Genomic DNA, 144,179 nt, shown 5'->3' on the forward strand with positions numbered 1-144,179 from the left:
CATAGTAAAATTGCATCCTGCAAGAATTCAATGATGTTCAACAAACATACAGAAAACGAAAAGGATAAGATCAGAAATACAAGTGACAAGCAAGAGAGAAAGCTCTGTTAATGCATGGTTTTACATTGCATACATAGTAATCGATCAGTTATATTGTTGGCAAGTTAATGAACTATTTTGTGAAGTGATCAAAAAAATTAAGTAGGCTCGTGGATTTTTGTTAAATATGAACTTAAGGATAGATACTAGATACCCAATTTTTCTTATCAGGCTTAGTTGGGACTAAAGAAAACCATAAAAATGGGATGCACGGATTATGGTCTTCAGAATACTAAACATGTTTCATTTCTCCTGGTTTACCATGCGTGTTTAAGCAACAACGAGAAGATTTTTCTACCATACAAGTCATTGTCCACCCCTAGAGAGTAACATCATTTCATGGATCCAAATTAGATCATTCATGCTTAAAGCATCCAAGATAAACTAAACGCTTTAAATACTATTAGCTTTAATTCATTTTGGTCCTTGTATTTTAAGAATTTTGCTCATTTTAGTCCCTATACTTTCAAAATGATTATTTAGTCCGGTAATTATAAGAAGTGAACACTTTTGTCCATTCATTTTCTTCCTTATGTCATTTTTTCTATCACAACACACAACACTACACTCAATCAAAATATTCCTTAACATGTCAATATATCTATAAATTGAAGGGTTGGACATCAAAATCAAATATTCATGGATATCTCCAACATTTTTTATAAATATTCGTAAAACACACCTCAAGTTTGCCACTAAGCTCAGATTTTAGGCGTTTGGTGAGTTCCTCAGAGTACATGACTCTGTATTCCTGCTGAATGAGAGCACGCTGTGCTGCATCTCTATGTGCAAGGACATTGATAACTGCAGCGGTATCACATCCAAAACCTACAAAAAAATGAAAATCAATACCAAAACAAAATTATCAGTCAACAAAATCCCATTTCAATTTTCATCTAAACCCTTCACTTTTCTAGAAAAATACAAAGCCCCTAACTTTTTGGTCTAATTTTTATTTAGTCCCCTAAGTTTCAAAATGTTATATTTTTAGTCCTTAAATTTTGAGTTTCATTTCAATTTAGTCCCTAGCTTTCAAAAGGTTACAATTTCGCCCTTGAGATTTGAGTTTCGATTTCGAAGAATACAAAATTTACACTTTTTAACCTCTATTTTTCACTAATACCCACTTTCGATCTTTAATAATAATGTTTTTTAATTAATTTTAAAATATCTAAAAAATTATAATTTATTAAGTTTCACTATTTTTTTTCAAATTACTATTAAAATAAATTTAAAATTTTCACTTTATAATTATTTTCAATTAATTAATAAACATTAACACTAAAGATTATAGTGAGTACTTAATCGAGGTTAATAATGTAGATCTTGAAACGTATAGGTCAACTAAAACAAACTCAAATTTCAAAGTAAAATTGTAGCATTTTGAAACCTAGTGATGAAAGTTAAACTAAATTCAAAATGAATTAAATGCATAACATTTTGATACTTCGACACTAAACGAAAAAGAAACACAAAACCTAGGGACCAAAAATGCCTTTTTACCCACTTTTTCTCCAGCCCAGCAATAAAAACAGAGCAGCTGAACAGAGTGAATTTCAATTTCAAAAAAACCCCCATAATCAGATTCAAGCAGAGTATTCACCATACAGATTCTCCCCTTTTTCCCCTCATTTCCCCCCTTTTCCTGACGAGATAATCTCCACAAGAATAAAAGTAGAATCCAAACCTCAAATCAGCAAAAAAAAAATACATAAACAATTCCCAAATTCAAGTCCAAACACAAAACCAAAACAAAGGGGGATTAGAAGACGGACCTTTGAAGGCGCGGTAAAGTAGGACAGCATCATCCCGGGGAGAAGTAAGAAGAGGGGGAATGGTTAAGGAAGACATTAGGGAAAGAAAGTGAGAGGAAAAATTTTGAAGGGAAAGTTGAAGATCAGTGAGGGGTTATAATGGAGAAGGATTGTCGATTCCATTCAATATTGACGACTTGCTTTTTAGGACGCTGTCATCGAACGTACATTTTTATATTTGAATTATTCAAAATTTTGTCAATGTTTGTTTATTAGTATTTTATAGTACACCACTCTCTTGAAGAAAACATCAATTTCGAGTCTTTGTTTTCTTTTTTTTTTTTATTTTAACACGTTTTTCTTGTTAATTTCTATTCAAAGTTAAAAATATCTACGTGGATGAAAATATCGAAGTATTAATTCTACAAAATTTTTTTATGGTATTATTTATATTAGTGGCAGTCTGATGCTTATTTTTTTAGTCTTTTTAAATATAAAAATATATTTAAAAATATTTATATTTTATAGTAAAAAATTTCAAAAGTGTTTTTGGAACTTTTTACTTAAATATTTTTTAAACTTTTCTATTTATAAGAATTTTTCTTTTTCTTTTTCTTTTTTTTTTTTTGTGTTTAGTGTATTTTTCGACAATTTAATGGAAATGTCATTTCACCCTTTATATCAATATTAAATTTTTAGAAACGATGAAAATACTGACATGTCGATAAAAATTTAATATTATGTTTATATTTTATTTATGTGTCTATTTGGTTCTTAAATTTTTAAAATTAAATTATGTGTCTAATAGAAACCTAAAATTTTAATTTTATATTAGGTTGTATAGAATTCAAAATAAATATGTTGAATAGGTTAAGAACCTATTAGATAGATATATTGAGGTCAAAATTTAAATTAGACAACAACATTAAATTTATTTGTATGGAAAGACTAGGAATCCTACAAAGAAAAAAGAAAAAAGAAAAGAAACAAACAAAGAAACAAACAAAAAGAATAAGTTTGCACACTAGTGCGGCAGATGTTGTGTCTACTCATAGGGTGTGTTTAAATAAAAATAAAATCTTTTCGAAAACACTTTTTCTTAAATCATTCCAAAGTGGTCCTAAGTTAGTCAACGAATCTAAAGAAAGACTATTAAACTTCAACTCAAAGAATTAACTTACTTCTAAATGATCTTTCATGGTCTATTGTGCTAATATATCCTCTTAGGTTTCATAATCTATCTAAAAGGTCTTTTAGGGTTCATTGGACCGAGAAGTGCGAACAGGATAATTTCCAAATTAATTTGCCAGTCTTAGTTGAGGTCGAGGACCATAGAATGGGCTCCAACCTATTTCTTCCTCTTTTCCTCTAGACCTTCTCTCGGGTTTTATGTGTCATTTTGGTCCTAACTTTTTCTATCAGATTAATCTTGTGCTCGCAAAATTTTTTAGGACAATTTAACCCTTGGTCTAGAATTACTCACCATATTATCCCCACTCCTAAGTCTTAAGGAATTTCTATTTATCCAAAATTTGTGACTCTAATCTTGGGAGTAGAGCCCCAACATTTAATTTTGTTATGTTAACTACATATGCTTGGTGTAATGTAACTATTGTTTGAACACTAGAAATCAATCAGCAAGGTCCATCTTGAGCTTTGAGGTCACTAAAGCTAATCAACAAAAATACTCTTTATTTGAGATTTCTACTCAATTTGCTGGGTGCATTTATGTTCATTTTGGAATAGAACTTGAGTTATTTTTATACGTGTGCTTGCCTTTTCTCATTCTTGCAAGTATAAATATATCGAATTTGAATTTCTAACTATCCCCGTTTTTTAAGTTTCGGCCATCAATCATGTCAGTAATGTCTAGCCATCCCCTTTTCTAAAGTTTCGGCTAGGCTCCAAACACGCATCCACCACAATTAATCAACGTAACATTTATGTCATACCTCCTTTCCTAGTGAAGAGGTATAAACTTACGAACTTGGTTTTTCTTTTGTCAATTATGAGTTTTATCCGTAAGTTATAAGTGGAGAATATGGGCGGACTTAGTCTGCCTATCTTTTCTTTTGTGATGACGATCTTCAACGTTCTTCACTTCTTCCTCATAGTCTTTCCCAACTTAATTTCAACTTTCTCCAAGTCATGATAGCCTTTTCTTTTAAGAATTAACTATTTGATTAAATATTAAATCTTGTAAGGACTTAAAAAATAATAATAATAAATAAAAAAAATTAAAAAAAAACCAAGGCGCCTCCTTGTCCCCATTGCTACAAAATTTTAATAGTTGTTGCTCAAGTGAACATAACTAAACTAACATACTTAAATTTGTTAGTGACCAAAAGGTTTGTAGTTCGAATCTCTTACTCCTATTGTATTAAAAATTAAAAACAATCATCTCATCACGTCTCTTGTACATGTCCCTACTTTAAAAACATCAACATGTAACCTCCCAAGCTTAAGATTTAGATCAAGATTCGACACCTAGTGGCCTTGGGATATTTACATGCTTCCGAGAAAAATTTTCAAGAGATCATTCAACATATAATTGTTTCAAACTAAGCACATTTAACTTTGGAGTTTCTATGATTGAGTCACTAAAAAGGAATGTGCACCTTATTGATGTAGATAGTAGTTTTCAATTCTTTTAAGCCTTTCTTAATCATACTTTTATATCCTCAGGATTTATCTCATTCGGATATGATATAGGTTCATTTGTGTAATCTAAACTCCATCTTTATTATTCAATGTTAAGGCAAACTTTGAATGGTGTTATATAAGGCAAGCAAAAGTAGGAAAAGCATTAGGGAAAATTAAAAGGATATTGTCCTTTTAGAAACTATTTAGGAAAATATCGTTGTTTTCAAACTATTTGTAAAAATATTGTTTTTTTTTTTTTAAAATAAGTCGAGGGTTGAAAATAGGTCGAATTTTGAACCCTCGACCTTCCTTTCATTTGTACATCGAACTTTGAACCCTCGACCTTGCCCTTCCTAACATTATTATTGAGTCTGTTTAATTAACATTTCGGAGACCTTCTTCTATCAAAAGATCGTATTTCTAAATTTTCATAAGGTCCCCCTGGAATTCCTTCCAAAGCTTGTTGAATAATTTTTACGGATTCTGTCATCTCAGCAAGTCTGACTAAATAACGAGCTAATGAATCTTCTTCTTTTTTCCACTGAACTTCCCAATCAAATTCGAGAGCGAGATTATGAGAGAGAGCAAGATTTTGAGAGAGCGAGAGCGAGAGCGAGATTTTGAGCGTGAGCGTGAACGAGAGCGAGAACGAGAGCGAGAGCGAAATAGCGAGATTTTGATAGAGAGCGAGAATACCGTACAAATTTTCCTTTTTTTCCTTTTTAATTATTACACATTCCACCTTTTTTCTAATCCTTTTTTTTAATTTTTCATTTTATAAAAAAAAATTCTAAAAATATTTTATTATTTTATTTAAACTCTAAAAAGAATAAATTAAAAAAAATAATAACTCATAAAAATAAAAAAAAAATGTAAATTAAATATCTCATTTAAATAAAAATAATTACAAAAATCAATGTGTCCCACAAGGCGGACGTTGTCGATTTCGAGCTGGTTGTCGTCGTTGACTTCAAACTTGAGGTTGCTCCGGTTCTTCTTGATGTTGCTATGGTACCTCTGCAGGCGTTTCATAATATAAATATTCATTATGCTCTCCACGACCCCGACCATGTCCATGCACGTATGAAGACGAAGGACCAGCCTCTAAGTCATAATGTTCTGAACCAAATGTTGGCATCACCATCATCAAACTAACATAATCAGTTTGACTCTGTGTCTGCGTCATAGGGGACAACTCTTCCACATTATGTGCAACCTCATCAAACTCATCCTCTTCCCGAACAGGTCCTCTACGTCTAGGAACTGGTGGAGGAACAATAGGTATATCGTACATATAATGAATTTTCTCCATATAGCTTTGGTTGTCACTACATATAGCAAGAACCTAGTTCGGATCATTCACAACCTCACGGAGTCTACTGTTGTTCGATCTCTGTGAATTATAAAACAATTAGACAATATTTAAATTAAAAAAAAATAGATAATATTCATTCATTTACCAGATGACCCACAGCTGCTCCCGGACGAGTGACGTAGCGCCTTGTGATATTATTATACCAATGAATATATTCTGGAGTGACATCTGTATCAAACTGTTCAAGAGAAACCCCCACTGCAATAAACTTTCACGATAGTGCCATCGCACTACCAAATGTGCAACATTTTCGAACCAATCTCCAATCCTTAGGTCAATATCATGCAGTACGGGTTCAGTATTACAAGGGGATAAAACATCCTACTGAAAATCGAATTGTCTCATCACCCTGGAAGATGCCACTCACCAATGTGAAAACATATGAGATGACTCATCGTCCGCCATATGTTTTGACCATTCGTATAAAAATTAGGCAAAGTATGTACATTAATTTTGTACGGCTCCCAGATAACCTGAAACACAAAATATTATATTAGAGAATATTAAAGACAAATACAATAAAAATGTGAATAAAATAATCAATTAGGTTTAGTGTAATGTACCTGTTCAGGTTGAAGCAAGATATTTCTCTAGTAGTACGATCTCGCCATACAACATATGATCGATGAATGGACTGGTCGTACAAAACATCGGGATCAACAGGTCATGGGTTTAAAGCCATGATCTGAAAAAAAATATATATATTAAAATTGACTATAATTGAATAATAGAGAAAAATGTGAGGGTAAAGAATAATGTAAAACTTTATTGATTACAAAAAAAAAAAAAAAAAAATTGAATATACAATAAAATGAATATATAATAAAAAAAATTATTTATTATTCAATCCCTAACTATCTGGAGCCCGTCTTAGTAACGAAGGACACTTCGATTATGTCCTAACTGGTTACAAAATCCACATCGTTGTCGAGTGGCTGGTTCTGTCCAATCCATCTCGTTGTGATAACGTGAACTTTTCGGTCTACTAGGTCTTCTCAACAACGATGGATCAAGATGTAAGACGGGCATATTAGGGTGTGTGATCCAGTAATCTTCATGCGGTATAGGTTGAAATTGAGGAAAGTAACATTTAGCATACATTGACAATTTGTATAAAATTTTCGTAGTTTATGTTAAAATGTGAGCAAACGGCCATAAAATGCAAGCATGGAATGTCGAATGTTTGCCACTTGTTAGTACCGCTCGGACCTGTTTAGCCTCAATATTTGAACATTTCCTCCTTTGGCATTGAGACTATGACGGCCGATCTTCACATGAAACACACCTTCATACCGATTGTATGATTGTACTTCATGTTTACTAGATCGTGCAGCCCATTTATTTATTTTGTCGTGTGCGTACCTGGATTTTTACTCCACTTAGTATTATAAAATATGTTTGAAATAAACTATTAATAAATTATATATATAAAAAAAAAAATAACATTTCCAGGTGTATTTATCTTGACGCTCCAATGTATCCCTTATTTTTGCTCTTCTTTTCTCGAAATAGTTCACACATTTGAAAAATGTTATCTGAGCAAGAGCATTTATAGGCAACATTCGAGCTCCTTTGAGGACTCTATTTATGCACTCTGATAGATTTGTTGTCATCCACTCATATCTAAATCCTCCATCATGTTCTTGAGTCCATTGCTCTAAACTAATGTTGTCAAAAAAAACTTAGACAGCTTCGTTTTATTCTTTTGATATCTTCAATTGCTTTATTGAACTTTTGAATTTGAAACTGACATTCGACACGATAAACATAATTTTTCAATGAATTAAATTTATACTTTTTATTGAAGTTGCTGACGATATGTCGTAAGCAGAAACGATGGTGACATTTCGGTCCCGTCCAACCATTTGCTGGGTTGTTCACTGCTGCAATTATACCAGCATGTCGATCTGAAATTAAACACACCTCTTCGTGTGTTACAATTTCTCTCAGGCATTTCATACTTAGTGATCTCGAACAAGCAATCATACCAAGCGGTACTGTTCATGTAACAAGTGGCAAGCATTCGGTATTCCATGCTTGCATTTTATGGCCGTTTGCTTACATTTTAACATAAACTACGAAGATTTTATTGAGGACTACTACAAATTGTCAACGTATGCTGAATGTTACTCTCCTCAATTTCAACCTGTACTGCATGAAGATTACTGGATCACGCACCCTAATATGTCTATCTTACATCCTGATCTATCGTTGTTGAGTAGACCTGGTAGACCGAAAAGTTCACGTTATCACAATGAGATGGATTGGACAGAACCAGCCACTCGACAATGATGTGGATTTTGTAACTAGTTAGGACATAATCGAAGGAAGTGTCCTTCGTTACTAAGACGGGCTCCAAATAGTTAGGGATTGAATAATAAATAATTTTTTTTATTATATATTCATTTTATTGTATATTCAATTTTTTTATTATAATTTATTGTATATTCAATTTTTTTTATAATAATCTATTGTATATTTAATTTTTTTTTTTTGTAATCAATAAAGTTTTACATTATAATAATCTAATATATTCAATTTATAATATAATAATCTAATATATTCAATTTATTCAATTTATTGTCTAATGATTATTCAATTATAGTATAATAATCTAATATATTCAATTTGTTGTCTAATGATTATTCAATTATAGTATAATAATCTAATATATTCAATTATAGTCTAATGATTATTTAATTATAGTATGATTATTAGCTCTTTTTTCTCTTTTTTTATATATATTTCTATGGAAAGTTCAAATAAAGTGAAGACTCTCGCTCTCTTAGTCTTGCTCTCTCCTAAGATCTCGCTCTCTCAATATCACTCTCTCCTAAGATCTCGCTCTCTCACTCTCGCTCTCTCTGTTATTGTTGTTATTTTTCCATTAATGATTACTAGCTTTCATTTCTTCTGGAACAATCACAAACACTTTTTTTATTATGGATCTACTACCAGAAACTCAATGTGTAATCTTAGCATTCAATGTGTATTCTTGAATAATCTCATTTTTCAATTATTCAACCATTTCATTTTACCAAGTTCAATGTTAGTCAGATTAGTCAATATAAACTAAATCTCGCTCTCTCCAATATTCTCGCTTTGAATCTCGCTCTCTCCTAAAATCTCGCTTTGAATCTCGCTCTCTCTTAAAATCTCGTTCAACATCTCGCACTCTCCTACTATCTCGCTTTGAATCTCGCTCTCTCCTTAATCTGCTTCAGCCCACTTATCTCCTTAATCGCTTTGAAGTTTCAATATGTGTAACCTTCGACAACCTAATATACAAAATTTTGTTCGTAGACAAAACTAATTCAGAATTGTCTTTCATTCCAAGGCATAACTTGTATCCATACGCTTCATATTCGCCTGGAGTTCGCTCCCAGAAATATAGCCATCCCCACCCCCTCATGTCAATCCCACAAGCCTCTGTCTAATTCGAAATGATAAAAATGCATAGGTTATTAGAAGTAGCTCGAGTACACAGATACATATAGTATACCATCTCATTACTTTATTTCCTCTATGAAGAAAAAAGAAAAGTAATAAACCTGCAATCTCGAGGGTGGATGTGTGTCGAAACTTCAACCTTCGACAACCTAAGCGAGATTCGCGAGATTTCCCTTGTCGAGGGTTGAAGTTTCGGCTTATGTATTGTTTCCAAGTTTTTTTTTTGTTCGTCGAGTTCTCAACGTTCGACCTCCATATTAGTCAAGTTCTCAACGTTCGACCTCTAGCCTCGAACTCCTAAAACAACAATATTTCTCTAATAAGTTTCAAAACAACAATATTTCTCTAATAAGTTTCAAAACAACAATATTTCTCTAATAAATTTTGAAAACAACAATATTAATATTAGAGGTCCAAAAGCATTATACCTTTTTTTCTACCCTCATTTATTTTAATGACCCTACTCTCTTAATGTGGGAGCTAAATCATCCAATAATTAGTTAACATTAATTATAAAAATATTTATATCACGATGTTAACAGTTTGTTAAAAATTAAGTTCCCGTTCAATAACCATTTTGTTTTTTGTTTTTTATTTTTGAAAATTAGGCCTATTTTCTTCTCTCTTTTTTTTTCATGATTTACATCTTTATTAAATATAATGGTTTATTAAGTATAATAATTGAATTCTTAGCCAAATTTCAAAAAAAAATTAATTTTTTAGTTTTCAAATTTTGGCTTGATTTTTTACATCATTGGTAAAAAATAGATAACAAATGAAGAAATTTGGAGGTAGAAATAATGTCTATAGGCTTAACTTTCAATAACAAAATAAAAAATAAAAAAATAATGAAAACAAAACACAAAATGGTTACCAAATAGGGCCTAAAATTTCTTGGACATTTGTTCATAATTTGGCAAACTTTGCCTCTTGATAGACAAACACTCGCCTTGAAATTTTAATTTTTTAAACTTCTTTGATTAAAACTCAATATTATCCTAATAAAATTTGAAATTTAGGGGTATTTTGACCTTCAACTTCAAGTTGGTGGATCGAGTTATTATCGTTCATTCTATGTTTGAGGCTCCCATTAATAGTTAGTGTTTCTAATTATTATAATATACAATTAATTACACTATTACTATCTCAAATCTCTATTTGTTATAGGGGCCGTTTGGTTTAAGATTTCATATATGCTTGATAATATGATGTCGGAGAATAGGATGTTTAATAGTCAAAGATGACTGTGTTTGGTTGTGCATGAGAAATACTATTAGAATTTTATAAAAAAAAATGTTTGTATTTAATTTATGAAATTAACTTTGAAAATCTAATATAGTTGTAATAGATTAATTAATTAAACAATAAGTATCATTCAATATATTAGTAACAATTAGAAAAAATTTCACAGATAGAAAAAATGTCAAACCATTTATAGAAATAGAAAAAGAATACTAATAGACCTCTATCAATGTCTATCACATAGTATTAATGATAGACTTCTATCAGTTTCTATCACACTGATAAACTTCCATTAGCCTCTATCAGCCTCTATAGAAGAAGATTAAATTTTTTTATTGTGTGTAAATAGTTTCTCTTAGTTTTTTATTTTTGAAAATATACCTAAAAATTAATTAATTAAGAATCAATATTAATTTTATTATAAATATTTGAACATTGACTAATTTATAATTAAAATTAACCGATTAATATATTTTATGAACATTATATTAATAATAATCTAATGATTGATAGTTTTATATTTAATTAGGTTTAACATTGGTGATTTTAATTTTAATTAAATAATATAAGAAAATATATTTTAGTAAACAATATATTATGTAAAAAATTGTAAAAAAAGAGATAAAATATGATATATTAACAAAGAATATTAAAAGATATTTTATAAATATGACAGGTTAATAATTAATGAATTAATAAAAAATAATCACAATAAATAACTAATTGACTATAAATAATTAATAATGATTATATGTTCCTAATGAATTATCAAATTAAAATTAATTTCAATAAATAATAACTTGATTATTGAAAAAAGTGAATTTTTGTACTAACTAAAAGTAGCCAATTCTAGTTTACCATTTAACTATATTTAGATATTGTTAGCTAATTAATTAATAATTGATGTAAAAAATTAATTACATTCATTTCATAAATGTATATTGTACAAATAAGTTAACTAAATATTTCAATATGTTATTATTGATTTATTAAAATAAATATTTATGTTAATTTTGTTAAATTAATATTGATTAATTAATTAACTAATTCAAAATGAAGTTATACATAAAATGAAAAACAGAGAGAAAAAAGAAAACCCACAGTTTTGAAAAGAAAATAAAAACCTTTGTATGTGGAAAATGAAGATTCATGTATATAGCTTATTGTCAGGCAAAGAGTTGAAGATCGTAAAACAAATATGGGATTTATATACTTTTGTCAATTCCCATGCAAAAACCATCCATCGAAACTACTCCATAGTGTTTACTATTTCTTACCTATTCTCTTTTTTTCTCTTGGTTATAATGTTTACTATTTTTAAATATAGACTATTATAACCTACAAACTATAACCGTCAACTCAATACTCAAACACCCCTTATATCTTATTTATAATAAGTTACAAAACTTGTAGTATTAAAAAAAAAAAAAAAAAAAAAAAAAAAAAAAAAAAACTCATTTACACGCTCAACTACCACAAAATTTTTAAAAAAAATGATTAAAAATAAATAGTTATTTTTACAAAAAAAAAAAAAAAAAAAAAAAAAAACCAATTATAAGACTTGAAACTCTTGTTTAAAAAATATGAATACATGTCACTTAATGATGAATTATGCAGAAAAAATAAAAACTTGGGTCCAAAAACAAATACAAAAGTACAATAAATTGGATGGCATTTTTAAACTAACCAATTATATAGATTTTTCTTTTCAAAATTGATTTCATGTTTGGTTGGTTGAACGATGCTTATAGATAAAAAGTTTAACATCTGACATCAAGATCAATGGTATATATTATAATAAGTTGTATTCTTTTCAAGTTGGTTAATTTTATATTTTAATTGAATAATCCAATTATTATAAATAAAAGTGGCTAAATTAAATAAAATATCCTAAACTTTGCAAAAATTAAAAAAAAATACCAACCATCGAAGTAAAGAAGAGAAAGGAAATGAAAGAGAGCAATGATAAAATGCAGACAAATGGTTTTCATCCATATGTAAAAATATTAATACGTTTTTTTTAAGAGGTTAAGAATATCAATGCAACTTTTGAAAGTCAAAGAATATTTATTCAAACAAATACTAACTATTTACATCTATAAATCAACATTTAAAAATATTTTCTATAATTTAGTTTAAATAAATAGTGTGGGTACTTGTTTGGAGTAATTGTAATAAATAGTATTTTTAGGGTTAATAATTAAATATATAGCAACATTTTAAAAAAATTACGAAGATAGTAAAATATATATTTTAAGGCTTAGACTAAATTTTGTTAAAGCTATAAATTCTTTTTTATTGTGTTATATTTACTAATATTTTGAGTCTAATTATTATATTTATAACCGCTCCTTTATTTTCTATCCGCAAGCTTTGACCAAGTCTTCCTGGCTCATTTTTCCCTTGTATGGTACCTAATCTTTATATCTATTATTTCTCTACCCAAAAGGCTGTTGTACAAAATAAAATATTGACTTTCATATTCTTGTAAAGGACATGCATTTGAAAATTATACCTTTTTATTGTTTAAGGTTAAATGGAAAACTAAATTTAAGATCTATTGAGAATACAAACTAAATTTAATATTTATTTTATGTGATAGATATTAGTATCTAGTTGAAAAAATTTCTGATCAACTTAGATATTTAAAGTATAAGCATTGGAACTACTGATTAAACCTAGTGTTTTGATTTTTGTTACAGTGGTAATTATGATTTTTTTAATGGTTATTTTTATATTATTTGTTTGAAAAATTATCCTTGTGAAGTTGTATCAATTTTTAAATTTAGGTGTTATAATCTTAACTTTAAACTTTAAAATGAGTTTCTTCACTTACAAACTTGGTTTTTCTTTTGTCAATTATGAGTTTTATCCCTGATTTATAAGTGGGGAATATGAGCTAAATCATCAGTGTATTTAACCAATTCCCTAATGTGCATCCTTTTCCTTTTTGGGCGGACTTAGTCTGCCTATCTTTTCTTTCGTTATGACGACCTTCCGCGTTCTTCACTTCCTTCTCATAGCCTTTCCCAACTTAATTTCAACTTTCTCCAAATCATGATAGCCTTTTCTTTTAAGAATTAACTATTTGATTAAATATTAAATCTTGTGAGGACTTAAAAAAAACAAAAAAAAAAAAAAAAAACCCAAGCGCCTACTTGTCCCCATTGCCACAAAATTTTAATTAGAATTTCACATGAATGAGGAAAAAAATGATGTAGTTGTTGCTCAAGTGAACATGACTCAACTAACATACTGAAATTTGTTAGCGACCAAAAGGTTGTTGTTTGAATCTCTTACTCCTATTGTATTAAAAATTAAAAACAATCATCCCACTATTGTCTCTTGTACATGTCTCTACTTTAAAAAGTTTCAATTCTATAAACTTTTGATGTTGAATCATATAACCTCCCAAGCTCAAGATTCAGATCAAGATTCGACACCTAATAGCCTTGGGATACTCACATGCTTCCTAGAAAAATTTTCAAAAGATCATCCAACATATAATTGCTTCAAGCTAAGTACATTTGACTTTGGAGTTTCTATAATTGAGTCACCAAAAAAGAATGTGCACCTTGTTGGTGTAGATAGTAATTTTCAATTCTTTTAAATCTTTTTTAATCATACTTTTATATTCCCAAGATCTCCGTCTTTGTTATTCAATGTTAAGACAAACTTTGAATAATGGTGTTATATAAGGCAAGTAAAAGTAGGAAAAGCATTATACCTTTTTTTCTACCCTTATTTATTTTAATGACCCTACTCTCTTACGTCACTTGATATGTGTTATGTGGGAGCTAAATCATCCAATAATTAGTTAACATTAATTATATCGATATTTTAATCACAATGTTAAAGTTGGTTAAAAATTAAGCCTCGTTTAATAACCATTTCGTCTTTTGTTTTTAGTTTTTTTAAAAATTAAGCCTATTTAATCCCTATTTTTTATCATGATTTACGTCTTTATTAAATACAATGGTTTATTAAGTAAAATTGTTGAATTCTTAACCAAATTTCAAAAACAAAATCAAGTTTATTTAAAAAGCTACTTTTTTTAGTTTTCAAATTTTGGCTTGATTTTTTAAGTCATTGGTAAAACATAGATAACAAATGAAGAAATTTGGAGATAAAAGTAATGTCTACCGGCTTAACTTTCGTAAACAAAAAACAATATGATTATCAAATAAGACCTAAAATTTTTTAGACATTTATTCATAATTTGGCCAACTTTGTCTCTTGATAGACAAACACTCGCCTTCAAAATTTTAATTTTTTAAACTTCTTTGATTAAAACTAAATATTATCCTAATAAATTTTGAAATTTAAGGGTATTTTGACCTTCAACTTTAAGTTGGTGGAGTGAGTTATTATCGTTCATTCTATGTTTGGGGTTCCAATTATAATAGTTAGTGTTTCTAACTATTATAATATACAATTAATTACACTATTACTATTTCAAATCTCTATTTGTTATAGAGGTCGTTCGGTTTGAGGTTTCATAGATGCTTTGGAATATGATATCGGAGAATAGGATGTCTAGGAATCAAAGATATTTTATAAATGTTTATAATATACAATTAATTATAATAGTTAGTGTTTGGTTGTACATGAAAAATACTATTAAAAAAAATGTTTGTATTTAATTTATGAAATTAATTATGAAAATCTAATATAGTTGTAATAGATTAATCAATTAAACAATAAATATCATTCAATATATTGGTAAAAATTAGAAAAAAATTCACAGATAGAAAAAATATCAAACTATTTATAGAAATAGAAAAAAAAACACTGATAAACTTCTATTAACCTCTATCAGCCTATGAAGGAAGATTAAATTTTGTTATTGTGTGTAAATAGTTTTCCTTATTTTTCTATTTTTGAAAATACCCCTAAAAATTAATTAATTAAGAATCAATAATAATTTTATTATGAATATTTGAAAATTGACTAATTTATAATAAAAATTAACCGATTAATATATTTTATGAACGTTATATTAATTATAATCTAATGATTGATCATTTTTATACTTAATTAGGTTCAACATTGGTGATTTTAATTTTAATTAAATAATATAAGAAAATATATTTTAGTAAACAATATATTATGTAAAAATTTGAAAAAATGAGATAAAATATGATATATTAACAAAGAATAGATATTTTATAAATATGATATGTTAATAATTTGTGAATTAATAAAAAAATAATCACAACAAATAACTAATTGACTATAAATAATCAATAATGATTATATGTTCCTAATGAAATATCAAATTAAAATTAATTTCAATAAATAATAACTTGATTATTGAAAAAAATGAATTTTTGTACTAACTAAAATTAACTAATTCTAGTTTACTATTTAACTATATTTATATATTGTTAGCTAATTAATTAATAATTGATGTAAAAAATTAATTACATTCATTTCATAAATGTATATTGTAAAAATAAGTTAACTAAATATTTCAATATATTATTATTGATTTATTAAAATAAATATTTGTGTTAATTTTGTTAAATTAATATTGATTAATTAATTAACTAATTCGAAATGAAGTTGTACATAAAATGAAAAACAAGGAGAAAAAAGAAAACCCATAGTTTTGGAAAGAAAATAAAAACCCTCGTATATGGAAAAATGAAGATTCCTAAAAATAGCTTATTGTCAGGAAAAGAGTTGAAAATTGTGAAACAAATATGAGATTATATCCATTCTCATGCAGAAAACCATCCAACCAAACTACTCCATAATGTTTTCTTTTTCTTACTTATTCGCTCTTTTTCTCTTTGTTACAATCTTTATTGTTTTATATCAAGACTAAAATAGTATGCACTTCAAATATATACTATTATAACTTACAAACTATAACAGTCAACTCAATGCCCAAACACCCCTTATATCTTATTTATAATAAGTTACAAAACTTGTAGTATTAAAAAACAAAACTCATTTACACGCTCAACTACCACAAAATTTTAAAAAAATTATTACATTAAATAGTTATTTTTAACAAAATATATATATATATATATCAATTATAAGATTTGAATCACTCAGCTTAAAAAATATGAATACATGTCATGAATTATGTAAAAAAAAAAACTTTAGTCAAAAAACAAATACTAAAGTATAATAAATTGGATGGCATTGTTAAACTAACCAATTATATAGATTTTTCTTTTCAAATTTGATTTCATGTTTTGTTTGTTCAACGATGTGTATAGATGAAAAGTTTAAACATCTGACATCAAGATCAATGATATATATATAAATAAATTGTATTATGTTCAGGTTGGTTAATCTTATATTTTAATTGAATAATCCAATTATTATAAATAAAGTGGATAAATTCAATAAAATATCCCTAAACTTTGCAAAAGTTAAAAAAAAAAATACCAACGATTGAAGTAAAGAAAGAAAGGAAATGAAAGAGAGAAGTGATAAAATGCAGACAAATGGTATTCATCCATATGTAGGAATAGTAATACGTTTTTTTAAAAGATTAAGAATATCAATGCAATTTTGAAAGTTAAAGAATATTTATTCAAACATTAACAATTTACATCTATAAACCAACGATCAACTTAATTTAAATTACAATATTTAAAAATATTTTCTATAATTTAGTCTAAATAAATAATGTAGGTACTTGTTTGGAGTAATTGTAATAGATAGCATTTTTAGGACTAATAATTAAATATATAGAAACATTTTTAAAGAATTATAAAGATAGTAAAATATATATTTCAAGGTTTAGAATAAATTTTGTTAAAGCTATAAATTCTTTTTTATTGTGCTATATTTACTAATATTTTGAGTCTAATTATTATATTTATAACCGTTCCTTTATTTTCTATCCGCAAGCTTTGACCAAGTCTTCCTGGCTCATTTTTCCCTTGTATGGTACCTAATCTTTATATCTATTATTTCTCTACCCAAAAGGCTGTTGTACAAAATAAAATATTGACTTTCATATTCTTGTAAAGAACATGCATTTGAAAATGATACCTTTTTATTGTTTAAGATTAAATGGACAACTTTATTTAAAAAAAAAAAAAAAAAAGTTATAATAATATTTTAGTTTTGCATTTGGGTTTATTCTATCTCGATGTATCCTCAATAAATCTTAAAAGTAGACTATGCAGTTAGTTTCGTGTTGATCTTTTTTTAAAAAAAAAAAAATCTGTACAAGCACTTCCTTTATAAATTGTAAAAATATATTTCTATAATGCTTTTTCTTGCATGAAAATTTTGGTTATTATTATTATTTAACCAATTTTGATCAAAGTTAACTTTGAAAAACTAAATTTAAGGTCTATTAAAAATATAAAGACTGGATTAATTTATTAAAAAATATATATATAAAAACTATAATTGAATAATTGAATGTACTTGTACGAAAATAGAATAAATTCCAAATTGTAATAGCCAAATGACTCATGTATTACGACTTTTGACATCCTCTTGGGATTGTTGTAATTTTTCTAGAATGATGTTTTTTCAGATATTATTCGTCTATAACGATGTTAGAAGTAGTTGGTTTGTGCTGTTTTTGTTTCTTGCCTAAAAAATATATTTTATCCCAAAAAATTATAAAATGGAATTAGGAAGAAATTGAGAATATAGTTTTTATAAGTTTATTTTATGTGATAGTTATTAGTATTTAGTTGAAAAAAAATTATGATCAAGTATAAGCATAGGAACTACTGATTAAACCTAGTGTTTTGATTTTTGTTACAGTGGTAATTATGATCTTTTTTTTAATGGTTATTTTTATAATATTTTTTTGAAAAATTATCGATCTTAAGCGAAGTTGTATCAATTTTAATTTAAAATTTTCAATTTTAGAAAATTGTACAAATTTAGGTGTTATAATCTTAACTTTAAACCTTCAAAATGTTCTAAGGGTAACATTTAGTGTTTTTCTCCAAATATTTAGCTAAAAAGTTTTCACTCATTTTTTTTTTTTAAAGAAATATGAATAGATTTTTCTTTTATTTAAAATCCTGACTGGTTTTTGTACTTCCATTCATCGTCATTGTCGTTGTTGTCGTTGTCGGTGGCTATTTTGATTCCTATAATTTAATGACAAAATTGTTGGTGTATTCAAGATTGTTATGATTGATTTCCAATCGAAGTTATCAATCTACTAACTATGGTAGATTCTTTGCCATCTGAAATTCGAATTTTTATCGAGGATATTATTTTTGTTGATATGGACGTTAATACTGTGTTTTTTTTTGTCATGTTCCTAAAGAGGTGTGATTTCCACAACAGTAGAACATGTCTGGTTCGATTTTAGAGCCATCACAAGATGTACTTATTTATCGACGAGGACTGCAATATGGATTATCGAAGAACATGAGATGAAGCAAGATTTTAGTTGATGAGTTTAAATTTGAATCTTCAAATACAAAGACAATATGAGGAGATGGAAAATCCGTAATTACAAATAGGGGTGTTCATGAGTTGGGTTGGGTTGGAAAACTTTTTAGACCCAACCGAATTGTTATCCAAATAACCCTTATTAAAAAAATAAACCCAATCCTACCATCAAATATTTGGATTAGGTTGGTTCGGATTAATCGGGTCATTTATTTAAAATTTTGTTCTAAAAAAACAATATGTAAATATGTAAAAATCTAATTTAATTATTTTCATATATTGAATTAAGATTAACAATTTCAATTTATATAGTGAAAATTTTCTTTTTAAAGTGCAAAGGAATTACTTTTAAAAGTTGTAAAAGAAATTATTATTCAAAAAATATTGAAATTAGATAAAATTAAAATCTCTGTCATATTTTTTAACACCCCTAATTACAGATTTTGTAACATGTCAGGTTAGAAAATCTATAAATACAAATTCCATAAAATGATGGTCATATTTTTGGGTTAAAAAACACTTTCGATATCTAAACTTTCATAAATTAACAATTTAATCTCTAAACTTTAATTAGTAACTACTTGATCCTTGTACTTTAATCAGTAACGGTTTAGTTCTACTTTTAAATTTGTAATTTAGTCCTTTTACTTTAATAAGTAATAATCATTTATAAAGACTTAATCCCTATCGTGAAAAATATTATCAAAATTTAATGAAACTTTTAACACATGTAGGTCGATTACCTAGTTGAAAATCAAATTTATTTATAAATTATAAAGGCTAGGTCGTTACTCAAGATAATAAATGATTTAAAGGTCTAAAAAATGCATATCTATAATTGCTTTTAAAAAAATTTAATGTAAGTAGTTACTCTTTTTTAGTTCAATAAGTTGGTAGTCGAACCATTAATTTTTTAAAATGGTAATTGATGTTCTTATTCACTTAACTATTATTGGATTTACTGAACGAAACATATTTACAAAGATTGTTAAAATATTGAAGCTATGTCAATTTAATTTCTTTTTAAAAAAAAATCCCTCAATTCACATCAATGTATACTAAATATGTTAAAGGTTCAATGATCTAGCTTATAAAACAAAAAACAGGTCACGTAAATATAGACTCCATTTGGGATTATTATAGCTTTTAAAATAATTGCTCGCGGTTGTGGTTTTAGAAAAACTAACTATGAAAAAAAATATAATAGTGTTTGGTAAATTTCAACTTAAATTTGAAAAAGTAGGTTGGAATGTTTGGTAAATAAATAAAAAAGATCTTTTTTTAGATTTAATAACTAAAATAGATTTATAATCATTTTTTTTAATTTTTGTAATTTAAAATTTTAAATAATTGATTAGTATGATAAATTTTGTATGTTATTAAGAAAAATAGTTTTATTTAAAAAATATCAATACGATATACTTTAAAAAAGATGATGCATTTAACTCATGAAAAATAGAAAATAAATTTGATTAGGTGAAAAATATATAAATATATAAAAATAAATCTACTAACTTTTAGATTCTCAGATTTTTCTAACTGCATTTAAATTAGACTATATGCATAAACAGTAATTTTAAATAAAGCTAGATATTTTTATTAAAGCTAAATAAAGCTAAATAAAAAATATGATTTTTTTTAAGTATTAATATGATTAATGTCTATCACTGATAGATAGTGATATTTTGTTATACTTAAAAATATTTCCAACAATTTTGTCATTTAAAACAATTATCATATTATTTATTATTTTTTTTTATTAAATATAGAGTAATTAAAAGTCATCTTCTTTTGTTAATCTTTTTCAATAATGAAAAGTGGAGTGTCCATGTGGCTAAATATAAGCTACTTTGACTTGGACAACCATTTTCTTTTGTATCCATTAAGTTATATAATTTCTTCTATGAATATGATGTTGATTGTTGACTATAATATTGATGTGGACTTTTGTAAGAAAATATTATTCAGATAAAAAAACATTAGTATGAAGGAGCCAACCATTTCAATGGTCGAGGAAGATTTTATTTATTTGTTATTATTTTTTAGAAAAATATAAGCGAGTGAAGATTTAAACGTTTAATATTTTAATCAATGATATATACATTTTAAAAGGTTAAACTATACGAAAATTGTTTTGGATAACAATTTGTTAATTTATTGAGTATATGCATGTTTTCACATTACTTTTTCGTTAAAATATGTGGATGAATTAATGAAAATGAAAGAATATAAATTATGCCTAGGGTAGAGAAGCATGTTCTTTACATCCATTTGGGTATTTGACCTTCAATCATGATCTTTACAAGTATTAATCCGTACGTCATTCCCTGATAAAGCTGTTTCTTTGCTCAACAATATATGAATAATTCAAACCTTTAACTCTTTGATCAAAGATACATACTTTATGTCATTGAACAAATGTCATGACAGAATCAAAGGTCCAAAACACTACCAATTTTACAAGATGGCTACCTTACAATCATCAATATACCATCTAGACTAGAATTCCATTGAAGATTATCAATCTAAGATTCTACGATGTAGATGAACAACAATAAGGGATCTTTAAAAGCTTTGTCATTCTTCTTCATCAGCTTGAGCAGCCACAATCTCTGAGTCCAACTTGTCTAGTAACTCTTCACTGACATGTTTGCCGACAGATATCATATCGAGAATTATGCTTGGATCGAGCCCTGCACCGCCACGTTTTGTCAACCCGCATATGTGACCATGCCTGTTGACGGATATGGAGACTGCAGAGCTCATTTGAGATTCTTCTTCCAAAGTAGCATCAATGATGTAGTGCTTACCCACCTTTGTCAATGTAACTATGGCTGGAACCCCAGATGTGTCGAACTGTAGAAATTCTTCATCACTTACATCAACTTCAGGTTGTTCGTTGGCTGATGATTCTGCAGCAACGTGGACTTTTGGGATGCCTGTACTGCTCAAAGCAGCCTTGGGAAGAACAGTTGGAAGTTTTATTAGTTTCATCTTGTTCGTAGTAACCATGAGTATTGAAAGATTTAATGAAGTATCAAGGTTGAAGTTTTATATTAATTGAAAAACACGAGCTAATACTTCTTCAATGAAAGTAGAAAGAAAACAATAACAAAGAAAGATAATGGACACAGCAACACTAGACTACCAGCCTTTTCCACAAGAGAGCTAGTAACCTCTCCCTCCTAAGAAGCCAACTGTCATTAGGAAATTTCCCATTTTACCCCTCTGATATGTGATGGCCTAGCAAAGATTTCAAAATTGAAAGAGACAAATATAGGCTTCAGGGATTTCAGTTGCCAAACTTAACTTCGCTCAATCAGAAATGAACATCATACTGATGTTTATTGGATATTGTTTTGGTTAAACAAGCCAAGGTTATATGGTCATGATGCATTGTAAAGTATAAACAATAAGTACAAAATTTGGTTATTAATGTTAACAAATGACACAGAAGAGTAGACAGAAGTCAACAATGAAAATATACCTTAATGGCAGCTCCAAGGGCATCTAAAAGATTGCCCTCTGAGCTTATGACCAGGCCCTCAATATAGAGATCCCAGCAAAGCTTCCCTTCCACAACTATCAAAGATGAAAGGTCAATCGCAGCCCCTGAAGCAACAAAAGCACACTTCGTCATCAAGTGCAAAAGTTATTGATCTGTTTTTCTAGTCATGAGTCAAACCTGAACCACTCTTTCCACCTAAGAGACACCGATCGAGAGCGACCGAGAGTTCTGTTGACAACTCTTCACCACCCCTACCCTATATTCAATGAAAACCCAAATATTACAAGCATGGCAAAAAGTACATATGGAAATAAAGACTGCACAAGTGGATGCGATATACACCAGTTTGATGAAAGATCCACTACTTTCATTGTGAACAAATGAAAAAAATGGAAACCTAGAGAGTATTTACAAATAAAAACCTAGAGAGGTTTGAAATCTAACAAAGGACTGCACCTGACCTAAGACTCCTCAATCCCCCTGAAAAACCTATTGTTTCTTTCACGCCAACAACCCCATAAAATACCACAAAAACAAGCCAATCACAACGAACGACCCTTTTCACGAAGGGGCAGGGGTGCTCCTCCACCATGCACTATTCTCATGGATAATATTATTGCTTCAGCAGTATTATTTTTCTATCAATTTCATTTTATCAACAAGAACTATGTACTGAATATCAAATCTAGCTGTTGATGCCCAACCTTCCATTTTTCACTTATTATTACCTCCTATTCTCCAACATAAAATGAAATTCCGATTGCTTCCAACAAAACACCATTAAACCAAACCATTCACTGGCAATCCTACAACACATGGATGAACAAATTTTGTTAAGAAAAATGCAAGTTACCACACCTCAAACGCTGGCTCCGCAATTGGGCTACAATCAACAGAGATCGAAACCTTCCCTTTGTCAGGCTGCATTGGATTAGGCCTTCCAAGTTCAGCCTGCACTTCAACATATCTAAGTAGTCATTATCATACTGAATAAACGTTTAAAGTTTCACAAACGAAAACAAAAAAAAAACAAGGGTTTCAATCTTTTGCAGCAGAACCAGGAGCATGCCACTCGGTTAAAATGTAGTGACTAGCATAATTCAAAAAGAAAGAAGCTCAAACATTTTATACCTTCACGGTAGCAATAACTTCAGTACCACCCATTCTGACCCTTGCTGAACCATTTGCCTAAAATTAAGAGCATTGCGAGATTAAAACACATAAAGGGGAAGAAGGACCAAAGAAAGCAGAATCACTACCTTATTTTGATTATACCTGAGAGATCACATCAGTTTCTACAGAAATTGGTCGATAAGTTAGTCTCCCTCGACCATCAGTGCGAAGATCCTGAGCAATACCACCTTGTATGAAAAGCTTCTCTCCAATAGAAAGGCCCACCATTCCTACTTTTCAGGAAAAAGAATCTGATGAAGCACACAAAACCAACTGGAAATTAGAACCCAGAAGCAGAAGGTTTTGACAATGTTTTCGCAATATTGGGTTGAGTAGGATTGGGATTGGGGTTTTAGCATAAACAGAGATTAAAGACTGAGAAGAAAGAAAATGAGAAGGTAAATGTTACTCATGGCACGACTCGAATGTAGACGTTGGCAACGGACGGCAGCGGGTCTGCTACAAACTCTTAAGGTGCTTCGCCGGCAAGAGGCCTGTAGTGTTCACTATTGGAGTGAGTTCAAAGGAGACTTAAATTCAAGAGCTGTCCGAAAGACTAACTTTTACGGTGCTTAGCCCTCATTTTGTCCTCATGCTGCCACATCGATTCCTCAATCTGAAGGTTCCGCTAGAGCACCTTCACCAGTGCTATCTCCCAGTTACACAAAAATTTTACATCCCTTGCAAAAATCTGCATCGGTGCCTCTTTGTAACTCAGATTCTCACTCAAATGCAAGGCTTGAAAATCCAACACATGGGCAAGATCTGTTATGTAGCCACGTAATATAGATACATGAAACACATTATGCACTATCGAGAGAGATGGAGGTAAAGCCAAATGATAAGCTACCGGACCAATTTGCAACAAGACCTCAAATGGCCCTATGAATCGTGGGCTCAACTTGCCCTTCCTTCCAAACCTCAAGATACCTTTTATTGGAGCCACTTTCAAGAAGACCTTATCCTACTTTGGGCCATTTTCATTCTTCTTCTAATCCTTTGAATTCCTTCTTTCGTCCTCTTGACTAACTCTGGACCCAACAATTTGTGCTCTCCAACCTCACCCCAACGAACAGGAGATCTACATTTCCTTCCATAAAGAGCCTCATAAGGCACCATACCAATCGTGACCTGATAACTGTTATTATAGGCGAACTCCACCAGTTGCAAGTGAGAGTCCCAATATCTCTAAAATCCAACACAGAAGCTTGCAACATATCCCTAGAATCACATTCAACTGCTCTGTTTGGCCGTATGTCTGAGGATGGAAAGATGTATTCAACTCCACTCGAGTACATAATGCCCTCTACAGCCCTTACCAAAAGTTAGATGTGAAGCAGGGGTCTCAATCAGAAATGATAGAAACTGGCACCCCGTGCAGCCTAATGATCTCCTTCATGTATAATTGTGCCCATCTATCCGTTAAAAACGAAGGCCTCCTTGGAATGAAGTGGGCCAACTTGGCAAGTCAATCTACTACATCACATATTATAGTATGACCTTTTGCAGTCCGCAGCAACCCCGCAATGAAATCCATCAACACTTGCTCTCACTTCCACTCTAGCACTTTGAGTGGGTGTAACAACCACACTGGTTTCTATTTTGGAGCATTAACCTGCTGGCACATCAAGCACTTGCAAACAAAATTGGCAATATCCCTTAAAGTCTAGGTACATCTTAGTGCCACCCAGGTGTATGGAAAATCGAAAGTTGTGAGCCTTAGCCAACAACTTTGCCTTAAGTCCAGCATCCTCCGGCACACACAGACGCCCCTGATACCCGAGGCTGTTATCTGACAACAAAGAGAATTCACTCTTCCTCCGACCTTCTCCTGGCGAAATACTGTGGCTAAGCTAGGGTCATTCTGCTGACCCTCAATGATACGCTGCCTCAATGTGGACTGTACTGACAACTGAGCCAACAAAGAGGTAGCTTCCCCAACTACCACTGCTACTGCTATCTCTGCACTCAAAGTCTCTACAAATGTGAGCTTGACTTATGATCAACGCCAACGAATGTACCGCCTTCTTGTTAAGAGCATCAACCACTACATTGGCGTTACTTGGATGATACAAGATTGTCGTAGTCTATGACCAATTCTAACCACCTATGTTGTCACATGTTCAACTCCTTCTGAGTGAAGAAGTACTTTAGGCTCTTGTGATCGGTAAAGATCTAGACCTTCTCCTCGTAGAGGTAATGCCTCCAGATCTTTGAGAATAGGGTTGCCCCTTGTAGCTAGTCGAACAAATCATCAATCCTAAGAAGAGGATACTTATTTTTCATTGTCACCTTGTTTAGTTCCTTGTAGTCTATGCCAAGTGCATAGTCCTAATCTTCCTTCTAACAAACAAAGCCGAAGCACCCCATAGCGACACACTAGGACGTATGAACCCTTTGTCCAACAACTCCTGCAATTGCAACTTGAGTTCTTTCAGCTCCGCTGGGGCCATTCTTTATGGGGCCCTAGAAATGAGAGTCATCTCTGGCTCCAACTTGATGCTAAAATCTACCTCTGGAGCTGGGGGTAGTCCTAGGAGATCCTCAGGGAACACATTTGAGACTCCCGCACCACCGGTACTGAGGTTATGCCTCTCTTACCACAACTCGTATCGATCACATTAGCCAATAACCCCAGGCTCCTTGGATGATTAGCTTTCTTGCCTTCAATGCTAAAACCAAATGTTCCGTTCTACTCCCCTTAAATTTGGAGCTTACCTGGACCACCTCCTCCCTATGAAAACAGTCAATAATCGTGTGGTTTTCAACTAACCACTCCATTCCCCGAATGACATCGAAACCCATATTCAGCACTATCAGTGACACATTCAAGACTCAATCACACACAGTTAACTGACAGTCCCTAACTTTCTCACTAGTTACCATACTAACCCCTATTGGGGTAGTCACAAGTAACACAAAGCCCAATGGCTCTAGTTCTAACTTGGCTTGCTTCACAAAGGGTTCATAGTGCATGTCATGATTCAAACATGCTCATAACATCGCTCTTCATAAAGCATATCATTTTTCCTTGTCTCTTATCATGCTTCTAAGTATCTCATATCACTATACATCTCACAACATATAGTACATTGTCATAGCTCTAGCATATGCATAACTTGGTTACTTCACATACATGGCATATTCACGAGGTCTAAACGTGCTTCTAAATTCAATTAAAACCAACACTGTGGAACTAGAGTGCACATGTAGACGTACTAATAGTAAAGCCACTTACCTCAAAATGAATTCGAGCAATTAAACTCTTCTTGAATTAACCCCAATTTGCAGCTTAAACCAAAACCACTTCCAAGCCACAAAACAAGAATTCAACCTAAACATAAAGCACAAGTAAGGGTTCTAAAACCCAATTCACAACAGCCACAAACAACCAAAACGATTATAAATCTATAGAACCTACCAACAAGTTGACGAATCAGCCTTAAATTCGCTAACAGAAGACTTAACACACTTTAACCCCTTGAATCTAAGAACAAAATCCTCATGGGTATTATAAATCAAACCATAACATAATGAGTAACTAAGAATTTACCAAAGAAATCATTACTTACCCACGTCGAACGCCCAAAACACCGCCGGATAGCAACTAAAATTATTCCCAATCTTCAATCTAAATCCAAAACACAATGGGTACCTACCACTTGAGGCCAAGAGTTGATGGGTATTCAAGAATCTCCAAGAAACTCAATTAAAATAGTACAATCTTACCCCAAATCAAACTCCGTCGAGGAGACGGCTGCTAAAACGGCACTGCCAACCACCGGCGTTGAGGTATGCGACGGCTGGCGACTGGACGGCGCACGACTGCAGGGATCGACGGCCGGCGTGCGCGCTGGTGCACGGAAGACGAGCGAGTGGAGGGAAAATTGGCGGCGCTGGTACTCGTGGAGGCGGCGGTTGACGGAACTGGAGTGCCGGCCACTGCTGTCGGCGACAAGCAGCGGTCTGGCGGCTGAAGAAAACGAGGGGGTGTTCTGGAGCCTGCAGGCGTGAGTGAGGAGGGGAGAGATTTGATTTTTTTTTCCTTTTTTAAAAATATATATATACTTTTTTTTTTTTTCCAAAACCTAAATTATCTTTCCAAATTAATTTAATTTGGCCACAAATCTTAAAATTAAATGAAAATTAGGCCAATGACCTATATCTGGGCCGATAATATCAAATAACCCGATTTTTTTAAAAAAAAAATTATCAATTGACCTTCTGCTGACGTCATCACGGTATGAGATTACAAGAATTGCCCCTGATAATTGTTTCTTGCTCTCGCTGTTTGTCTATCTTCCAAACGGAGTTTTTGGAGCTGGGAAGCGATCTAAACACCACCTCCCCATGAAAATAGTCAAAAATCGTTAACACATAGCAAACATGTAATGGTGAATTCTTTAAAATCTAAACTTCATTTGAACAGAGTTTTTCGGAACCAATCGGAGTTTTTAGAATGGGTTTTTCGGAACATAACAAACTTTTCTTGAACGTGGTTTCATTGGTGTTTGTAGGAACGGGATCTCAAAAAAGGTATGTAAATAGCTATGAAGCACATATACTTCATGTGAGGCAAAGAATCCGTATCAGACACGTATCGGATACCGATACTTCCAGATACTTCCCAGATACGTATTTACACGCGATTTGATGTATCTATTTCTACACGTACATTTTTTTAAAAAAAAAAGAACAAGCAAATCATCTAATCTTTCCTAATCTAAAACTAGACAATCTATTTAAAAAGCTCACTACTCGTTCCAAAACTAAAAGGAAAAAAATAAATAAAAGACCAAACCCTAAAATCATCTAATCTTCACCTTCACATTTGAGTCCTCACAAAGTTCACCAAAATATAAATCATTTGGATATCTTCAACAATTCAATGAAGTTCTTCATTTATCTTCATACTTCTCCCTCATATCTTCTTCTTCTTCTTTGTAATATAAGTCATTTTTCTATTGCATTTTATTAACTATTGTACTTCAACATCTTAGATGTTATTTTTTTTGTATTGTACTTCAGTGTTTGTATTATATTTTGTGTTATTGTTATTTATTAACTTGTATGCTAAATTTATTTATATCCTATATTTTTTTTTTAAGAAAAAAAATGTATCTTCAATGTATCAGTATCCTCGTTTTTTAAAAATATATATAAAAAAATGGTGTATCCTTAGACGTATCCAAATCTTAATTTTTTAAAAATTGATGAATCACCATATCCGATCGTATCCGTATCGTATAACCGTATCTATGTTTGTGCTTCATAGGTAAATAACATAACGAAAAGGGTGTGAGAAAGAGCGACAACGAGAAATGTGGAGAGATTGAGATAGAGCGACAGCGAAAATGAGAGGGAGAGAGAGGAACAGCGAGAGAGCGCGAGAACAAGAAAGAGTGACAGCGAGAGGTAACGACAACGAGAGTCATGAGAATAAGAGCAATTGAGAGCGACAACGAGAGAGATCCAGTGTATTAAACGATATTCATCCGCTTAATAAAAAATGTTCTCTTACTTTGTAGGACGACAGAAAAGTGTCTACTAATTTGATACGGAGGTGATTGGGGTGAGAACCAAAATTTATATGTTGGAGGTGAGCTAACAGGAATTATTATGCCTATTACATTGAAGTATGAAGAACTTAAAGTTCACACGTATAGGGTTTCAAATGTAATTGCTCAGAGTTTGATGTTGTTATGAGAGTTAAATATAAGCTTGACTATGAAGCCCCTCTATAGTACATAAGGAATGACGGTGATGTTCGCTTCCTTCTTTTTCAGGAAGATCTTTGTAGAGTTTAGCTATATGTAACACTAAAATTGAACCATGACGGAAATGTGAATATAAGTTATGATGGTATAGGGGTAGACAGACAATACGATATATCATATGAGCTCAATCGAGAAAATAGTGATATTCCATTGTCTATGAACACTCAACCATCAACATTATCAATAGACAATGACAACATTCATGCATGGGACTTGGAAAGAGAAATTCAATGTAACAGACCTGCGCTTGGTAATGAGAGATTAGGAGGACTTACTTCAATGGATTGTGGTCCTCCAGAAGAGTGTGATCCTTTCGTGGTTGGTAATGAAAGATAAGCAAGATTGAATTTTATGAATTGTGGTCCTTCATAAGAGCGTGATCCTTTCATGGTTGATAATGAGAGATTGACGGGATTGAATTCTAAGGACTGTGGTCCTTTAAAGGTACGTAGACATGTAATGGTTGTTCATGAGATCAGCAGGATTGAGTTCCATGTCTTCATGTCGTAAAGAGGAATTGATTATGCCTGGTACCTCTTCATCTGAGACAGATATTGAAGTTGGTCAACTTTTTTTGGAGTAAGAGTGACTTAAAAATTAGGTTGTCTATTTTGTCCAAAAACAATAATTTTGAATATAAAGTAAAGAAGTCAACTAAGTCTTTGTTTACTGTCAAATATATCAAAGATAATTGTCGGTGGAGCCTTTGTGTAGTGAAAGTCTCAGGGTGTGACATATTTAAGATCACAAAGTATATGCGGTCGCACACATGTTCTATTGGAATTTTAAATCATGACCATAGACAAGCAATGGTTGCGGTAGTTGGTGAACTAATCAAAGACAAGTTTACAGGCATAGAATGTGTTTATAAACCTCGTCACATGGTTGAGAATATGAGGAAAGAGTACGGCATAAACATAAGTTACAATAAGGCGTGCAAGGGAAACTACTTATGCTCTCGCTAGGGGTACTCTAGAAGAGTCATACGTTGTTTTATATGCATATGGTGAAGCGTTAAAAATGGAGAATCCAAGTACAAGGTTTTAAATCAAACATGAAAATGATGTGCATTTCAAGTACATGTTTATGGCATTAGGGCCTTGTATTAGAGGTCTTTCAAGTTTTCGGCCTGTGATAATTGTTGATGGATCACATTTGAAAGGAAAATACAAAGGGACCATGTTGGTCGACGTTCCATGGACGATAATAGCCAAGTATATCCACTAGCATATGTCATAGTGTACAATGAAACTGATCGAGCTTGGAAGTAGTTTATGTCAAATTTGAAGTGTGCCATTGAAGAACCCCCTAATTTGGTGTTTGTGTCCGATCAAGCGGTATCTATTGGCAATGCCATTCGTGCAGTTTTTCCTACGACATTTCATGGATTGTGCACATACCACATAGAAAATAATATTCTTTCCAACTTTAAGGACAATACAATTGTTGGGATGTTTAAGGATGCAGCTAGGGCATTTCACATGTCAGAATTCCAATCACATTGGGACCAACTACATACTTTTTGAAATGATGTTGTATCGAAATATTTGGAGGATATTGTGAATAAACTCTCATAAAAAATAACCCATGAGCGGAAGCACGATTGATTCAAATTCATTGTAACAGAATTACAAGCATTCACAAACATATAAACTAGTTATGCATCTTCTAACAAATTACGACATGTTTTAGAAATTAAAGAAAAAAGGAATGAGAGACATACCTTTGAAGAATTCTTCTTCTAAAGACTTCTTGCTCTCGTGAAGACTTGGACTAATAACCTCTCGTTGTCTCTACAATCGTCTAGTTAATCGTCTATTCAATCACGAATAATCTTCTCCACGAACAAGTAACCTCTCAAACACCACCACTCAATAACCTTGGTATTCTCGAAGTGAGAATCCAGGAGGTGTGAGCTCTATTGGATTTGGTAGAAGGAAGGAGGAAACAACGATCAAATTATGCGACCAAGCAAGTGGGAGAGTATACTATCTATCGTATAGACTTTGTGCTTGATCATTTAGTAAAGCTCAGTAGGTACACGATCATATTAAAAAAACAGGCGTGATCATTTACACAACGTTTAGAGAATCTCGCTTGCTACGTGATCGTTTAGTAAAACTTTACACAATCGTTTAGTCAAATACGCATACACTATCGTTTAGGCTCTCGCTTAGAAGGCTATCGTATAATCTCTGATTAGCTAAACGATTAGTTATGCGACTTATGAAGTGATACCTTACAAAAATGAAAACATTTTTCATTTTATCCTTCAGTTATGAAAACTGAACATAACATCCCACTTCACGCACGGTTAAAGGAGAAACTACCTACAATTATCGTATAATTGTTTTAATTATAAATAAATATAATAACTAACTTATCATATTATATTTATAACTTATAGTTTTAATATCATATCATATGTAACATTTAAACCATATTCATTTTCTCTTTTACATAATATAAATCATATTTATATCAAAATCCTCCAAATAATGTATCTTATACATCATATCATCTATATCACATATAATTGAACTAGTTTAATTATATCATATATGATCAAACTTTCTCTTGTCAATTTAAATATTTCAAACTGACCCAAAAATTGATTCTCAACTTGAATCCATTGAGCTACCAAGGGGACCTTATGGACCCATATCTTGAAGCACTGATGCATGTTTAATGCGATGAAATAATGGTGTAGAATGCAATGGTGAAATATGCATTGTGCATGTAAGTTTTCTCAACAAGATCCAAGTATAAATCCTACTGAGTTACCTGGTAAGCCCAGCAGGGACTAAGGAATCAGTATGCGATGGTACTTTTCGATTACTTTGCGGTAACAAATAAATCAATGTGTTGGTTGGTATGTTGTTTAAAATATACAGTTTATGCGGCGGATTTAAGAAAAGAGTTAATATTACAAAAGTACACTGAGTATGCAAGAGAACGGGTTGAGAAGGGATTTAGCTAACACTTCCTAAGAATGCGTTCATGTTATGCGATCATGCTACATACATACAACAGCAAGTCATCTCTCAACGCAAATGCTATGGCTTATAGTTTTAGAATGCATGCGATGTATGCAATGATGTCTTTATGACTTACATCTAAGCCTCTATTCTTGTCTATGCGATGATGAATGGCACACACATACACAAGGCGACCGCATACTCCCACAACCTATCTCTAGGGTGCATGCGATGCATGTTGGCAAACAGAGCTTATCTCTAAGTCTCTATCTCTTGCTTATGCAGATTTAACCTTGCTTTCTCAAGTCTAGATTCTAACCTAGCTCTCTCGAATCTTAGGTTCTTTCTTTAGACTCTCTCTCGAGTAGCTCTAAAGGGGTGATGAACGCAACATAAGAAAAGATGATCACATGCAATGAAGATCTTAGGTCATGTTAGCTAAGTACTTCTCAACCCATTCGAAAGTTTAGTTACTCATGCGTATTGTAAAGAGAGTGAAAAGATGTAGAAATGCAAGTTCCATTCTATATATGAAATCGAAATACAGAAGGACAATTTGAAATAAAGATAAAAAGCCTGGTAGCAATTTCTTGCTTCCCAAGACTTTTACATTATTCTCTATTTTGCTCAAAAAATTTTTTTGCTCTTGCAAGAGTTGGCCCCCTCTCTGTTTTCCACGCTCCCTGGCACTCTTTCGAGTTGACCAGGACGATCTTCCGACGTCTTCTCCCTTCTCTCGCTTTTGCCTTCTAAGTATAAGGAAACTAAGAACAAAGGCTAACTATCTTCTATATGACTTAGCTGGAATGAAAAACTGAACTCCTCCAATGAAGGTGACCTTCGATATTTATAGAGCTTCAGGGTAAAGAGCTTTTTCTATCAAATGATTGCACTGATGGGATGTCATTAATTTTCTGTCTGATGCACCAAATAATTGTCACCGAAAAATTGAGTGTACTTGCTACAGTGTCGTTAACGACTTGTCAACTTAATTCGAAATCGATCGTCATCAGCTTTCTGTCCCATCGTGATTTATTAAGCTCTTACCTTGATGCGCCGGCTCTATGCGGCCACCTTCTTGAGTATATTTTCGCAAACGCAAATGATCGCATAGCCTTGCGGTCGCAATCTCTTATGTGCTCGGATGCTAATTTCCTTGGATCGCAATTTCGCCTTGCGTCAATGCATTTTCTTGTATAAAATACATAAGTTAGATGTTTTAATGCAATGGACGCATCTGATCACAATGTTGTAAGCTTAATGCTTTTGGATGCAATATTATATATTTTTACCATCGCAAACCTAAATTGTTTTATATCTTTGCGCTGTAATAACGTGCCTTTCTACCTGTTATCAAGCTCCAATGGTACGTGAATAGCTAACTAAACTCTATAGTCACGAGATCCATTATCCGTTAACTGCTGGGCACTCCACTAAAGATCGACAACTGCACTCTTCTCACTATAAATATATTTCTGTGTCCATCAGATATAACTAGTCAACAGTACGATAACCTTTCACAAATGCTTGTAAGTACAATTGAGCCAAGTTACCGTTTTGCCCCTGTAGTTACATCTAACTTCTTAATAACCACTGATTCCTCTAATGAACAATACATCATAGTCCTACTATGAGTGGACACCTCTCGAGGCATGAGAAGGTGTGTGGCGCCACATCGTTCAAGCCTTGGAATCAGCCCTTATGGGAGCAATCTATCTACTTACCCCTACTTCGTCGAAAAAATGAATTTCATCATGTGTACCTGAGTTCCCAACTCCTCAATCAGACGAATCCCCAAAGTGGTAGGTTTGAGTGGCAATCTGGCCACTCATACTTATGCAAATCAAAGGACCGCCCTCAAAGGCAGAAGTTCCCAACTCACTTAGGATTAAGGTCATGTTACCTATGGTCATCTTAGTGAAATGAAAATCTTTGTCATGTTTGGCATTATATAATGAGACTAAACACTTCGTGGTCCGGTCTTATACAAACTTCTTTATATAGGACACCCCCGTTTGCATGTCTTCACATGAATGATTAGGATTAGGCCATCTGTAGCACGTCACAACATTTGTAACTATCTACAAAGCGGGTCGTATCCGTAGTGTCACCAGGATAAGGTTTCCCTCCTATATCCATATACTATAAACTATTTAGGTTATCACTTAAGGCATGATCCACTTGTATGTCTCCACATACATGCTTAAGTTACAACGATAACTAAGGATCTAAGTTTATTGGTTTGTGGTAAATGCAAACAAAATATCTCATATTTCATAGACAACAGTGAAGAAAATATCTCATATTATTACATCACAAGCGTTTGTTCATACAGGTGTTTACAATCCCTATGAGAGTTTAAGGCATCAACCCCAATAATCTCTCACTTGTCCTAAAGCAAGTGGATGTACAAGATAACAACAAGTACAAGTACAAAAAAAATAAAGGGCACTAAGGCCCAGTACAAAAATCTCCCACTTGCCCTAGTCCAGCCATGGCCGATCCCATAGACCTATGCTCTGAAGGTGACCCTAAAAAACTGTAGCAGTGAGATCCTTTGTAAACAGGTTAGCAAAGTTGTGCTTTGAAGCGATCTTCGTGACTATCATGTCCCCTCGATGCACTATCTCGCGGATGAAATGATACTTCCGCTCTATATGTTTGTCGCTCTTGTGACTACTGGGCTCCCTGAGTTCACCACAGCACCACTATTGTCATAATAGAGGGTAATGGGTCTAGACATGTTTGAAACAACTTCCAAATCAGTCAGAAACTTTTTGCCAAACGGCCTCTTTAGTAGTTTCACAAGCCGCTACATACTCGGCCTCCACCGTGGAGTCGGCGATGCACTCCTGCTTAGTGCTTCGCCATACTACAGCTTCTCCATTAAGAGTGAAAACTGACCCTGAAGTGGATTTCTAAGAATCCTTATCAGTTTGAAAGTCAAAATCCGTGTATCTAGTAAGGATCAAATCCTTAGTTCCATAAACGAGCATGTAGCCCCTCATTCTCCGAAGATACTTGAGGATGTTTTTTACTGCGGTCCAGTGTCCTTGTTCTGGATTAGATTGATACCTACTGACAATCCTGACAATGTAGCAGATGTCTGGTTTAGTACAGAGCATCACATATATAAAACTGCCAATAGTAGATGCATAGGGGACTTAACTCATCTCCTCAACCTCTTGAGACGTCTTAGGACACATTTCCTTAGACAAAGTAACTCCATGCTTGAAAGGCAGTAGGCTCCTTTTGGAGTTCTGCATCAAGTACTTGAGCAACATCTTATTAATGAACGATGTTGGAGACAACACTAGCACTTTGTTCTTCCGATCCCAAAAGATCTAAATATCAAGAACAAAATGAGCCTCTCCCAAATATTTCATTTGGAATTGGTTCGCTAGCCAGTTCTTAACTGTAGTCAGTAGTCCTACATCATTCTCAATGAGTAGGATATCGTCTACATACAACATTAGGAAAACTACTGAACTTTGATGATTTTCTTGTAAACACAAGGCTCATCAATGTTTTAGCCTAAGCCGTATGATTTGATCGTAGTATCAAACCGAATGTTCCAAGATTGAGACGCATGTTTCAGCCCATAAATGGACCGATTCAGTTTGCAAACCTTTTGCTCTTGACCTTGGGCTATGAATCCCTTAGGCTGCACCATATAAATGGTCTCCTAAAGATTACCATTCAAAAAGGCAGTCTTGACGTCCATTTGCCATATCTCATAGTCATAAAATACGGAAATGAACAGGAGGATGCAGATAGACTTCAACATGGCAACAGTTGAGAAAGTCTCCTCATAGTCGACTCCCTCCACTTGGGTATAACCCTTTGCCACAAGTCTAGCCTTGAAGGTTTGCACCTTCCCATCGGCACCTTGTTTCCTCTTGTAGATCCATTTGTAACCTATAGGTTTTACCCCATCAGGTTGATCTACAAGATCCCATACTAAGTTTAAGTACATTGACTCCATCTCGAGATCCATGGATTTGACCCATTCATTCCGGTCAACATCCTCCATTGCCTTCTGATAAGATAACGGATCCTCAACGTCGCCATCAGCGACCATAGCCAGGATTTCTGTGAAACCCATATAGCAAACAGGTGGGTTCAGAACTCTCTCATTACGTCGAGATTCCCTCAACTCTTGAGGTAGAACTGACCTACCAGATGAACTACTATCAACAACTCTTGCTGATGGAGAAGGCCCTTCAACAACTCTTATTGAAATTTCAGTAGTTTTATTAGAAAGCTGACGTAACAGATCTTACTACGTGGACTGTGCTTCCTAATATGATCCTTCTCCAGGAAGGTAGTGTTCGTAGACACAAACACTATCTTTTCCATAGGATCATAAAAGTAATCCCCTCGTGTACCTTCGGGGTAGCCTATAAAGAGGCTCAACCTCGACCGTGGTTCCAATTTCTTTGGATTGGCCTCAAGCACATATGTTGAGAAACCCCATATGTGCAAGTGACACAAACTAGCTTTACGCCCGTTCCACAACTCCAAAGGTGTTCTTGCAACACTTTTGGAAGGAACACAATTGAGGATATACACTGCAGTCTCCATTGCAAAACCCCAAAACGAGTCTGGTTAGAAAGCGTAATCATCATCGACCGAACCATGTCCAACAAGGTTTTGTTTCTCTTTTTTGCTTCGCTATTCTGCTGAGGTGTACCTGGCACTGAGAGTTAGGAAATGATTCCATGTTTTATCATATAGTTCTAGAACCTCGAATCCAAAAACTCTCCACCCCAATCTGATTGAAGTGTTTTAATCCGTCTATCCAATGCATTTTCAACTTCAGCCTTGAACTCTCTAATTTTTCAAAAGATTCAGACTTCTATTGCATCAAATAAACATACCCATACCAAGAGTAATCATCTCTCCAGCCTCAAGCTGAGACTGAAATACAGGACCCAACCTAGCTTTGATACCAATTGAAGGAACTCTTATCAAATAGTACCTATGAGTGGAAACAAGATCGTTCCAAATTCATTGTGACAGAAATACCGCATTCATAACATACAACAAGTTATGCATCTACTAAAAAATTACAACATGTTTTGAAAACTTACATACAAAGAACCAAAAGACTCACCTTTAAAGAACTTTTCTTCTTTGTTTTTCTCAGTTTCATCAAGAAATAGCACCTCTCATCATTGCTGCAATGCCAAGTCAATTGTCCACCACATCTCGCTGTCGCTCATCACCGAATGGTCTTCTACACGAACAAGTAGCAAGGAGGACACCACCACTCAGTAACCTCGGTATTCTCGGAGTGAGAATCCAGGAGGCGTGGGCTCTGTTTGATTTGGTAGAGGGAAAGAGGAAAGAACGATCACACACAACGACCAAGCAAGTGAGAGAGGTTTTCGTCTATTGTATAGATTGGTGCTTGATCGTTTAAAAAAAGGTATACAATCGTTTAGGTAATCGGGTTGATCGTTTAGACGATCGTTTAGGTAATCTTGCTCTCGCGCGCGATTGTTTAGTAAAAGCTATACGATCGTTTAGGTCGTCTGCGTGTGTACACGATTGTTTAGGAAAACTTGAGCTATCGTGTAGGCTCTTGTTAACTATACGATGGGCAGTGTACAAATCTGTGAAGCGATAATCAGATCTCTTTGCAAAAATGAAAACTGTTTTCATTTTATCCTTCAGTTATGAAAACTTAATGCAACTTTCCATTTTCACGTACGGTTATGGAGAAAACCACCAACAATTATCTCATACTTTTTTAATTATAAATAAATATAATCATATTATATTTATAACCTATAGTTTAATATCACATCATATGTAACATATAAACCATAGTCCTTTTCTCCTCCACTAGATATAAATCATATTTATATCATTTTCCTCCTATTAATATATCTCATACATCATGTCAACTATATCATATATAATTGATCAGTTTAATCATATCATATATAATCAAACTCCCTCTTGTCAATTTGAACACTTCAGACTGACCCAAAAACTAATTCTCAACTTGAATATATTGAGCTACCAAGGAGACCTTATGGACATGCGGCTTGAAGCTCTAACGGTATGTGAATAGCTGACTAAACTCTTTAGCCACAAAATCCACTATCCATTAACTGTCAGGCACTCCACTAAAGAACAACAGCTGCACTCTTCTCACCACAGATATATTTCTGGTCCATCGGATATAACCAATCAACAGTACGATAACCCTTCACAGATGCTCGTAAGTACAGATAGGCCAATTTATCGTCTGGCCCCTGTAATTACATCTAACTCCTTAAGTAGCACTGATTCCTCTAGTGAACAATACAATATAGTCCTACTATGTGTGGACACCTCTCGGGCCATGAGAATGTGTGTGGTGCCACATCGTTCAATCCGTGGAATTAGCCTTTAAGGGAGCAATCTATCTACTTACCCCTGCTTTGGGGAAGGAGTGAATTCCATCTTGTGTAACTGAGTTCCCAACTCCCAAATCAGACGAATCCCCAAAGTGATAGGTTTGAGTCGGCAATCTGGCCACTCGCACCCATGCAAATCAAAGGACTACCCTCAAAGGCAAGAGTTCCCAACTCACTCAAGATTGAGGTCATGTTACCTATGGTCATCCTAGTGAAGTGAAGTCTCTGTCATGAACGATGTTATATAATGAGACTATAGCACTTCATGGTCCGGTCTTATACAAACTCCTTTGTATAGGATGCTCTCACTCACATGTCTCCACATGAATGATTAGGATCAGATCATTTGTAGCAAGTCACAACACTTGAACTCTTCTACAAAGTGGGTCGCATCCGTAGTGTCACCAGGATAAGGTTTCCCTCCTATATCCATATACTACAGACAATTTTAGTTATCACTTAAGGCATGATCCACCTGTATGTCTCCACATACATGCTTAAGTTACGATGACAACCGGGATCTTAGTTTATCTATTTGTGGTAAAGCAAATAAAACATCCCATGTTTCATAGACAATAGTAAAGAAAATATCATATATTATAACATCACAAACGTTTTTTCAATACAGTGTTTACAAACTACAAGACCTAACGAGAGTTTAGGGCATCATCCCCAACAGATGTGTGGCCCATTCATCTATGCCACATTGAAGTGGACCATCATGTTCAGAACATGTTCACAAACAAATGTGTCTTCCTCCATTTTGGAGTTGAAGATGCATTTCAGAGCTTCAGGCTTGAGCTGCCCAGATGGTTGTCCGAACATTGCCCATAGGGACTCCATGATCTCACACGCTGATACCATAGGCTCATGCTTCTTGGCCAAAATGCCATTTAGACTAGCCAAGATGTAAGCTCAAGCCTTCTCGTTCGCCCGTGTCCATCTCTCATAAGCCTTCCGAACATTTCGAGTGGCGTTCTATGGTAGAATAAGAAGACACTCCTCCGTAAGGACGAACCTCAAGTCATCGATGATTAAAATTGTAGTTATCGTGTGTTTCCAACTAGCGTAATTCTCACCAGTCAACTTATCAGTGCTTAATAGAGCTAATGTGGCTGTAGCCATTTTTACATTACTGAAAAAATGAACAAACTTAATGAGTCTATGCATTGCCACTTTTAACACCAATTTTAGTTTTAGCAAAATAGTTTCCATGTACCCTAAGTGAAAAGACATCTATTTCACAATGATGCCCCAACGAGGCAAGACAAAAGTCATCAGTGGGGTGATCATATACCCCTTCACTGGGATGAGACATTCTCAACCATTAGGTAGAAACAACTCTTGTTACTGACACTAATAGTCACCATTTTTTGGTTCATAACTGTTAACCTTTAACAATTTGTGTAAGTGTAACCCCTCATTTTCGGCCCTAGAGTCCCGCTCTAATGCGAGCACTGTAGAGAAAAAGCAGATTAGGACAAGAGACTAAAGCGACCTTATCCTATACAGGAGATCAGATAAAGGATCGTGCAAAACAACCATCCTTTAAGGGGACACTCTAGGGTGCCTTGAGGCGATGCACAACAAGCCTAGACAGAACCCGCCTTAGACAAAAGGTCCCTTATAGATAGATTTTCTACATATTTAATCTTTTATTAGTCAATTTAATCTTATTAAACTGATTAGAAGATTAAACCTTAGGTTTCTAATCTTATTAGAATCGTGATCTTAGGTCTATCTCCATCAAGTTTTAAAACTCTTTTAAAAACATGATTCAAGCCTAAATTCGCATGCATGTCTTTCTTATTGATTTTAGTTCTAATTTCCCTTATAACACTTATAAAAGAAGCAACCAAACCATTCCCATTACTAAGCAAACTAGGTATTTATAACTCTTATAAATTTAACCTATGTGTCATGCTTTATGCAATGTCCATTCATTACTATATATAACTCTTATATATTTGTAATGAACTAAGCATACATGCCTCCATACATCCTTATACTATAACACTTATAATATAAAGATGATGTATGAATAAATATAACTCTTATATTATATGATGCATGAGCATGCTCTTAAGATAATTTTATCATGCAAACTATTATATTATAACTCTTACAACATAGAGATGGTGCATGACCAATTCATAACCTAAAGTAGGATTTCAACTATATGGCATACTATATGACATATAATAAAATATACATCTTATGCACATTCACCTCAATTAATGGACCGGGATGATTAAGCTCAAACAAAAACCAAAAATTAAATTCTATCTATTACATAAAACCATCGAGCAAATCAGTTCACAAGGGAACCAGGTCTTGAACTGCCTGGGCGAAGACTTCTTCCTGATCGTTTAGTAAATTGGGCAAGTAACCACGATCGCTTAGCTACAATCGAGTACTATTTACAATGTGATGAAGCATGAGGCCACTCAATCGTTTAGCGCACTAAATTTAAACAACGCAAGTCTAAATGATCGTCTAGACAACTACAATATTGTGAGGCATGATCGTCTAGTCAATAGAATAACAAGCGCCAAGAAACAATTACTATGCGATCGTGTAGTCAGTGACTATGGGTGAAGCATACTGAGCTACACGATTGTTTAGTGCGCGCGCGTCAACCTTGAAATGAGTATCCCATACTCAACGATCTCTTACCCCATCTTTACACGATCTGACCAATGCTTGGTCTTCTTCTTTCTCAAAGCAATGTGCATCTCTATGCCTTGAAGCTTCATCACAAGCGACTCACACTGACTCAAACACTTTGAATTACATACTCGATAGCAAGTTAACATGCCCAAAAACACATAGGCCCTTATAATTAACTTTGAATGTAAAAGAATTCAATAACCAGAGGCAACCATCTCAGAAACTCCATTAATCCACATCCACAAACATATTTAATACTTAAACAGAATGTAGGCATGCTTTACCCACCAAGAATGTAAACGCTATTCTATACATAAATGGATTTGGAATATCAGAACCTGGTTCTGATACCAACTGAAGGAACTCTCATCAAAGAGAACCCATGAGTGGAAGCACAATTGATCCAAATTCATTGTGATAGAATTACAAGCATTCACAAACATACAAACTAGTTATGCATCTTCTAACAAATTACGACATGCTTTAGAAATTAAAGACAAAAGGAACGAGAGACATACCTTTGAAGAACTCTTCTTCTAAAGATCTCTCGCTCTCATGAAGACTTGAACCAGCAACCTCTCACTGTCTCTATGGTCGTAAACTAATATGAAAAAACACCTGTACAAACAAACGCTTAAGATATAATAATATGAGATATTTTCTTCACTGTTCACTATGAAATATGAAATATTTTGTTTGCATTTACCACAAACCAATATACTAAGATCTCTGGTTGTCGTTGTAATTTAAGTATGTATGTGGAGACATACAAGTGGATCATGTCTTAAACGATAACCTAAATGGTCTGTAGTATATGGATATAGGAGGGAAACCTTATCTTGGTGACACTATGGATACAACCCGCTTTGTAGATATTATAATTGTTGTGACGTGCTACAGATGGTCTGATCCTGATCATTCATGTGAAGACATGCGAGCAGAGGTGTCCTATACAAAGGAGTTTGTATAAGACTAGACCATGAAGTGTTTAGTCTCGTTATATAACTTCGTTTATGACAGAGACTTTCATTTCACTAGGATGACCATAGGTAACATGACCTTAATCCTAAGTGAGTTGGGAACTCCTGCCTTTGAGGGCGGTCCTTTGATTTGCATTGGTTCGAGTGGTCAGATTGCCGACTCAAACCTACCACTCTGGGGATTCGTCTGATTGAGGAGCTGGGAACTCAACAACAGAAGATGGAATTCATTCCTTCCCTGATGTAGGGGTAAGTAGATAGATTGCTCCCTTAAGGGTTGATTTCGAAGCTTGAACGATGTGGCGCCACACACCTTCTCATGGCTCGAGAGGTGTCTACTCATAGTAGGGCTATGATATATTGTTCATTAGAGGAATCAGTGATACTTAAGGAGTTAGGTGTAACTATAGGGGCAAAATGATAAATTGGCCCAACTGTACTTATGAGTATCTGTGAAGGGTTATCGTACTATTGACTGATTATATCCGATGGACACAGAAATATATCTGGAGTGAGAAGAGTGCAACTGTCGGTCTTTAATGGAGTGCCTGTAGTTAATAGATGGTAGATCTCGTGACTAAAGAGTTTAGTCAGCTATTCACGTACTGTTGGAGCTTCAAGCTACAAGTTCATAAAGTTCCCTTGGTAGCTCAATGGATTCAAGTTGAGAATCAGTTTTTGGGTCAATTTGAAGTATTCAAATTGACAAGAGGGAGTTTGATTATATATTATATAATTAAACTAGTTAATTATATGTGATATAGTTGACATGATGTATGAGATACATTATTTGAAGGATTTTTATATAAATATGATTTATATTAAGTAAAGGAGAAAAGAACTATGGTTTAAATGTTACATATGATGTGATATTAAAACTATAGATTATAGATATAATAAGATAAGTTATTATTATATTTATTTATAGTTAAAATCATTATACAATAATTGTAGGCGGTTTCTCCTTTAACCATGCATAAAGTGGGAGGTTATGTTCAGTTTTCATAACTGAAGGATAAAATGAAAAATGTTTTCATTTTTGTAAGGTATCGCTTCATAAATCGCATAACTAATCGTTTAGCTAAACAGAGACTATACGATAACCTTCTAAGCAAAATCCTAAACGATCGTGTAAGCGCCTTTGACCAAACGATCGTGTAAAGTTTTACTAAACGATCGCGTAGTAAGCGAGATTCTCTAAATGATCGTGTAAACGATCACGCCTATTTTTTTTAAACGATCGTGTACCTGCTGAGTTTACTAAACAATCAAGCACAAAGTCTATACTATAGACAGTATACTCTCCCACTTACTTGGTCGCATAGCTCAATCGTTGTTTCCTCCTTCCCTCTACCAAATCCAACATATTGGGCTTGAAAGGTGGGTGCGTGTTTATGAAATAGAACGAAGATACGATAATATGACGTCAAATAGTGTAGAGTGTTTCAATTCATTGACCAAAGAATATCGACAACTGCCTATATTGTACTTATTGGAACATGTTTGAGGCCTCATCCAGTCATGATTTTATGAATGGAGAAATTATTGGACATCTCGAACGACGCCACACTCCGACTATTGTGAAAACTGATTAGCAAGTGAGTGTGACAAGGATAGACGATATCGAGTTGAGTCGATTGATTGTTATAGAATCCATGTGCGGGACAATCGATTGGACGGTATTGTGAACCTTCATACGAAGGAATGCATGTACAAGGAATTTGACTCATTCGGTATCCCATGTTCGCATGCAATTGTGGCTACGCGAGAACGAAACATCTTCATCTGAGGTCAGTGCAGTCCATTTTATAGCGTTGACTCCCTCATGGCTGCTTATGCAGAGCCCATAAATTCACTCGATCACATATCTGAATGGAAGATACCTCCAGGCTATGTGGAAAAAATATTGCTTCTCTTAGAAGAGTGGTATAGGTCAGACGGTGAATAGTACGAAAAATACCATCAAGAGGAGAACACCCTAGACAAATAAAATGTGGTAAGTGTGGGAACTATGAGCATAATCGACAAAACTACAATGAACCGCTCACGTCCGAGTGGCCTTATGAATTAAATCCAAATGATTCAAATGTCGGATGAGTGTGATTTTCTATGTGTCACTTATAATCCTTAATGTACATAGTCGAACTTATAAATTTCAAATGTGTATTTTTTCTCCTCTTTATACATTCACGAATCTTTCTGGAAATGTCTCGCTCTATCTGGATCTCGCTCTCACTAATCTCACTATCATTTACACAACTTTACTTAAGTTTGTCTATTTACGAATCTCTGGAAATGTCTCGCTCTCGCTCATCTCACTATCACTTACACAACTTTACTCAAGTTTGTCTATTCATGAATCTCTGAAAATGTCTCGCTCTCGCTCATCTCGCTGTCACTTACATATATTTACTCAAGTTTTTCTATTCACGAATCTCTAGAAATGTCTCGCTCTCGCTCATCTCGTTCTCAGTAATCTCGCTCTCCCTTATATAAATTTAATCAAGTGGTTGTCTATTCATGAACCTTTCTGAAATTTAACCAAGTTTGTCTATTCATGTTACTCAAATGTTTGTCTATTCATGTTATTCTACACTAACAATTTAAATAACATGTTAGTAAAATTATATCAATAATATACATAATATACATGTACATCAATAATATGGAGTGTTCGTCCACAACTGACATGCCAATTGCATCCTACAGTTACTCATCTTCTCCTAAGTGATTACAGAAGGGGAACTACCCGTCACCAAATGCTCAGAGAATTTTACTACAAATATTCCACAATATAACGACCCGTGCTATGTGTTCGTAGCAATAGGTCGGGATATTTTCTAACGAGACGTTTCTATGTCTGGCTTCTAACGTTTGAAGTCACAATAGTGAATTAATGATAGTAGGGTGTAAGTCAATGGTTCAAGGCAAGACTCTAACTTCTTCTTTGATGTCATGGACGGTAGTGAATCGAATACAAACAACCAGGGACAAAATGGTAATTTGGCCTAGTTATACTTATGAGCAATTTGTAAAGAGTGTTATACTGTTGATTGGTGATATCCAATGGACATAGAAATATATCTGTAGTGCGAAGAGTGCAGCTGTCGGTCTTTAGTGAGTGTCCGACCGTTAATGGATGGTGAATAATGTAATTAAAAAGTTTAATTAATTATTTATGTATCGTTGGAGCTTTAAGCTACAGGTCCATAAGGTCCCCTTGGTAGCTTAAAATGATTTAGTTGGAATCAGTTTTTTGGTTAATTTGAATTGTTTAAATTATTAAGAGGAATTTAATTATACATGGTATAATTGACATAATGTATTTGATACATTATAGTTTAATGGAGGAAATAAATATTTGAATGAGATTCAAATATATTTTCTATGAATATGATTCATAGTTGTTAAATTTAATATAAATATGATTTATATTAAATGTCATAAAATAGAGAAAAGAAACTATAGTTTATATTATATGTGATACAATATTAAAACTATAAGTTATATGTTATATTTGATATAACATATAATTTAATATAAATATAATATGATAAGTTAGTTATCATATTTACTTATATTGTTTTATTGTTTTATTATTATTTGAATAATAACTTCTCATATTTTCTCTCGAACCACCTTAGTGGGTAGTTATTATTTTATGGTAAAAGGAATAAAAGAAAAGTTGTTTTTTCTTCTTCCTTAAACATTCATATTACTCAATGATTGAGTGACAAAAAAGTTCTGTGTTCTTGTTTGTGAGAGAACTTTCAATCTACTTCCTTCTCCACCTTAAACTTATCTTTCCTAACCAAAACAGTCAGAGCCCACCATCACTCTTGGGTTCTCACCCCGAGAATACCAAGGACTCTTTGTGGTAGTGTCCGGGTTGCTATTCGAGGATTCTTGAAGAAGGTCTTCAAGAAGTTGCTGAGTTCGTGATTGCTCGAAGGATACGTGAAGAAAAAAGTTCTTCAAAGATAATATATCTTGAACCTTTGTTCTGTAAAAAGCATGTTGTAGTTTAAGGTAAATGCATATCTATTGTATATTTACTGTAAATTACGTTTTCAATAATTAATGAAATTTGGATGATCCGCTTCCGCTTAAGGATCTCTTCAATATGAGTTCCTTCAAAAACATCCCTTTAACGCTGAAATTGTAGCCAATGTGTTTTGTAGAGGAGTGGTTAAACTGCATGGATTTCCATAGTCCATTGTGTCTAACAAGGACAAGGTGTTCATGAGCCATTTTTAGCAAGAACTATTCCGTCTTTCAGGTACTAAACTATATTGAAGTACTGCTTATCATCCTCAATCTGACGATCAAACCGAAGTGGTTAATCGAAGTGTAGAAATTTATTTGCGTCGTTTATGTGGAGAGCGGCTGAAGGAAGGGGTTAATTGACTGGTTGAATATTGGTACAATACTACATTTAATGTGTCGACGGGGTTTACTCCTTTCCAGACCTTATATGGTCGTTTACCACCTCCCTTAGTTTATTATGGAGACTCTTATACTTCTAATGCTATGTTGGATCAGCAATTGAGGGATTAGGATGAGGTGTTACGTGTTCTCAAGGAACACTTAAGGGTGGCTCAAGACGAAATGAAGCGATATGCTGATAAAAAAGGCGTGATGTGGAATTTCAAGTGGGAGATTTGGTTTTTTTGAAAGTCCGACCATATAGATAGATTTCTGTGTGGTAGTAATGGTATGCTAAGTTGTCTCCTAAGTATTTTGGATACTATAAAATTGTAGAAAAGATTGGGTTGGTTACCTATAAGTTAGAGCTTCCTCTAACAGCAGTCATACACCCTGTTTTTCATGTGTCGTAGTTGAAGAAGGTGGTAGGACAGCAGTATGCGGTCTAGACAATAGATCCCTTTGTGAATGAGTGTCATAAGTGGTTGACTGAATTAGAAGAAGTGTTGGGATATCGTCGAAATCCTTCAAAAAATGACTAGGAAATTTTAGTGAAATGGAAAGGCTTACCTAATCATGAGGCAACTTGGGAAATGATGAATGATTTTCATAAGCACTTTCCAGCTTTTTAAATTTGGAGGGAGGAGGTAATGATAGACCACCAATATTATTTCAATATCAAAAGAGGAGAGACACAGGCATTTTGGGGAAAGGCAAATGTGCTTCAGTTGAGAAAATGTGGACTACGTCGACTGAGGGGACCACCTTAGTTAGTTAGGGAATTTGCACTTTGAATAAAAAGGGAGGGGGAGAGTTGTGAGGTTTTGTTGAGCAATTTCTGAGAGAAGAGTTGGGCTAGGGCATTTCTCTCATATGAAAGAAAGGCAGTAGAATTTCATTTCCTTGTAATCGTTCTACTTTGTTTCTTCTTGAATTCAATAAAAATTCCATTTCTAGTTTGGTATTCTATCAACTACGTAAATGTTTTTATTCTTTAGGCACGATATAATGTTGATGAAGAATGCCAGAAGAAATATTTGTTTCAAAAGATGGGTGAGCTGTGGAGAGTAAGCAAATATCGTCTAGTGAGCCAATTGGACAAACTTCAAATGACGATGAACTGATTAAACTTAAGCCAGATAACATTTCTTCAATATATGATTGGAATGACTTTATCAAAGATAAAACAAGTGCAAAATTTAAGGTATGTGATATAATTATCAAGTAAATTTATTTATTTGATTCAAGGTATGAAAATCGATTTAGTCTTTATATCTTGGTTGAATACTTTGTTTGAGTATGATTTCAGGCAAAAAGCAAGAAATTTAAGGAGTTGAAAAACAAAAAGAAACTTCCACACACATGTAGTCATAGAGGCTATACTCGACTAACCGAAGATTTGGTAAAAATTTACATAATACTATTAACATTATTATAATTAGCACTAGAGATAATATACAACTAAATATTTTTATCCATGTAGAAAAATTTTTCTTCTTCAACTCTAATTACCCGAGTAGATGTTTGGACAAAAGAACATGTGAAGAAAGATGGAAAACCCATTAACTCCCAAGTGGCCGAAACTCTGGTTAGATTGTTTCTTGTATTTTTTTCTTAATTTTTTATAGCTCTTAAGTCGTATAAATCTCTCTTGTGGGCTTCTGGTATATTTGCAGCTTTTTCTTTAATCTTGGCATTTTATGTTTGAGTTATATCTATAGTTTTTCATGTTGTGAATTCATGTTCGTCATAAGGCATCCCTCCCCCTTTCTCTCTCTTAAATGAACTTTTCTTTTTGTTTATGTTCAATGCTTTCTTAAGTTGGTTTTGTTTGAGTGATCTCTTGTTGGCTTGTTGGCATTTTGAGTAGTAATTTAGTTCAAGTAAGAGTTTCTAAATGTTGTGAATTCGTGTTGGTTATAAGGCATCCTTCCCCCTGGTTTTGTTTAAGTGATCTCTTGTTGGTTTGTTGGTATTTGAGTAGTGATTTAGTTGAAGGAGTTTTTAATGTTGTGAATTCGTGTTGTTAATAAGGTATCCCCCTCCCCCTTTCTCTCTTAAATGAAGTTTTTTATGTTCAATGCTTTATTGAGTTGGTTTTGTTTGAGTGATATCTTGTTGGCTTATTGGCATTTTGAGTAGTAATTTAGTTCAAGTAAGAGTTTCTAAATGTTGTGAGTTCGTGTTAGTCATAAGGTATTCCTCCCCTTCCCCACCCCCCTTCCTCTCTCTCTCTCTCTCTTAAATGATTTTTTTTAATGTTTGATACTTTATTGAGTTTGTTTTATTTAAGTGATCTCTTGTTGGCTTGTTGGCATTTCAGTAGTGATTTAGTTGAAGTAGGAGTTTTTTTAATGTTCTGAATTCATGATGGCCATAAGGCATCCCTCTTCCCCCCTCCCCCCTCTCTTAAATGATTTTTTTTTTTTTTTTTTTATGTTCAGTGCTTTATTGGGCTGGTTTTGTTTAAGTGATCTCTTGTTGGCATTTGAGTAATGATTTAGTTCAAGTGTTCAAGTAGAAGGTTCTAAATGTTGTGAATTTATGTTGATTATAAACAACCCCCCCCCCCCCCCTCCCTCAATGACTCATTGGCTTCTTGGCATTTGAATAATTTCATGCATCTTTTTCTTAGGAGCGTATTGAACAAAACCGTATGGGAACGTCTGTTCAAATAGTATAGTTATGATGCAATTAATAGAGTTTTCGATCTCGATCATGGCCATGTACGATGATTAGGATTCAGTGTAACTAGATCAAAATTGTCTACATCAACTCAGAAAAATAAGACTATTTCATCTTTTGAAGAAAATGTAACAACCTAACAACAGATGTAGATGAACTGAAAAGCATGGTAGCTTCCTTAATAAGGGACAAGGTAAATTTTTCCTAAATCTCTTTATCTATTGAAATTGTGTTTTATATAACACTTTGAATATGTTGTTTCAACATCGGAAAATAATCCAGCTCCAATCCTAAATTTCCCATAGGTAAGTTCATTTATGACTTTTTCTATTAATTTAGTATTCAAAATTATTATTGTTTGAAAATTTTCTAACCATATTATTGGTGAAAAAGAGTGTTACTACCAACACTCCTCATAAGTGTTTGCCGCTAGATTGGGTCGATTCAGGAGAAGTCATTGCTGAAGGTAAACGGTCTTCCAATGATCTATCAATCCTTGTCCATCACATACCTCTTGGCCCGAACGCAGTTCGTGTGAGGGTTGATATGGTAAAAATACCAAATTCCTTGTTATGGAGGCCTACATCTGACATTATTATTATTGATGATGTTATGGGCACTACTGTTGCATGGCCAATGGATAAAATCAAACTATGTAAGAAAATTTGGCTACTACTTTGTGAATTAAGTGTTTATTTAGTTCATTAGCTAATCTGTTGTTATAGATAGATCATGATGATTAATAAAAACTATTTTTGTTTTATTTTTTATTAGGTGATTGATTCAACGACAAACATCGGAGCTACATATTTTGTGTGGGAGAATTTTGGTATCGCTATAATTTAAACATCTCTTTTGATTGCATTTTGGGATTATATATGTAGTCATTTTATTTGGATTAAGAATTTACAAATTTTTCTATTAGGCTAGAACTTCGTTGGAACATACTTTCGATGACAATATCAAACCTTCTTTTCTTTTATGAATATAGTGTTTTATTATTATTTTTTTTTTTTGTATGCTATAAATTTGAAGATTTTGTTGTAATTATGATTGTAGATTTGAATGAAATGTGAATTACATCTTTCTTCATCTAGATAATAATATGGGCAAGTGACTTCTATAAATATATGTTTATAATTAATTCTACTATAATATTTGCGAAACAAATTGTAAAATCTAAAAAATGTTATTAACAAGTGCTATTAAAGATCAATTATAGCATTGCTTTTAGTACTACAAAAAATGCTATAGAAAGTTAATTAACATTAAAATTCATGCTTGAAGATGGGGTATACTTTATAGCTTTTTTCCATTACGATGAAAAAATGCTAATAAAAATAAGGGATTTTCAATAGCATGTCTAAAATCGCTATAGAATGTCTTTTATAGCATTTTTTAATTGCTATGAAAACTTTTGATAGTACTTTTTCCAATACAATGAACGATTTCATAACATTGAGTTAAAGCTATCATATGTCAACTTTCTATAGCGATATTAATAGTTGCACAAAAATGTTATGGAAAGTTGAGAACTTTTAATAACATCGGCTACGACAGCATTTATAAAACGTTATGAAGACTCTTTGATAGCGTTTCTACAATGTGATTAAAAATGTCATTGGAACATTTTGATAGCTTTTTTATAGTGTTGAAAAAACGCTATTAAAATGTTTCAATAACTCTTTTTTAGTGTTGAATAAATGCTATTGAAAGATTTTGATAGCGATTTTATAACGCTATAAAAACGCTATCAAAACGTTTCAATAACGCTCTTTTTACCTTATGAAATTTTTTTATAGCATCATATATGCACTATTAAAACGGTATTTTTATAATGTTTTTTATAGCATTGAAAAAACGCTATGGAAAGTCATGGACTTTCAATAACATGGGCAATGACAGCATTTCAAAAACGCTATGGAAACTCTACGATAGCATTTTTTTTAACATTATTGTAAGTGATATTTCTTGTAGTGTAGCAAGCTTTCTTCTTTTGAGGTCAGGAATTCTTACAAAGGCTAGACACCCTTAAGTTCTAAAGCATGACAAGTTAAGTTTCTTATTCTTAAGGAGTTTGTAGAGTGGAGTTGTGTTTTTAGATTTTGGTATTCTATTTAGGACATAACACACGGTAAGGATGATTTTACTCCACCAATAAGACAACTTCTTAATTAAGCAAAACAACAACTACTAATTCAAACAGAGTTGTACTTTTTCTTTATGCTTTTCCATTCATTTCAGGAGAATAGAGTGCAGTTGTTTCATGTATTATTCCATGCAAGTTATAGAAAAGGTCAAAACTGACTGAGTCATACTTAGTTCCCCTATTACTACGAAGTCTCTTAACCTTTTGGTTAAACTGGTTTTCTAATTCAATCACAAATAATTTAAAAGCATCAAAAGCATCACTTTTATTTTTCAACAAGTATATGAACATGAAATCCGAACAATCAACAATAGATGTGACAAAGTATCTTTTACTATTCCTAGTCAAGACACCATCGAATTCACACAAGTCAGAATGAATTAAATCTAGAGGCTCTGATACCCTAAGTACAAATTTATGTGAAGTCTTAGTTATTTTAGCCTGACTACAATATTCACATTTATAAAACTCATTCATAGATAACTTAGGAATCATTTCTGACTTAATCACGTTACTAATTAATCTTTTATTAACATGACAAAGTCTAGCATGCCAAACATTTAATGGATACAACATATATAAACAAAAGATTTTGTTTTATTTAAGTCTAGATTTAATTTGAACATGTCATTAGTTGCATAACCATTCCCTAAGAAAACATTATTCCTAGTTAGGGAATATAAATTTGCCCCTATTATTTGAGTAAAGTCAACCTTGTTGAGGAGATTGCTCGAGACCGGATTCTTTCTTATCTCTGGAGTGTGCAGGACTCCCTTCAAAGTGAGAGTCTTCCCGGAGGTAACTTTAGCTTCACCTCGCCGATTCCAGAAACTTTTATTGAGTAGTGATCACCTAACAGTATGTTTTTATCCTTAGTTTTAGTATAAGATTTAAAGAGACTCAGGTCATGTTAGACATAGCGTGTAGTGCCAGTGTCTATCCACCACCCTTTAGAGCCATCAATCACGTTTACTTTTGTGGCCATGGCTATTAAAGGCTCCTCTGTTAGATTCGCCTGCCCAACAGGACGATGCTTGTTCCTATAGTTCCTGGTCATATGCCCAAGTTTGTAATAGTTAAAGCATAGGAATTGTACCGTTCAGAGGGGGGTTTGTGTTTCTTTTGATTATTTTAGTTGTTGAATCTACGGTTCTAACCTTTCCTCTTGGTTCCCTTTTTCTTTTGGTCAGATTTCACAACAGCTAAAGTGGGCTTTCTCGATACTATGTTTACCTACTCCCTCTGGTTTTGCTTCCGGGCCTCCTCCTCAATCCTCAGGTGGGTGATCAGACTCTCCAAGGAGAACTCCTTGGTCTTATGCCTCAAGGTATTTTTAAAGTCTTTCCACAATGGAGACAATTTGTCAATAATAACAACAACATGAAATTGCTCATTCAGAGGCATACCTTCACCTATAATTTTGTGCGCTATCTTCTGCAATTCATGGGACCGGGCCTCTACATACTTGCCATCCGTCATTTGGTACTTCAAGTAACGACTGATGACATATCTTTTCGAACCGACCTCCTTGGTATCATACTTTTTCTGCAAGGCATCCCATACTTTTTTTGTTGTATCCATTGTGTTGTACTAATCATATAGATCATTAATCAAACCATTTAATATGAAAATTTTGCATAAGAAATCCTTTTCTTCCCAATCAGCTGCATCCTTGATCTATTGTTCATTCGGATCTTCCTTAGAGGCAACTAGCTTCTCTTTAGTATAGATGTCAGCAACTTTCTTGATCATGAGGAAGAACAGTATCTTCTGCTTCCACCTTTTGAAGTTCGCTTCTTCGAATCAAAATGGACGGTTGAGGTCAGAGGACATAATGTCGTTCTGAGTTAATAGGGTCATCATAGTAATGGTAGATGAAACGTATTAAAATTGTTGGAATGACTACCTCTCATGCAGAGAAGATAACTGTGATCGAACGACGCCAGACATTAAAAAGTATACTACAAAACAAAGACTGGTTACAGGATGAGTCGCGAAGCTCGCTCTCTTTAAGACGTTTCACGGCTCTGCCCCTTATGCAAGCAGTTCAACAATGGCCACACCGTCTCAATCGAAGTTGCATTGGAACCGATTGGAAAACTCACACCTTCAAGACTAATAAATTGCTCAAAAAACGAAAATTAGAAGAAAAAGTGAAGGGAAGGGAAGTCTTTCGTAACGTACGGAGAAGTGGTGAGTGAAAATGTTATGTGTAGAGTGAAGGAAATTGACACAATTTATAGGCCTTGGAGGCCAACTGTTACGCAAAACTGACGGGGAAAGAAGCGCGTGGAGCCAAGGAACGTGCGCAAGGGCCACGCGTAAAAAGCGTGCAGGAGAAGAGTGTTCCCTTTTCTTGTTTTTTTTAATAAAAATAAAAAAGTAAAGAAATAAAAAATATTTAAAAATTTAAAAAATATTATTTTTAATAAAAATATTTCCACACACACCTCGCTCGACCGAACTGCAAACGGAGGTGCACGTGGGATGTCCACCAAAGCCACCTTTGCTTATCTCCTCACCCCCTCTAAAACAACAGTATCCCTTGGGGCCCAAACTCAAAACTCAAGTAGGGGTATATAAAGGAGGTTCTCAATATAAATCTTAGCAATGTGGGATTCTCAAAATATTTATTATTCATTTATTTAAAATTTTTCACCAATATTATTATTATTATTTTGACAATCTATGGGTGGGAGAATCCACCTAACATTAAAGTAGATAGTACAAATTATACGTCAGTTGTGCTATGTTCAAGGAATAATCCTTATTAGTTGGCCTTGTTGTATAATATTGTTATATTATTCTTTTTTTTAAGAACTAAAAATAACTATATCATTTTATCATTCTTTACTTATATATATATATATATATATATATATATATAATTCAAATTTTGCGATACTTAATTTTAAAACTTTATTGTCATGTAAATTTTTTTAACATATTTAATTAAAGTAAAGTAGTGTAAGAGCACAAGACACAAGAAATAGTTACCAAGCATGCATGTCTGTTTTCTTTTTTAATAATAAAAAAAGAAAAATGACAGACAAGAAATAAATACCAAATATGTAGTTTAATTTTTTTTATTAAGGTATTTGCAATGGATAGCACTTTTAAGGCTAATAATTAAATATGTAGCAATATTTTTAAAGAATTGCAAATATAGCAAAACCTATTAGTAATAACTTTAGACTCTCTCTATATCTTTTTACATAGACTATAGTAGAGCTTTTTTTTAGCAATATAGTCTATCATTAATAAACTCCAAGAGCTAGATCTAAATTTTGGTATATCTGCAAATTATTTTGCATTGTGCTATATATACTAATATTTTGAGCTTATAGATTGTCATATTTGTAACTACCCCTTCTTATTAATAAGATGAAAAGAAAACACGCAACAGGAAACAAAAATATGTGATAACTAATTTCCAAATTGTCTATCAAACATATCTAAAAACAGACTTGGTAGACAATCTGAAAATATAAATTTGAAAGCAAGAGGTTTAACAAAGATAGACTTGTATTTCATATTTTTATATATATGTTTGATAGCATATTCAAAATTTAAATTCTAATTTAAATAAAATTTCAAATTATATTTGAAAATGTAACAACCTGAACCTTCGAGTATTCTAACATTGACCGTTACAACTAAATACTCATTTTCTTTCAAAACATTTTGACTGTGATAACGTAAATCCAACAAAAACACGAATGGCCAACTTAAACTGAAATGTTAATTTAATAATAAAATCCAATAACCAACACGTCTAGTTGGGATAAAAAAAAAAGTTTACAAAAGAACACTATTCCAAAACCAAAACAATAAAACATGTCATCTGTCAACAAACTCAAATAAAACAAAAATAAGACATCTAAATAAGTAAATAAAAATAAAACATGAATTGCACGGAAGCATTTTCTATTATCCTTGTATGGCTCTATCACGGGTCCCTCTTGTCCCTCGCCAGCCCATTCCTATTGTTGCTTGAAAAACATAAAAGAAGAAAGGGTGAGTATAACAATACTCAGTAAGTGACTCGCTACTAGGCCCTCTAGGTTACCTGTTAATTAGTTTATCTAGACATCGGTGTACATTCATATCATATCAGTCATAGTGATTCCAAAGGGTCACTTATCAGTCGTAAACGTGATCCCCGAAGGAACACACATTAGTCATAGTGTGTATCCCGGAGGTACACAAGTAAGTCGTAAACATGAATCCGGAAGAACATGCATCCATCATAGTGTGTTACTCGAAGGTCCACAAATCAGTCGTAAACATGAACGTGAATGAACATCCATCAGTCATAGTGTGTAACCCGAAGGTCCACAAATTAGTCGTCAACATGAACCCGAAGGAACATGCATTGTAACCCGAAGGTCCACAAATTAGTCATAATGTACACATATACAATCAAATGTGTACATCTACTCAAATAAGAAAAGCTAACAAGAACCCTATAACTTAGCATGCATCAGTTTGCATATAACTCCTTTGTTATATGTATAGTAATTTATCTTAGGGTAAGATTGTCAACATATTCTTAGTCAACTTTACATATCATCATGGTCAAAATAGTCCATGCAGTTAATATCAATAAATTCAACAGTTCAGCCAGTCTAAGATAACAGTCCAATTAGTTCAAAAATAAACAGTCCAATTAGTCGCAAGTAAACAATCCAAGTAATATAAAGTAAGAAGTCCAAGTGGTAGGGACAACTGGTTCGAAGGTGAAACGGTAGAAAGTCACTTACTTCATAATTTAAACTCAATCAAGCAAACTTATTTTCTTCTTTGTCTAAAACAAATCTTGAATTGAGCCCCAGAGTGTTCAATTAATTTGGAACTACTTCTAAGCTTCGATTACGAAATCCAACCAAATCTTGCAGAAAATTAATCTCAAACCTACTGGAAAGCTCAAAATGTTTCGACCTTCAGCTTAGTAACCAAAAAATGATTGGTACTTTAAGATTTCATAAAACTCAACTTAAAAACAAACAAGCAAATTCAAATCTTGAATAAGAAAGCCATCAAACATCCAAAGTAAATAATATCTTACCCAAAACCAACTTCGACAAGGGTTAACGACGATGACAACGAGCAGATTGGTGACAAAGGGGCAAATGACGACAACACTAAACCAAATACAAAACATGAGAGAGAAACCCTAGAGAGAGAGAGTGAGAGATTTTCCTTGAGTTCTAGCACCGGCAACGACTCTAAAAAAAAACTATTATTCCTAGCTCAAGTTGGGCTTTTTATTATATTTTATGTGTTTATTTGTGTTATTTTGTAGGTATCGAGCAATCATGAGGTAGAATTGACGATTCAGTGAAGAACGTGGATTTGAAGCAATTTGGAGGTGATTTGAGCATTCAGGCATCACAGGAGCAAAAATTACAAAAATGTCACTATCACAGAGTTGTAATGTTTGTCTGACGCTTGCCCAACACTATGTAGTGTTGCAATGCTCGTCTGCACTCATCTAATGCTATATGCAGCATTGCAACGCTCCAAAGTTTGCACAACACCAACTTTTATTGGCATTAAAAAAATTTTCTATCTAAAATCATACCAACCATGATTTTATTGGCATTCAAAAAAGATTTTATCTAACCTATAATTTTCAAATTATTAAATTTTCAAACCCTAGATCTTTTTTTTTTTTTTTTCATTCAAAAGATTTGGCACAATAACTTGGAAATCCAACAACTAAATCCGACTTAACTTTTTCTTTAACAAATGTTATTAAAACTGTATAACACTTTAATTGGAGTAGTTAATATACATCATATAAAAATTTTATGACTATTTGAAAATTGTGTGATATTCATTAGTTAATGATACTATAATTTTAATGTGTTTAAGAAACATAGGAAAATTTTGTGAACATAAGAAAGATGCATATAATGACTACTTGAGAGTTGGTAATCAAAACAAGGGGCTACAATTGCCAAGAATAAAATAAAGAATCATTAGTTAATTACTTTTCTTTCTCTTCCTATTCCAATTTTGAATTCACCATCTCTATTTTACCTCTTCAAATCTCCATCGTGCTTTGTCCCACCAATGAGCTCGTCTATAAAGATCATTTGCTTCCTCTACATCTCTCCATAGTCGGAACAACGAGTTTAAAGCGCTATTCCGTATGTGAAGAATCACAACAATAATAATAACTCGAATCTTAATTTGCAAAATTCATTTAAAAACATAAAATGTTTCTCACTATAAAGATTTTTTTTTTTTTTTTTGATATTTAAAAAGAATCAATAAAGAATAATCAGGAACTTAAAAATATATCAAGATTGCATGCTAAGAAAATTTACGACTTCACAAACAAAGTTTTCAGGAAGTATTTGAAGAAGTCCAAGTCATTATATAAAATGTTTTCACAAGACGAGGACAGATAGATCTGAAAAAAAAAAAAGAGAGATAAATCATAAGACATTGAGTTTTTAGACAATAATTTTGGTAAAGAAAATGGATCGGGAGTTCTATAGCACCGATTTTTCGATAATTTAAGATATCTGAGAAGAAGAAACAAGATAAAAATATAAAAGAAAAGAGAAAATAATTAAAAAAAAAAAAATTAAGGATGATAACAAATTTGAGAAGAAACAAAAAAAAAACGAAGAAGAAGAAAACTCAAAACAAATAAGTATAATATGAGATTTGAGAAAAAAATATAAGAAAAGAAAGAAAAAACGAAAAATTGAGATAAAGTGAGATTTGAAAAAAGGAAATTTGATCCTATCTTAAGATTCAACATGGACGATTTTGTAGGCTATAATCCAATTTGTTGATATTTTAATATATTTAATTACGGTGTAATACAAGATATCATTGAAGATATTTTAAGATAAATGAAAAAGGGTCTCACGTGTGCAATGGAGACTTCTTGCTATAATTCTTATGATTTTTAGTTTTTGCTAAATTTCTAAATGATATTTCAATTAATGTTACTAGATCTAGTTTCCCACAATGGTGTGCCTATGGTCCGATGGTCACAGATGGTGGTATGAAGCTACTTAGAGAACTAGTCGATGATGAGCAAAAGAAGATGACAGTCATGCAAATCGAAATGTAGAATGGGAGATAGAAAAGAGAGAAAGAGAATGGTGGGAAAGGGAAGTAAAGTAGAATTAGAATTTGTTAAAATATATATATTTATAAATATATAGGGAGGAAAGTGTTTAGATTTTTTTTACAAAAAATTATAAATATATTGAAACTTTGGAAATAAGGGTTAGTTTTTTTTTTTTAAAAAAAAGATAATTATATGTTTTATATACCAATGATATATTGTTATATCATTAGATTACATTTTAAAAAGTATAAACTATATAAATAGTAATAACATATACAACAACAAAAATTGAATATAGCAAAATGTATAAACAAATAATAAAAAGAGAGATAAAATAGAATCTGATAACAAAAAATAGATTCAAATAGATATTGTTGGAGAAAAATCATGGAGAATCTCTAATTTAAATTCAGAAACACTAAAAATGAAGGTTAAAATCACATAGTTTCATAATACAATTATACTGTATTGTAAATGTAGGTTAATTAATCTTATAACTTCATGTTACAATTACACTATATGTGTAAATGTATATTAGTTAATTTTCAAAGCCCACTAAGGGTAAACTAAAAATACATTTAACTTTATATTGCATTTTGAAGTTGATAACAACATGTTTAAATTAATGAAAAAGATTTAGATAAAACTAAATCTGGTAACAAAAAGTTAAACCAATTGAAAAAAGTTAAATAAACTAAAATTGATAATAATGTGTTTAGAACATTGAAGAAAACGTTATGTTTTGTATTTACAAGATTCATGGGTATATTAGAGAATAGTCAACCACCACACAAAAATCATAACTCCGATTCTTCGATGTCATCCGCAATCACGAAGTTCCGATTTATTGTAGTGTCTAACTCTGATTCTCTCTTATGAACAAGATTTCATCTTCTTTGACTGAAAAACAAAGAAAATTGATTATAATAATAAAACAAAAGAAGATTGAATCGTCATGCAAGAACAAATGAAGGAAAAGAGGAAAATCGATGGATCGATGGATATAATCATTTGGTAAAATCAAAAGATGAGAATGAAAAAAAAAATTGAAATTAAGAAAGAAAAAAACAAATGTGCAAATTCAATCTTACTTATGCATCAATAACAAACACACACTTTTTAGATAATGAAATGTAAAATAACCAAAAATGTTTTCCGAACGTTGACAATTGTATAATAATATAATTAGAGGTTAAATAGAAATTCGAAAAATATCTCACACATAATCTACACGTAATTTGCCAAAAATCTTATTATTTTTTTATTTTGACATTTTTTTAAACGAAACCTAAATCGTGCCTACGTATTCAAATTCCTCGTTATAAAAGACTAAAGCTACAACCCAATGGGCTTATGAAATATTAAAAGCCCAATCATTGTAGCCTTTATTTGTACAAACATTATAAAGACCATCCCAACTTGGAGAAAGAAAAGGATGAAAATCACTTGAGCCAATAACCGAGACAACAAATCACCCTCTTGAATCAAACACAATCTTGAACTCACCCTTCATCTTTAAGCCCTTTCATGTCGGACAAAGATTTTGTAAACATGTCACCTAGATTTTTCTTTTTTCTTTTTTTTTTTAAAAAATACAATCTTCTCTAGCTTCGCTGCATTCTTATTCACTACTTCATCCTTTGAGAAATGAAATTTAAACACCAATATGTTTGGTTTAATAATGGTATAAAGATTTTTTTTAAGTGTAAAAGCATTCTGACTATCATATATTGTATGATAGGTTCTACTATATCTCTCAACGTGTCAGAAATAACTCATTTCGACTAGACTATTTCCTTAAAAGACTCGCACATAGAACTATATATTCCACCTCCTACATATATTGGAGTGAAGATCTCCAACTAATTGTATTGTCAAATATTTTAGGAATGAGCTTTTGAAAAGAAAACTTGGTAGTAACCAAGGAAAATAAATGGATGCTAGTAAACAATTAATGATAACAATCAAGAGATTCAAGTGCGTTTCAACTCTGAAGAAAAATTCTTTGAACATTACGATCGCACCGCTTTTAAAATTATGAATTGAGATTAGAATCCTAAGTAATCATATCACGCATAGATAGAATCGTAAATTCTATTCAACTTAGATTTCAACCAATCGTTCAAATCCTAAATAATCAAACCTACATATTTATGATTTGTTATAACTTAGCCCAATGACATAAAAGGACTACAAATACCCTAATTAAGGGTTAAAAACCAAACTCAAATGAAAGATAATAAATCTAAGAATTGACAAAAAGAGATGATCAAACCTAGAACTAATATATTAATGGCGCTACATTGTTAATATGCCATATATGGAAAATGGATTACATTGAAGCCAATTTTCAGAATCCATAATTTTGAGTTCTAAATCTTCTAATATTCTATAACGTCTCATATAGATTAAAAAGTTGATAACTCTAACATTCTCCTACATTTCCTACGACCAACAACGAGTGAAGATTATCCTCACAAATCAACACGAGTTCTTTTATCATACTTAATTTGTCCTCCTTCACACACTTCCTAGGAAAATTGTTCCAAACAAAACACACTGTTCTCCATACTTCTTGTAATTAAACTATCGAAAAAAGAATGTGTACCTTGTTATACCTATACTATTAAGTTCTCGTCGATATTTCCACATTTCTATGGGTTCGACATTGACATAGGGGTGAATCGATATTTTTATTATATCGTATACTATGAAATATAATAATTATGCAACAAAGTTTCACCAATGTAAAGATAATATAAATAATAGACATGCTAACTTGTTTAAAGATCATAAAATATTTATTTATTAATTTTATTTTATTTTTTGATTTTTTTTATTTTATAATTTTTTTCAAAAATATCCATCGAAATCTTAATTTTATAGATATTTCGATCGAAATTTTCTTAAAAATAAAATTTTCATATTTTCATCCACATCAATATTTTAAACATTAGTTATAATTAATAACTACGTGTTCTTTTATGCTTATCTAAATAACAAAATCCTCTTAAATATAGTCTTAATTCATTCATGCATTTGGATGCTACAGATGATTTAAAACCACTTTTCAAACTAAAATAAACTAATTTGGCCCCTTTTGTTTTAATGAAATTAAAATGAGAAAAGAAAAAAAAAAAAAGAAAAAAAAGAAAATTGTTTGACAATTTCGACAAATTAAAAATAGAAAAAGTGACAACTGTCATTGAAAAGCGTCCACGAAACAAAAATGGGCAGCATGTGCTTTTTTCTCTCTCTGGATAACACCGAAAAAGACACCTACGAGAGAAAAACAAATTTATTATTTATAAATTATACGTTTAAATACTATTTTCATTCTCAAACTTTAAATCTTGTTCTATTTTAGTACTTAACTTTAAAAGATGTTCGTTTTAGTTCCTTAACTTTTTAAAAATATCTATTTTAGTCTTTGTAGTTAAAATTTGTTAAAATTTAAATGGAAATGTTAGACGATATGTATTTTGGGTTCTTAGATGTTTTGAGTAAGATGAAAATGAAGTAAAATGTCAAAATAGTGAACAACCAAAATCTTGAACGAAAAATGACTTTCAAGTTATTCCATACAAAATCACTTTACCACCTTATTCAATATTGAAACGGTAGATTTTTTAGCATGGTTGACTTATTTGGTAGTTTAGTCATCCAAAAATACAAGTTATATGATCATTTTGTTAACTAGCAGAGATCAAAATAGACATTTTTTAAAAGTTCGGAGACCAAAACGTACATTTCTAAAAGTTTAAGGACTAATATAAAATAATATTCAAAGATCAGAGACCAAAATAGAATTTAAACCTAAATTATAAATATAATACAATGCCTAACAATAATTTTTATGGAAGAAAATATATGAATATATTTCCAAAGTTTACAGTGAAAATGTTGAATGATAAAATGATTTTGAAAAAATCAATAATAAAGTAACACTATGATTAAATTTATTTATTAAAAGTACGTAATCTAAAGTTAGACATTTGAAAGTGTATGATAGAGTCCAAAAATATAAATATCAAAATGATATTTTTATTTACATTATATGATAAATTTGATGCTTAATTTGATTTTGGTGTATTTAGAATATATTTTCGAGTTTTTAATTTAAAAAATAAGTCGTTTTAGAAGAGATTAGAGCGTTTGACAACTACTTAAAATAGTTTTTCAAATGTATTTTAATAAATTTTTATCAAAAAGATTTAAATAAAAATGATTTTTTTAAAAAACATTTTTTTCTCAAGCTAATCTAAACCTTAGTGTCATATATTTTCATTTTAGTTTTGATTTCTTTTTTCTATAAATTTTCATACTTTTCAATCCATTCACGTTTTTAGCATATATATATATATATATATATATATATATATAGTTTTAATTTTAGTTATTAGGATTTAGTGATATCAAAAAAATAAAAGAAAATGGATAAAATTTTGAACTAGGTAAAATACAATATTAGAGATAATTTGTGGGATTTAATCAAATTATATAGAAAATTAATAGTTGAAATCAAGACCAAACTATATAAATGATAGTTAAATTATAAGAACTAAACTAAAAGTACATAAAGAATAATATAAAATCTTTAAGATTAAAATAAGCATAGTTCAAATTATATAATTCAAATGAAGTTTTTAAGACTATAATGATCAAATTAAAATTTTGTAGAGTTAGAGATTTGTAATTTTCTTTTTTTATTATAAAAATAATTTCGAGTAAAAGGATTTGAAATCTCTAAACTCATATTCAAGAGTTCATATTTTATGGTAGTTGAGTTATCTTCGTATCGACAATTTATAACTTCTAGGGTTAATAATGTGTCATCCATCCCAAGAAATGCAAAATGGTAATATGTATATATATTTATTTGTTTAACCAAAATATCCAAAGCAACACATTTGTCTTCTTTCTTCCATACACATTTACCTCTTTCTCAGATTCTTTAGGCTTTTGTTTGGGCAATATGTTGGGGAAATTGATCATTAAAGGTGATGCATTGTGGAACTTTGTGTCTAATTTAATGGATGGAAGAGATTAATCAATAAATTACTTTGAAAATAGGGTATTGAAATATATGTTATATTAGAGTGACAATTATATTGGTGGAATACAAAAGGGTTTGACTTGTGTTGTTAAGATTTGTAAGAAAATTGAGAACATAGCATGTGTTATTGGCTAAGAGCACTTTTATAGTCAAATCATGACCAAGTTAGAGTAAAAAATAAATAATGTATTGGGGATAATTTTGGACCAAAATAATAAATCTACAAATAGAGATCGATGACGGATTGAGCCAAAATCTAGGAAGGGAGTTGGGTCTTTGGACTAACCCATCTCGTAGCCTCGATAGGCCAAGAAGCTCAATCTACACGTGAGATACATGCAGTTCAACTATCCCATGAAAATATCTTGTTTAATTTTGAATCTTGCCTTCGAAACTCTCTAACTTTCTTACATATATTCTCACTCTCGGACTTAATTAAGTGCATCGGAGTATGTGAGACAAACACGTCTGTAATTTTTTTCCTTTTACAAGGCCACATTATTTCTCCCTTTAAACAAATTTTTCATTGGTGTTACGTGAAGGTCAATGTATTTTCTATGTTCAAATTTTGGCATTAACAAATAAAGAAATATATAAATCATTTGGAGGATAAAACTTCAATGTTTTTATGTAATTTTCTTAGTCTAATACGAGTTAAGAGGGGAGCAACAAGGATATCTACATTGGAAATATCAAGAAATCTCACGCTTCTTATAAAATAGATGAGTTACTCTTCTCATTGTCAATTGGTTTTGATATGGAACCCCATGTTATACTAATACTACACACATGTGCAACATTTGCACACTCGGACGTCTGGTTGGAAGAACACCCACCATAAGTAAACAATGTTGTCGTTTTGATTATCCTCATTCCATTTCTGCTTTGATTTTTTTTTTTTTTTTTTTGTCTTTTCTATTGTTCTAATAATAATAATAATAATAATAATAATAATAATAATAATAATAATAATAATAATAATAATAATAACAATAATAATTTGGTTAAAACACAATTTTGGTCCTTATTCTTTGAAGTTTGTTCAATTTTAATTAGTCAAAGTACTTTCAAATATCTAATTTTAGTCACTGTATTTTTAATAAATCTTTAATTTAATTCCTTAAAATTAAATTCTTTTAATCAACATTGACTAAACAATTACAATAATTTCATCCAAAAAAACATAATATATGAATGTGTTTTCAAAATTTATAGTGAAAATATTAGTAAATAACCATTTTTTTTAACAAAACTAATAAGAGATGATGGACTAAATTTAATATTTATTAAAAATACTGTAAATAAAATTAGACATTTAAAAGTATATGAATTAAAATTAAACAAACATCAAAATAGAAAGATCAAAATAATGATAATTAAGCAAAGAATTTTACCTAACAAGTGAACAATGTTCACCTTTCCATGATAAAATTGTAGAATTTTTTTAGTTCAATAGACATGTGGAAGGAAGATTCAAATTTTGATCTTGTCAATCACATAGTTTAAGCTATTATTCAGGTTTATAGCAATAATTAAAGCAACTTAAAACATAGTTTGTAATTTCCGTTCCACTATGAGTATGTAAATGATCCCTACATAATTTTTTTCTTTGTCAAGTTATTGTTGCCTCTTGGCCTCGGCACATTTTTTCTTCTTTTTTTTGATATTTTGAACAAGGTAAGAAAATACTTGTGGTTGATACCAAATTTCGGATAGGAAAAGTATACTTGACCTTTACATGACACCGACAATGAATTTATTTGAAGAGGAGAAGAATGTGGTCTGCAAAAGAAAAAATCTGTACACCGATGTGGTGCTTACCATACATATTCCAATAAGTCAGAGACTAAAAGAATGTGGAAGTTTGAGAGTAGGATTCAACTTACCTCATATGAAATTATAATTATATATTTATACAGAAAGTTGACCTAGGTTGGTCCTTAGGGTTTCAGAGTTGCCTTAGAATAATTAAATAACTTATCGAACCGATGGTCGTGTCCAATTTCATGTTTGGCTAGGGTTGGCCTTGGCTCCCTTTAGGCCCAAAATAGACCTAGAGCGATGCTTTGAGTCGAAGCATGTGTGGGACATGCCCTAGCTATTTTGCTAGGATCAGCCTCAGCGTTGGCCATGGTCGAGCATCTCCCCCTTAGGCTCATGGACCTAGGATGATGCTTTGGTGGCCGGAGCATTCGCAGGACATGCCACTTTAGTTACTTTGCTCAGATTGCCGAGGCTGAGGTCGAGCATGCCAATTTCGATTTTAACCTAGTCTAACCCTCTTCCCTTGCTCCATTCTGAGCCTAGGATGCTATTTTGGGCCTAAACCTTATTATTATTTTTTTTTTCCAATTATACATTTTGGTCCAAAATCACTCAATAACACTTGCAATAAGCAAATCAAGAGTGTCTTAAGAAGAAAATAAAAAAGAAACTTTTTGTTAGTAAGACTATATTTAAATTCTTATTAAATTTACATTTGGTTTAAATTCTACTTTGGCTTTTATATTTATTTAGTTTTGGTTCAATTTGGTCAATGTACTTTTAAATTTGGTTAAATTTGGTCTCTATACTTTCAAAATAGTCATTTCTTAAAAGTACAAGAACTAAAATGAGCATTTTGAAAGTATAAGAACCAAATGGAGCCAAAATAAAAAATACAAGGGCCAAACTGAACATTTCAAAAGTATAGTAACTAAAATGAATAAAAGTAAAATGTATAGGTAACCATTTGATTTTTTTTTTATTTTTAAATTAAGTCTATAGACACTACTTTCACCTCCAAAATTTTCCTTTGTTATCTACTTTTTACCAATAGTTTAAAAAACCGAGCCAAGCTTTGAAAGCTAAAAAAAGCCTTTAAAAACTTGTTTTTTTTTTAGAATTTGGTTAAGAATCTAACTATTGTATTTAAAAAAGATACAAATTATTCTAAGAAATGGAGAGGAAATAGGTTTAATTTTTAAAAAATCAAAAACAAAAAACCACATGATAACCAAATGATGGCATAGTATTCAAACCAAAATTGTTTTTAATAGTTTACTACTTGTATCTCTTGACCCTAAACCTATAACTACTTATTATTTAATGCCTATTGACTAGAAAAATATTTTTTTAAAAAAATTATTTTTATTTAAATTCTTTTTATCAAAAGAGTTTAAAATATACTTTAAAAGTATTTTAAAAGTTATTTTAAATGGTTGTCAAACACTTCAATTTTTTTCAAAATAACTTATTCTCAAAATTAAATACTTAAAAAGTTAAACCAAATACATTTAACTCCAAAAATTTGAATTCTTAACGGTATAAAATATGTGAATCAAAGGCACAAAGTTTTAAATGGGCCAAAATATAATTGACCTAGGATTTTATAACATTTTTTTTAAAAAAAAATTCAATATTTCTTTTTTTTTTTTTTTTTTCCTCACTCTCAACTCCCGTTCTATTTCCCTTTCTGAATCTCCATCCACCCTTCTTCCTCCCATCTTCTTTCATCCCAGACAACAACAACAACATTTTCCTCTCTGTATTTTGCCCCCGACGACAATAAATGGCGTTGTTTCTTCTTCCTTTGGCAACATGTGACGTTTAGTGGCAACAAGCAAAGAATTTTCAGACGCTAATTAAACAAACCAAGTCTATAAAGTAATAGCAAGAAAGTGAGTTAGAATTAAAGCTACAACTAGAGAGCAAGAGCTAGAAAGTGAGAAAGTGAGCTAAGAACTAAAACAAGAGCAAGAAAGTGTAAGTTGAAACTAGAACAAGGGCAAGAAAAGAAAAAAAACCTAAAAAACGGCTTGATGAAGCGAACAAAAAGTTAGAAAGCTTTGTTTTGAAAAAACAAGTCGGATCTTTTTTTTCTTTTTTAATAATGTCATCCTTACAAAACAAAAATTCTAGATAAGTTGAATAGAATTATTAGCTCACATTCATTTTTTTTTTTTTTCTCTTTTGTAGGTATACTTTCTCTTTTGTCACTTTGTGTATAGGTTCATTAATAGTAAATTTTTCCAATATAATTTATAAGAGTGAGAACAAAAATTGATAAGAAAAGCTTGTTTGTTCTTATATGCAAAAGCCTCATATTTTGTAAGAACACATTGATTGGCAGGTAGAAAATTTATATGTGCTTCTTAAAAAGTCAAGTGCTGAAATGAACTATTCAAATTCACTACTAATCTTTCATGTCTTTTAGTTCTTCACTTTTAGCTTATTAATTCAATAGTCTTTAATTTTTTAACCAACTTTTTGTTTGATATGTTTTCACATAGATGTGAAATCATCACAAAATTTGACTATTATCTCCATAATAATTATATTAAATTAATTAATATACATTATCATTATAGTTAAAATTTATGGATCAAATTAAAATAAAGCACAAATCTCAATAGTAAAATTGTAACATTCTGAAAAAGAAGAGATATGGTACTTTTTAGATGAAGGAGATGAATGAGAATAAAAAGAACAAGATGGTGTCCATGATTGGGCACCATCATTCGCCACTGAATTTCACTAGCACTAAGCTAGGGAAGGGTTGAAGATGAGGAAGAAAACTTTTTTTTAGATGACCTAAATTTGAAAACAATAAAAACTAATATTTTGCTTACGTCATAAAGTACCATCTAATATTTAATTCTCCTTAATTAGAGCCTATTGGTAGTCGCAGATTCGCACCCATCATGGTTTTTATAAAGATAGAAATTCCCCCCTATTGTTAAATTTTTGTAATCTTATGAATTTTTCCAAATGTGAAATCGTGTTAGTGTCTCGTTAATTTACAACAGGGTGAGAACACCCGATCGCGAATAATGGACAATTTAATGTTGATCAATGATATGTGATGAAAGCAAAATGTTAGTTTTGATCATTGTTTTTAGAATCTGGGTTATTTGACATTTGTGCAATCGACTATGATCATCCGTACAAAAATTTCAATGAAAAAAGTGGGAGGAGAGGAGGGGAGAGAGAACATTTATTATTATTTATTATTTATTAATATATTTTGATTAAAATTATTACGATAATAAGTATTTTTAAAAAAAGGTCACCACCAACAAATTGTTATTTATTTAACCATTTGTGCAATCGAAACTTGATTGTCCAATTTTAAATGAGCTTCAAATCATAGAGACCAAAATTACATTTTTTTTTATTTTAACCCGTGGACTTTGTAAAGAAAAGAAATTATTATACCTAATTATCATATTTCATTCAATAAAAACGTGATTTGATATATATCTTTTGCTCATTAAGGGTGTGTTTGGTATAATTTTTCAAGTATTTAATTTTAAAAATAAGTCACTTTGGAAAAAATGGAAATGTTGGCAACCATTCAAAATAGCTTTTGAAACACTTTCAAAGTTTATTTTAAATAATTTTTATAAAAAAAATTTAAATAAAAATGACGTTTTTGGTGGAACTCGAGACATACAAGCGAAATAAGGATCTAATTACACTCTAATTACTTATTAAAAGGAAATTAGCATGCAAATGAAGGAAAAAACAGTAAATAAAAGGGATGGAATACAACCTTTGTAGCTCCCGAAAAACGCTTTTCCTCGCTGAATCTCGACCCAAACTCTTTCGGACCACCACTAGAGTTGACCTAGTATCCTCTAGACTCAGAATCGGGTTGTGGGACCCGATGGATAAAGAAAAGAGAGAGAGAAAGAGATGGAAAAAGAAATGGATCTTTGGGTTGGGTTTTGGGTTTTGAATTTTCCTCAAAATGGTGTTTTTTTTTTCAGCCCAAATTTGAAAACAATTTTGACAAAATGGGCAAAAGTTTTTCATCTATAATTGAAAGCCCAATTTATAGAAAAAAAATCATGCAACAATTGCATGAAATAAATCCATAAAAACCCAACACCTATAATCCACTATCTTAGTGGGCTTAATGTCTTTACTATAAGCCAACACCTAGCCCACTATTTTGTTAGTGAAATTATCCAACAAAAGTTTGGATTTTCCCACTAATTTTAATCAAAGGGCAAAATAGTTATTTTGTCAAAGTCAAACTTTGACCTAGAAATCAACATTTTGACTTTTTATGATTTTTCCCGTGTTGACTAATTTTGACCTCCCGAGCATGAATCCGCATTCATTTTCTCGAAATTCAAATCACATTTGAATATAAGGTCGGTCAAAGTTTGACTTTTTAAAGTCGATTTTTTACATCTTTGACCATTTCCATTATTTCCGAGCTTCCGAATATGAACATATTCATATTCTTGATATTTAAATCACATTTAAATATTAAAGCTATATCTCTAAACTGAAAAACCGATCACTATATCACATATACTTGTCGGTTTCTCTCTCTTTACCTAATTCGAACAATTTGAATTATTCTATCATACTATTCTAAGTTTATTCCATATGGGCTAGTTGGGGAACCTAATGGACCTATAGATCATGGGCTCTAACGATCCGAGATTAGCTGGCTAAACTCTTTAGACGGAGCTAATCAACATTCGTTAACTAACGGGTCATTCCACTATAGTCCCGTAGTTGCACTCCCTCACTATAGATATATTTATGTCCATCTGATATAACCATAATCAATAAGCTAATCCTTCACAGGTTGTTCGTAATCTCGGCTGGGTCATAAAAATCGTTTTACCCCCAAGACTACATCTTGTTCCTTAAGTTCTATTGATCTTTTAATGAACAATTGGTTTATGGTCCAACCTATAAACCAAACCCCTCTCGGGCCAAGGAGAGGGTGGGGCCCGTTGTTCAAGATCTGGATTCAGTACTAAAGGAAACAACCTATCTACTATCCCTATAACGGGTAGGAGTGAATTCCGTCTTGCACCCTATGTTCCCAACTATCCACTTGATCTTACCCCTGAAATAGGAGGCTTATTGGGCCAGCGATGATGAGCTGCCCTCACCTATGCAGATCTAAAGATAATTCTGAGTGAACAGGAGTTCATAGTTAGCTCAGGATTAAGATTAAGTTACCTAGGTCATCAATTAACGAAATAGTCAGTTTTATACATAAAACGACATTTAGAACATAAAAAGTGATTATTTCATAGTTCAGTCTTATGTAAACTCTTTACATAGGATGCCCCCACTTTCATGTCTCCACATGAATGGTTTAGGATCACATCGTTTGTACTAACTACAAAGTGGACCGTTTCCATAGTGTCCCCAGAATAAGGCGTCCAACCTTATTCATGTACTATAGACCATTTTGCCTATATATTTGAACTTGATCTACCTTTATGTCACTACATAAAGTTCAAACTATATTAAATAGCCTCAGGACCTTAGTTTATTGGATTCAAGATTACAATTTCAATAACAACTTTATCGAAAAACAAAATAGAATATGTTTATTAATTTACAAACTACGAGTTTTAGGACATAAAATCCAACAGTTTCTGAAAAACATTTTTTCTCTTGTTAATCCAAACAAGTCCTTACTTGAGTTGGCATTCACATTGCCTAGTATTTGAAGTCTCATATAAATATGAGTTTCGAAATTGATCCAACTTTTGTTCCATGATTAATGAAATTTGATAGGAATGATTAACATAATTTTTAATGTAAAGATTAAGGAAATACATAAATCCTAAGTGTGCATCGATATGCAGAGTTGGGTTGAGTTGAGTTGATAATAATTATTTATGAGTAATAATTGTCTGTGCTGGTAATAATTATCTGTGTTTGGAGTGCAGAGTTGAGGTAAGTTGATAATAATTATCTGTATTTGGGGTGCAAAGTTAAGTTGAGTTAGTTTTAGAAATCGGTGTTTGAAGTGTAGAATTGAGTTTTGTTGAGCTATGAATATTTAATGCAATAATACGAAAACCCTAGCAATTGAAATTAGAAACCCTTTGGGATGAGAACCCCTTATTCTCATTCACTAAAAATCCCAAATCAACTTATTTCAACCCTAAGGATTGGGTTAGACATGTTGCTATAATATTAAATATCTAGACATGTTGCTATAATATCAAATATCTTGAGACAAAGAACAAGTTCCCTAGGCCAAGATTCAAACATTCCATAAGATAGGATTATCAATCTACTTGAATGATCTTGGCATGCAACTCAATACATGAATTACAAAGTTCAAGAAGCTCTTTGGCTAACCTTGAAAGAAAAAGCTCAAACGCTAAATTCAATTCATTGTCAAAACTTAATTTCTCAAACAACCTAAAGGAAGTCTTTACTAGCGCCTCGCAAATAAAACGCTAATGACACTCATACTTCACAATTAATTGACTAAACCCCTACTTAAAATGTCATGAAAAGGATAAAATTGTATAGTAATAAAATTATATCAAAAGTATTAAATAAAATATAAATAATAATTCAATGTCTAGGTTGTTCATATGATGCAGTTTTTTGTAACCTAAAAAAATGCATTTTTATGGGTTATTTTTGTTGTTGTTATCATTATTATTATTGTGTTTTTGATTTGTTGTTTTTTTTTTCTTAACTCTTTGTTCCACTATTCAACTACACATAGTTTTCAAACTCTTAACACTCATTTAAGATGTTAACTCAATAAATAAAAATATATTTTATAATTTTCTACATGTAACTATTGCACCTCATGTAAACAAAATACTATTATTTATGCAATCAACAACTTTATAACATACTTTAATAGTTGTGAAACGTATTAGTTGAACATACACAAAAATAGAGTTGTCATTAGGGACATATTTACATATTCATAAAAAAAAAAAAATATAGATATGGCCAACAATGAGTCAATTTCATGCTTACAAAAAAATATTGTTCATTAAATAATCAAGCTAGTTGGTCCAACCAAATAGACACAAACAATACTTCTTCCTAGACTACGGTGCGACTAATAAAACCTAATTGGTCTTTTGGATGTCTATGACAAGTAGAGATGTAAGGATGACCTGATCATTCTCAAACAATCCCCCATTATCATATTACTATAAAGGGCGACTATTAAATATTATAAACTAATTATTTCAAATTTATTTTTAAAAACACTTTCGCTAGTCGATTTTTTTTTCTTTTCTTTTAGTATATGATTGGTCAAGTTTATCGTTAGAGTTAGTTGTTGGAGCTAGATGAACAATGAAGTTGATGGTTGGAGTTGGACGTCTGAGATGAACATCGAAGTTGGCCATCAGAGTTGGTTGTCACCAAAGTTGATCATTGGAGTTGGTTGCTTTAGGTGAATGTCGGCGTTGGTCATTAAAGGTGGTTGTCACTGGGAGTTGATCATCGGAGGTGGTCTTTGTCAGAGTTGTTGTTAGACGTGATCGTCGAAGTCCGAACTTGTTATGCGAAGGTGGTGGCCGGAATTGGTCGCTAGAGTATGCCATCAAAGTGAGGCAATGGTAGTTGCTGTTAGTGACTGACGAATGAAGCCATTGAAAACATTGGAGGGAGGAAAAGTTAGGGTGAGTTAGTATAACCAATTCAACTCCACAAACATTTAAAGTTGTTGGGTCCAACATTGAGTTGGTAATTTTTACCAACTCGACTTAACTCATGTTGGTAAGTCAAATACCACCTAAATATTTAAGAGTTCATAACACAAGATGAATGATCAATAAGGTTAAAATATCATTTTTGTCCTATACTTTTAGTTTTTCTATTTTGGTCCCTGCTTTTTCAAATATATAATTTTAATCTTTACACTCACAATATATCTTAAAACTAGTCCCTATATCATGAAAATTCATTTAACCAACTTAAATAAAAATTAACTAATGTCTTTTATTGCACACAAAATATTAAATTAAAAAATCATTTTAGTTCTCATCTTTGGCATATGTTCAACTTTTCTTCTTGTACTTTCAAATTCATAATTTTAGTCCTTGCTTTCAATAAATTTAGTTAATGTCTATCATTATATGAAAATTATTATTATTATTTAGTAAAAATTAAATTTATGCGACTAAATTTAAGATTTATTGAAAGTACATGAAATAAAATTGGACATTTAAAATAGAAAAATTAAAATTGAACCAGTCACAAAGTACCGATAAGAGATTAAAATTAGACAACGAAAAGTAGAAAGATAAATTAAATGACGAATTTATAGATATTAAAATGGTATTTTAACCCATTAAAAATTTAGTATAAAAGGAATGAGGAAATTTTTCTTAGAAAGGTATGTAAATATTGAAAGAAAAAACAAAAGTTTAACAAATAGATAGAATCCTAAAGCTTTGGTCTTTGTGTGTGCATCAAACAAACTTGTTTGTATTTTTTAAGTCATTCATCATTATAAATAAATGTGCTTGTCTGTGTTCTCAAGTTGGCAGCAACAAGCAAAAGAAATGGCAATGGAAGGAGAGGATTTTTTTTCTCCGAAAACATCAATTTATACTTCTAAATTTTACCTTCCGTTTGAATTTAAGAAAGCTAAAGAGATTATTTGAAATTTGAAAAATGATTTTAAATCAATTACTTGTTTAGAACAAAAAAGATTTAAAATGAATATATTTAAAATTTTTGTGTTTGGATGGGTGACCCAAAAAGAAAATAAAGTCAAGAATTTACTAATATTGGTTTTTATCTATGATGTATTAATTGAAATTTGAATATGACAAGGTTAGAAAAATAATTTACTCCTAAGTCCTCTGAAATCTAGCTAAATTCGACCATTTTAATCAAGAAAGTTTTTAAAGTAAAAACAGGATTTGAAATCACTCCAGATTTTAAAATCATTCTATTTCTTAGTATAACAAATAACGAAATTAATTTAAAATCTATTATGATTTGAAATCCCTCAAAATCCGGACGTTCCAAATAGGCCATTAGGACTTGTATCAATTTAAACCTTGAATTAATATTTGTATCTATTTAAATCTTGAACTTTTGTAAGTGTATCAATTTTCACCATCCATTATTTTCTGTTAAAAAAAATTCCATGTAAAACTTTTAATTGTATCAATTAAACTCTTAAACTTTCATAAATGAATCAATTTAGACTCTCAAACAAAATTTTCTTTGGAAACCATCCATATATTTACACTAATCATGTATTTTGTAAATTCAACATTTAAAGAAGTTTACACATATTTACATAGATGATTTTCAAAGATAATCATAATGAATGACCTAGATTAATTTATTCATGGAAATTTAGAAGTTTACTTGACTTAAATTATAAGTTCCACAAAACATTTGTCGAATGAAATTTGAAGAGTGACATTCTAATTTATTTTTCACGATAGAGACTTAATCATTACAAATCGTAAAGTACGAGAACTAAATTGATAATTATAAAATCTGAGGTGACTAAATTTTTATAAATTTGAAAATATAAAGACTAAATTGTTACAAACTAAAATTCGGTAAATTAAACAAAAATAATTTTGATCTATATTGATACATTACTAGGAGAGGAGACAAGTTTAACGGGAAAATGGTAACAGCTTTCTACTGACTAAGGTTATTTTGTATAGAGAAAAGAGAACATGGGTGGGGGCAGCCTGTCCTTCTCACTTCTCCAATTTGCAAGTCATCCAAATTCTTATCTCATCCCAAGTTGAGCTTATGGAAAAACAATAATATATATTACATGTATAAACAACGATATCTAAGAGAGATTTCATGTAACGTCAGGGTATAGAAGAGAAGTACAAACCGAGATCCAATCTAAACTATAGGGATTTCGAAGATGTGAAATTATGGTTAAGAAAGACTTAAAAGATCATCGATAGCTATTGTCTTTGTCTATGCCAATAAGCTGTACTTTCCTTTTCGATGGTAATCATAGGAACTTCAACGTTAAGTGTGGGTTGCAGCTTGGAGCACCTATGATGGATGACGTCTTGGAAATTTTCTCGAGAGATGTAAATGAGGACAAAAGATGTTAAAATGACCTACGTTGGTTTGTGGAAATAATCTTCATTCTTGGAAACAACACAAGACAAATAAGGATGACATTGTTAGGTCGCAAGAGATGTAGGAAAATATATATCCAGACCGTTGAGTGTTGAATTATGTTACATTTGTGGATGTGTTTAGTTGCGTCGAGAAAATTCTTTAAGAGGGGTTATTATTACTTTGACCTTATAACTCAAATCAACGTCGATATGTTTGAATTTACGACTCATGTTTTAGCTTGGTTGATTTTTGTTGTTTTCGTGTTTGGAACAACAATGTTTTAATTTTTGCTTAAAGTATTAACAAAAAATGAGATAATACGTCCTTCAATATCTATGTTTCAGTTTGAACCTATGAATTGTGGAGAAAGTTGTTACTAATATATATCTTGACCAATTAAATTATGTTCTGTTCTTGTATTGTATTGTATAATTAAACACATGTTTGATTTCTTAAATTTAAAGTATTACAATTCGAACAAGAAGACAAGATACAAATCTACAATACAAAAAGTATTCTTATTAATGGGTCGACAAACTGAACTATCTTCATATTAGCAGTTGTGTGTTGTCAAAAAGATAAGAGCTCTACTAGCATAGTACTTGTACTATTAATCTCAAAGTCCAAGATTTGATTTCCCAAACCCACATACTGAAAAAAAAAAAAAATTAACAATTATGTTTAGAGATATAATTATTAATACTTTGATAATTTGAATCATTAATTCTCAAGTCGACAATTGGATTAGATCAAAGCACTTCAACTTTATGACAAAATATCGATTTCATTTTTAGTTTGTTTTTAGTGTATTAGTTTAACCATATTTTAGATAATGTAAGATTATATATCACTAAAAAAAAAATATTTACATAGGATTCATTTATTTGTCAAACTCATATTCAAATTAAAAAAACAAAAATCTCACTCTCATTTCATCGGCCGGCTAATGTTATGTTTTTTTTTTTTTTTGCATGCCATGGAAATACTAAATATTTAGGAAAGTTACATAAGGATTTTTTCCCCTCTTTTTTAATTTATGGTTGTTTAATAATCTTTTTGTCCTACTAGTTAAAAAAAAACATTTTAAAATTGAAATTAAAATTTAAAAACTATACAAAAAATGTGTGTTAAGAAAAATGGCAAAAGGTCTTGATCATGTTGTTACTTGATAGTAATCAAGTTCACTTTTTAAAATTAAAGAAGAAAAAGAAAAATTTACCAAAAGGATTGTTGGATATTTCATAAAATATTTAAGATGTGATCGTTAATTTACACCATTAGATTTATGAAATGATCGGATGCTAATATTATTATTATTTATTATTATTTTTATCATTTGCTTTATAGTTATGAAAATGATTCCTATGGAATACCTTCTCCATGAAAACTAGATATATTTTTGTTTGTTTGGTTTAATTTGGTTGAAAGTATATACCTAAACCAGTTGATATATAATAATAAAAAATCAAAATGCTCATCTAAAACTTATTTTAAAGAAAAGAAAAGAAAAGAAAATGCTTTTCTAAACGCATTAAAAGACTCATCTTATTTTGTTGAGCGGATAAAATACTAGAAATGAAAACCAAAGAATAACGAACCAAACTCTTCGAACAACAACCAGGTAAGCGTAGCTCAATTGACATATAAGTGTGTTAGCGACCAAAAGATTCGTGATTCTAATTCTCCACCCTATTGTACTTTAAAAAAGAAAAGAAAATGACTCTTCGAACAATAACAATATTAATAGCTTTCTTTAAAATGTCTCATGAGATTTAAAATATTGAAGATATAATTGAAACTTATAAAATATTGGAGCCAAAATTGAAACCAAACATATATAGGAGTTTGTTTCAATTTTATCCCAACAAGGACTTTAACGTCATCCAAAACATCAACTATGGTTACAATGGTTTTACTGCAACGTAAAGAAAAAAATTATAGTATCGACTTTTAAGATGATAATTAATATCTTATCTATTAAATTATATATTTTTTTATATATATAGAATAAGAAACTATGGTTATATTGACATTTAAAATAAGTTAATAACAAGTATATTGATTTAAAAAAAACATTTAAAACAAATTTAGTCCATAGTCACCGCATTACATGCCTACATGTTCAACAATTTGTTTTCTTTGAAACAATCAAACAATTATCATTAATTTTTGCAAATTTTCTAGAGTTGGATAAACTTGATATTAATTTCTTGGATTCAACAACTTATTTATAAGAAAAATACAATACAATAATAATAATAATAATTTAAAGAGAGAGAGAGAGAAAAAAAAATAAAACTTAATTAAATAGTTGCTGTTTATACAATTCATTTTATTCTATTTCCAACTGTTATCCTCTTTGTTTTCTTCTCCTTCATTTTTCTATTGGTTCACACCCTCTGATTCTCTCTCTCCAAAAACAATTTCTTCCATTTCTTCCAATTCCAATCTTTTCAAGATAAACCCAGTTACAGAATCTCAACTGAAACCCAATTACATTGTGTAATCGCCGCCGGAATAATGGCCGGAATTGTCGCCGGCGACAGCGACAGTGCTCCGGCTTTAGCTCTACTCGACTTTGTTCGCGATGTTGTTCGAATGTCGGTGGGGACGAACACTGGCGAGGTTTTCAAGAAGGATTGCACCGATCTGGTTCGTCGGATCGTGCTTTTGACGCATTTGTTTGAGGAAATAAGGGACTTCAATGGCGTCCAATTTCGACCTGTTGATGCATCTCCTTCGTCTTCTTCTTCTGGTGGTGCCGTTACTGTTAGGGATTCGTCTCAGTTTCCATGGCTTTGTGATTTAGTAGCGGCATTAAAGGATACTAAACGCCTCGTCTTCATAGCTTCGACTTTCCGGTCTTGCCGTTCTTCTTCTGTAAGTTTTTTCTTTAATTTTCTTCTTTTGTTTGTTTGTTTGTTTGTTTTTTTTTTTTTTTTTTTTTTTTGTTTTTTTGATGTAATTAGTTGAGGGGAAAGCTGAATTAGTCAGTATCTCAAATTGACGGTGTTCGTCTTTATTTTCAGTCACCTGCATTCATCTGAAACTTCACTTCACTTTCTTCTTGTTAGAATGTTTGAGTTAGCGCAACAGATTTGGGGATTTAGTTGGTGAATTTCTCAGTTTGACCTAGTTTTTCGGTTTGGTGCTTTGTGGAACTACTGATTGAATGAACCGTCTCTTGATTCTCCCGATCTATATTTGATTGTTTGGTTACAGAATTTCATTTACTAATCTTATATCTTCTCCTCGATGATGTTGATTTTGTCATTGGAAGTACAGAAAGTAAAAAGAGGATCCATAATTTCATTGATTTTTAGGGAGTACCCAAAATTTCGTTCATAGTATTACTTTAACGATATCTATCTGTTGAGATATACAATTTTTTGCATCTTTGAATATCCATTTTCACAAATTACGCTCAGGCAGACAATTGTGATGAACTTTTGACTTTGAAATTTTGGAGCACCGCTTTCACATATTCTATTTTTAGTTACCCTTCGTGGTCTTTGCCGTGTAAATGGTGTTAGTTAGAAGAATCTAGGATGAGGAAAGAGGAAATCGCTATATTTCTGGGTTATTGATCAGTTTTTATAATTAGATATGGCAGAAAGGTTTAGTTGCATAACCATATAAGGTCATACGAATCATTTTAAACTTTGAAGTCCATGGAATTTGCTAAAATGTTTGGTCATTTTTCTAATTTTGAAAAATGTTCATAATGGGATGGTTTAGACCTTTTTCTGAAATTTCTCTATGTTTTAATTTTGAAGGAAGAAGTTGCCAAGAAGATACTGTTTCAATTCCAATGTGTGACATGGAAGTTAGAGAAGGCATTAGGCAATCTTCCTTATGATCGCCTTGATATATCAGAGGAAGTTCAAGAACAGGTAGGAATAGGATTTAAGAGGAAAATTCACCACAGTTTTTGACTTATTTCAAATTCTGAGCACAATCTAAATCTTTTTTTGATTATTTAGGTTGAATTAGTGAGAGCTCAATTGAGAAGAGCAGCAGAAAAATATGGGTCTTTGACTGCAATTCCACCATCTGTTGTTCAATCTCAGTTGTTGAAGAAAAATGTGGATCTGTTAAATTTGAACAACCGGGTTGATAACTTTGATGTTGAGGAGAATGGTATTGTTGATCATGAGATTACAGTGAAATTTGATGCATTTCCAAATTGTAGAGGGTTAATGAATGGTGGTGTGGATCAATTGACTTTTAAAGGACCTGAGAAACTTCCATCCTCTTCAGAGGCTTGTTCTGATGGACAGGATGACTCTGCTAGAAAGAGTGGAGATCAGGGGAAGAACCCAGATGGAGTTTCAATACCTGATGATTTTTTATGCCCCATATCATTGGAAATAATGAGAGATCCTGTTATTGTCTCCACAGGCCAGGTAGGATTTCAAATCCCACAAATTACTTGGGCTCCACTTGGGAACCATTTCGCTTTTAGTTTTTAGTTTTTGAAAATAAAGTCTATTTCCTCCCTAATTCTTACATTAATATTGATTTGCATCTATGATTAAATTTTTAGCCAAATTCCAAAAATAAAAACAAACTTTTAGAAGTTACTTTTTTAGTTTTCAAAATTTGGCTTGGATTTTTATAAACGATGGGTAAAAAGTAGATAACAAAGGAAGAATTTGGAGGTTGAACTTGGAAGTAGTGTCTATAGGCTTAATCTTTAACGAAAAACTAAATGGTTACCAAATGGGGCCCTGATATTTCTTTTGATGAGTTTTTCCTTAGTTCAGTTTTGTGTGAGGGATGGATTTGATACTTTGACTTCTTAGTGCATGTTTGAGAGTGATTTTGAAATTATTAAAATCATGTTTGTCAAGTTCAAAATTAGTCTAATATTTAAAAGTGTAATATTAAATATTAGATTAATTTTGAGTGATTCATGTCGTGTTTAATAGTGATTTTGAAAATGACAAAAGTGATTTTAACTATTTTAAAACCATTTCCAACCATACCTTTAGTTGAAGATGTATGTCTTAACTTGTGTGTTTAGATGAATTTGAGCTTGTTTTTAGAGAAAGACTTGATGAATTTGAGCTTAAGAGTTTAAAAAACTTGAATTCTCTTATACCTTTTCTTAATAGCTCTTTCTTACTACGCAGACTTATGAGAGATCTTATGTACAAAGATGGATAGATTGTGGGAATACTACTTGTCCCAAAACTCAGCAGAAGCTCCAGAATTTGACTCTCACCCCAAATTACGTGTTGCGAAGTCTCATTAGTCAATGGTGTGTGAATCACAATATCGAGCAACCTACGGGATTAACCAATGGGAAGATCAAAAAGTGCGACGGATCATACCGTGATGTGTGCGAGGAGATGGCAGCCATTGAAACTCTGGTCCGCAAGCTAACTAGCCATGCAATCGAAGAGCAGAGAGCATCTGTGACCGAACTTCGATCTCTATCGAAAAGAAGCACGGATAATAGAATACTGATAGCTGAAGCAGGAGCAATTCCTGCATTGGTTAATCTATTAACTTCTGATGATGTTTTAATACAAGAAAATGCAGTTACTTCCATTCTAAACCTTTCAATATATGAGAACAACAAGGGATTAATTATGCTTGCTGGTGCAGTACCTTCCATTGTTCAAGTTCTTAGAGTTGGAAGTATGGAAGCAAGAGAAAATGCAGCAGCAACACTTTTTAGCTTGTCTCTTGCTGATGAAAATAGGATAATCATTGGTGCTTCTGGTGCTATTCCAGCTCTTGTGGATTTACTTGAAAATGGAAGCTCAAGAGGAAAGAAGGATGCTGCAACAGCACTATTTAATTTGTGCATTTATCAGGGGAACAAGGGAAGAGCTGTGAGGGCAGGGATCATTCCAGCTCTATTAAAGATGCTTACGGACTCCGTTAACAACATGATCGACGAAGCTCTCACAATAATGTCGGTCCTGGCCAGCCATCAAGAAGCAAAAGTAGCCATGGTGAAAGCCAGTACCATTCCTGTTCTAATAGACCTTCTAAGGACCGGATTGTCTCGCAACAAAGAAAATGCTGCTGCTATTTTGCTTGCTTTATGTAAGCGAGATACCGAAAATCTTTCTTGTATAAGTAGGCTCGGTGCTGTGATTCCACTGACGGAGCTTGCCAAGAGTGGCACGGAGAGAGCGAAAAGGAAGGCTACTTCATTGTTGGAGCATCTTCGAAAACTGCAGCAGCTATAGAAAAGGTGTGGATTTGTCAACAATCATTTTCCATATTTCTTTTTCTTCCAACTTTTTTGAGTACTTTTGACAATTAATTTTTCAATTCATTCTCTTTGCTTGTGATAACAAAGAATTAGGGATGGATGGCTAATGAAGGCCACACTCCTTGAATCTGTGTACTTCATTCCTTCATTATATTGTACAAGTGTGTATAAATTCATTTACTGACTTTCTTAACAAATTTTTCTGTTATAACCAAAAAGAAAGTACTGTTTGGGAATACTTGGACTCTTTTTTTTTTTCTTTTTTTTTTGTCCACTGCCTTTTTGTAAGAACATCTTCTGAGTTTTCACATTAGATTATTATACTGAAAGAAACATTGCACAGTTTGATTTCAACTGTTATGGTTTGCTGTTACTAGGAATGATAACATCATTATTTGGAGGTCCATAATGATGTATGTTTAAATTAGGTGCCTTTATTTTCTCTAACGTAATTTCTTTTCTTGTTCACTCTCGTGTGAACTTTGTACTTGTTGACCATTAGTCTCTTTCCATTTTTCATATGAAAAGGTTTGTTTCAGGTTTTGGTTAAAAAGAAAATAAGGTCAAACTATTTTTCTAGACCTCGAGTTGTGAAGAATAGCTGCGTTTTGTCTTTGAGTTCTCAAAATACCTTTTTAGTCGACTTTTTTAGAATATGTGCATTTAGTTAAGTTTTCAAAATGTAAATTTTTAGTCCCCAATTTTTTAAGGATAGGTTTAAAAAATCTTTGAACTATTTTTTATTTTCATTTTATTTAAATTACAAAAATATATTTTAAAAGTAATTTTAGGGAGAAGAGGTAATTTTTTTTCTTTAAAAAAAATCTGATTTAAAATAATAATAAAAAATTATTGCAAGAACTTTTTAAACCTAAAAACTCGGAGATTATATTTTGAAAATTTAGGGACGAAATTAACCTACTTAAGATAGGTTTTGAAAATTCATAGACCAAAAACACATATTCTTGAAAACTAAAGACTAAAATGGTAAATTTTCCAAAAGGGTTTGGATCTTTTTCTAAACTGTTTTAAGTTCAATGATTAATGAAAAATTAGTGAGAAACACAATTTTGAGAAATTTTTGTTACTAAATCTATATGTTGACAGGAGAAGTTTGATGGTGCAATATTTGGTCCTTATAGTTTATTCAATTTTAGTCCTTATATTTTTAATTAATTTCAAATTTAATCTAAGATGCTAGTTTGTTGTTGGTTTTTTAAACAACTTTTTGTTATCTATAACATTTATAATAGACTTTTAAAACATATTTGCATATTTTACTTTCTTGCATGAAAATTATTATTATTATCTAAGCCATTTGGTAAAAATAAATTTTGAAGGACTAAATCTAAGATTTATTGAAAATACAGAGATTAAAATTGGACAAATGAAAATAATATAAGGATTAGAATGGAACTAAATTTTATAATATGGGGACAAAAATGGTACTTTTAACGTTTTGAAAAATAAAATAAAATCAATTAAATATGTCCAATTTGAGAGATTTGGTTTCATGGTTTGTTGTTAAATGTTTTCTTTTTATGCCCTTTACTTGCACGGCACATTCCCAACTTTTATGCAACTGATTTTTTTTTTAATACAATTTTAGTATATTTTGTTTAATTTTAAAATTTTAATTCAAGGTTGTTAGTTTTGATTTTTCATTTTGACTTATATTTACATTTTCTTAAAAAATTTTAAATGGTAAAATTTTGTAAATTTTCATCGTTCTCTTTCCCTGGTTTGCGTAAACAAAAACCATTTTCAAATTTTAATTTCAGATGTTTAGTTGCGATCGGGATCATATTTATAGAAAAATCTACATTCAAAATCTCATTTTTGTTATAAAATTTGAGGAGGACAACGGGAATACAGACGTAAAAAATATTATATAATAATATTTTTATATTATAATAATAAATAAATAAAAACTAAAATTATAAAATAAAATAACTAAAACATAAAATAACCAAAATCATGAAATTGGATAATATGGAAATTGGTAAAAAAAGAATTCTCACCTAGGTGTGTTCTTAAGATCCACCAAATGTCACTATTTATAGGCAAAGTGACATAGGATGTTGACTTACATGACACCAAGCATGAATAATTACATGACACATGAACAACATGAATGATGACACATGGCCTTTGGGATACTAAGCAATGGGCATCTTCTATTATAATATTCATAATACTCCCCCTTAGATGTCCATATATATATATATATATATATAATATGTCTCGTTAAAACCTTACAAAAACCCTAGTGAAGGAAAAAAGTACATATTTCATATAATACATACTCCTAAAAAATACAATATATTTACCCTCCCTTATGAAAACATTACTTAAGATCTCTGAGTCGCCGCATTCCAATATTTTGCACCAATGTTTCAAAAGTTGCGGTTGGTAATGTCTTTGTAAATAAGTCTGTCAGGTTATCCTTCGAACAAATTTGTTGTATAGTGATGTCGCCATTTTCTTCAAGATCATGAGTGTAGAAAAGTTTCGGTGAAATATGTTTTGTTCTATCTACTTTAATATATCCTCCTTTGATTTGGGCTATGCAAGCTGTGTTGTTTTCGTATAATATTGTTGGAAGGTTTTTATTAGAAGACAAGTCACACGTTTAATGAATGTGTTGAGTCATTGACCTTAGCATACACATTCTCGACTAGCCTTGTGAATTGCAAGAATTTCAACATGATTTGAGGAAGTGATCGTTATACTCTGTTTCACCGATAGCCATGATATAACAGTTCCTCCACATGTTAACAGATAACCTATTTGAGATCTAGTTTTGTATCGATCAGATAAATATCTAGAATCTGCACTAAATCAAAATTTTATTTATTTGAATAAAACAAACCCATATTAATTGTTCCTCGGAGATAATGAAGTATATACTTAATTTCGTTACAATGTCTTTTTATAGGAGAAGAACAATATCTAACTAATAAATTTACTAAAAATGTAATATCTAGTCTTGTATTAGAATCAGTGTATCCTGTAAGGATCGAATGAAATTAAAAAAAAAAGGCTAGCAAAAACAATTCCAGATGAAGGATTTGGGAGAAGCTCAATATATCCTTATGATCCAAATAGTTCGAAATTGCAAGAAAAGAATTTTAACCATATCTCAAGCATACTATATTGACAAGATGTTGTCTAGATATAAGATGCAAAATTCCAAGAGGGGTTTGCCACCCTTCAGGCATGGAATTCACTTATCACAGGAATATTGTCCTAAAACACCTCAGGAAGTTGAGGATATGAGACGCATATTCCCTATGCATCAGCAATTGGAAGTCTGAGTATGCTATGTTATGTACACGACCTAACATATGCTATGTAGTGGGAATTGTCGACAGGTTTCAGTCCAATCCTAGACTTACACATTGGACGACCGTTAAGAACATCCTCAAGTATCTTAGGAAAACGATGGACTACTTGCTCATGTATGGCAGTAAGGATCTGATCCTTACAGGATACATTGACTCTAATTTTCAGTTGGATAAAGATTCAAGAAAATCTATCTCGGGATCATTGTTCGCCCTAAATGGAGGAGCAATTGTATAGTAGAGTATCAAGTAAAGTTGTATTGCTGACTCTACCATGGAAGCAGATTATGTAGCTACTTGTGAAGCAGAAAAGGAAGTTGTGTGGCTCAAAAGCTTTTTAACCGATTTGGAAGTGGTTCCAAATATGCATCTGTCTGTCACTCTCTATTGTAATAATAATGGAGCTATTGTAAATTCCAAGGAGCCAATAAGCCATAAGCACGGAAAGCACATTGAGCGAAAATATCATCTCATTTGTGAGATTGTTTAACGAGAAAATGTAATTATAAAAAATAGCCTCTGAGGACAACATGTTGATCTGTTTACAAAGGCTCTCACAGTTAAAGTGTTTGAGTTCACCTAGTGAGTCTAGGACTACAGGATATTTAATCTAGGGCAAGTGGGAGAAAAACCATGGGATGGACTAGTTTATTGTATTCTTTCTCTAAAAACTCAACGTTTTGTATTTTTTTTTTTTTTTTTTTACTATTAGAGTTTTAGTCCAAGTGAGAGTATGTTGGGTTTTATGTCCTAAAACTCGTGGTTTGTAAACATTAAACATATTCTATTACTAATAAAGGTGTTACTGAGGTTTATTCAATAAAACTATTATTGATATGTGAATTACATATATCGTTTTAGAATATCCTAAATCCAATAACTAAGATACATGACTATAACATGAATACTTGGACTTTATGTAAAAACCTAAAAGTGAATCAAGTTCGAGTAAATAGCTTAAACGGTCTATAGTATATGGATAAGGTTGGGTACCTTATTCTGAAAACACTATTGGATGCGGCCGACTTTGTATTTAGTACATGCAGTGTGATCCTAATCGTTTATGTGGAAACACTCGAGTGAATTTTTAGTGATGTAAACGCATTCATTGCAAAGGAAAACGCATGAAATTCTACATATGTGTTAAAATCGTACAAAAGCATCCTTTTAAGTAAAAGATACTTTACTAATGCACCTTAATGCAGGAATAAAAAAAGATCTACCAAGTGTTGCAGATAAAGCTAACACAAGGGGTATGCGTCCGAGACTACTCAAAACATGAAGGACTCATTTGGCTCGTGCATTTTATGTCAAATCACAACTTGCAAGCATGAGCATCTGATTGACGGCGTCTGATTGAATTAGAGTGGCAGGCAGTTATCTCGGGATATGAAATTTAATGCAATCACATCAGGAAGTTGCTGAGAGATTTCCTATATAGAGATAGGTCTTCTACAAAAATAAAAGCTAGATAGTTAAAATTTAAAACACAGATAGCCAGTAGTTAAAACTTTTTCACCTCTGTCGTTTACAAGCAAGGAGTAGGAGGTTGACCACTATTTTCTACTGCTGATAAAGAGGTGTTGTCGAAGAGAAGCTTAAGAGAGATATCTTCTTCAACTCCTCCACCAAGTCGATCATAGCAAGCATTAAAAACAAACCAATGAGGACAAGACATTGAACTCTACTGTTTGACTTCTTCCTTTTTACTTTGCATTTCTATCCACTATTTCATTCAATTGAACTAAGATTGTTTGTATCAATACTTATTATCTTGAATTCAATCTTATTTTTACCATTCTTCACTTCTCCATCTGTCCATTTTCAAAGTTGTTTATTTTGTGAACTTTCCGGCTCGATGAATGCATGAAATTTGCTGTTTGAATCTTCTTGTCTAGTAGATTGAAATAAAATAGTGGTTAAGTCACTCGAGAGAGTAATTTAACTACTGAACGTATCAAGTCAGGGCATGAAGTAATTTTAGAGATAGAATGTTAATGTCTTTTGTCTGTTCTAACGTATGCACCCTAGAGATAAGATTATGTATGCCATTTGCACCGAGAGAAGTTGAACATCGCATGAACTAAGGAACAGATTTCCAACGTATAGCAAATACACTTAGATTGTAAACAAACATTTGTACCATCTCTATTCCATCATCATTGTGCTCATATAGGTTTGTTGTTCCTACTAGAAAATCAATGCATACCATGTACATTTAAAACCATTTATCCATGAATCCCTTTTTCCCTCTCAGAACTCCTATTTCCCTCTTGCAAGCATGCCATTAGCTTAGTATAAATAACCAACGCCTCTCAATTAATTAGGAAACCTCTACATTATATCCGAGAAAAAACCCTGCGTTAGTATACTCTAGAATCCCTACATTCGACACTGGACTTACCAAGAAACTTAGGTTAGATTTATACTTGGGTCTAGCTTAAGAGAACTTGTATACACTAACAAGGTTTGCACGCATTAAATCTATCACCAATGCATCACATTATTTTCATACCAAGAGATAGATCAATCTGGCATTCATCTTTATTTTGATTGAAAGTATAATCGTGTAATAGAAGCAATCAGAATCAATAAGCACTCTAATTACAGTTAATTTGAGTTCTAAAAGCATGCAAACAACATTAATTATAGAATAGGATTTCAAGAAGTTATACCTTTGATGAAACTTCCAAATCTGAGTTGCTCTCCACATAAATGAGCTTCAAATCAGCAGTAGACCACCAAGAATGTCTTCTCTACTATTCTCAGCCTTGGTGGTTTGAGTGGTGGAACTCATATTTGAGGTGAATGGTGAAGGGAATAAGAGGGTCTTTGAGAGAGGCAAAATTTTTACAGAAAAAAAACTCAATTTTCAGAAAAAATTCATTGTGATTTAAAAATTTTCAGTTCTTTTATGCATCCAATGCATACAATATTGATATTGACACTTCAATTGAAAATTTTTAGTGGGTTAGGTGTTTGTGTTTGGTTTAAACACTTCAAATTTTTCAAAAGTTGGAAAATCCCACTAATAATTAATTTTCATATTTAATGAATGCAAAATTAATTAAATTCAAAATTCAAAATTTCAATTTCTGAAATTTGAATAAAAAAATGAAAATTAATTTGATTTTAATTAATTTAAACAAATTTAATTATTAAATAATAATTTAATATCAAATATTAAATTAATCAAATACCTAATTTTAAACATGAATCCTATTCATGTAATTAATATTTAAATCAATATTTAAATATTATAAACTCACAAATTTTTGTTTAATTTTGATAAATTAAATGTAAATTATATGAAATATAATTATAGAAATCCTAATTTGAAATTGAACGATTCAAATTCAAACCCTAATTTTCAATTTGAACACTTCAAATTGAAATTCTAAACCCAATTTGAACATTTCAAATTAAAATTTAATTTGAATACTTCAAATTGAAATCATTTCAGATTTACTCAATTTACTAATCCAAAGTGTTCATGTTTTACGAGCTAGTAGAGGGATCTTATGGACCTACAGATCATGAGCTTCAACGATTTGAATTTAATTGGTTAAAACTCTTCAGACTGAATTAATCAATATTTGTTAATTACCGAGTCACACCACTATAGTCCAATAGTTACACTTTCCTCACTGTAGATATATTTGTGTCCACTTGATTTAACCATAATCAGTAAGTCGACCATTCATCGGTTATTCGTAATAACGGCTAGGTCAAATGTTGTTTTACCCTTAAAATTACATCTTGCTCCTTAAGTTCCACAGATCCTCTAATGAACAATTGGTTTGTGATTCAATCACAAAATCGGATCCCTCTCGAGCCAATGAGATGGTGTGGTCTCTTGTTCAATACTTGGATTCAGCACTTAAGAGAACGACCTTCCTCCTATCCCTAAATCGGGTAGGTATGAATTTCATCTTGCACCCTATGTCCCTAGCTATCTACCCGGTCTTACCCCTGAAATGGGAGGCTTAATGAGCCAACACTGTTGAGCGAACCCTCACCTATGAAAATCTAAGGAAAATCCTGAATGAATAGGAGTTCATAGTTAGCTTAATATTAAGATCGAGTTACCTAAGTTATCTAAGCGAAATAGTCAGTCTTAAACAGTAAACAATGTTATAAAGTAAAAGTGACTTATTTCTTGGTCCGATCTTATACAAACTCATTCCATAGGACGACTTTTCTCCTCATGTCAATACATGAATGAATCAGGATCACTTCGTTTGTAGCACTTTACAACAAATTGTAACAACTATAGAGTGGGCCGCATTCGATAGTGTTACCAGAATAAGGCACCAGCTATTTACTCGAACTTGATCCATCTTTATGTCTCCACATAAAGTTCAAGTATTCATATAATAGCTATGGATCTTAGTTTATTAGATTTAGTCTTTACAAATGCAATTTACAAAATTCAATAACAATGTTATTGAACAAAATTCAAATAGAATATGTTTAACTTTACAAACTACGAGTTTTAAGACATTCAACCCAACACATTCATAATAATTATCCATCACCATTTACATTCATCATCATAAGCATCATTAAGAATAAAAAATTCAGCGAACAATCTTACATCATTCCCAATGATTAAGATATCATCGACATGTAACACGAGGAATGCTATAGATGTGTTGACAACTTTCCTATAGACACAAGATTTGTCAATATTCTGTTTAAAGCCATAAAATTTGATCACAGTATCAAACCTTATATTCTAGGATCTAGATGTTTATTCTAAGTTGTAAATGGATCATTTAAGCTTGCAAACTTTTTGCTTTTGATCTTGTTCTACAAACCCCTCTGGTTGAGACATATAGATACTCTTGTCATGTTAGCCATTCAGAAAAGCTGTCTTGACATCCACTTGTCAAATCTCATAATCATAAAAATTGGCAATGGATTAGAGTATTCTAATAGACTTTAGCATTGCAACAGGGGAGAAGGTTTCTTCATAGTTCACCCCCTCTCTTAGGGTATAACCCTTTGTTACAAGTCTAACTTTAAAGGTTTGTACCTTTCCAGTCGCATCTCATTTTCTCTCGTAGATTCACTTGCAACCAATAGATGTTACTCCATCTGGTTGATCTACAAGTTCCTAGACCGAATTGAAGTACATTGACTTCATCTAGAGGTCCATTACTTTGATTCACTGATCTCTGTCAACATCATTCATTGCCTGTTTGTAGGTTAATGGATCTTCGACACCATTATCAAGTATGATGGCCTGTGTTTTTGTTAAACTCATGTAACAGTCAGGCTGTTGCACAACCTTCCCATTACGTCGAGGTATTCTCAACTCTTGAGATAGATGCGACTGATCAAAAGTACTGGCTTCATCAACAACTCTTGTTGAGGGACCAACCTCATCAACTACTTCTGTTGATTATCTGTAACTTCTTTGTAAACTTCATGTAATACTAGCTTACTGCGAGGTTGATGATCTCTTATGTGGTTTTCTTTGAGAATGTTATATGATTATATTTGATTACTATATGATATACTAATTGTCAATGATACTAATTGTTGTCTGATTACTGTTTGGTTGTTATTTGATATTGATTATTATCTAACTGCTATCTTATATTGATTTGTCATTTAATATTGGTTGTCAATGATACAAATTGCTATATGAAATGATTATCAAACTGTCAATGATACTAATTGTTACCTGATTATTATCTGATTACAACAATCAAATAGCAATCAGTGATATCGATTACTATTTGATTGGTATCTAATTGCTACTTGATACTGAGTACTTTGTAATTTCTATCTGATTATCATGCAATTTTTATTTGATGTTTGAAGCCATAACTAAAATAATTGATAAATAATTATTTGACATAGTTTGATATGAGATTTGATAACTGAGGATTTGGAGAATTTGAAAGAATTGAAATTTAGAAGTTTAGAATCAATTGGGAAATTTTTATTTATTGGTTTGAATATGAAATTTGAAATTTGAAACAATATATATATGAGAAGAAAAAGAATTCTACATTTGTAAGAAAGGAAATAACATAAAAACTCTATTCAACATTATGATGTTGGTCACCACAACTCAATTTAATAAAAACAAATCTCAAGAAAAAACAGAAAAATAAATATCAAAGTGTCTTCAACCACAAAACTCTACAAAATCAAAGAAAAAGATATTGAAAAGAGGAAAAAGCTTGTAATTTCACCAATAATCAACAAGGCAAAATCATTATGACTGAGAATCCACTTTTAAATAAGTTATAAAAATTAGGGCATTTAAAAAACTTTGATAAATCTTTAATTTTTTGGTTATGACGATACCAATTAATAATCAAGAGGAAGAATCTATTAAATCAAATAAAAAAAATAAATCGTATTGGAGAAAAAAAAAAAAGAAAAAAGAGAGGAACGTGAAATATGGACCATTTTGGAGTAAATAATAAATTAAGTTCCATATTTGAAAATCTTACCATATTTGAAAATAAAAAAATATAGGTGACATGCTTGCTTTATAGTATTTTTAAATTGCCATTCATTACAAATTCCTTTTTAAATTTCCATATCAACATTAAATATAATAATATTTTATTTTGTTACTGTAGCAAAGGAAGGATGGGAATTTTTAAATATATTTCTAAAAAAACTTAAGAATCAAAAAGATATTTTTCATATATATATATTGAACCAAAAAAAAGTTATCGCCATGATATTTAGATGATAGCTATATATATAAATATATATCATAAAGTTAATTATAAATACATAATGGGTATATAAAAGGACAGTAAATTAGCTATATTCTACAAAAGCTTGTAAGATTCGAATATTTTTAATTGAAATGAAGGACGTAACGGAGTACTCTCAACAGATCGTCACTGTATCACTTCAATTAATTTGTTCATGAATCTTATCGTTCTTGTGTTAATTAAGATGCTACTGCAATTTGAGTTCCTCTTGCTTCCATTGTCGTCATGAAACTTACACGTCGCTTCTGCATTTTGAACGAATTCGTTTTTAAAAATTGTATGTAATACAAATAAAAAGAAAACACAATAGTTTTTAACCATCTTAATTTTCACATCATTCCAAGTGTGTCAAAACATAGTAAGGGAAAAATAATCAAACCCTACAAAATATGGCATATACCTTGTTATAAAAAAAATTACAGAAAAACCCAAATAACTAAAGTTTAATTGTATCAACTATATATCATGGAGGAAAATTCTATGAAAAAGATAGAATTAAAATGGGCACATTATGATAAGATTGAAATGGCTAAATGGGTTTGGCAGACAAAGCAATAATAAAGCAAAAATTGACTAGAGATGGTGAGACTCAATTTTGCATCCTCTATTTAAATATAGTAAACAATAATATCATTATTAGTGATTGAAAATTTTGGAGAAGTAGCACTAAATGTAGTTCTCTAACTATATCTCAAACAAATCTTTAACATAAATTAATGAATAATGAGGCATCTAACTATCATCTAAGGTTAATTTTTAATTTTGTGTCTATTTAGCTCTTAATCACTAGAAACTGTCTAATAATTTTTTTTTATCGAATGAGACCTTTAAATTCTTAATTTTGTATATGATAAGTCCATGAATGTTAAAAGATGTTTAATAGATCATTCTATTATGATCCCCACCCTACATCGTTGTTGGTAAATCTAAAAAAAAAAAAAAAAAAAAAAATCTACCTTTACGAGAAATTTTCACATATAGAAAAAATGTCAAAATATTTACAGAAATAGTGAAAAAATATTTTGATAGACACTTATATATTTCTATCCGTATTTATCACATAGTATCAATGATAGACTTCTATTAGTTTATATCATGATTAAATTTTATTATTTTATATAAATAAGATCTCTTATTTTTCTATTTTTGAAAATCTCTCAGGATATATTATGAAAGATATATATATATATATATATATATATATATATATATATATATATAATTATATACGAAAGAAAAGTTTGTATCAATGATTCGTGAGTAGAATATTCTATATGAAAGAGATGGAAACAATGATGGCTTCACCGTAAGAAACGATATTGAAATTAAAAGTGGGATAATTAAAATCATATTAAGAATAGACTTGAAATTTTAATATAGTAAATGAATTATTAGGAAAAAAAAACCTTTTTAAGTCATTCAATAGTTTTCTTTTGATTTTTGAGATTGCAAAAAGTTGCCCAATTTTGAGTTTTGAGTTCGATTTTCATTTGATTTTTCAATTTCAACATTTTTTTTAATATTCAATTTTATTCGTAAATAAGTTTCAAATGTTATAATTTTGAGTTTTATTTTCATTTTGTCCATGAATTTCAAGATTTAACAATTTTACCTCTCAATTTTACTAATCCCTCACCTTTTATCTTTAGTATTGATTTTTAATTAATTAATTTAAAATAATTAATTTTTAATTAATTTTAATCTTGACAATGAAAATTAATTTGATTTATAATTAAGAGTTGTTTTCAAATATAGGAAAATGAACTAAAATATTTACAAATAATAGCAAAATATCACAGTCTATCTATGATAGATCGCGATAGATTACTATCTGTATCTATCATGATAACATATAGTAGTCTATCGTTGTCTATCGCAGTCCATCACAGATAGAATGTGATATTTTGCTATTCGTTGTAAATATTTTTAACAGTTTTATCATTTAAATAATTTTCCTTATAATTAATTTAATTCTTTTAGGTTAATTAATAGAACATAAAGGAATTAAAATCTCCCAAGTAAAAATGTAAAATTTTGACACATATGATCAAATAAATACTCAATTCAAGATTCGAGTAAAAATGTAACATTTTAACCTAGGACTGAATAGAAATTATACATAAACTTCAAGAGTAAAAGTGTGAAAATTTGAATTTAAGAAGCAAACAATATTCATATTCGATGACAAAAAAAAAAAAAAAAAAAGAAAATTAATGAACCATACTATTTTATTAATTTTGAAAAATAAGAATAATATGGAAGTTGATATATCACAATTTTAGGGAAGAAAATTCTATGAAAGTTGGGCACACTAAGAAAAGGTTGTGATTAATGGGTTAGAAGACAAAGCACTAATTAAAACAAAAATTGACAAATTCGATAGTGAGAGTCAACTTAATGCCCTAATTTGATTAAATTTCGTAAATCAAATCATTATCATTATCATTATCGTGCGTAGATTTTACAATTTATTTTATTTTATTTTTATGAAGAATAAAGGGTTGTTTTGAAATATAGAAAAAAAATCAAAATATTTTTAAAAAAATAGTAAAATTTTAGAACATCAATGATAGACGTTGATACACTTTTCTACCAGTGTCTATCAGTGATATTGATAAACACTAATAGAAGTCAATCCATGTCTATTAGCGTCTATCATTGATAGTTAAAAAATTTTGTTTCATCTCATAAATATTTTCAACAATTTTACCATTTGAAATAAGTTACCAAGAAAAAATACCTCACTTACTTCCGTTTTTAAAATAATTGTTGGTAATTGTACATTATTTAAAAATTAATATAAATTAACTAATTTAAGATTTAATAAATTTCAACTTTAAACTTATCTTAGTAACCGTGTGAGGTAAATAAATATTAAATTACTTTATTTTAGATATAATAACTAAAATATATCTATTATTAAAATTTATATTTTTATAATTTATATTTTTTAATAATTGCTCATAATATTTATTTTATTTTTTTCTAGATTAATTATTAAGTAGTAAGGAAAGTAGCTTTAATTTAAAAAATTCAATAAAGGTGTGATATACATTCAACTTATTAATAATTAGGAGATATTGAAGGATAAAATAAAAAATTTATAAAACAAAATTATAATATCTAATTCTACGGGAATGAAGATACTTAGAACGGAGGGATTTTAGGATGTCGGATGTCTTTAAATGATTGACTATTTTAAAATTATCGTAATATAAACAAATTAATTTAAATGTTGATGAAGTAATAATTTAAGATTACACAAAACAAATGATCCTAAAAACTAATTAGAGATGATTTTATCAGAAAAAGTGCTTATAAATTAATTGATAAAAAAAAAATGAAAATTCTAGGAAGCAGAAATCAAACAAAAATTGACTCATTGGATGGTGAGTGAGTCAACTTGATGTCCTCACTATTTTAATTTACATCTTTAATTTAATTAATTTATAGTTGCACCAACTTTTTCTTTTTTAAAAGTGTAACTACTTGATAACCAAAAACCCAATTAAATATTAATTACATTTTAAAACCACTATCAATGAGTATAGTTTTATCTTTAAATATATTTTTGTTTTCATTTAATGTTATATGTTCGATTAATTAAATTCTTAATTTTTAATATAATTGGCACACATGAGTTCTTCCATTTTTTTTTTTTTTTTTTTACCATCTATCTATTTTGACGTTGGTAATATATTTGGTCTTATTTTTCAACATTTTTAATCATTGTACTTCAAAAATAAAAGGGAAAGTTCAAATATTTTCTTGTAATTCAAGAAGTAATAGTGTATTTTTAATCTATTTTATATTGATGGATTTAGATTTATTTTAGTTCTTTCAACTTCCATATGAACTTTCAAACTTTTTTTTTTTCTCAATTCCATTAATTTTTCATTAATTATTTGATAAAAGCTTAAAACCCACTTTTGAATATACTATTCTATGACTTTCTAGCTTTATCTACTATATAGGCATAATGGATAAGAGTTCTTTATTTTTAATTTTTTATTCTTTACTTTTGGTTTAATCTCCTGTCTTTTGAAAAAAAAAATTATAAACAAATTTTGAAAACATCAAAACTTTTTTTTTTTTTAATAAATTCAAGTTTTAGACATTAAAAAACTTGAAATTATTATGAATATTGTAAATTATTGCAATAATGAAAAGAAGTTAAAAAAGGACATACGCACCTCACGTGGCTTGATGATATCCTTCTTCTCCTCGTCTTTGTGATCATTTTCACAAACATTTTCTCTTGTTTTGTACAATCCCATAATCCTTTCTGCTGCCTCTGCCTCATCTTTGCACTCCTTCAACAATCTTTCCACTTCGGCCTTCGGCAGCCGGACCTTCACCCGTGTCGCCGCTCCCGATCCCGATCCCGATCCATCACTCTCTCCTCCACCCTCCTCCGCCAACACACTCTTCGGTTTCATGATAGTTAGGTCTGATGCTGACCGTCGTGCCAACATCAAGCTCTCTAGCCTATCCTTCGCACTCATGTTGATCGCCGACCGTACTCGCCGTGGTGCCTATGTTAAAAAAATAAAATCATAATGATATAATGTTAAATTTACAAGGTATCGAAAACAGAAAAATATCTATACTTCATGTTACTAATAACTATTTTTTGGGTCTCAGAGCTAATGATCGATTCTATAAAAGGGAGTGTTATGAATCTAAATGAAAAACGTTAAGATCCTATTTAGAAAATATTTAGTTCTTGAAAATTATAACCATTTTCGAACTCTTAGTTTCTTACAATGTTTCACATATTTCTTAAGTAAAAAAGTTGAATTTTTAGTCAAATATAAAAAAGCAAAAACAAATTTTTAAAAATTATTTTTTGAGTTTTTATAAAAGTTGGTCTAGTTTTTTTAAAACATTGGTAAAAAGTAGATTAGAAAGCATGAAATTTAGAGGTAAAAATAGTATTTATAGGCATAATTTTTCAGACAAAAAATCAAATGGTTAACAATGGAGTCTAAATTACTGTAACCTATTAGCTTAAGCTATTGAATTCCACACCTGTTCTTTTGAAACTTTAGGCAGCTCGACGAGGAAATAAAGTCTCTTCGTGCTGAGCTTCTGGTGGAGCTCCAATGGCTTTGCTCGAACACCGTAGTGCTTCACGGCCTCAGATTCGAGTAAAACAAAGCCGGGATAATCCTTAACAACGTCTCCGGCTTGAACCGGGGTATTTAGTTTCATCGTCTCGCCGGAGATGTTCATGACCTTCACCGTCTTCTTGACTCCAAAGGTGTTTCCCATGGCGGCCAAAAGGGAAAAGAGTTTGAAAAAGAGAGAGACAGAAGAAGAGAAGATGGTGGGTGGGCGCCTATAAGAGAGAATATCAATCTTAGTCTAAAGGTCTTATTATAGGGAAAAGATTTTGTTTGGTGGATTAAAAAGTTTATTATTTATTTATTTATTATTATTATTATTTTTTTTTTTGGTCAAACAAAGAAGGCAAAGTTTGAACATTTAAATAAAATCATACTTGACAATGCAGAAAAGTACGTAAACTGTCCCTTTCGAGCCAAGCATGGGGTTAAAAAAATTTCTCCACATTTATTTATTTTTTTATTTTTACGGTCTACTCAGTTCTCTAACTGTAGTAAATTTTTTGAAAAAATTCTCTTTTTTATTTCTGAGTTTGTGTATTTGATCCCTGAATTTTCAATATATATTTTTTATTCCTTGAATTTTTAGAATAGATGCATTTAGTCTTTGAGTTTTTAAAATGTAACTCTTTAATCTCCAAATTTTTAACTATGGATTTAAAAGCTCCCTGAACTATTTTCTATTTTCACTTTATTTAATCATATGAAATTTTGAGTTACAAAAATATGTTTAAAAAATAATTCTAGAGAGAAGAAGTAATTTTTAATTAAAATAATAAAAAAAATTAATGCATGGACTTCATAAACATATTTTAAAAGAATCTGGGATCTAAAAAAATATATTTTGAAAACTTAGAAACCAAATGAACATCATTAAAAAAAAAAACTTAGAAATTAAAAATGTATGCTTTGAAAATAGGGATCAAATGGCCATATTCTTTTTAAATAGATATTATAAAGTTTTTTAGATGGTAAAAAAATAGATGCAACAATGGTCTTTTTTCCTATATCAGACAATAAACCTATAACATAGGTTTGATTTTTTACTTTTGTTTGGCTTTTTTTTTTCAAGTTAATTAGAGTATTATAAATTTTGCCTATAAGTCTTTAGAATTAATGAATCTTTTCTACTAATTTTTTTTAATTTGTGTCTTCTTTTAAAAAAAAAAAAAAAAAAAAAAAAAAATGATGCTAGCTTCCTTGCTATTTCTTTAGTATTTTTTTTTTAAAAAAATTATTAAAAACACATTTGAATTCTTGTCTAACAAATATAAAAGCAAGTGGTTTAAAACTATTTTTTTAAGTTTCCAAATTGTTACTTAGATTTTATTTGGAAACTTATTTTTTGAAAGGTAGATAGAAAAAGAAAAATAGCGACTAAAAAACTATATATATACAAAATGAAACTACCTTGAATTTATGAACCCGTATATATATTTAATTTCTCACCATTTCAAGTAGTTTCACTCACATCCAATAATTTATAATTTTACATCTAATAAGATTTTTTTTTAAGTTTCAGTCATTGCGAAGATAGAGGATCAAACTTTTTTTAATTGAGTTTAATAATATAATTAGAGGACTCAAACCTCCGACCTATTTTTTGAAAGTACATGTTTCATGCTAACTCATGTTAACAGCTACGCTCGAATTGATACGTCTGGTAATAGTTTACTCTCATTAACCCCATCAATTCTATTTGTGTAACATACCAATTACATAAATTAAAAACATGTTTTGCTACACTGCAACTTTTTTTTCTTCAGTACAACAATTACAGGAATGAGAGTTTGAACCTCTAACCTCAATAGAGGATCTCCATTTCAATTACTGTTGAACTAACTCGCAACTATTATGAATTCGACAAATAAAAATAAGCTAAACAGTAGAGAATCGATACAGATTATTAACAGTGTGTTAGCTACATTTACAAGTAAATTGAGAAAGTAGTTTATTATTAGAGAGAATAATTAGATTACAGATTAGAAGCGCTTTTAGGGTTAGAAAATTTATATAACGCATTCTCTAAATTCTAGAGTCAAAATTGTAAATAACGTAAAATATGACAAATACGAAACACCGGTCCCTAACACTTATAATTAAATCACATGTAAACCGTATATAATTTCCAAATGCAAACAAAAACAAAGTCCAAGGACCAAGATTTCTCAAGAGATTGACAAGAAAAAATAGAGATTATTTAAAATGATGTTTTATGAATTTTCCAACCTTTTTAAATTTGAAGAAGAGAAGAAGGTAAGGCCCGTGATGTATGGGGTAAGGCTATGATTTGATTTGATTTGATTTTGATATTATTTTTTGTATTTATATAATTATATAGTCTTAGTATATTAGGATGTTTTTGTTTAATACAAAATGGGGATAGGTGAAGGTGCGTTAATCACGGGCTTGGATCCAAGCATTGTTTTCTTCAAACTCAACATATCCCTTCCTCTAATCTTTTGACTTATTTCTAACATTCCTAACCTCTTCGATGTTGACTCGACTCGAGCATAGTTTCAAATTGGTTAAGTTGGTCGACTCGAGAATATAAATTACCTTCGAATGATCAAGTACGAGTTCTTAAACCTAATTTATATTCTTATACATTATTTACAAGTTTGATCTTAGGGTTTAGAGAAATGCATCATATATCGATAAAATGCCCTTGTCCAACGGCTTTGGTGTGAGTCCCATCTGCAACATTTTCTATTTTTTTTAAATGAAATTGAAGGTAAATATTAAATATTTTTTGAAAATAATATTTTTTTATAATTCGATTCTAAATCAACAATGATATATTTATTTTTCTAAATGACATAACTTTAATCAAAGAGTGTGTCTTTTTTTTAAAAGAACAAACTCCATATCAAGAGATATAACTATTTGAATTGCTATAAATAGTTGACGATTATTTCCTAAAAATCTAAATCTCTTTTATGTAAAATTATCTATAATGTTTGAATTGCTATAAATAGTTGACGATTATTTCCTAAAAATCTAAATCTCTTTTATGTAAAATTATTCACACATTATAGAGAACAAATTTGTCACAAGTGTTGTAAATTCATTGGGTTAAAATTTATTTTTTCCAATAATGTTTCGTTTTTCTCCTGTAATTTTCTTTTACAAAAATGAAATTATTTTCATGTATTTTGTTAATATATTTATTTTTGTTACTTTTCTTCATTCTATTTGTGATTAACTAGTACATTTAAAATATAGACAATATTTTATAAATATGAAAATTAAAAAAAAAAGTTTAATGAAAAAATATAGCAAAAAAGTTTGATGATATATATAATATAAAACTAAGTCATCAAAACTTATTTTTATTTTAAGATAAAACAAAATTATTAAACATACTTTTAATTTTTCAACTTTTAGAGAACAGAAAATTAAAAACAAATACCAAATATGTTTTTGGTTTTTTGTTTTTTCAAAATAGAAAACTAAAAATATTTAAGAAACAACATGTATGGTTTTAGCTATTTAGAAACAAGGGATCTTTTTAAATATAAAAAAATATTTTAAAGTATTTATACTTTATAGCAAAAAATTTCAAAAATAAATATTTTTTCAATTTTTTTACTATGATAAATATTTTTGAGATTTTTCTATTTATAAGAATTTCTTTAGAAAATCAAGACCCAAAAACACATTTTAAAAAACTAAAAATTAAATAGTTATTTTGTGTAAGCTTCAAAAGTGAGCTTAATTTAATTCTCTTCCTCAAATTGTTTTGGTTGTGAGTAACGTAAATAAGTTACCAGTAATTAATATTTCTATTATAAATGATATATTTGTATTGTAATGCTATTAATTTATATATTTTATAAAAACATGTTTGATGTTGGATGGTCGTTTTATTTATTTTCATTTATTTCTAGATTGGTCGTTCTACTTTTTTTTTATTATTATTATTTATTCTTGGTCGCTCTATTTTTAAAATATGATACATTTTAATATTCACCATATTATTATATCTAAACATCTTTAAAAAGGAAGACAATTGACAGAACAAGACGAGGATTTTAAGGACAATGAAAAACAGTTATTAGTTCCAACTAAAAGAACATTTTACAAACTTTTAGTGATGTTGTCGGATATTTAACCTTAAATTAATTAATTGTTTTATAATATTCTATTTGTTGTAGTTTTTAAAATAATTGTTGAATTGTATTTTTAGAAAAATTATTTATATCATATAGAGCATATTGGTGTTTGATAAATTTTAATTTAAATCTAAAAAATCGATAACGGTGTTTGGTAAGTTTAACTCAGAATTTTTTGTGACTTAGGTTTAATGACCAAATTAAATATATTGTTTAACTATTTATATAATGATTTTAAGTAAAATAAATAGCCATTAGTTGTTTATTTAGCATGTTTAGCATATAATACATATATATTTATAGAAAAATTGACGCTAAATTGTAAATTTAGTCCTTATGATCCGAAGAGAAATTAAAATTTAGTTCTTATGATTTATATAAAAAATTTTAATCTCTATGTTTTGATAAAATTCTCATAAATAATTCATAATTGAGAATACTTACGAAAATTTGATCAAACGATGTGGACTATTTATAAAGTTTTGTGGAATCACAAAATTAAATTAAAACTTTGAAAATCATAGGACTAAATTCTTTCTCTAAATTTATATGGAAGAAATAGAAGAAAAAGGGAAATGATAATCGGAAGAAGAGAGGGTTTTTTTTTTTTTAAGTAAAGATAAAATTAAAATACTTAAAATAGTTGCTGATGCAAAAATAAATCGTTAAAATAGGGAAAATATAGTTGTTTAGTAAGGCTTTCGGGAATCTAAAATCAGACAAAAAAGTATTTTTGCATAATGTATTTTTTTAAAAAAAATATAGGAAAAATTACAAAAAAAAAAAAATTCATCCTTAAATACGATAGCAGTTGTAATTACACCCTTAAAAACTTTTGATTTTAGAAATTCAAATTTATATGAGTATTAAAATTAGGTCAAATTGGACCTTGAAAATATTGGACCTTGAAAAATTACAAAAAATCAATCCTTAAATAACATACACCTAAAATATTGGATTTTTTTTTTTCAAATTACTTTTACTTTCCAACACAATTCCAAACAAAATCTAAATAGATCTTGTTTCATAATGAATTTGTTTTGAATTTACGTTTGTTTTCTCTAATTTTAAAAAGAAATATTTTTATATTTAAAAAATAAACTTACTTAAAAGAAAGGATTTAACGAAAATATATTTGTATTTTATATTTTTAGATATATATTTGTCTGTTTAATACCAGATTTGAAATTTAGATTCTAATTTAAACCATTATTTTAGGTTAAAAATTGTGTATAGTTATTATTTTTTAAATTTATAATATATTATATAATACATATTTTAATTCAAAAAATGAATTAAATTTATGAAATGAATATAAAATTTCTAAAAGTTTTTAAACCTTTTTTAATACAGTTTTGTATTTACGTAAAAAAATGTTATTTTTAAAATTTAATTAAACCATTTAATCACATAATTCAAAATATAATCTAAATTGTCTTGTCTGCTATATATATTTGTTGAACTAAATGATTTTGATAACATAAAACAAAATCTGTAATATCATTTTGGAAATGGCACACACTATTTCATATTAATATCTCTTTGTCGACAATAACACTTCTAGTTAAAGGAAATTTTCCACATGGTGTAATTTTAAAATAAAATAAAGAAAAGAAAAAGTGAAAAGATTATGTGTATAATAATTTTCCTAATTCAAAAGTTTTGGCTATAACTTTGTAATATATGATAATCAAAAGTGTATTTTCTTTTTTCTTTTTTTTTTTAAAAAAAAAAGAAAATCTAAAATGTTTTATTAGGGTTAATATGAATATTAAAAGTAGTCTAAATTCCAAAATGACCTTCCGCTCATCAATTTAGAAGCTTTTTGGGTTCTTAATTTCATACACTGGCTTGGGAAACAAGTTTGAGGCAACTTCTTCCTCTCTTCCTAATTAGAAGTGCTTTTAGGAGACTCCTAAGGGTTCTTGTTGTAACGTTCGAGGCCCGTGACTTGGACGAAAATTCAAAATTTGAATTCGACATCTGATTTTTTTCGACATCCTTTTGCATCCACTACAACGTAGTTATATATCCTTATTTATCTTGAATGCTTCTAGAAGTGAAAGTTGTCCCAACAAACGTCTTTTCAAAAAATTCCCAAGAAATGATCACCTAACTTAGGATTGCTCAAAACTAAGCACACTTAATCGTGCAAAGTTCTTCTATGATTGAGTTACCAAAAAGGAAGTTGCACCTTGTTAATATAGGTATAGACTTTCAATTTTAAGTATTTCTTAACCATACTTTCATGTTCTCAAAGTTCCTCTCTTTTGGATGTGATCTCAGTTCATTCGTGTCCCCTTCCTATACTTGGGGCATTTACGGCTGTAGCTTTTAAAATAATGGTTAACAATTGTGCTTTTAGAAAAGTCAGCTGTGAAAGAAAGTAGAATAAAGTTTGGTAAATTTTAATTTTAAATTAAAAAATTAGTCACGGTATTTAGTAAATTAATATTAAAACAAAATTAGGTTTATTATTTCAACTAGTTTTATATGGACATTTAATTTATAGTTGTATATGATTTAAATTTCAACTAATTTTATTTAATCTAGTTATTTGATAATTTTTTTTAAACAAATAAATTAAAATTTGAAAATAGACCTAACAAATTATATTAATTTGGAAAGGACATTATTATAATATATTTATATAAAAGATTAAAAAGTTATTATTGAATTAACGGTAAGAACGAACTTAAGTAAATATGAGTCTATTCAATTAATTTAAGTTTATACTCTCCACTTTAAAAAGTTAAAGGAATTAATTTTATGATTGTAATACACTTTTGGCCTCCGTATTTTTTCGACTTGCTTAATTTATGTCACAAAACTTTCAAATGTTTAATTTTATACTTTTAATAAATCCTAAATTCAATCTCAATTACTAGTTTCTTATTTAAAAATTTTGGAAACATTTACATATATTAATTTTATGGAAATTATTACTATTATTTAATCAATTTCAATAAAAACATTAAATTTAAGATTAATTACTCAGTAGTGGAATAAAAGAGCGTATATTTTTTTTCAGTCATGGGCTACTTGTATTAATTAAAAGCATATTGATCTTCACGAAATCTTAAAAGGTGTGGTATGGGCACCTTCTTCAAAGTTTATTTATTTATTTATTTTTAATAAGACTATTTTAATTATTTTAAAAAGTATCATTTTTTTAATCATGGGCTGTGTTATTAGTAAAAAGGAAATTATTTTAAATAGAAATTATTGAAAATATTTTAAAATATAACAAAATGTCACTATCTATCCATAATATATATTGATAGATACTAACAATGATAGAAGATAGTAGTATATTGATGTCTATCAATAATAGATAATGATATTTTGTTATATTTGTAAATATTTCGATTTATTTTACTATATTTAAAAATATTTTGATCCATTTTACTATATTCGAAAACAACTCTTAATAAAATTTATTTTTAGTAAAATTATAAAGATCTCTACATATGGATTTTCACTTAAATTGGTGGGCAAATAGCAAAAATTGACATGTAGCTAAAAATTATAATATTTATTTAAGTTTAGGATATAATTTGACCAAATGAAAAAAAAAATTAGGATTCAAATTGATATAAGATTTCTTAGGCAGATTATTGTTGTTATATATATATATATATTTGTTAACATTGTTATTATTATTATTTATTTATTTATTTATTTATTATTATTATTATTGGGATTACCTTGACCGCTAACATTTTTCCTGCCCTTGACTTTTTTTTTCCTTTTTCATTTCATTTTAGGAATTGAGGGTAATTTGGTCTTTCCGTCCAAAATAATGTCATTATTCAATGAATTTTGAAGAATAATTAATTTTTTAAAAAAACAAAAAACCTATGTTATTTTATATAATATTATGATTTGCTGTTGGTTAGCTGTTTGACTAACCATTTGAATTATATTTGTCAATAATTCGAACCTTGAAAAATAATTTTCAAACTTTCTTTTTCTTTTATGTTGTTTCTATTTTTTTGGGTGTTTACATATTTAAACAAAAAAAATAATAATTTTGTGTTCAAGTCATGCCCAAATTTAAAAGATTTTTGCATCTTATTAATTATTATTCTTAAGAATGTTTTTTTTATAGAGTATTTGGTTTTGGATTTAATGTCAATTTTATAACATATTGTATAGCATATTAGTCATAAAATGTAATCAAATACTGACTATTAGTTTTCTAGAAAGAATATTAATTCCAATCTTTCAAAAAAAAAAAACATTTAAAACAATATTCATTTTTATCATATATATATATGTATGTATATAGTCATTGATTAGAATCTCATTCTTCACTATAATAAAAGTTTGGGCAAATATCAATTTATACTCATAAATTTTTGGATATATCAATTTAAAAACTTTGGGGGTTGTATCAATTTAAACCCTGAATTTTAGGGTGTGTAATTATGCGTAACGATCCTTGTCAGAATATTCGAAAGGTCGGGTCGTTACACTCCTGCTCCGACACCCACCTCTGACGAAAACTTCGATGACCAATTTTGATGACTACTTTCACGCGACCAACTCTGAAAACCAATTGCAGGATCCGACAACTACCCTCGATGCAAACTTCGACAACCACCTTTGGATGATCAACTCCAACGATAAGTTTCTAGCTTCAACAACCACCTTCGATGACTAACTCCAACGACCACCTTCGGACAACCAACTCCGACGACCAATTCTGAGCTCCGACAATCACCTATGATGACAACTTTGACAACCAACTCTGACAACCACCTCCAATTACAAATTGACTCATTGTTGGCCTATATATATATATATAAACATCCTATTATTTGGAACATATAAATAAATCCTTCATGAAAATTCGATTTTTTGTGCATGTTCAAATCATACGATGATTGTTAAAGTATGTTGTAGGATTGTTGATTATATAAATAATAGTATTTTGTCTACTTTAAGTGCAATATTTATATGTAGAAATTTGTAAAATATATTTTTATTTAATTGAATTCACATGTGTTTTAGAATTTGGAAAAGTACCTATGTAGTTGAATGGTGAAATAAGAAGTTAAAGAAAAAAGAAACAAAAATAGAAACAAAACAAAAATAAGAAAAAACAAAAAAAAATCATAGAATAAAGATTTGTTTTCTAGAGCATTTACTAGCAAGAATTAGTGAAACTGGAGACTTGTTTTTTGATAATCCTCCAAATTTGGAGGAATTGAAAGTGAAATGGTTGAATTAATGTGGTAATATTACATTGGCTGCTACGATGATGGGAGAGATTAAACAAAAAAAATTATGATAAACGAAAAATACAAAGAAACAATAAAAAGAAGAAGAAAAATAATAAGAAGATGATGATGATGAAATTCATGGAGAAAAATTAAGAATAAAAAATTTTGATTTCTCTTTGGTTTCCCATTTTATTTAACTATATTCCGACAATAAATCTTGTTAGTTAATTGTTGTTTATTAAAAAATAATATTAATAAGAGAAAGAAAGAAAAACTTTAAAAAATAAAAGAAAAAATTGTAATAATATTTTATTAAATAAATGGTAGAATTATTGAACAAAAAAGTTTCAAAACACAAATAGTAATCATAAATGTAGATTATGAAGAGTTTAAAAGACTGCATCAGATACCCTTGACATATGATCTCAACTTTGCACTTCAAATACAGACATATAAAGTCAGACAAAACAATTCTGTATCTTAAATACAGACATATAAACTCCAGACATCATATCACAACTCAACACCCCAAACCGTCATTTAGCAAATAATTCTGTAGTAGATGACATTTCAAACCTTGGATTCTAAACATGTCATACATCCTTTCTTTCTAGATATTTTCTTGTTTTCATACATATTTCTCTTCTAATCAAATTGTCTACATATTTTTCTCACTGACATCTCTTTGCATACATTTTAATTTTTTTTCCCAATTTATATTTTTCTCTACATAAGTAAATGATAATTATGGGGGAAGATTGGATCTCCACCTTCTTAAATCAGAATGCATGTTAATACTACTAAACTAAGCTCACTTTGACTTGTACATGAAAAATTATTTGAAGAGGATCGAACTATTGAATTTATCATAGAGAATTCAGTCAATTTAGATAACATTCTCATTTGTTGTTTTTTTTTTTTTTTTAAAAAAAAAGGTACTTTCCTTTTAATTTTTACGGTATGTTTTTCAACATTCTCACAAGAATATTTAATTTCTTAGTCAAATTTTAAAAATAGAAACAATATTTACTATTATCAAGGTCCCTTTTTGTTAATGATTTCATTTTTTTGATATTTTGTTATTGAGATTTATCCTTTTCAAATTTTCAATTTGATTTTCATTTTGTTAAAAAAAATCAAGCTTCCAGTTAAATTCTAAAAATAAAAACATAATTTTGATAATTACCTTTTTTTGGAAAAAAAAAATTAGTTTGATTTAAAAAAAAAATGAGTAGAAAGAAATAACATAATATAGAAATTCATAAGTAGAATGAATGTATATGAGCTTAATTCTAAAAATTAAAAGAAAGAATTATCGAGCGCGCCCTAAAATTTTGATCTAGATTTTGAAAATATTTTAAATTAAAAAGTAAATAACAAAATAAAAAATACACAGTAGAAGCAGTACGGTTTGCAAGCTTTTTTTAATAAAAAAATAATTATCAAACAGAAACAATAATGATTATATTTCAAACTTAGCTACATTGAATGATCGAATAAACTTATTATTATTATTATTTTATAATATATAGAGGAAAATCGAACTACTTTCTTCGAGATTAGTAATATAAACATTATTCCATTTGAATAAACTTAGATCTAACATTGAATGATTATCTACCCACTTTAATTTTCTCACTAGAAAAAAAAAAAAAAAAAAAAAAAAAAAAAAGAAGGAAAAATGAGCAAAAGAACATGCATTGCCTTTACATTATAATTAAGAATAAAATGCCAAAATGAGGAAGAAACTAGAAGTATCTATATGAATGGCTCCAAGCTAAGAAGAACAAAAGAGAAAATAAAGTAAGAAATAATTGGAAAACTAGTAAGAAAAATGGGGCTAACTTTTAACCTAAACAATATAAAAATAGAATATTATGAAAACTAACTTGGAGAAAAACTTGGTGCATTCACATTTGGAGCAATGACAAATTACATATGCTCGTCTCATGGACTTTGTGTTTTTTTTTTTTCCTAAGACTATTTTCCCCCTTTTTAATTGGATTTAGTCTTAAACTTTTATTTTTACTTTATTTGGATGGATCTCCAACTTTTTTTTTTCTTCTTCTTCTTTTTTTTTTTCTTTTTTTTAGGATTTGATTGGATCTAATTTTCAAAATAACTAATTTTTTTCTTTATAATTCATCGATATGATTTTGGATAGGTGTACTATTATTAATAGGGTTGGCAATGGGGCCAGGACGGGGGCGGACTCCCCATCCCTGTCCCCTCGAGTTATTTTCCCCCATCCCCACCCCCGTCCTTGTCAATTGAAGGGGGGAAGGGGAAGGGACGGGAACGAGGATTCCCTATTGAGGAAATGGGTCTCTACACAGACCCATCCCCGTTTTATATATACATACTAAAAAAATAAAAAAAGTTAATTGGGGATGGGGACTCGACCTCACGAGGATTTTTACCAACCCTAATTATTATATATTGATAAAATATTAAATTTAAGTGTGTTTGGGACACTTGATTCAATTTTGAAGTATGAAGTTAATATGTTGGAGTTAAAAAAGTATGTGTTTTTTTTAGTGCAAAATTATTTAGTCTGGAGTTGGGAAACGTTAGAAGGAGGGATAGAGAAAGAGCGGAGGATAGAGTTCCTTAATAAGTGTGCAAACTTCAATAATAAATATTGCTGAAGTTAGTGGAGTTGAGTTTTTTAACATAAGTCGACGTGCTAAACATCTCCTTAAAATATCTCATCGATTTAAATTAGTTTAGAGTTTCATGACAATTTAGTACGGTATTCTATGTTTGAATAATGTAATATTACAATCCATAGTGGCCACCTACCTAGAATTTAATATCCTACGAGTTTTCTTGACGTCCAGATATTGTAGGGTTAGACAGGTTATATCGCAAGATTAGTCGAGGTGCGCGTAAGTTGGCCTGGATACTCACGAATATAAAAAAAATAAATGAATAAATAAAATAATGTAATATTATATTCTCTCCAATTAACTTCTATAGCAACTTGTTAAGCATCATGCATATTTTCTAACAGAGAATGCGTTAACATGTTGATAAAATAAAAAAGGTGTTCTTCCTAATCTTTATCTAGAGCCAAATTATAGGCATGTTCATATCTCTTTTACACGTTGATACATGCTTTAGTATACCCTTAATGAAGATATAGCTAATCTTACTTAACTTATTATATTTCTAAACCCTATGACTTCATCAATGGTGGAGTATGTCACACAAAGATGTATAACCATTAAAAACTTTCACCCACAATAATTTCACCTCTTTATACAGTTAAAATACCGCTTTTATCTCCATATTTTGAAATTTGTTCAATTTTAGTCTATGTACTTTCAGTTATCCAACTTTAGTATTTGTACTCTCAATAAATCTTAAATTTAATCCATCAAGTTAACTTTCTCGAAATTGGTTAAATAATAATTTTCATACAAAGAAACATCATATGTGAATATATTTTTAAAATTAATAGAAAATAGTGTGATTGCAATGGGTAGCATTTCTAAGAATAATAACCAAGTGTATAATATTATTTTTAAAAAAATTGTAAATATTGACAAGTCTATCAACGATAGACATCGACGTCTATTGTTGATAGACTCTTACCAGTAATATGGTCTATCACTAATAGACTCCTACTAATAATATAGTTTATCACTGATAGACTATTTAAATTTGGCCATATTTGCAATTTCTTTTATATTATGTTATATCTGCTAATACTTTGGGTCTAATGTTTATATTTGTAACTGTCCCTAGAAAATAATCAAAATAATCAAAATAATTAAAAATAATCAATAGTAAATCAGCAATAAGACTAAATTTAATATTTAGTTAAAGTAGAAAGATTAAAATTGAAGAAACTTAATGGTAATTTAAGCTTATATATTATATTGAATACTAATAAAGAGGAAAGTGTAGTGCATGTGCATCATCTTCATTTGTGTGTTATCATAAGTTAGGTGTATGAATTTTTCAAATAAACGTGCTCCATTGGGCCAACCCTCTTCCTCACATTTTCCTCAACTTTTCTTCAAGTTCTATCTTGGCAGCACAAAAGTGCTTTTTCTCTCTAAAAAAATTTTAAAAAAAATAATTATTATTATTTGATTCTCTTTCTCTTCCATTGGAACAAAAAGAATAAATTTTTGTTTCTTTTTCAAATCTCACCACCTATTATACTTCTAATTCAAAGTTCATAACAAGGGTTGATTTCATTTTGTCAAAATATTTATTTTTTTTTTTTTTTTTTTTTTTGTTATTTTTCATGTTTTCTCACAACATATAACAATAGCATTTGAGAAAAGGACAAATTTTGTTTTGGTGTATTTGAAAATGACTTTGTGGAATGTGGTTGTTTAGGAAAAACTTCCCATTAAAATATATTTTAGATGTTCTTTTCTTTGAGGTCCACCATGGGATTAAGTTATAATTTGTTATAATAAAATAAAGGTTTAAATATTGCTTTAGTGAATAAAGACAAACTTATATCATGTATTGAGATATTACTAAAGTATATTATCAAAATACTAACTAAAAAGAACATTTGCAAACCTATTGCTTACGTATAAGTTACTAGGCAACCGTGAGTTGATATATAGATGAATGAGTGATTTTGTTATGATTATAATTAATCAATTTCTAATTACAACTCGTTTGATAAGATTTCATTTGGTAACTATTTAGTTTTTGGTTTTTAGTTATGAAAATTAAGTCTATTTTCTTTCAATTTCTTACTATAGTTGACATCTTTCTTAAGTAAAATAGTTGAATTCTTAGCCAAATTCCAAAAACAAAACAAATTTTTAAGGGATAGTTGCAAATATAGTAATCAACCCAACAATATTAGCAAATATAATACAATACAAAAGAATTTGCAGCTATAGCAAACCTTAAGATCCATACTCTCAATTTTTATCAGCGATAAAGTTTATTGGTGATAAGAGTCTATCATTGATAGATTTTGCTATTGATATAATAATATGTTGTGTTTTATGTCATAAAACTCGTGGTATGTAAACAATGGAGCTTATTCTGAAAATTCAATAAAGGTGTTATTGAATAGATCTATTGCTTGAATAGAAATCCAATAAACTTAAAAGTCCCTTGACTATTGGATGAGTACTTAAATTTTATGTGGAGACATAAAGGTGGATCAGGTTCGAGTAAATAGTCAAAATGATCTATAGTACATGGATAAGTTGGGTACCTTATTCTGGTAACACTATTGGATATGGCCTGCACTGTAGTTGTTACATGGAGTTGTAAAGTGCTACAAACGATGTGTTCCTAATTCATTCATGTTGGACATGAGGAGTGGGGGTGTCCTTGTGCAAAAGAGTTTGTACAAGATCAGACCACGAAATGAGTCACTCTTACTTTATAACGTTGTTTACTATTTAAAACTGACTATTTCAAAGCAATGACTTAGGTAACTTGACCTTAATCCTGAGTTAACTATGAACTCCTGTTTATTCGAGATTGCCCTTAGATTTGTATAGGTGAGGTTTGGCTCAACAGTGCCGACTCAATATGACTGCCATTTCAGGGGTAAGACTGGATAGATAGCTGAGGAAATAGGGGCAAGAGAGAATTCATTCCTACCCGTTTTAGGGATAGTAAAGAGGTTATTCCCTTAAGTGTTGATTCTGGTCTTGAACAAGGGATCCTGCCTTCTCATTTGGCATGAGAGGGACTCGGTTTTGTGATTGGATCACAAAATAATTGTTCATTAGAGAATCAATGGGGACTCAAGAGGTAATTTCGAGGGTAAAACAGAGATTTGACCCAGCCATTATTACGAATAACCCGTGAAGGGTTAACTTACTAATCATGGTTGTATCGAGTGGACGTAATATATCTATAGTGAGGGGAGTTCAACTATGGGCTTTAGGGGAGTGACCCATTAGTTAACGAATGGGGGTTAGATCGGTCTAATGAGTTTACCGATTAATCTCGAATTGTTGGAGCCCATAATCTGTAGGTCCACGAGGTCCCCCTACTAGCTCGAAAATGGATTAGCTCTAGAGTAGCGTGATAAGTTAATTTAAAACATTCAAATTAGAATCAAATGGAATTGGAGAAAATATATTTAAATATGATTTAAATATATGAAGATAAATTTGTAAAAATTAATTTAATATTGGATGTAAAATTAATTAGAATTATTTAAATTGTTTAAATAATTATTTATTAATTTTATTAGAAAATTAATTTATGAAGTTAATTTGTAAAATTAATAAATTTTGATTTTAGAAATAAAATATAATTTTAAAATCAAAATAGATTTTGGAAATTGAAAAACTACACAAAATTGAAAATGGGTTTTTCATGTTCATCTTCAACTTGCTCACGTAGAACCCATCACCTCTTCTTTGATTTACTCCAAGCATGAACTGCATCCTATGCAACACTTCTCTTTGCATGATAGTCTGTAATATATTGAAGAGATTGGAGTGAAGAAAGGGATGATGAACTGATTGAATTTTTGCTAAAAAAAAAATAGGATGAAGAATGTGTTCTTCAATGGGTTGGTTCAGTGAGCTTTCTCCATATTCCCTTTGATTCCAGCTTATTTTGAGTCCCACAACTCAATCTAGAGCACCAAGAGGATAGTAGGAAAGATCTTATAGTGGTCTACACAAGGATTTGGAGGATTTTGCAGCTGAAAAATGGAGATTTCAATAGTTCGGCCAAGGTATGTTCTTGAAACCCATTATACTCTATTTTTAGCATGTTTCTTTTCAACCAAAATTAATCAATTTTAATGCTTATGGATCCTGAACTCTTCCGCTGCGTGATGGTGTCGATCCAACAATTGGTATCAGAGCATCTTATAAGCATTCAATTCAGATTAATTCTGGTTTGGTGGGTGTTTTGTATGAAAATATGAAACTGCTGTAATAATATGGTTTTCTGAGTTTTGGCCTTTAATTTCTCATTGATTTCCCGTTTAAATTTGTAATTGGTTCTTGTTTGACTAATTTCGGTTAAATCAAGTCGACACAAATATATCTACAGTGAGAAGAGTGCAACTATCGAGTTATAGTGGTGTGACTCGGCAGTTAACGAATATTGATTAATTTGGTCTAAAGAGTTTTAGCCAATTAATCTCAAATCAATTGAGCTCATGATCTGTAGGTCCATAATGTCCCTCTACTAAACATGAACACCTTGAATTAGTAAATTGACTAAATTTGGAATGATATCAATTTGAATTTCAATATGAAATGTTCAAATTGAATTTAGGGTTTGAATTTAAATAGTTCAAATTCAAATTAGAGTTTGTATAATTATATTCGATATAATTAATTAACGTTCAATTTATCAAAATTGGAGAGTTTATAATATTTAAATATCGATTTAAATATTAATTACATGAATAAAATTTATGTTTAAATATTAGATGTGTGATTAATTTAATATTTGATATTAAATTCTTATTTAATTAATTAATGTTTAACTAATTAAAATCAAATTAATTTTCATTTATTATTCAATTTGAGAAATTGAATTTTTAAAATTTTGAATTAGTTAAATAAGTTTTAGTTAATTTGGAATTAATTAAAACAAGAATTTAAAATAGAAATTATATTGATAGTGGAAAAGTCCAATTTTTCCAAATTAGATGTGTTTTCACATTATACAAACACCTAGCCACAACCTGCAAGTGAGAATTGAAGTGGCATTGACCAATGCCTCAGTGCTTGCATGAAGATGATACATAAAACTCTAAAAAAATTGCTGGAGAGAGTTACTGAAAAATTAGTTTTCAGCAGAGAAAATGTTCTTCACCTGAAACCCATTCCATTCCCTTCACAAATTCACTTTAATCTTGAGTTCCACCACTCAATTCAAGGCTGAGAATAGTAGAAAAAATCTCTTGGTGGTTCACTGAATATTTGGAGTTGAGAAATCATGAGGAGCAGCTTGGATCGGAGAGGAATTCTTCAAAGGTATCTGTTTCTTGAAACCATCTTATTGTTGGGAATGGTGTCCTCAATCTCCTTGTAATCTCGTACTTTGTAAATTTTGTATAAACATATTGTTGTTAATAAAATAAGTATTATTTTATAAGCATATACTCAATCCAATAAACTAAGATCTAAGGTTATTTCATGTAATTTAAACAAATATGTAGACATACAAGTGGATCTTGTTTAAATAATAAACTAAACAGTCTATAGTAGATGGATAAGACTGGGTACCTTATCTTGGTGACACTACGGATAATACCCCCTTTTTAGGTGTTATAAATATTGTTGCTATAAATGATCTGATCTTGATCATTCATGTGGAGATATGCGAGCAGAAGTATTCTATACAAAGAGTTTGTATAAGACCGGACCACGAAATGATTAGTCTCTTTATATAATGTCGTTAATAATATAGACTTACATTTCACTGGGATGACCGTAAGTGACATGATCTGAATCCTAAGTGAGTTGTGAACTCCTACTCATGAAGGCAGCCCTTTTATTTGTATGGGTGAGAGTGACCAGATTGTCAACTCAACAAGTCTACCATTTTGGGGATTCGTCCGACTAGGGAGCTAGGAACACAGCTACACAAGATGGAATTCACTTCTTCCTCGATGAAGGGGCAAGTAGATAAATTGCTTCTTTAAGAGTTGATTTCGAGTCTTGAACATAGTGGCCACACCCTCTCCTGACCCGAGTGGGACTTGGTCATAGTGGGACTATGACGTATTATTCATTAGAGGGATCAGTGGTACTTAAGGAGTTAGATGTAACTACGGGGGTAAAACGGTATTTTGGCCTAGCTGTACTTATGAGCATTTTGTGAAGGGTCATCGCACTGTTGATTGGTTATATGCAATGGACACATAAATTTATCTGTAGTGCGAAGAGTGCAACTATCGGTCTTTAGTGGAATGACCAACAGTTAACGAATGTTAGGTAATTTAATTAAAGAGTTTATTTAATTATCCGAGTACCGTTGGAGCTTCAATCTACAGGTCCATAGGGTCCCAATTGTAGCTCAACAGAGACTTAATCTTTGGATTAGTTTGAAGTGTTCAAATTAATTGAGGGAATTAATTATATATGATATAATTAATTATAATGTATTTGATACATTATGTATGAGAGGAATTTGAATATGATTCAAATACCAATTATATGAATGAGATTCATGTTATTAAACATAAATATGATTTTTATATTGAGAGGAATAAAATATTTGGATATGATCCAAATATCATATGGATGAGATTCATATAAGTGGATTTAATATAAATATGATTTATATTAAATGCCATGTATAGTTGAGAGAGAATAAAATCTATAGTTTATGTTGTATTTGATACAATATAAAACTATAGGCTATATGTTATATTTGATATAACATATAGTATATATATATAATAAAGTAGTTATTATATATATATATATATATTACTTTATTAATTTATTTGAAATTAATAAAAAAGGAAGGAATTATAACTCTCTCCCCACATTCTCTCAAGAAAACTAACGTGTAATTAAAGAAGTTGAAGGGATCATCTTCTTCCTCAATTTCTCACACAAAGAAGAAGTGTTCTCTCCAAGAGAAAATTTTTCTGTAGAAACATCCTTCTCATCCTCTCCATCTCCTTCCTTCTTCCAAGGATTCAAGCAAAGTCCACAACTCCTACTTGAATCCTTTAATCCCAAAGAGAATACAGAGGGTTCTCGAGTGGTGGTGTTCGTGCGTGACGAAGGAGATCCGTGAGAAAGGAGTTTCGATCGTTGCTTGTACGAGGGATTCCTTGAAGAGAGAGTTCTTCAAAGGTAAGGGTTTCTGAAACCCTTTGTATTTGTTTTTAAAGTATGCTGTAATTTAATTTTGAATGCATATCTATTTGTTGTTTTACTATAAAATTTTATGTTCAATAAAAATGGAATTTGGAACAATCTTTGCTTCCGCTCAAAGGATTTTTTTCGAAAATTTCGTTTAATTGGTGTCAGAGCCAGGTTGTAGGTTTCTGATTCCAAATTTCATTCTTGTATTGAATTGGTTTACAGTAATGGTGGGTTTTATAATCTGCATTGAGTTTATGTGATAAATGTTTGTGGATGTATTGTTGATGGATGTTTCGGGATAGAAATCTCAGTTTTAGTCTTTCTTTAAATTTACAAAGTTGGTTTGTAAAGGGCCCCTGCATTTTTTGGCATTAAACATTGTAAACGAGTCTGTAAATTTGTTAGTTTTGAGTCACTCGTGAAGCTTCAAAGACGGGTTGTAGATTGGAGTTTCGATGGAGAAGACGAAACAGAGGTTACCATATCGTGTAGCTAAAGCTAAACGATCGGATAGCTTTTGTTATGTGATCGTGTAGAGTTTGCTACACGATCATGTAGCATTTGCTAAACGATCGCATAGTTAATGCTACGCGATCGTGTAGGTTTTGCTACATGATCGTGTTGCATTGGCGACATGATCGCATAGGCACTCGCTTGCTAAACAATCATGCGGTATTGCTTACTTGACGCATGCTTGCTTGTTACACGATCGCGTAAACTTTCATGTTCATCGTATAGTCATTAGCTACGCGATCGCATAAAAAGTTGCTTACTCGATGCTTGGTGCATTTGTTACACGATCAACTACAAGGTGTTCTTTGTGGAGTGGTTCGATGCGAGTAGTTCAAGACCCTATTCATTTGTTTCAAATTGGTTGACTCAGTCCTTGTAATAGTTAGCCTTTTAATTCCTTGCTTGGAGAGTTTCTATCCCGATCAATCAACTTTTAGTATAAATATACATGTGATGTATGCTTTTATTATATATCATAATGTATGCCATATAGTTTTAAAATCCACCATAAGTTATGCATTTATTTTCATGCATTATTTTGTATTATAAATGTTATAATATACTAGTATGCATGATTTAAATTACATAAAGTATGTTCATGCATCATATAATATAAGAGTTATAGTACATGTATGCATGCATTATAGCATATCCATGCATCAGTTATATTATAAGTGATATAATATAAGGTTGAATGGTTGTATGGAATGTATGCTATACATGATTCATTACTTAGTTATATAAATGTTATATATTAGTAATGAATGAACATTGTATGATGCATGGCATTATTTAGGTAATCTTATAAACGTTATAATTTTATAACGTATGTCATGCTTGCAATGTCAATTTTAATTTGTTTCATTTACTTTATAAGAGTTATGAATAAATGAAATTAGAAATTAAAATCAATAACCAAGAGTTGCATTCAAACTTAGGTAAAATCATTTTCTAAAATAGTTTTAAAATATGATTGAGATAGACCTAAGTTCACAAATTTCTAATGAGATTATAAATTAGATTGATCTTTTAAATCGATTTAATAGGATTAAATTGATTTCAATAAAAGATTAAATTTGTAGTAAATATATCAATAAGGGACCTCTTGTCTAAGGTGGGTTCTGGCTAGGCTGGGGTATTAAAGTTAAAGGAAACAAAACATCCTTACCTGGGAATCTATCTGGAAAGGTGAACTAGATAAATTTGCTACAAGCATGCAATTGTTGATTAACATTTGTTAAAGTGTTTAACGAATATTAATCAAAATTGTTTAACTTTCCAAAATAAGTGTTACTTTTGGGCAAACTTAAACAATCACTTAGTAAAAATGATTAGCCGTATTTTTCCTAAGTAAAATTAAACCCTAGGTTATTAAAATACTCATTGAGAGGAAAAGATTTATATGATATGTCATTTTCCACTCACTTTTCTCCCTTAATATTCACATCGTGAGACTCATGCTTGGCTTTGAGGTGCCGTAGGAGCGTCCCCCTTCGGATGGTATTTGCATGGGTCAATATCAAGGTGAATAGAGAGAGTATTTATAGTAAGTGAGAGAATGATGTATGTTAACATGTCCTACAGTCTCTTTCATTGGTTTGCACCATGAGATCTTTTTGCACATCCTCGAGGTGCCCTGGGAGCGTCCCCTTTTGGATGGTTTGTGCAGTTGGTCAATATCAAGGTGAACTCCAGAAATGGATAGGGTCGTTTTAGTTTTCGCCCAAACTGGGTTTTCCCTTCGGTTGTCTCAGTGGGGTGGAACTCTAGGATCTAAAATGAAGGGTCACACTTACGGGAAATTATTAAATAAGTTAATGATTTCTTGATCAAATAAATGATGACTGATCATTATAGAATAAGAGTTATTCTGGTGTAATGATTAGTTGAGAGTGTCTCAATTCAGTGAAGGGAGAAACTGACTACTCTTCGGTGACTTTTGTCCTAAATCACTGAAGCATCATTGCAAAGTTAGATGTGAAATGGGGTTCATTTAAATTTTGTTAAAATAACTGGATTTTTTAAGAGTTTTGCTAAAATCTAATGTAGATCAATATGTTTATTTTCTCAGCAATATGTCAAATAGTGATTTTCCGTTAGTTGCCTTTTCTAGTTTGGTCGATTTTAATTACATGACTTGGAAAGAATCCATTAAAATATTTTTCATGGTAAACGACCTCGAAGTTGTCATGAATGAGGATTGTCCTCAAGTCCCAATCCTTGATGCATCACGAAATGTTTGTAATGCATATGAGGTGTGGATGAAGGCTAATTCGCGAGCCTGACTTCACATTTTGGCAAGCATACCTGATGCATTGGCCAAAAAGTTTGAGAACATGGTCATTGGACATGAGATCATAGAATCAATGCTAAAATTGTTTGAACGTAAGTTCTCACTACTGAAGCAAAATGAGATTGATGACAATAAAACCAGTAGTGTCAGTTACCAAGATAATCTTCAATCCATATTGAATCTCAATGGATTAATAGAGAAAGCAATCGTTGCTAACTCTAATGAAGTTCATCGACGAGGATTATCTTCTGAAATGAAACTTGGAGTTTATGATTTGTGTTCTGAAACTGATCTCACTACTCTCCAAAAAAGGAAAAACTTCAAAGACAATAAATATGATTTATTTGTCTTAGAGATATGCTTAGTAGAGAATGATGATTCTGCCTGGATAATTGTTGCAGGAGCTACTAACCATGTGTGTTCTTTCCATCAAGGATTTAGTTCTTGGAAACAGTTGGAAGCTGGAGAGATGACTCTTAGAGTCGGTACTGGTGTGGTCATTTCAGCTGTTGTTATAGGCAGTCTTAAGTTATTTTTGGACAAGAAACAATATATGTTATTAGATAACGTATATATAGTTCCTTATATCAAGAGGAACCTAATTTCTGTTTCTTGTCTGATTGAACAAAATTACATATCCTTCTCTGAGAATAAAGTGTTTATTTTTAAGAATAAAATGGAATTAGTTTTGGTTCAATGGAAACTAACTTGTATGTACTAAGGCCGTTAGTCATAAAAGATATGCTCAATATTGAAATGTTCAAAACAGCAACAACTGTAAAATAAAGACCGAAATTTCTCCTAAAGAAAATGCTCATCTTTGACATCTAAAGTTAGTCACATCAATCTCAATAGAAATGAGAAGTTGGTGAAAAGTGGATTTCTAAATGATTTAGAAGAAAAATTTTACCAGTATGTAAGTCCTACCTTGAAGGAAAAATGACCAAACAACCTTTTACTAGAAAAGGTTATAGAGCCAAAGAAACTTTGGAGCTTATACATTCAAACCTTTGTAGTCCGATGAATACAAGATCATGAGGTGGGCATGAATATTTCATCTCTTTCATAGATGATTATTCTAGATTTGGGTATCTATACCTAATGCAACATAAGTCCGAAGCTCTTGAAAAGTTCAAGAAGTACAAGACTGAAGTTGAAAACTTGTTAGGTAAAAAGATAAAAACACTACGATCTGATCGTGGTGGAGAGAATATGGACTTAAAATTCCAAAACTATATGATAGAACATGGAATCACGTACCAACTCTCGGCCCCAAGTATAACTCAGAAAAATGGTGTATCAGAAAGGAGAAACAAAACCTTGTTGGACATGGTTCGGTCTATGATGAGTTATGCTCATCTTCCTGACTCATTTTGGGGATATGCAGTAGAGACTGCAACTTATATTTTGAACAATGTTCCCTCAAAAAGTGTTTTTGAAACACCTTTTGAGTTATGGAGAGGTCGTAAAGGTAGTTTACGCCACTTCAAGATTTGGGGATGTCCAACTCATGTGCTTATGGAAAACCCCAAAAAGTTATAACCTCATTCAAAAGTGTGCCTATTTGTAGGTTACCCCAAGAAAACGAGAGGTGGATACTTCTATGATCCAAGTGAAAATAAAGTGTTTGTGTCGACAAACACTACCTTCTTGAAAGAAGACCATATGAAGGATCATAAACCACGAAGTAAACTTGTTTTAAGTGAGATTTCTAATGAGACTACTGAGACTTCAATAAGAGTTGTTAAACAGGCTAATAGATCAACAAGGGTTGTTGATGTCAGTTCTTCTAGTCATCCATCTCAAGAGTTGAGATTGTCTCGACGTAGTGGGAGGGTTATGAATCCACCTATACGCTACGTGGGTTTAATAGAATCCCAAAACATTATATCTGATGATGGAGTTGAGGATCCATTGTCTTATAAGCAAGCAATGGAAGGTGTTGACAAGGATGAGTGGATTAAAGCCATGAATCAAGAAATGGAGTCCATGTACTTCAATTCTGCCTGAAAGCTTGTAGATCAGCCTGATGGGGTAAAACCTATAGGTTGTAAATGAATCTACAAGAGGAAAAGAGGAATATATGGAAAGGTACAGACCTTTAAAGCTAGACTTGTGGCAAAGGGTTACCCAGGTTGAGGGAGTGGACTATGAATAAACTTTCTCACCTGTTGTCATATTAAAGTCTATCAAGATTCTCTAGTCCATAGCCACATATTATGATTATGAGATATGGCAAATGGACATCAAGACTGCTTTTTTGACCAGTAATCTTGAAGAGACCATCTACGTGATTCAACCAAAAGGATTCATTGAACAAGATCAAGAGCAAAAGGTTTGTAAGCTTAATCGATCCATTTATGGACTGAAACAAGCATTTCGATCTTGGAATATAAGATTTGATACTGCGATCAAATCTTATAATCATCAACAGCTTAGTAGCTTTCCTCGTACTGTATGTGGATGATATCCTACTCACTGGGAATGATGTAGGTTTTTTTACTGATGTTAAGAAATGGCTAGCTGCCCAATTCCAAATGAAAGATTTGGGAGAGACACAGTTTGTTCTAGGGATCCAGATGATAAGGGATCTTAAGAACAAAAGGTTGGCCTTATCTCATGCATCGTATATTGACAAAATGCTTATCAGAATTCGATGCACAATTCTAAGAAGGGTTTATTACCTTAGGCATGGAAGTGTATTATCTAAGGAACAGTGTCCTGAGACTCCTAGAGAGGTTGAGGAAATGAGACGAATTCCCTATACATCGACTATTGGTAACCTTATGTATGCAATGTTATGTATTATACCTGACATTTGCTATGCAGTAGGGATTGCCAGTCGATATCAGTTCAATCCATGATTAGATCACTGGACAATGGTCAAAACGATCTTCAAGTATCTTCAAAGAACAAGGGACTACATGCTCGTGTATGGAGATAAGGATTTTATCCTTATAGGATACACAGACTCTGACTTTCAGACTGATCGAGATTCTAGAAAATCCACATCAAGATCAATGTTTACTATGAATAGAGTAGCTATAGTATGGCGAAGCATCAAGCAAGGATGCATAGCAGACTCCATTATGGAAGTCGAATACGTAGTTGCTTGTGAAGCTGTTAAAGAGGTTGTTTGGCTTAAGAAGTTCCTTACCGATTTGGATGTTGTTCCAAATATGTCTTTGCTCATCACACTTTATTGTGATAACAGTGGTGTTGTGGCAAATTCTAAGGAACCTAAGAGCCACCAAAGAGGCAAGCACATAGAACAGAAATATCATTTGATTCGGGAGAGCGTGCATCGAGGTGACGTGATTTTCACGAAGATTGCTTTGGAGCACAACGTTGCTAATTCTTTTACAAAGGCTCTCATGGCTAAAGTGTTCGAAGGTCATCTAGAAAGTCTGGGTCTACGGGATATGCGGCACATTGTCTAAGGCAAGTGGGAGATGTTACTAGGTATAGTGTATACCCTAGTTTATTGTATTTTTGTACTTTATTTGTATTGTACATTAGTCTCCCTAAGATTTAGGACAAGTGGGAGATTTTTGTGAATGGTGTTCTAAATCTTTTTGTAATCTCGTAGTTTGTAAACTTTGTATAAACATATTGTTGTTAATAAAATAAGTGTTATTTTATAAGCATATACTCAATCCAATAAACTAAGATCAGAGGTTATTTCATGTAATTTAAACAAGTATGTAGAGACATACAAGTGGATCTTGTTTAAATAATAATCTAAACGTATATAGTAGATGGATAAGGCTAGGTACCTTATCCGGGTGACACTGCGGATACGACCCACTTTGTAGGTGTTATAAATGTTATAAAGTGCTACAAATGATCTGATCCTAATCATTATTTGGAGGCATGTGAGCAGAGGTATCCTATACAAAAAGTTTGTATAAGATCGGACCACGAAATGATTAGTTTCTTTATATAATGACGTAATAATAGAGACTTACATTTCACTAGGATGACCATAGGTGACATGACCTGAATCCTGAGTGAGTTGTGAACTCATGCTCATGAAGGCGGTCCTTTGATTTGTATAAGTGAGAGTGACCAGATTGCCAACTCAACAAGCCTACCATTTTAGGGATTCGTCCAACTAGGGAGCTGGGAACACAGCTACACAAGATGGAACTCACTCCTTCATCGATGAAAGGACAAGTAGTTAAATTGCTTCCTTAAGGGTTGATTCCGGGTCTTGAACATAGTGACCACACCCTCTCCTGACCCGAGAGGGACTTGATCATAGTGAGACTATGACTTATTGTTCATTAGAAGGATCAATAGTACTTGATATGATATAATTTGAAGTGTAGCTCAACAATGATTTAATCTTTAGATTAATTTGAAGTGTTCAAATTAATTGAGGGAATTAATTATATATGATATAATTAATTATAATGTATTTGATACATTATATATGAGAAGAATTTGAATATGATTCAAATACCAATTATATGAATGAGATTCATATAATTAAATATAAATATGATTTATATTGAAAGGAATAAAATATTTGGATATGATCCAAATATCATATGGATGAGATTCATATAAGTGGATTTAATATAAATGTGATTTATATTAAATGCCATATTTAGTTGAGAGAGAATAAAATCTATAGTTTATGTTGTATTTGATGCAATATGCAACCATAGTCTATATGTTATATTTGATATAACATATAGTGTATATATATATAATAAAGCAGTTATTAAATATATATTTTTTATTTTATTAATTTATTTGAAATTAATAAATAAATAAATAAATTAGGAAGGAGTTATAACTCCCTCCCCACATTCTCTAAAGAAAACTAACGTGTAATTAAAGAAGTTGAAGGGATCATCTTCTTCCTCAATTTCTCACACAGAGAAGACGTGTTCTCTCCAAGAGAAAAGTTCTCTGTAGAAACATCTTTCTCATCCTCTCCATCTCCTTCCCTCTTCCAAGGATTCAAGCAAAGCCCATAACTCCTGCTTGAAACCTTTAATCCCAAAGAAAATACAGAGGGTTCTCCAGTGGTAGTGTTCGTGCATGAAGAAGGAGATCCGCGAGGAAGGAGTTCCGTTCATGGCTTGTACGAGGGATTCCTTGAAGAAAGAGTTCTTCAAAGGTAAGAGTTTCTGAAACCATTTGTATTTGTTTTTAAAGCATGCTGTAATTTAATTTTGAATGCATATCTATTTGTTGTTTTACTTAAAACTTTATGTTCAATAAAAATGGAATTTGGAACGTTGCTTCCACTCAAAGGAATTTTTCCAAAAATTTCCTTCACTTATTACCCTATGAACATGTTTATTTTAATATCAAAATTAAGGAATTATAATGTTTAATGATCCTATTTTCTTCCACTGCTTGTTTCCGTATTCCAACAATGGCTTCATCATCTTCTTCCTCTTTTGTGATTACAGAACAGTGTTGTAAGTTCTGAATGATCCTCCTCCTCTCTTCTCTCTCAAAATCCCTCTCTTCCAAAATAGTCAGAGCCCACAAAACTCCTGGATTCTCATCTAGAGAATAGAAAGGTGGCTTTCGTGGTGGTGTTCATTCCGTACGAGGGATTTTCATTGAAGATCGGTCTTCAAAGGTAAAGGTTTCTAAATCTAAATTTCTTCTGTAAAATTCTCTTTGTATGCTATAAATTAATTTAATGCATACTGTTTCTATTTCTTCACTGTAAATTTTTTATTCTATAAATTTTGGGATTTAGGTCTGATCCCCGTTTCTGCTCATGAACCTTAACTGGTTCCTTCAAAACATGGACCTTCTCCAGTCGTAATGAATGAAGAAGAGAACTGACAACAGGTAAATATGTTGAACTTTTCTGTGCTTAGCAAACATCCATCAAAATAAGAAAAGAAAAGAAAAATGAGTATAAAATGGACTAAGAAAAGTATTTTTTTTTTCCAACTTCCATATTGGTCCAAATTTTTTTTTTCCAACTTCCATATTGGTCCAAACTCTTGTTACGAAATAAATTGGATGTAATGCATATTGAAAAAAAAAATATTTGCGACAACTTGGTAGGCACATTGTTAAATATTGAGGGAAAAATTATGTGCCTTGCTAAGTTTGAATGTTGGAGGAGAGTGATTGAATTGCATTTATTCATCAAGACTAGATTTGGGTAGTTTGGTTATAGAATTGTTTTGTAGGACTCATTAAAGTGATATGTATTTATTCATGAAGGTTAGATTGGCCAAGTTTGGTTCCTAAGCTTGTAGTTCTTGTGTTTTTGTTGGGGGGAGGGAGAGGGGTTTGAAATCATTATGGACTGTAAATGAAATTTAAAACGATTGGATTGACTAAGTGTGTAGGGTGTAGGCATCTCTAATCTAATTGTGTCACTAACTTCTCCCTAATTGAACGTTGTTTTAAAATGTGTGTAAGTTTAAAGTATATCTTCATAGTTTTTAATAAGTTTTTTTTGGTATTTTTATGTTAAATTTTAATGTTGGGTTGAGAGAGATTCATACGTTTAATCTTAATAATAATGTGCACTAATATCTCAATTTAATTAAATTATAGGTAAATTTGATGCTTTGGAGGAGATTTTTTGAACTCACGAGCTCACAACATGGTCTTCACACTTTCTCTTATATGTTCCTTAAGATATATTTTTGTGGACCACTATACCTATATGTAAACATTATTATCTAGTATACCTCTCTTTTTTTTGTAGCAAAGAATACTATGAACGACTTTGTTTAATTTCAATGTATGTGAAAACTTTAGATTTCCTTAATAAATTGCTGATTTTGGTTCAATTTTAGATTATGCAAATCAAAATTAAAAAAAAAATAAAAGCAATTATAGGAATATTAAAAAGAAAAAATGCCCAATCTCCCAACAAAAGCGTCGAGGGGGCATATCTCCCGGCAGGGTACACTGTCCTCGAGAGATTGCATGGGGACATCTATTTGGTCATTCAAACTCCCGACAACGTTAAAACCGTCGAGAGAGACGAGAGAACTGCCAACGTGTCGTTGACCCCATTGGGAGATAAATACACCCAACGATGTATATACCTCATTGAGAGTTTACACAAACTCCTGACGAGTAGGTGTTTCGTGTTGAGAGTATGACTCTCGACACCTATTTTCCGACTATTCTCTCGACGAGATCATGGACGTTGGGAGATGATCTCCCGACGTGTTTTCAGCTATATCCAAACGATTTTAGGTGTCGAAAAAAGACTATATTTTTGTAGTGTTACTCTTTTGTTTTATTTTCTATTTATTTATTGTTGTATTGTATTATACAAATACTAGTAACTTAGATATCATATTTTATAAAAATAAATTTTTTTAAAATGTTTCACCAATTTAAAAATGTGTTGGATTTTAAGTTACATTTTTATCCGTCCATTTGGTCAATGTTAGGATGTATCAATAACACTGAAATTGCACAAAATATGTGAGATCATACTAAAAAATCATATCATTGATTAAGTAAAAAAAAAACTCCATTTTCAGAGGTGTACAAAAAAACTAATTCTCTAACTCCATAATATTCCACAAAAACGTATATCTAGGCCATCAACATGATGACACAAAAAATATTGTCAACTTAGATACATGATTCCAAAAAAAAAAAATGATGTTATGTTATCACATTCTAAACCAATTTAAAAAGAAAGGTTGATCAAACATGTTTCTCTAGGAGTTTGTAATACTAAGATGAGTTATTATATTATATGAATTGAATTAAAATGTGTAAATCATGGTAAAAGATTCATCAAGGGATATCTTATTAATTTTATTCTTTAGTTCAATTTTATGAACGACTTTTTTCCATATATATGTAGTTTTCTTGCGGAACAAGTTATATATTAGGGCATGTTTGATTTGACTAGAAAAAATTATTTTTCAAAAAGTTATTTGTATTTAAATAATTTTTGTAAAAATTGTTTAGAATAAAAATAATCGTGTACTTTATTACATTTTCTCAAAAGTGCTTTTACACACAAGTTTGTTTGGACTATACACTTAAGAGTGTTCCTATTTATGTCAAACGATAAAAGAATACTATCAAAGAGTATGAACTATTCATCAGAGTTATCGTGTGAGTAAGTCTTGGGGTTGGTTGCCATAGATAGTAAACAAAGATAGTAGTCGGAGGTGGCGTCTCCAAAATTAAGCATCGGAGGTAGTCTCTGTTGGAGTTGGTTATCGACGAATGGAGTTATTGTAAACATTGAAGGGTGAGAGAGTTGATTATTTTAACTATTGAGTTACAGCAAGTGCTGCCATAGCAAAATAAGATGGTCAAAATAACTCTTACCCTCCATTTTCTTAACACGTTCTAAATTCTGAGACCATTATTATAATCTACCCAACCAATTCCAAATTGGTGTCCTAAATATCCCTAGGAGTTTTTTAGGATTGAGGAGTCAATGTGTGCACTATGTAATCATGGATGCAGAGAGTTGATAAAAAAAGGTTAAGGTGTCTCTCATCATTTCTCCTACTTTGTAGCATCAAGCTCACTAAAGACTTTAATCACCTGCAAAATTTGTCAATGGACAACACATAACACATACTGGTAAGTAGCTCACGCCTTTAAGAGTCATGAAATAGCATACAAGACAAACATCATGCTAATCACAAATCCTCAAAAAAAAAAAAAAAAAAAGACTATCTAAGATTTAAAAAAGTATCATATATGTCATACATAATTTAAGTATCCTAACCATTGTAGAATTGTATCAACCGCTGCGGAAGCTCAAGGATCATTTAAGCACTCAAATTTACTAATTTTGGCAAAATATAAAGCATGCTTTTGCAGAAAAAAATGGATTTTAAGACATACCTCTTGTAGAACTTCTTCAAAGCTCCTTCACCAACTGCTATCTTCTCCAAATCTTGTTGTAGACCATCTCAAGATCTTCTCCACTATTCTCTTGGTGCTCTAGATTGAGTTGTGGGACTCAAAACAAGTTTGAATCAAGGGTAGAAGGAGAAAAGCTCACTACAGAAAAACAGCTGAAGAACCCTTTCTTCAAACCAGTTTTTCTCTCCAAATCTTTATAGATTGCATGCCCGATTTTCACTTCAATCTTCTTATTATATTGCAAATCAACATGCAAAGAAAAGAGCTGCATAAGTTGCAGCTCATGCTTGGAAAAGACAAGGCCAAGATATTGTTTCATGTGTGAGCTACTTAGGTCATAGATAATGGAAAAACCCTTTTTTCTATTTAAGTGTTTTGTTTTCCAATTTTCCAATTTTATCTAAAAATCAAAATTTTATTTTATAAAATCTATTTTGATTTTAAAAATGAAAATTCATTTAATTTCATAAATTAATTATTAAATAAAACTTAATTAATTTAATATCAAATATTAAATTAATTTTAATACATATCCATCTTTATATATTTAAATCATATTTAAATATATAAATTCTCTTATTTCGTTTAATTCTAAAATTAAACATATAATTATATCTCATATAATTACTAATTTCCTTAATTCTAATTTGAACGTTTCAAATTAATTTATCACGCTATTCTAGAGCTAGTCCGTTACGAGCTAGTAGGGGATCTCGCGAACCTACAGATCATGGGCTCCAACGATCTGAGATTAATTGGCTAAACTCATTAGACCAAACTAATCCCCATTTGTTAAATAATGGGTCGCTCCACTAAAGCCCATAGTTGCACTCCCTTGATATATTATGTCCACATAATTTAACCATAATCAGCAAGTCAACCCTTCACAGGTTGTTTGTAATAACGGCTGGATCAAATATCTATTTTACCCCTGAGATTACATCTTATTCCTAAAGTCCCACTGATCCTCTAATGAACAACTAGTTTGTGATCCAATCACTAAAACAAACTCTCTCAACCCAATGAGAGGGTGGGGCCTCTTGTTCAATACCTAGATTCAGTACTTGAGAGAACAACCTTTCTTCTATACCTAAATTGGATAGGCGTGAACTCCGTCTTGCACCCTATGTCCCCAGCTATTTATCTGGTCTTACCCTTTAAATAGGAGTCTTATTGAGCCGGCATTGTTGAGCCAACCCTCAACTATACAAATCTAAGGGCAATCCCGAATAAACAGGATTTCATAGTTAGCTCAGGATTAAGATCGAGTTACCTATGTCATCTAGGTGAAATAGTCAATCTTAAACAGTAAACAGCGTTATAAAGTAAGAGTGACTTATTTCTTGGTCCTGATCTTATGAAAACTCATTGCATAGGACGTCCCCACTCCTCATGTCATAACATGTACAAATTAGGATCACATCGTATGTAGCACTTTACAACTCTTTGTAACAACTACAGAGGTCGCATCATATGGTGTTACTAGAATAAGGTACCCAACCTCATTCATGTACCATAGATCATTTTGACTATTTACTCGAACCCGATCTACTCTTATGTCTCCACATAAAGTTCAAGTATTCATATAATAGTCATGGGTCTTATTTTATTGGATTTAGACTTTCATACAATTTATGAGATCAATAACAAGTATATTAATAATAGAAAATATTTATTATTTTACAAACTGCGAATTTTTAAGATATAAAACCCAACAATAACATCATGCATAATGCTTAGGTTGTGCATAACCATCCTTTAACTCAAACTCTATTAAGTTGTTTCAAAAATATAGTCAAGTCTTCATGATCCTTTTTAACTCTCCTCAAGCTCCTAACAAACTATTATCAAACATTTTCATATTCTCAATCTTTACTCTTTTGAGATGCATCAACCCATATATATTTATACCCAATGCCTCAACTTCTCTATAGAACTTGACATTTGACCTTCAACTATTTATGCCCAAAGCTTTGAATTGTACATTAATCTTTGACCATTTATACCTAAAGGCTCGATGTCTTGGTAATGGATTGACCGTGGACCATTTTTACACTAGATCTCAAGATTTTTTGTCGAATAAATCTCTTTTTTTTCATAGATTAGTCTAACAATGAGTTTCTTCCCCAATCCTTTTGTTCATAAGAATTTTTTTAAATCTCAAGATCACCTTGAGACAAAACTATGCTGAACAACTCAAAAAGCCAAGGATCATTAAAAAGAAAGGGAAAGAAAAAGTATCATTCCCAACTATGTATCAAATTCCTTGCTTGAGCAAATCTCTCCCTAAAAGGCTCCTTTGAAGATAAGATGGAGTGGAACCTAGGCCAACTTCCAAAATACAACCTTCTTTAAAGATGAAAAAATGACAGAATTATGTTGAAATATGTAAATTATAAATAAATACCACAAAAGTATAGGATTTAGAAGTGTCTTAGGCCTTCTTTAGACTCAACGAATTCCAGAGAATTCTTTTAGATAAAGATAATCCAAGAAATATCTAGAATATTTATTGAATCCTAGAAGAACCAAGAGAGATCTTTTACTTAGTCTCATCTCATGCCTGTGAATAGGAGATGTGGTCTCTCTTTTGTACCAATTTCTTTAATACACCACAAATTACGTTTCTATCCCTTCTAATGGGAGCCTTTTTATGAAACTATTCCTTCTTGTCAATTTGTTTTCTTTTCTTATAAAATATTAGGTTATGAGAAATTGTTAGTCATTAGGATCTTGATCACTCAATTACAAAAACAACCATTTGGATTATATTTATTAAAATTCATCCTTTGTTAATGAAGAAAATAGTATATTTTTGGTCTATGAAGTTTGACTTAAATTGCATTTGGGCTTCTAAACTTTTAAAATCGGCGTTTTAGCCAATACGATTTTCAATAATCTCATCTTTTGTCTCTATTATTAACGCTTTCGGTCTTTCTGTTATCTAGGGTAGGGTTGACTAGATGATTTTTTAGGGTTTTTTAAATTGCTTATGTGGCCAAAAAGAACATAATGTTCATTATTTTTTAAAAAAAAATAAAAGATTAAAAATAAAGAATTAAAAAAAAGGTTTAGTGAACCCTACCTAACATAAAGTTAACAGAGTGGCCAAATATGTTAGTAGTAGAGATTAAAGGCATGTTTGGATTGATTTGAGAAAAAACTGTTTTTTATTAAAATACACTTGAAATCTTATTTTACTTCAATTTCTTTCAAGATGACTTATTTTTTAAATTAAACAATTAAAAATGCATTCCAAACGCACTCTAAAAAAAATTATCCTAAATTTCGAAGATTAAGACCCCGTTTGGTAAATATTTAGTTTTGAGAAGAAAAAGAAGATTGAAATTGATCATCTATCAAACGGAGTCTAAAATATCGAGTTTGAAATCACTTCAACAAAAAGCCTGTCAAATCCATTGAGTGTACTCATGTATTAGTATGCTTTGGCTTTTACAAATAATTTTTTCATTAGATTGGAAAAAGAAAAAGGAAAGTACAACTCTTCATTCTCAAGGGTGGATGCCCTCTCTCTTTTGGACCTAATTCCTTGGTTCTTTGTACACAATCTAAGAGATGAAGGGTAAAAAAGAAGAAAAGAATGAGAGGGATTCCTTCAAATTTATCTGCAATTGCAATCCCTTTATTCATGAACAAATGCTTTTTCACGGACAAAAGAATACAATGATCCATTAACAAAATCAAGACGACCATTGATCAGGAACTGTGAGAAAATAAGCAGTCATTGCCTTGCGAAACCGTTTCTTGTATTGTTTCGGAGAAATGATAGTCGGAGAAGCATTTTTTGGGCCTCCGAGTATCCCTGACGCTTTCACCCACGTCTCCAACTGCTTGTCCCATGTATACTGCCTCATGAAATCGATGATGCCTAAAACGAGCTCCTTACGCTCCTCGTCAACACCGACCAAAAGCGAGTAGTCCATAACGTCTATCGACTGAAGAAGGTCAAGAATTAGTAAATTTTCTCCCATATTTGGAATAAAGTAGTAAATACAAATCAAACATCCATCCAATTTCATGTTGTATATCCAAACCAATTAATCAAATACACCAGGCCCTAAGGTAATGCAATTAAAGACAAGGATAAGAATTTAACATGCAAAAGCTTACCGCCAAAAAAGAAGTATCATTCCAGATAGCTCGTTCAAGGTTTCTTTTGGCCTTGCTTCCAAGAAATATGGGTTTCGTCCGCAGTGCTTCTAAAAGGTTCAGATCGAGTAGAACCTTGTTAGCCCCCGACGTGTCCGGGTTGTAACGAGATCGTGAAGATCCCTTGAGGTCGTACACCTTTGAGATATTTCTCATGAAAAAAAGATTCTCCATCACCATCAAATCCATTTTCATTTCTTTCCCACCTTTCAGGTGTTTAACAGTGACCTGCCATTACATAGTTGTGAGAAAACAAAATGTAAATATTTGTCCCATAGTCATTGGTAAATCATAAATGTATGTGCATAAATTCACAAGAGCAAAATATATATATGCGTATATTTCGTATCGTACTCTCGAGATGTGTCAACTTCGGTCTCTAAGCTTCCAAAACATCTAATTCTAGTCCCTTGAACTTTTTCAAAAAAATAATAATAATTTTGGTTCTTCCCTTAGTTGTTTGTTTAACATTGTTTTGTTTAACATAGAAAAATGTGACACCGCACCAACAAAGGCGATTTGGTGAATGTTGAAGCCACATAGGTTGGCCAAGGGTATTAAATAGGTGCATTATTAGGTGGTAAAGCAATAACAAAAACCAAAATGGTTATTTTTAGAAGTTGATATACGAAAACAAATTTCTTAAGAGTTTGAAGACCAAAATCGTTATTTTCTAAAGAACAGGGACTAAAATAGGCACCAAGAAATTAATACTCCCAAAAGTTAAAAAAGAAACCAAAATAGGCTTCAAACCTAGATATCTTTACCTGATAGATCCCAAGAATTTTTGCAAGGCAAGTTGGACTTCCAGAAGCTAGAGCATGTGACAAGTACTTGAAATATTCAGGAGCAAACTCCTCAAAAGAATCAAGCTCGGTCCTTGTGACTTGTTTGATTATGAATCTTTCATCCAATGACTTGGCAAAATAAACATTACTTTTTCCACCCTGTGCGCTCCATCGACAACAGCGACTCAAAGACCTCACAAAATCCACTCCCTTGGGGCAGCACTTCTTTCTAAGCAAGTCAAACTGCTTTGCAAAGTAGCAAGTGACAGAGAACTTGACTTTACCCCCAGATATTGAAGATTCATCTACAAACGAAAGCCTCAGATGGGGAGATTTTTTGGGATCTGAAAACAGGGTCCTCATGGTTGAAGAATCTTCAGAGCCATAGTTTCCATAGTGGATATAGTCCAAGTCCAGAGCACCAAAAGACTGCCAAGCTGAAAGAGTTGAAGGACGAGAATCTTCAATATTGATTCTAGGAACACTCCGGCCTCCCTCGTTGAGGGTAAACTTATCAGCAACCCAATCATCGTATTCTCTAGAGTTTAAGGCATATGCAATTATGCTAGTAGGTTCATTGTCATAAACAGCAATAACTATATCATTACTGCCAGTCTGAGGAAGAAGCAGGCGAACGCCTTCAGGGACATGAGATGCCGAGATAAAAGATGGAGTTGAACTGAGTAATAAATTTAACTTCTGTGTTTCCAATGGCAACACTTGAGAGTGAGCTCTAGTTAAATTAGAAACAGGATCCCTCAGCATAGTACTGTAATCTGCAGAAGCATGAAAAGATCTAATTGTTGACAATGTAGATGGATGCAATCCTTTCCTGATTCTTTCTTGCATTCTTATTGCAGAATCAAATGAATGAACTCTCACAGGTGACATCAATACCCTTCTCATTTGGGGATTATCGTTGTGACTCATCTGCTTCACTGCCCCATCTAGAGGTTCTTCTGCTTGCAATGCAGAAACAGCCGATGGTTTCTTCACAGATTGCTCAGTTCCAGACCATGCACAATCGATTCTCTCAGAAAGAGTGGATTCATAAGAAGGAATGCTTTCAAAGGCCATGGAGATAGTCAGTTCCCCATCTGTGTGTGTTTCCTCTCTGCAGGCTTGATGTGAGATTGATGTAGAGCGTTCAAATGCCGTACAGTCTTCCTTCTGATCTGAATGTATATCATCATTTCCAGCAAACTCATGAACCAAAGAAGATTCATTATGGCCAGACTCAAGTTTCCCATCACTGTGAGCAGAATCACTTCTCAAATCTCTCATTACAGGAGAGGACACATCAGTTTTGGGATTTAAAATCTTTTTGAGGAGGGAATCTAATGAATAAAGCCGGTGATCCCAATAGTGTGTATGCATTAATAGGGAACGCCTCAAACGATTCAGTTCCAGAATGTCAACAGAAATCATCCCCATTAGCGAAGGTTTCATCATGAATGGTTGCAGCAAAACCTATTAAATTAGCACATAATTCAAATGCCATATTAATTACATCTTCTCATGAATAACATAGTACCTGGTACCATATACAAATGTGCAAGGACAATTAAAATGTTTATCATATTTGAATTGTTCTCTCCTCTCAGCACTTACGATGTAATCACTCCGTTCCTTTTGAAGCAGTTCTTTCAGTTGCATGATGTGGCTTTGCACATCACTTGAGTCCAATGATTCTTGCGTTGACAACTTGCTTCTCTGTTCCATCCTATCAACAACATCAGAAATCTCGGCATACAAGCTTTCCATTTTACCAATGATCTGCATGCAAAGCCAAAAGTTGAGTAAACAAAAGCAAAATTTTGAAATCACGCAAATCACATTTCCAATTCTCAAAACCACCTCTGAAGCTTCTTTTGAAATCCATTCCTGCTGAACATGGCTGTTGAACTCAAGTACAGAGGGAGGCAAGTAAACAGAGAGAATATCAATGGTCGAATATCGGAAGAATGCGACCATGCTCCCATACCTGTGTTCAGAAACTTCTTATTCAGTGACAAGCAACAGCCAATAACAATTGTAAAACCAATGCTAAGTTCAGAACCCCAACACACCCATAGAAACGGAGGCAGTCTCTCTGTAATGAATGACCGCAAGTTGCAACTCGATTTGCAGTAGCATGGTTTGAGAAACTAAGCTCCAAAAATTTTCCAAAAGATAGCCCCCAGGCAGCATCAGACATAACAACTCTAGGAGTTGCTGGGGGGACTCCATCTATTTGGGCACACTTGAGGCAACGGTGCCACATCCATATCTTACCATCTTCTTCCCCAGGAAGCTTTATAGAGGGTAAGCGTCTAACATTAATTGTAAGATTACCCTGCTGATGGGTGTAACACCGAACATGGGCCTCAGCGGACTCCTTACAGGATTGACAACTTGATGTCTGCAATGAGAACCCAAAGTAAATAAAATGCAACCTCAAAATTATACAATTATCCACGGGATAAATAATATAAAAGAACTTTTATGTTTCAATTAGATATATAGAATTAGGAAATAAATAAACCTGGTCAAAGAGATCATCACGTAGGTATCTCCCTAAAGGCTTGTCAAAACGGCCATAAAACTTTATGCGCAAAAGGCGAGAACGCTCACATACAGTTCCTTTAAGTACACAATGGCTTGAAAAGGATACCAAAATGCTCTGGTGAGTATCTGCTGCTGAAAAGTATTCACTAGAGAGATCATTTTCATCAAAACTTTCAGACTTCCGCAACTCTGGAAGCCCACCAGACTTTCCCTTTCTCCATTTCAAGGTTTCTGGCAATTCAGATTCCGAAAGACTTCGGACAGCAAAAGGAACTTTTATTCCATCCTTTAATTCCTCACAAGGAATGAGAGAAGGCTTTAGATCAACATCCGACGGTATATCATCATTGAATATGTCAGGAAGTGTATCGACAATGCTAGAATCTTCAAATCCAGAAGAAAGTGGAAAGCTATTGTTACCAAGGTGAGAATCCGTAGAGTATACTTTAGATTCTTCAAGGTCAGAATTAAGAGCAGAAAATTTGTCTCCGGTGGAGACATCAACCAGACAATTTGATGCCTCAAAAGCATTGGGATTTTCTGATGAGGAATTATCGTCAACAGAAATAGAGCGCATTGGCATCTTAGGCAGAGAAGCACCTTCGTCCACAAGAAAGGAAGTCTCAAGAGATAAGTGATATGCTGCAAATACTGCATATTGAACAACATGTTTAACTTTTTTAAGTTCTTCACGACACATGCCTTTCAGCAAAACCTATGAGAAGAAATATGACAAGATTAGAAGCAGTACGGAAGTTCTATAAAATCACATTTTCTAGACCCACAGGATCTGTACCATGATTCCAGAGATCAAGTTGTGACTTCCAATCTATTTTCAGAAGAAATTTAGGCTGTTTGAAAGCTACACTCAAAAACTAGTTATTGTGCACTGGAAAAACCCTAAAAACATTAGTATGATTTCGAAAAAAAGATCAAGAATGATCTGTTTACATAACAAACAAAATTCAAATACATTGTTTCCATATGTTAAAATGTTACTAATTAACAATTAATCAACAACATTTCTTTAACAAAACAAGAACTTCTAAATGATAATTGAGAAGATAAAATATAGTAAAAAAAACTTAGTTTAGAAATATTACAATAAGAGACCCAAAAAGATTCATCAACAACATTTTTAAGTATAAACTAATTTTATTGCATTACATTATTCAGTTAGTATAAGTAAAAAGATATTAATTGAAGACAGAAAAGTTGAATGGATCTTTCAAAGCCATACTAAATTAAAACCCAAAACGGGTTTTGTACAGTAGCCTAGAAAGCATTCTGAAAAAGTAACCTGGAAAATAATTTTGAAAAAGTAGCCACAAAAAAACAGTTAATTTTCTAGCTAGAGTTACCGTGCAACCCAAGCGCTTTGGACATCCTTCAAAGAACATCAAGGTCTTGGATAGTTTTTTATTTTGATTTGCATCCACGTGCTCCTCAGTCACTCTCTCTAACCGGAAAAGTTCACAATGTCCCAGACGTGCCGTGGAAATATGATCAATTGATGGAGTAAGGGAAGCACCCGTACAACGGGCTATACGCTCTAGTAAAGGCCTTTTAACATTCAGCACCAGAGATATTTCCTTTGCCAGCAGATAATCCTGTGCACACGAAGATACACTTTTTTCTACCAGCAGAACATTGGGGCGAAGAGACTCTATTTTTGAAATAATCGTCTTCAAATGATCATTTTCCTGCACCAATAGGATAGGAATATTAAAAGTCAAGGAACAATAAAACCCAAAAAAATAAAATTATAATTGTAATAAATAATAAGACAAACTAAACTAGTCTCGGCATTTTGTATGCATAGAAAACTTAATAAGTGTAAAAAGAAGATAAATTAAATGCTGATTTTCTTAAAACTAAAGACAAGTACCTGATGTAATAATGTATTAAAAGAAGCTAACTGGTTAGCAACTTGGTGATATTCAAGGGATCCCCCTAAAAGAAGTAACCTTGGATTTTTGAATTGTGAGGTCATGCGTTTGTGCTTTATGTTTTTTGTACAAACAACTCCCTTTACGAGTGTGCTGCAGAAGACAAACAACTTCAAGACATTAGTCAAACTAAAATATATGATATATACATGAAGGACGTTGAGGCGATATGCACAAAGAGATATTCCAAGCTGTAGTGATAGCCATACGTTATACCTTTCATGAGGGCGTCCTGATGCTACACATTTTACTTTCACATAATCCCCAGGATCCATACTGCCTCCTCTACTAGTATCCGGTCTCACAAAATTTGCAGCTTGCCAGGCTATTGTGGTAATAACATCAAGCCAGTCCTCAACAAAATCTCCTCCAGATTTGATATCCTCCCCCTGTAATAGTTGCGCAACAAGAGCCCTAAAGTGACCCTGAACCATAGCTTTCAGAGGTTCCTTATTCTCCTCATGCAAATTTTGCTTGGCTGGAAATATGCTAGAAAGGCTACTGCTCCTAGAGAACATAGCACCGGAATCCCCAATATTGTCATCTTCGTCATCATAGGCAAAGAAATTATTCTCCAACTCATCACTTTCATCATCGGGAGGTGGGGGGAACCATATAAGACCATTGTTTTCAAAATCTAATGGCCTTTCTACCTTTCCATCTTGGTTCTGAATAGTTGGCAGGTCACCGGAGAGTGCATGTTTGTTATCTTGACCTTCAGTCAGTCTCTCGGACCTATTTAAAATGGTCTCAACCTCTTGAGGCAGCAGATTCACCCTTTGACCTGGATCTATAGTCTGTACAACATAATCAGCTTTACTAAAAGTATAATCATTCCTTGAGGGGCTGTCAGAAGGACTTGATTCCCCGAAATGAGAACTAAAAAACTCGTTTCTAGTACTAATACTACTTGACTCTATGTCTGAACTGTCACGAAAATAATCACTTGATGGGCTAAAAAAATGTCTCCCAGAATCTTCTGCATCATCTTCGTCACTCCTGCATTAGTTAAAAAAAAAAATGAGATAAGTGTATTGAATCATTTCACGTCACTCCCCTGCATTAGTATTAGACATTGAAGAATTGGAACAAAGGGAGAGGCAGCTACATTCCACATCTAATTTGATTTCTTGATTTAAAGTGGAAGTGTATTATATTTTGATCCCACAAGCATCATCCAACATCAGAAAGTTGAATACTACCAACGAAACTATATACCGAATGAAAGAGTTTTCAATTTAAAAGTAGATTTTATAATTTCTAACATACAACTTCAGAGGCCGTCAAAAAAAAACTACCAACAAAACTATAAACCAAACTTATGCACCGTGACGATTGAACATAATAAGAAATAATTCACATACAAGCACTTTTTGTACTTAATTTTAAACAAAAACTACAAGATTAATAAAAGTTACAGCAGGTACTAGAATATCAAAAATTATTGAGACAAACAGGCAATTGCATTCAAATCAAATGTTTACCAGTTAGGCGAGTGGCGAACAGTAATAGGAAATGGATGAGCATTAAACGAGCTCGAAATCCTATGTGATGCTGCATAGGGAGAATAACCACAATCTTGTGACTCAAGATAACGACTCAGGCGATCATCGGGAAGTGATTCAGTCTTCATAGGAGACTTGTCTGCACCATCATAACTAGGAGAAGGAGGTTCTGGGCTATATCTGGGAGAGACGGAAGGATATACTTTCTCAATATGTCTCCTCCCAACTTCACGCCGTAGATTAGCATCAGAACAAAACTTGCACAATTTGATTATCTTCACAACCTCATTACCCACCTTCATACCATCTGATTGAACAACATAAGATTCATAACCCCGAATACATTTTCCACAAGATGATTGATTACAACTCTGGCACAGGTATCTCAGAGACATCTTGGAAAAGCTTGTATCACACTCACAACACATTTTGCAACTATTATTAGGCAGCACAAAATCCTCAGATAAACACACTGGTGAGTCAGGTCTCCAGGAAATCCAAGACCTAAACTTCTCAATCAGATTTGATAATGAACTATCAGGTATTCCCATAAACAGTCAATCATCCAAGAAGAACTAAAACCTCGATGACTCTTCAAAATTGAAACAGTATAACACCACTCCTCTTTCAAGTTCAACACATGGATTTTTTTTTTTTCCCTTTTTCACATATAGAAATAAAATGGAAAAAGAAAATCTACCCCTTGAAAACAAAATACCCACAAAAGTTCCAATTAAAAAAAGAAGAAACGGAATAATACCCACAATAAAAATGATGGGGTGCTTTGGGATGTATTTGTATGAGTCTCAAGACTTTATACTATGTATTTCTTCCCCTCTCTTTGTTTCTTTCAAAATGGGGGCCAAAAGCCAAAGAAGAAGAAAAATAAAAAATAAACAAATCCTCCAAGAAGTATATCAAAAGAAGGATATAGAAAGCTATAAAAAAACCTGAAATACACCAAAATCTAGCCGTATATACATCAAAATCCTATCACAACAATAACCCCCAAGACCAAAGAACCCAATAAAGACCAGTATCAGCACCTACAACAACACCAACAAGAAGAGAACAGAAAAGGAAACCCTAAAAGCTAACTGATGCCAGAATCCTCAAGAATGAATCCGGCAACCGATTTAAGCATCCCAAGGACAGAATCCAGTAAAACCCGATCATAAGTAAGAAAAGGGCGGAGATCAATGAAGAAAGTTAGCTTGATTTGATATACGAACAGAAACCCAAGTCAAAATTAAGCAACCCCAGAAGAAAAAACACCAAAAGAAGACCGAAGACCAGATTGAAGTAAGATGAAACAGAACTAGAAGAAGAAACAGCAGCTTTTGAAGAAGAAGAAGAAGATTGATTTTAAATGCTTGGTAAAATGAGAATCAAAAGGAGGTATAGAAAGAGTACGGAGAAGGTTCCTTTTCCACCGGAAACAGTAGCTCGCATCTCGAAGCTCAAAATTTCTTCTTTGTTAATCCAACAACCATAAATTCTACAGTTCGTCTTTCCCATCTGAAGAAACCACTTTCTTCTTCAATCCCCCATTCTTCTTCTTTCATTTCCTTTCTGATTGATTTTCACTTCTTCGGTTCTTTCTTTGCTGGTTTCTTTGATTCTTCTCTGTCTGTACTCTCTCTCTTTGCTGCTCTCTGCCTTTTTTTTCTTTTTTTTTCTTTTTTCATAAATATTATTCAACATGAAATCTGCCTATCCGGCTAATGCCCATATAATAAAAAGATATAAAACCAAACCGGACTGAACCAAATTAAACCAAACCCAATACTTTTCTTTCTCTCTCTAACTCATCTTTCTCTCTCTCATCTTATTTCTTTCCTAATTTAAATTTATTTTTTTGGTCCTTAAGAAAGGAATTTTTCTCTAAACTTTTATATCTTTTTCAATTTTAGTTCATGGTTCCAAAATGTTTATTTATATTTTGACCTTTTATTAAATGGATAAATGTAACCTTTGAATTTCTTTGCTTTCTAAATTTTAAAAAAAATATATTTAATAAGTTTCAAAAAAAATTTATTTTTTGTTTGGTAGGTCTCTAAAATTTTTATTGTGTATATAATAAGTCGTCGATCTTTTTATAGTTTTCAAAATTTATTAACCTATTTGATCCTATATTGTAGGAGTGTTCATCAAATGATTTACAACTCGAACATAAGACTACCTAACTCAAATTGTAAGATTTGGGCTAAAATTTTTCTATTTTTATTGGATTGGGTCGGGTCTCGAATTGAATCGATTTTTTTAGGTTGACCAATCCAACCTCAATATATATATATATATATATATATATATATATATATATATATATATAATATATATATAATGATAAGTTTTAATTTTAGGATTTAGCTTTAAGTTGATTATTTAATGTTTTTTTCTTTTAGAGTCGTAATGATGTTTGTCTTTATTTAAAGTGTGTGATAAATATAATTGATATTTTTTTTAAGATAGTATAACTGAGATTTGTATTTAACATTTCAATTTTATGAAAATTTAGTTATTATTCTTGTAGATAAATTTAAGTGTTTTTAAGTTAATAAAAATAATACAATAATTCATCAATCCAACCCAACTCGAAATTTTAAGTGATAGAATGTTGGATTGGAGACTATGGGATCTTTCGCGTAGCCAACACGACCATCCCAAAATTTTGTGTTGGTCTGAAAAACCTCTGTATTGAAAGTTTGAAGGCCTATTAGATATAAGATTCAGATTTATATCTACTGTGTCATTTAGGGGCTATCTGAGGGTCCAACATGAGATGGTATATCCTCACATCTTATATCATCTCAGTGTTTGGACTCATTATCATATCTCATCGATTTTAATTACTTGTAGGCCCATTTTTGGAACGTGTTTTGTATGTCACCGTCATTTTCCTTCCGTGTATCGTATATCATCTCAATGCTTGAATATACTCAATCGTTCGTACTCGATCAAAATTCCCCAGACGTCAGAACTCTCCATATCTTACATCATCTTAGCGCCCCAAACAGTAGAAGTTTTGAATATGTCAGAACCTATTAAATAAAAATTTAAATGGATAATTTAAAATTTTAAATAAAAATGGAATAAATATGAAAACTCCATCACGACAATGAGATTTAATTATTTGAGTGTTATCAAGCTGATTAATTAAGAAATATAAAATATAAGGGTTTATGATGTGTGTTTTTATATTATTATTATTATTATTGCCCTTTTTTGTTAATATTTTAATTTAGGATTTTGGAGTTCAAATCCATGCTGTTGATTGGTCAGCAACTCAGCGTCAAAAAGATGAGAAAGCACAGTCAGCTCTAATTCATCGTCAATTTTGTTTAATTACTCTAAAAAAGTATATAAACTAGATTATATTTTTTTAATTAAAATATCAATTTGGATGGTTTTTTAAAAAAATAAATCAATTTGACCTCTATACTTTAGAATTTATTCAATTTTAATTATTATACTTTTACATGTTCAATTTTAATCTATGCATTTTCAATAAATCTTCAATTTAGTCTATACTACTATTTTATCGTTTATTTTTCAAAAAAAAGATTATTTATTAGTATCTTTACTCTAAAATTTTTAAAATATACTTATATATTTTTATTTCTTTAAATGAAATTTATTATTCTCATTTAATCAATTCCAATACAAATTAATTTTGATGGACTATTTATGAAAAGTAATCAAATTAAGATAATATATGATTAAAATGGAAGGAAAAAGAATGCAAGGACCATTTGGGGTCTTTTAAAAGAAAATTACTTTTCTTGGCTTTTTGGGGCCCACATTTGGTGGGTGCATGTGTGATACACGCGCCTTTGACGACATCTAGAACATGGTATTATAGTGGATTGGGGGCTAACGGGTCAAATTTTACACCCACAATTATCATTGTTCCTTTCAACTTTTGTGTCTTTCTTTCTTTCTATATTTTACATTAAATTTTTTTAACTTGATCTTTGAACTTTTTAGATTCCATAAATTACAATTAAAAAAACTTATTTTTTCTTTTCCGTTGGCACTTAGATTTCGCATGCGTTCATCGTCATCACAGGCCCTTTGTGAGCTTGTCCGCTTCTCTTAGTCTAGTCTTGCTTTTTGAGCTGACCTACATAAGTGTTTCTCACGTTAGTATGATATCAAACTTGCCACAATTTGATGTTTAAGTCAGTACAAGAAATGTATAGGTTAACTAGTCATGAAATAAGTAAGATTGGAGCATTCGTTTGGAGATTACTTACTTTTCCCTTCCACATCACCAAATGCGGTTATTTATAGTGTCATTCCTCTGATAATCTATGGTTACATATAGATTTGATGATGTTAGGGTTGTTTTCAACACTTGAGGTTGCAGATGCCAAACTGAACATTGCTCGATTATTTCTCAGTTGGTATATAGTTACTAGCTCGATTGGTCAACCCAAACCTCGAGGCTTTGACTTTTCTCTTTTGGGAAGTGCATTCCTCTATGTCTCATGCAGGTTCTCTTTGGGCTTGGACCTACTCGTAGATTTTGGATCTTGCCTTGGACAACCCTCAATATTTTTTTAATTTTAAAGATATATTTATTCTTATAAGAGTTGCAATAATACTCCGATCTTTCTCAAAATATTTCGAAATGATCCTTTGAATAGAAAGTCTTAGAACATCAAATAAAAATTGAGATCCAAACACAATGTGTTGGTGATCTACGACGTAAATTATTATTGAAACATCATCACACTCCTCTACATCATCACTGTGACCATTTAAAGTCTCAACTTTTATCCAAAATTCTAACAAATTTCTGCTTATAAATATTTATAAAAAATCAAGAGTAATATAACAACTTTTGAAATAATGTAAGTTTAATTTGTTAAACAACATGAAATTTAATAATACTTTTATATCTGAGCCTTTTAGATTTTATACGATTTTGACTCATAGACTTTACAAAATATTTATCTAATTTATGATGAACCTTTAAGTTTAGTTTATTTTGGTATTCAATATTTCAAGATTTTTAATCTTCGACTTTGAAATTCAAGCTATGCTTGATAATCATTTTGTTCACAAATTTTGTACTATAGTTATCACCTTTTATGTTAAATAAATAAATAAATTCTTAGTCAATTTTAAAAAACGTAAAAAAAAAAATGTTCAAAATTGGGCTTTTCTTTAAACACTTATAGAACAGTGGATTACAAAATAAAATTAAAAAAAAAAGTAGAAATAATGTTTTTTCTTTTAAGTTTATAAACAAAAAATAGA

General features: G+C 31.3%; 5 protein-coding genes and 1 pseudogene across 22 annotated transcripts in view; 2 read left to right on the forward strand and 4 right to left on the reverse strand.

The window, feature by feature from the left end:
* Window positions 1-2,197, reverse strand: part of LOC120080832 (annexin D5-like) — a 4,653-nt gene extending 2,456 nt beyond the window's left edge. Inside the window, exons 1-3 of the mRNA XM_039035483.2 lie at window positions 1,875-2,197; window positions 782-927; window positions 1-17 (exon numbers count right to left, since the gene is read on the reverse strand). The exon at window positions 1-17 is cut by the window's left edge and continues 202 nt beyond it. Coding sequence (XP_038891411.1) covers window positions 1-17; window positions 782-927; window positions 1,875-1,950 — 239 coding nt within the window. The 5' untranslated portion in view covers window positions 1,951-2,197. The remainder of the gene's footprint in view (window positions 18-781; window positions 928-1,874) is intronic.
* Window positions 2,198-21,314: 19,117 nt separating this feature from the next.
* Window positions 21,315-27,702, reverse strand: LOC120081303 (3'-5'-exoribonuclease family protein). 18 transcript variants are annotated; one of them, XM_039036051.2, is made up of 10 exons: window positions 27,368-27,702; window positions 27,211-27,299; window positions 27,060-27,125; window positions 26,877-26,972; window positions 23,741-23,889; window positions 23,597-23,653; window positions 23,324-23,416; window positions 22,643-22,721; window positions 22,445-22,569; window positions 21,315-21,915 (listed from the first exon to the last, which is right to left on the reverse strand). In XM_039036051.2, exons 5-10 carry the CDS (start codon window positions 23,864-23,866, stop codon window positions 21,535-21,537), a joined length of 861 nt encoding a protein of 286 aa, XP_038891979.1. In that variant the 5' UTR covers window positions 23,867-23,889; window positions 26,877-26,972; window positions 27,060-27,125; window positions 27,211-27,299; window positions 27,368-27,702; the 3' UTR covers window positions 21,315-21,534. The 18 variants fall into 18 exon arrangements, with proteins under 18 accessions (XP_038891979.1, XP_038891981.1, XP_090171992.1 ...); XM_039036053.2 differs by having other exon boundaries at window positions 27,211-27,269; window positions 27,368-27,676; XM_090315866.1 differs by having other exon boundaries at window positions 23,741-23,868; window positions 27,211-27,269; window positions 27,368-27,671.
* Window positions 27,703-47,927: 20,225 nt separating this feature from the next.
* On the forward strand, window positions 47,928-52,557 carry LOC150035049 (uncharacterized; annotated as a pseudogene).
* Window positions 52,558-77,941: 25,384 nt separating this feature from the next.
* On the forward strand, window positions 77,942-82,179 carry LOC120082059 (U-box domain-containing protein 11-like). Its single transcript, XM_039037279.2, has 4 exons — window positions 77,942-78,591; window positions 79,488-79,604; window positions 79,695-80,117; window positions 80,847-82,179. The coding sequence occupies exons 1-4, from the start codon at window positions 78,232-78,234 to the stop codon at window positions 81,915-81,917; spliced, it is 1,971 nt and encodes a 656-aa protein (XP_038893207.1). The 5' UTR covers window positions 77,942-78,231; the 3' UTR covers window positions 81,918-82,179.
* A 9,820-nt stretch (window positions 82,180-91,999) lies between these two features.
* Window positions 92,000-97,500, reverse strand: AT17.1 (plastid movement impaired protein). The gene is made up of 3 exons (XM_039036006.2): window positions 97,068-97,500; window positions 96,230-96,571; window positions 92,000-92,281 (listed from the first exon to the last, which is right to left on the reverse strand). Exons 1-3 carry the CDS (start codon window positions 97,308-97,310, stop codon window positions 92,216-92,218), a joined length of 651 nt encoding a protein of 216 aa, XP_038891934.1. The 5' UTR covers window positions 97,311-97,500; the 3' UTR covers window positions 92,000-92,215.
* A 33,906-nt stretch (window positions 97,501-131,406) lies between these two features.
* On the reverse strand, window positions 131,407-140,633 carry FAB1C (FORMS APLOID AND BINUCLEATE CELLS 1C). The gene is made up of 11 exons (XM_039036603.2): window positions 138,894-140,633; window positions 137,626-138,408; window positions 137,349-137,502; window positions 136,822-137,163; window positions 135,438-136,175; window positions 134,983-135,314; window positions 134,771-134,897; window positions 134,525-134,689; window positions 132,893-134,383; window positions 132,087-132,353; window positions 131,407-131,911 (listed from the first exon to the last, which is right to left on the reverse strand). Exons 1-11 carry the CDS (start codon window positions 139,463-139,465, stop codon window positions 131,657-131,659), a joined length of 5,226 nt encoding a protein of 1,741 aa, XP_038892531.2. The 5' UTR covers window positions 139,466-140,633; the 3' UTR covers window positions 131,407-131,656.
* Window positions 140,634-144,179: the final 3,546 nt, after the last annotated feature.

This window comes from Benincasa hispida, chromosome 7, assembly GCF_027475165.1.
Source record: "Benincasa hispida cultivar pf3 chromosome 7, pf3_genome.v1.1, whole genome shotgun sequence".
Lineage (NCBI taxonomy): Eukaryota > Viridiplantae > Streptophyta > Magnoliopsida > Cucurbitales > Cucurbitaceae > Benincasa > Benincasa hispida.

What these genes read in the sequence shown, in the direction of transcription:
- LOC120081303 (XM_039036051.2), bottom strand. Translation starts at nt 23,866, where the DNA reads ATGGTGGGCCTTTCTATTGGAGAGAAGCTTTTCATACAAGGTGGTATT. An exon ending in TTGCGGAGCCAGCGTTTGAG is followed by an intron (nt 22,722 to 23,323) that starts GTGTGGTAACTT and finishes CATTGAATATAG; the next exon opens with GGTAGGGGTGGTGAAGAGTT. An exon ending in AGGTGGAAAGAGTGGTTCAG is followed by an intron (nt 22,570 to 22,642) that starts GTTTGACTCATG and finishes TTGTTGCTTCAG; the next exon opens with GGGCTGCGATTGACCTTTCA.
- FAB1C (XM_039036603.2), bottom strand. Translation starts at nt 139,465, where the DNA reads ATGGGAATACCTGATAGTTCATTATCAAATCTGATTGAGAAGTTTAGG. An exon ending in GTGATGATCTCTTTGACCAG is followed by an intron (nt 135,315 to 135,437) that starts GTTTATTTATTT and finishes TTCTCATTGCAG; the next exon opens with ACATCAAGTTGTCAATCCTG. An exon ending in ATGATACTTCTTTTTTGGCG is followed by an intron (nt 131,912 to 132,086) that starts GTAAGCTTTTGC and finishes GACCTTCTTCAG; the next exon opens with TCGATAGACGTTATGGACTA.
- LOC120082059 (XM_039037279.2), top strand. Translation starts at nt 78,232, where the DNA reads ATGGCCGGAATTGTCGCCGGCGACAGCGACAGTGCTCCGGCTTTAGCT. An exon ending in GGTCTTGCCGTTCTTCTTCT is followed by an intron (nt 78,592 to 79,487) that starts GTAAGTTTTTTC and finishes TTAATTTTGAAG; the next exon opens with GAAGAAGTTGCCAAGAAGAT. An exon ending in CAGAGGAAGTTCAAGAACAG is followed by an intron (nt 79,605 to 79,694) that starts GTAGGAATAGGA and finishes TTGATTATTTAG; the next exon opens with GTTGAATTAGTGAGAGCTCA.
- AT17.1 (XM_039036006.2), bottom strand. Translation starts at nt 97,310, where the DNA reads ATGGGAAACACCTTTGGAGTCAAGAAGACGGTGAAGGTCATGAACATC. An exon ending in CTAAAGTTTCAAAAGAACAG is followed by an intron (nt 96,572 to 97,067) that starts GTGTGGAATTCA and finishes TTTTTAACATAG; the next exon opens with GCACCACGGCGAGTACGGTC. An exon ending in ATATCATCAAGCCACGTGAG is followed by an intron (nt 92,282 to 96,229) that starts GTGCGTATGTCC and finishes TTCAAAATGCAG; the next exon opens with AAGCGACGTGTAAGTTTCAT.